The sequence below is a fragment of the Eptesicus fuscus genome, chromosome 17 (assembly GCF_027574615.1).
Source record: "Eptesicus fuscus isolate TK198812 chromosome 17, DD_ASM_mEF_20220401, whole genome shotgun sequence".
NCBI classification, from domain to species: domain Eukaryota; kingdom Metazoa; phylum Chordata; class Mammalia; order Chiroptera; family Vespertilionidae; genus Eptesicus; species Eptesicus fuscus.
Window position 1 is genome coordinate 42815691 of NC_072489.1, and position 142085 is coordinate 42957775.

The 142085-nt window shown below is 51.2% G+C and overlaps 1 protein-coding gene and 1 pseudogene across 5 annotated transcripts; both read left to right on the forward strand.

Annotated features, from left to right (window-relative positions):
• Positions 1-31218: 31218 nt before the first annotated feature.
• On the forward strand, positions 31219-113634 carry PAX2 (paired box 2). Of its 5 annotated transcripts, XM_054728858.1 has the most exons (12): positions 31219-31231; positions 37033-37143; positions 40683-40851; positions 41583-41780; positions 67720-67805; positions 69393-69512; positions 75015-75083; positions 92894-93069; positions 95353-95479; positions 110667-110768; positions 112954-113040; positions 113513-113634. In XM_054728858.1, the coding sequence occupies exons 2-12, from the start codon at positions 37101-37103 to the stop codon at positions 113632-113634; spliced, it is 1299 nt and encodes a 432-aa protein (XP_054584833.1). In that variant the 5' UTR covers positions 31219-31231; positions 37033-37100. The 5 variants fall into 5 exon arrangements, with proteins under 5 accessions (XP_054584833.1, XP_054584834.1, XP_054584830.1 ...); XM_054728855.1 differs by lacking the exon at positions 31219-31231 and having other exon boundaries at positions 37101-37143; positions 113494-113570; XM_054728859.1 differs by lacking the exons at positions 31219-31231; positions 75015-75083 and having other exon boundaries at positions 37038-37143; positions 113494-113570.
• Positions 113635-129338: 15704 nt separating this feature from the next.
• Positions 129339-129542, forward strand: LOC103288482 (60S ribosomal protein L38-like; annotated as a pseudogene).
• The last annotated feature ends 12543 nt before the right edge of the window (positions 129543-142085 follow it).

The following is a 142085-nucleotide window of genomic DNA, read 5'->3' on the forward strand; positions in this document are numbered from 1 at the left end:
ACCCCCCACCGGGGATGTGCCCGCAACCAGTGTACATGCCCTTGACAGGAATTGAACCTGGGACCCTTGAGTCCGCAGACCGACACTCTATCCACTGAGCCAAACCGGTTTCGGCTGAAGGGACTTAATTTTCACTGTATACCCATGTATAATGTTTAAATTTTTGACATACCCATACATTTATTAAGTTTTTTAAAAAGCAAAAAAAAAAAAAAAAAAAAGATAAAAAATTCCAAGTTTTCTCTGATCATCCCACTGAGCTCATCTTTACTTCATGTATGTGAAAGTCTTGGTACATGGGTGAGCCCTGCTCCCTCTTTCTACTAGTATAGCCTCCCAAGTGAGGCTCACATAGCAACCATTTTCAGAGACCGAAGACTTCGTCTTCTCCACAAGACAAGTAGGATCCTGCAGTCACTTGAAGTTCAAGGAAAAGGCTTTTGTTCTAGCCCCAGCTCTGCCATCTGCCAGTTGTGTAGCCTTGGAAAAGTCACGTCCCCTCTCTGACGGTAAATTCTGTCTCCTCCATCAGGTAGGTGAAGAGTTCTCCATCAGCCTCCTAACTTCAAATAGTTTGTCCCCTCTGCCTAGAAATGGGAATCATCCCCCCTTTCCTGTCTCGGTAGCTCCTATCCATCCTTCAAGACTCAGCTTCACGCCACTCCTGAAGGAGGACCTCCCTAATCTCCTAGGTGAGGTCCTGTCCCCGTGCTGTGGCTTCTCCATCACAAGCTCATATCACGTGGTGGGCATGACTCGTTCAGTGTTTGCCTCCCCAGTTAGACTACAAGCGCCATGAGGACAGGAGCCGTACTGTGTTTATCATGCCTAGCACAGGGCCTGGCACATGGTTCGGGCTCAGTAAATATTTGCTCTGAGAATAAGTGAGCCACATCACCCTCGTCCAGACCCTCTCTTCAGTTCCTACTTTCTTATTTTATTGACTTTTAGAGAGGGGGAGAAACATCGATTTGCTGCTCCACCTACCTATGCATTCATTCGTTGACTCCTTCATGCGCTCCTACCGGACCTAACCGCAACCAGGACTACGCTCCAACCAACGGCTCCAATCAGCGGAGCCACGGGGCCAGGGCAGATCCTACATATGAATAGACTTTAGCAGGCTCCCCGGCCACTCATGAAAGAAGGGTGTCACTGGGGATGGTGCCTCTCCAGTCCTGTTCTTCCCCTAAAGTCTCTCAGCCGGCCTGGGGCAACAGAGCCTGTGATCTTCCTCACCATCACACCCACAGCCTCCAAAGCAAACTCCTGCAGGTTCCAGTCCCATCCAGGTCTCTCACTCAGGGCAGGGCCCCACCCAGGCCAAGGCCAGGCCCCAGACCCATTCCCTGCCCCCAGCCCAGCCTGAGAACATGGTGGCCCAGCCCAGCCTGGCAGGCCGGGCCCATCAATCGTGCTCCCAGGGGTACGAACCAATTTCTCTTGCTTTCCTGAGCCTGTCTCCCTGGCGGAGCCTGGAGGAGCCTTCAATCGCATTAATCCCAGGCTGGCGGCGGTGACGAAGACGGATTTCTCCACCAAACGATCCATTTGTATCTCTCGTGCACTCACTTGGTTTTTTTCTGTGCGGATGTTCAAAATATCATGAAAAAGGCGTTAGTCGGGTAGCTGTGGCGCAGCGAAATAATAGAGTGATCCGGCAATGCGCTCCTGACCTTGCAGGACAGCTAATCCATCCGCACATCTATCTTAATTATTCCCGGTTACAAAAGAGAAACTCCACCATTCATTCATTCCAGACTGGCAATTCCATTTTCCACCCCCACTCACGCCCCATCCTTTCTCCACCATTCCCCTAGCCAGATAGGCCCATTCACCAGCACGGCAACAGTCTCCCCTCGGCACCCCAGTCTCGCCACTTCTGAGCCCACCTGAAGGCAATCCAGGGCCTAGTCCACTGATTCTTGAGCTCAGAAGAGAGGCACTCTAGCTCCCTTCCCCACAAATCTGACCAGCCCACCGGAGGAAGACTAGCTACCAGCTCAATGAAGACTCAGCAGGACACACACACACACACACACACACACACACACACACACACACTGGCAGCCATAGACTCATCGGGACTCTGACATTCAGACCTCCTCTCGTACAGACATTAGTAGACAGACCCAACCCAAAGCAGACCATTTTAACTCTCCTGCTGCCCTGGCACAGATGTTGGGACAGATGCCAGGATGGGCATTTTGACTAAGGGTGGGTGCCATGGGGGATGTCTTGGTCTGCCTGTCTCCCATCCCCAAAGCCAAAGACCCCACCCACTGTATCTTCTCAGGCTTCCTCATGAGTACAACCTAGGCAAGTAAGAGCGGGAGGAGCAAGGTGGAGTGTGGGAGAGGAAGAGAGTAAAAGAGCGGGAGAAGTGAGGAGAAGGGAGAGAAAAAGAAGGAAAGGGAGGATGGGGGTGGTGTGGTGAGAAGGTCATTGACATGATATGTGAAAGTGTCTGTTTGTGTAACACAATTTGAGCTAATTGTATCAGATTCACTTTGGGGATGCCTGTGCCAGTCTCCAAAGCCCTTTCTAATTCTACCCTTAATGTACAATTTTTCAGATCCCTCATTCTAATGATTTTAATGCAATCAGCAAAACTAGGCATGTAATTGTCTTGGCTCTGTGCTTGGCCATGGTGGCTCCTGGGAACCCTGGCTCCCAGTTCCCGTGCTTCCCCCACCAATCCTTCCCTCTCTCCGTTTTTACCTCTCCATTCAGCCTCGGTCACCTAGTACAGAGTGAGACTTTTCCAGCTCCAGGGGCTGTGGGAGAAAAAGGAGGAGTTTCAGTCCCAAATCTGAGTGAGGAAAGGACACAGTGTGTCTGTCTAGGCCAGAACCCAGCAGTAGGGACTGTCTGCGGGCCCAGCCCTGGGTTTAGAGAAGGGGGGCTTCCTGGAAGAGCTCAGGGGCTCTCCTCCCCTTCCCAGAGCCGCCTGGGCTGGGCCTATGGGGCAGCGTGCAGGGGAAGGGCCATTTGTCCTGAGACAATGGGAGAAAAGGGGTCTCGGAGCGGCTGTTGAGAGTCAATTTGTAGTAGTGACGGCTGAGGTTGCTCCAAAGGCTGGGAACAGCTGGAGCTCAGGGTGACTGATGGGTGGGCCCAGGAGAGGGGCCATCGGTCTGGCAGACACAAAGGCCCCGATGGTGTGCGGGTGGGGCCTGTCAAAATCATTAATTGCCCAAGATGGGAGCCCCTGACTTCAGATGGGACCAGGGGGTAGGGGGAAGAGGTCAGGAGCCTACCCCTCCCTCCCGGCAGCCCCTCTTAGGCAACTCAACTACCCACACCCCCCTTATTTACATAGACACCCACCCCCAGCCTTCCAGGTCCCTGGCCTCACTCCACTGAGACTCCAGGTTCCCGTCCTGTTTGAGCGGCTCTGGCTCTGGGGCCAATCCTGGGCCTGGCAAGGCCTCTCCAGGCCTCTTTGAGAGACTCGCCCACCCCGCAGCTTTGCATTCTCCACACAGCGCTTCTCGGGGAACCGAACAGCCTCAATTCAGGACCAGGAAAGAGCGCCCCTCCCTTTCAAAGGGGGAGACACTGAGGCCCGCGGTGATTTCTCCCGCTTCTAGCTCTAGACCTTCCCCAAGGGGGGCGGAAGGGCAGTGTTACCAGGAGAAGCCCGCCCCCTCCCCACCTCCAGCCCCTCCCCCGCCCCGCAGCCCTCCGGGCGGGAGAGGGAAGCAGTGACCCAGCCAGGTGGTGATGATGCGGCCGGCCGCCTTGGTCACTCTTGGCCGCTCCCCGAGCGCAGCCCGACCCGCCTCGCACGGGTCACGGCGCCGGCAAAACTCCCTGACACAGAAACGCCGCAGGGCGTGCGCGTGCCGGGGACAATCCTCCGCCTGATGGGAAGCGACAGCTCTGCTCCGCCCCGCTCCGCTCCGGTCCCTCCCGCTGCTCCTCCCCGGCTCCGGCTCACAGGCCCGCTGCAGGCCCAGCCCCGGTGTGTGCCCTGGCCCCCTCCATCCAGCCCAACAAGTCGCCGCCTAGCCCTCCGGTGTGTCCCAGGACAGGAGAGGGGAGGAGGAGGAGCTGAGTTGAGGGGGAGTGGGGACAAGAGGGACACCCGGCCAGGCACACGGCAGCTGTCAGTGATGGCAGGGGGAAGCGGACAGCAGCCAAAGGGGTTGTTTGCAGGACCCGGCTTCCGTGGTCACCGTGTTCCCATAGAAAAAAGACTGGAAAGAAACATACCAACTTGTACTGGGAGCTCTCCTGGGTGTGAATTCATAGGTGGTTTTCCCTTCTTCATTTTGCGTATCTGTGTCTCCTGGGCTTTTGTTTGTTTGTTTAGGGGATTTTTTTTTTTGTCTTTGCATGTTTGTTTGTTTTCAATAAACATATCTTGTGTGATTTCCCCCCAAAGTTTTAAAAAGCCAATCCAGGACAGGGGCTGCGATTGGAAACTCCCACCCAGACTCCAGGCCCTGTCACTAACTCGGCCACAGGGCGGGAGGCTAGTGCACTGTGGATGAGCTGGGGTGTCAGATCAGGCTGAGGAATGACCCCTCACCTCCAGGGGCCCTGTTCCTCCTCCCACTTCACCTACAGAGGGAAAGCATGTGTGTGGGGGCGGGGGGGGGGGGGAGGGGGCTGGCCTTAGGAGAAAGGCCCAGATGTACTAAAGTAGTGTCTCAGCATTTCCTCACACACGGACCCTCAAACACTCTGGGGCATGCTGCCAGGCTGCCACACATCCACACACATTCACACATGCATTTACACACCTGTAAGCCTATCCTTATAGACATGACCTCACAACCAACAACATACTCATTCACAAACACAGGCTCCTACAGGCACTGGTGGCCGTCCTGTACCCACAAACTCAGCATGTCCTTCTCAGCCCCAGACAAATGCTAGTCATGGCCTCCTGCTCGCAACCTTCTACCAGCCCACACCCATCAGGGAGCGAATGCCTCATTCACCTCCAATGCCCTGATTCATCCTTCTGCAGCTGTTTTTCCGCTCACCTCCATGTAACCTCCTCCTGGCTATCAGCCTCTCCTATCCCTCTCCCCAAGGCTCCTACTCCACTTCTTAGCTGTGAGAAATGAGGGAAAATTTGCATGCTGTACCACCTGACTTCGGTCCCAGGTTTGGTATGGAAAAAGGGCCTGAAAGAGAAAATGAGGGATCCCCTACGAAGCCCCCCAGTAAGAGGCCTATGGGGGATCCCTGTGGGCCCCCAGGCTGTGTCTGGGCCCTTCCTGCCTTCCACCAGCGGACTGCTGACCATGCCCACAGAGTCTTTCCCTTCCTCGGCTCCTACCTCACTCCTGCCCATCCTTTGTGGCCTAGTCTGGGGTCCAGATTCCCCAGGAAACTTCCCCTCCTGGAGCCGCCAGCCTAAGGCCAGGCCATCCACTGGCCATCCTATCCCCTGATTGTACCCCTCACTGAAGTGATATTCCTTCACTTTTGCTGCTCACCCTAGTTGTGAACCTGTGAGGACCTACAAAACAGGAGCAGATCTTCAATGCATCATGCATTCCCCCCCCTATCTGCCTGGCATTCCCTCTGCTGGCTCCTTGAGGATGAGCTGGAGAAGGTGAGTATGGCTCTCGTGTCTCCACTGTTGAGTGGGACCTGTGTGAGTGAAGAGGAGGTGGGAGTAGAGGCAGCCACGGGGCGTAAGTGCCCGCTGCCTGTTTCCTCTGTGAAAGTACTAACAACCAATACATTCCTCCCAGCTACCCTGAGTGGGAGGTGCCCACTTTATACAGAAACAGAGGCTCACGGAGGTGACATTATTTCTCTAAGGTCACAAGGCTGGGAGTGACAGAGCTTGCCAGACTGTCAGTCTCTAGGGCTGGGGGTACTAACTGCTTCTGCCTCCCTGGTCACGGCCCAGGATGGTGTGGTGGGGAGGAGCTGCTTTCTGATAACCATGCTGCCCCACCCCCACCTCTCCAGGGTGAGGGAGTTTCTGGTCCCCCTCTTCGTGATGGGCCCTAAGTCTGTTGCCTTCTTCTCAGCTCCTTACTTTGGCCTAATTCCCCTTTAAGCCTTCTCTGCTATATCATCTCTGCCCAAGAGCACCACCACCCAGTGTTCCTTTGGTCTTAGAAACATTTCCGTGAACAAGAAAGCAGGGGCTGCCGAAGCCGGTTTGGCTCAGTGGATAGAGCGTCAGCCTGTGGACTCAAGGGTCCCGGGTTCGATTCCGGTCGGGGGCATGTGCCTTGGTTGCGGGCACGTCCCCAGTGGGGGGTGTGCAGGAGGCAGCTGATCGGTGTTTCTCTCTCATCGATGTTTCTAACTCTCTATCCCTCTCTCTTCCTCTCTGTAAAAAATCAATAAAATATATTTTTTTAAAAAAAGAAAGAAAGAAAGAAAGCAGGGGCTACTGCCTAGCTGGTGGCCTTGAGCAAATCACTAATCACAAATCTTCTCTGGCCACGGTTTCCCCAAGCGTGTGCTGTCTGAGGTTCCCTCTGGTGCCAGCAATCTGGGCTCCACCCCTTGGTGAGAGGAGGGCAATAGCCAGCACCTTCCCCAGCCCCGCCCACCCCCAGACCTCCCAAGAGGGGTTTGGGCTCCAAGAGGGCTGGGAAATGCTGTGAATTAATTACCATCAGACCTCCGGCCGCTGTTCATCTCAGTAAACAAACATTTTAATACGCAGTAATTAATTACATCTGCCACACCGACCCTCCTCTCGTTCATCCTTCTTCAGCTTTTCTTCTGTTCACCCTGAACCAACCTCCTCCTCCCAGTTGGAGCCTGAGAACCCAGGCAGGGCCCCCTCCCGCCACTTCCCCAGCCTTCCCCCGCCCCCCCCCCCCCCCCGCCCCAGGTGCAGGTGCTCACATCTGCCACACTACTCTGCAGCCTTTTGTTCCTTTTTCTGGTTCCCTAACACCTGTCTGTCTTTCTGACAGTCTTTTGTCTTTAGTTCTCTCTGCTTGGACCTCCCCCCTCCCCCCCCCCCAACAAAGTCTGATGCCAAGGACACATTCTGGGAGGCCAGGAAGATGAGGAAGCCAGTGGATCTGCCCCCAGTTCGCCAAATACATGCGCATGCCTTTCGACTCCTCAGTGGCCCAGCACCAGGCTACTTTACAGGGATTGTCTAAAAGCCAGAACAGACCCATTTCCAGGAGTATCCCTCCTGGCCCTACGAGCTCCCAAGAGTCCTGAACCCAGTCCCTTCTCCTGCCCCACTCCCCGCCTCCACAGCAGCTCAGTGTGAAAAGCACGGAGTGGACACATCCGCCCAGGTAAGCCCACCTGGCCACACCACAATACCTTTGCACCACCTCCAAGAACCAAGAGTACCAAGATTGCATCCACTCCGCTGCCTCAGTACTCGCCAGGGGGTAGGCAGCCTAGCATGGTGGGCATGTGGTACCCAGCCCGAGGAATGGAGGGTACCCCTTTTCTAGAGAGGTTCGTGGTGTCCTGTCTGGAGTCTGGTGGGAGCGGGAGAGTGACCAGCAATGGGTCAGAAGCGAGAACCCCCAGGTGAAAACGAGACGAGGGGGACCAGGTGCCTAGGGTTCGGAGCGGCAGGAGGGTGAGAAAAGAGCCGGTGGCGGGAGAGTTACGGCCCAGCCTGGCCACGCTGGGGGAGCCGGGAGCGGGGTGGGCGGGGTAGGAGGGGCGCCACCAGGCGTGGCGCAGGGAGCGGAGCAGAATGAAATGCAGATGCAAAACGTGCTCGTAAGAGTTTCCTCTCTCTCCCCATCTGCCAAAGCCGAGATTTTAATCTTTAATCCATGAGCAATCAGCGAGCAGCGGCGAATGGCACATTACAGATGTTTTACTGTCGCGGGCGCTCGCAGCCTCCGCGCTCCGCACAGGCGCGCCGGGCGCCCGGGCCCCGCCTGTCCCCACCCCTCCCCCTCTGGTCCCTCATCCTCTCCCTTTCCCTGGTAGTCATTTAACAATTTCCCCCTCACTTGCTCGCTCCTGACCCGCAGTGGAGGTGGGAGTGGGGCGCAGGACCATTAACCCTTCCTAGCGGACCCGGTGGGGGTGCACGCGGGGGCACTGGCCCGGCACGGCGGGGCAGCACTCAGCATTGCTTTGAGGCAGAGTCTCAGCCGCATCCAGTCTGGGAGGCACAAAGACAGAAGCATCGAGTGCCCCGATAGATGAGCAGTCCTACCCCTTCATCCCCTTCCCCGCCCTACCCCAACTGGGGGTGGGGGTGGGGGTGGGGAGGAGAGGCCGCTGGTGGCTCCTTCGATTAGCGCTCCAGATGTTCAGCTGCACTAGGGCTCGGATTGATTTCCAGATGTTGGGTACCTCTGTTCTCGCGTGTAGGACCGCTATCCCCTCTGTATGATGAGAGAGGAGAGTACCTTAGTAGTCAGATCTGGAAGACTCTAGGGAAATCTGACCGGATGGAGTCGTAAACAACCAGCTGATAAAAAAAACTCACCTGACCACTTGGGGAGTTGTTCCCTCTGCAAAACTGGGGCAGAAGTCCCTCCTACTTCTTGGAGCATGAGGAGGAAGGTGGAGACTCTATCAGGTCCTGCGTCCAATTTGCTCCCTCAGCCCCCATAGGATGCCCGAAAGCCACAGGGATATACTCTTCCCCCAGTTCAGAAATCCTTAGCAGTGACCCCAGGGTGCAAAGACTGGTTATTTGGTTAGCATCTGTCCATACGTTCCATGAGACCAGACCGTGTTTCACTCCTGACAATTCAGTGTGTATTTCATCCTGGGTCTAGCGCTGGGCCTGGCACATAGTGGATGTTCAATAAATATTTGTTGACGGAATGGAAGAGCTCATGTTGTCTGCCGTGGCCTCAGATCACACTTCCTTGTGCCATTATCAGTGGAGATAGGCCCTTCACCCCACGCACCTGAGCGTGCACACACAAGCCCCCTCCACCAAGATTCTTCCCAAACTGCAGGCCTCATCTTTCTAGGTAACAGCCCATTTCCCCCATCTCCCTGGGAGGTCTTTCCTTTTAGAGAGAAGGGGACCCCAGGGCAAGCGTGTGTCTGGCACTGAGCCAGGGCTCCTTTGGCCAACTGCCTTCTCGCCCAGGGTCTAGGCTCCTCTGACGTAGCCTTCACCCCCAATTTTTGGACATCCTTCCCCTTCCCCTCTGCGGACCCCTTCTGTCTGTATGGCCACAGACACCATAACCCTGAAACTCCCCTTCCCTAGTGGCTCCAAATGTACCCCCAATCCCAACCCAGCCCCAACCTAGTCCAAAGCGTCATCTCACTAAGCAGGGTCCACCCCTCACGGGGGCTCTCCACTCCGGCCCAAACGGCTTCTGGTCTTCTGAGAAGAAAAAAGAAGGGCAGGATGTAGAGACTGGAAACGCGGGAGATAAAAAAGGTGGGAAAGAGAACAGTCGCTTGAGAGGAAACCTAGGCGGAGGACGAGATCCAGAAGAGAGGCAGGAACTGAGAGGAGCCTGAGAAAGAGGACAGAGGCCCAAAGAGGGAGAACAGTGATCGCAGGGGCAGCCGGAGAGGCCCAACCAGCCAGCCAGGCAAGGCAGTAAGAGAGATGGAAGCCTGGGAGGGTGACGGGGGTTGGAGGGAGCCGCAGTGTCGGGGAGGGTCGGAGACGGGGGCAGCGGCCCGCAGCCCGCTCTGCACCGTCTGTCTGCAGCCCCGGGCCTCGGCCGCAGGGCCCACAGGCGGGCCAGAGAGGAGGTGGCGGCGGTAAGGGAAGCCGAAGTGAGAGACCGCAGAGCCGCGTGTGTGTTTTTATTATTATTATTTCTGATTAAAGAGGAATTCATCTCGTATCTGCCTCCTGCCAGGGGCCGAGGCGCCGCCATTGGGGTTAACGGTGCGGAAGAATACAAAAAAATTTCATTGAGGAGGATTATAAAAGTTACTAGCTGGAACATTAACAGAAGAGTAACTTGTAAAAAATGCAATATTACAATATTCACAAGGACGGCAGAGCGTGGTAAAGCTATAAAATTCAACATTAAAATCTTCCACAGCCTAGATAACCTAGTTAACAAACATGGTATTGGAACTACTTTCTGTTGGAGCTGAGGGATACGAGCCGGGGGCTGATCACACCGAGGCAGTGGGTGAGGGGGGGAGGGTGCCGGCGGGCGGTGGGCGGGGCTAGCCAGGGGTAGCCCCGCCCCGCCCTAGCCTCAGCCTCCCCCGCAGGAAAATGGGGAGAACCTCCAGTGAGTGTTGGAGGGAATTGCCTAAGGAAGCACCTCAAAATTTCGGCTAGGGGTGTACAGTTGTGTGGTTATTTTGTGTGTGAAGGGCTAATTAAAGCTGACAATTCAGTGTGTATTTCATCCTGCTGAATAGGATATACATCTCTGTAACTGCAGGTTATGCATATAAAATGTATTTTTAAAAGATTGTGTGTGTGTGTGTGTGTGTGAAAGTATGCATTCAGAGTGCGATATGTGTGAGTGTGCAGTATGTGTGTACCTAGGGTCTCTGTATGTATGTTCTTGAGAACATCTGCATGGAATGTAAATGTGTATGCAGGGCACAGAGCTTTGGGATGCAAAGTGTGTATTTATACCATGTATGGATGCCAAGTGAGTCTCTGTGTAGGGTGTATGTGTATATACATAGAATCTATATGTGGGTAAGATATGTGCCTAGATAGCATAGGTATTTGTGAGTATATGTGTGTGCATGGTATATTCATGTACAGAATATGTACGACATTACAAGCATATTACATATCTTTTTGCAAGATTTGTTTATTTAGAGGATATGTGTTTACATGGTTCTGTGTGCATACATAAACAAGGTGCATATATCACAGGGCATTAGGTGATTGTGAACACAGGTTGTGAGCACAGAAAGTATAATATATCTGCTATGTGTGCAGAATATGTATTTATGCATAGGCTCTGGGAGAGTGTACATGTATGTGTGTGCTCAGAGCATTGTATGTGTACATGTGTGTAATGTGAGTGTATGTGAGCAGAGTGGATGTTTGTGAATGTGTGTGTCCAGGTATTTTGTGTGTGTGTGTGAACTGAATATATACATATACACATATATGTGAAATATATTTATGTGTTGTGTTATATGTGTATGAAAATACGCAGAAATTATGTGAGATGTCTGAGCATGTAGAGTGTTTGTGTCTGAAGATGCAGACACAGAACATCTGTTTCTGTCAGGCCCCACATACTTGTAGTGTGGTGGTTAAGAGCACAGACTCTGGAGACAGGCTGCTGGAGATTGAATGATAGTTTTGTCATGGCTAAATGTATGATCTTGGACAAACTTAACCTCTGGCTGCTTTAGCTTCCACATCAGAAAAAATGGGATTAGTAATAGCACCTACTTCATAGCGTTGTTATTAGGATTAGATGAGTTAATAATACTTGTTGTGGCAGAATAATGATGCCTCCCCCCAAAAAAAATTCCACATCTTAATCTCCAAAACCTATGAATATGTTACCTTACATGGCAAAAGGGACTTTGAAGATGTGATTTTGTGAAAGATCTTGAGATGGGAAGATGATCCTGGGTTATCCAAGCAGACAGCCATAACAAAGGTCCTTATAAGAAGGACCAGGCGTATCAGAGTCAAAGAAGGACATGTGAGGACAGAAGCAGAGGTTGGAGTGACACAGCCATGAGCCAAAGTGTGAGGGTGTCTTCTAGGAATTGGAAAAGGCAAGGAAACCGATTCTCCCCTAGAGCCTCTAGAAAGAGCACAGCCCTGCCAACCCAGAGTGCCAGACTTCTGAATTCAAGAAATGTAAGATAATAAATGTGATGTTTTAAACCACTAAGTGTGAGATAATTTGTTAAAGCAGCAGTAGGAAATTAACACACTTGTAAAGTGCTAGCAACAATGCCAAGTATAGAACAAGTACCTTATAAATGTGCGTTAAATAAATTCCTCAAGGTGATGCTTGAGGCCCTAGAGGAGGCCTAGTTGGTCAGACTGTCGCCCGATTTGCCATCCCCAACTAAGGCTATCTCCGGCTACCCTGCGACCTCCATGATTCTGGATTTTGCCAGAGCCTGTGATTTGCCAATATTAGTATGGACACATTAGGGGGGCTGAGGATACTCCCTCAATATCTGCCTGCTTCTTCCTTAATCACACGCTGGAACTCATACTAGGGATCTCGGCCTGTGGCTGAGGGAATTGGGGGCAGATTGACAATCTTTGAATCTTCAGGTTCACTTGCTTTTTGGCCCAGACTTGGCAGGAAGACAAGGTTGTTGTGGGGTAGGGAAACTTGTGTGGAAAGTTGATGCCTTGAGAGCCTGTGGAGTGTACAGGTCCTTATGAAATGAGAGCTACATCAGACCCTTGATCACATTCAGCCATAATATTAGCCACCGATAGGGGGAGTTCTTGTTCAAATGCCATGGTTCTCCCCTTACCTCTCAGCTTCTTTTGCTGTGGTATCTCCAGCTTGGGGCCCCTGCATAAGGCTCCCCCGTCATGGTTCCTAGATGGGGCCAGGGACTTTGGTGACATTGCTATGAGACAATGGAATAAGTGTGTTCATTTGCACCACAATATATTTTTAATTCTTACAAGTATATGCATGTGCGCGCACATATGTGTGTGATGTGTGAATCTCAGTTTCTTCATCCACAAAAAGGGAACACTAATCCTTTCCTGCTTTCCTCACTCTAAAGAGAACATACAGTCATTTGGTTTTGCTAATGCCTGAGGCCCTGGGGCCTTTCCTCACATTTACTTGGAGAAAAGAAGCAACTCGGTTGTTCTCAGTCATGGGCAGTGCAGGGCTTTAAGTAGAAAGGGCAGGTCACAAGGAATCTGAAGGCCCATTGCTAACAAGGAGATATCCATGTCTTCTCACCTTGGAAGAGGACACAGGAAGTCTGTCCCCCGAGGGCATCTGCTCTGGGGCTGTGTAGATGTGTTTGGATAAATAAACATGTACATAGGTCCACACGATACAGGTCAGTGGACACTCATGGCAGGCCCCAGAGAGGTGTGATAGAGCATTCTTGGGATTGTGGAGTTCTCTCTTACACATTGTTCCATGCTTATTTTTTTCACTTAGTTCACCTTGGAGATCTTTCCATATCTATAAATGAAGATTCATTTCATTCTTGATTAAGGCTGCCTAGTATTCTATTGACTAGATGTGTCGTAAGTCATTTAACCAGGCTCCTACTAGTGGACATTCAGATCACTTCTAATCTGCAAACAAAGCTGCAGTGACTATCCTTGCACATCATCATTTGTTCATCTGAACAGTTAGGATTAAAACAAAATTTTTAAAAAATAATTTCCAATGAATTTCCAACAAAAGCCAAGATTCCTGATTGCTTTTAAAAAATCAGACAATTTTCCCTGGCTCAGTTGGTTGAAGCATAGTCCTGAACAGCAAAAGGTTTCAGATTTGATTCCCAGTCAGGGCACATGCCTAGGTTGCAGGTTCGATCCCTGGTCAGGGCATGTACAGGAGACAACCAATTGCTGTTTCTCTCTCTCTCCTCTCTCTCTCTCTCTCTCTCTCTCTCTCTCTCTCTCTCCTCTCTCTCTCTCTCTCTCTCTCTCTCTCTCTCTCTCCCTCCCTTCCTCTCTCTAAAATCAATAAACATAGCCTCAGATGTGGATTTAAAAAAGTCAGACAACTTGAGATCACCGGTCCCCACTTATGCATGACAGTCACAGGCCTTGCCCTCTCGAGTTGCCCCAGAACCCACTTCCTGTTGTCTTCCCAACTCTTCGCGTGTGCCCTCTGTATTCATAAACCCCTGGTAAGACTTATGATATAGCATATGCAAATAGTGTCTGGTAGCCAAGCAAATACTCAAGAAATGCTGTTGTTACTCTTTCACGGGGAATTACTCATCTACAGTTTTTAGAAGGAGCCTGTTTGGTTCACACACATGTGGGTGGGTTGCATTCTTATATCATGTAGGGAACTAATGGTCCAAACAGGAAGAGAAGCCATGCTCACAGCTCCCCGCCCGCCCCCCTCCACACACACACACACACACTCACAGACAAGTGGGTCTGAAACCCCACAGCTCTGGAAGAAGGCAGGGAATTCCTTCACATATACCCTGCCCCAATGAACAAAATTAAGACTAATCTGCTTGCAAGAACTCTGCTTGCCAACATAGTAGCCATTAGCTACAATGAAATAATCAAGCCAAATGAACTTAGGTTTAAATGAATAAATAAAATGAAAATTCAGTTCCTCAGTCACATTTGCTACATTTTGAGTGCTCAATTGCCACATGTGGCTAGTGGCTGCTGTATTGAACAGTGCAGAGAGAGAACATTCACCATCACAGAGCGTTCTACAGGACCGCAGTGCTCTAGACTGCAACCCATGGAGACAGAGACTGGGCATCTCTTGCCCACCACTGTACTTCCCATGTCAAGCAGGGATCGGACACAGAGAAGGCATTGTTGAATTAGTGACCGAGGGATGAATGAATCAGCCAACCAACAGCCCACAGGAGACATAGCCACAGGCTCCTTCACAGCAACTCATTGAGGCAGGCTTTTGGTAAGAAACTGAGGGTAAGCTAGGGGACTTTAATATAACCCTGGAGCTTGGCCTCCCTAAGGGAGGTCAGCAGGGTCACCCCAGGACTGAGGCCTAGAAAGGAAGCAGTCACCCACCCATTGCTTTTTGAGTCAGAAACCTGTGTTCTGAATATTCCTGCTGTCACTTTTTGTGGTCTCCCTCCTTAGAACCTGAATAACCTCCCTTCTAAAACATCTGTGTCTATGGGCCTGAAGTGGGGAGACCTCACTAACCCCTGGGGGTTAGTGCAGAGCAAGCTGAGATCTTGTTGGCTACAGGCACATCCCCCCACTTAAGCCAGAAGTTATTCCAGAGGTTGTGGTGCCTGACCTGTTCCAGCCTGAAGTGTATGTATGTGCTGAGAGAGAGGGGAGAGAGAGGAGGGGAGCTGAGAGTCTAGGTAAGAGGACATGAGAGAACAGTGTGTATCTGCACACCTGCAGGTTTGCAGCATGTGACTTCCTGTACCTGTGTACCTATGTGCATTTGCATGGATTTGGGGGCACTGTGTGTGGTAGGAAGCTATGTATGCATTAGGGGGCTGTGTGGTATAAGGGGGGCTATTTATAGAGAGATGGCTACATTAGTATGATTAGGAGGCTGTGTGTATGGGGTATATTTTGAGGACTGTGTGTGTTGGGAGCTGTGTGTGGTAGGTAGCTGTGAGTGTATTGGTGGCTGTGTGTGTGTGTTATGAGTTGGGTGTGTGGCTATGTGTGTGTTATGAGTGGGGTGTGTGTGTGTGTGTGTGTGTGTGTGTGTTTGTACTGTGTGGTGGGCATGAACATGTGCTAGTATGGCCCTGCTTCATTTCCTCAGACTCTTGGATGTGGGCCTGAGCTGACCCCTGGAATCAACATGGAGCCCCACTGTGGAACACTTCCTAAGTCCAAGAGGGTAGGAGCAAGCCCTCCTGTCACAAACAGCTCTTCTTGCTTCTTGATTATGGCCGGGAAATGGGGATGCTGGGTGGGAAGAAAGCAAAGACCCAGAAAGACAGGTATGGAGATGGAGAGAAAGACAGAGAGGGAAGACCTGACCAGGCCCTAAAAACCAGAATGGGATGGGAGAGAGAGAGAGAGAGAGAGAGAGAGAGAGAGAGAGAGAGAGAGAGAGAGAGAGAGGTGGGGGAAAGCAGAGACAGTGGTTCAAAGGCCAGAGGCTGGCTGGGGCGATGGGGGTGTGGTGGAGGGAGAAGGGGCGAGGGGAGGGGGCTCGGCGGGGGAATTGCCTCGCCGGGCGGGCGCTGGGGCGCTCCGAGCTGCGCGGCTCCCCGGGGAGATGGCAGACACTTTGCGGAGATGTTACTCCGGAGTTGGAGACGATGATAAATATGATAATTTGTATAAAATCTGAATGGGTCTTGTTTTCAGGGAGAATGCCTCGGATGATGAATGGGCTCGGCTCTCAGATAGATGGCTGATAAAAAGTGTATTGGATTGTTGAGAGCGATTTTAATTCTCATTCTGTACCTGCAGATGCCGCGGCCCGCGCCGGCCTCCTCCTCCCTCCTGCCCACGGCGCGAGCGGCCGGGCGGCCCGGCCGGCCTCGGCGGCTCAGGAGGCTTCTGAAATGACTCTAATTACAGAGTTATTAATTTTAAGAGGAGGGTGAGCGGGGGGTTTATGATTATTAATCGAGTGCCTGCGCTCGGTGGGCGGGGCGGGCCGCGGGCAAGCTTGCTCTGAGCGCGGAATACTCCCAGGCCGGGCCGGCAGTTCCAAGCCCAGAGGGCTCCGTGGCGGCGGCGGCCAGGCTCGCTATGGACTCAAGATGTGGGGGCCCAAGCCTTCTCATGCACTTTCTTCACCCCTCACCCCCACCCCCACCCCCAATCCGACCCTCAGAGTATCCCGATACAAAGGGCGGCTCCCAGGGTAGAGGGCTCTGAGCTTCCAGCAGGGCTGGGGAGGGCGAGTGGCCCTGCAGCCTTACAGAGTTGGCTGGCCGGTCGCAGGATCCAGCTGTTTCCAGATTCAGAGACCCTGGCCTGGCCCTTGCGCTGGCTCTGTGCCAGAGAGACAAGTGGGTCTGAAACCCCACAACCCAGAGGGTGTTGTGCCGGGGGAAGTACCCCTCCCAGCTCCCACAGGTGTTGAGGAGGGCCTTGAACCCCTGACTGATGAAGGAGGAAGTGCGAGCTCCTTTAAAGGCATAGGATATTAACAGTTACATTTGGGGGGATCTCTTTTGTGTGCCAGGCACGGTGCTGGGCGCTCGAATGCTCTAATCTCCCCATACGGAAGGGAAGGGATGAGCCTCCCACTGCTCAGATGGGGAAATTTTTAGAGTAACTTGTCCTTGGGAGGGGGATACATTTGCTTCAGGGATGCTGCAGGCAACAGTACCACCACCGCCACCACCTCTCCCAACCACTTCTTTCCTTGAGGTGTGTTGGGGGGAGGAGGAGGGGGAAGGAAAAAAAGGGGGTAGCAAGAGAGAACACTAATTTATATCCATCCAGTCACCTTCATCCTAGTGTCTTGTCTCAATGGCCTGGCCGACTGCCTAACACCCTGTCCATTTTGAAGGAAGGTTTTCAAAAGACTAGGCTGCAAACCAGGAAGGCAGGCAGTCACCTCAAAGAAGTGAAATGGTTGTGCTCCATGGTGCTGGCACTTTAGGAATATCTGCCTGGCTACAGCGACTATTTTAAAGAACGCACAGGTCACGTAGAAGAGGCCATTCTGTGTGGAACTGGTTAAAGTCCAAAGTGAAATCCCTCCAAATATAGGCCTAGACCCCCTCCCCCTCCCCCCTCCACACATATTCATTCTTGCCCTGTCTACCTGGATGGGTTAAAGGAGAGCACAGAGCCTCCACAGACCTACATCATTCCTAGGTCTTCTTCAACTTCTGTCTTATGGCAAAGATAATTCCTGCTCAAGGCGGGGAAAGAAAGACCTCTGTGGGCTAGAGAAGGGGGGCGGGGGCTGTAGGGTGGTTCCAGCATGTAGCGGGTGGGCAGCTGTCCGGGCACAGTGAGGTCAGTTCTGAGAACTGCCTGTCCTGTGGACCCAGTGGAGCTGGAAGAGATGGTGGCTTATCAGTAGGGTCCTCTGTGCTCCTCTGCAGTTCTCAGGGTCCCTTGGCCCAGCTCACGGGGATCGGTATGGGACAACTGAGGCTAAACCTGCATGGTGGCATCAGCACCAGTCCAGGGAACTCTCGTCTGTGGCTGGTGCTGAATGAAGATCAGGATCCACCAAGGCCTCATCAGAGACGGAGCCTAGCTGTTGTGAGGCATGAAGGGAATCCCCTCGTATTGAGGCTGCAGGAGGAGGGAAAAGCCAGATGCCCACAGAGAGGGACAAGGCCTGGCTGGGAAAACTCAGAGTATCCCGACACAAAGGACGGCTCCCAGGGTAGGGTTCTGAGCTTCTTGCAGGGCTGGGGAGGGCTAGTGGCCCTGCAGCCTTACAGAGTTGGCAGGATCCAGCTCTGTTTCCAGATTCAGAGACCCTGGGCCGACGAGAAGAGGGGAGAGCATGGAGGTGGTGAAAGGAGACTGGTGTGAGAATCTGGAAGACAGAGGGGAGGAGGGCTCCTGAGTTTTACCAAATTGATGATACTGAAGGACCGAGTCCCTTCAGACCTACCCGACCTCCAAGCCACAGCCGGTGTCTCTTCTCCCTGTGACTTCCTTTTGGGCACTAGGAGTATCTAGTATAGCGTGTCCTTAAGAGTGTGGGTTATGAAGGTACTATCTGGGTACAGATCCTACCTTTGCCACCCACTGGCTGTGTGTGGACAAGATATTAGAACTCTGCGCCTCACTTTTCTCATCTTTAAGATGGGGTTAATAATAGGTGAGGATTATAGAATTAACATATGTGCTGACAGACAGTAAGCCCTCAGACTTGTTAGCTGTTTTGTTGTTGTTCTTTTTTTTGTTGTTGTTGTTCTTAACATTGCTCAGCTGGGCACCTGGCTTTCCCTCTGGATTGACTTCTCCAGAGTATCTCTATTTTATTGCTATTTGTACCCCTGACACCCGCTGCCTGCTCAGGAGACAATGCTCAATCAGTGTATGCAGAGGTCTGGGCCTGGAGTGGGAATGGGGAATTAACTAATGTGGCCAAACATCTATATGTCATGTGTTAATATACCCCTTATTTTTTAAAAATGAGTTTTTATTGATTTTAGAGGGAGAGGGAGAGGGTGAAAGAGGAACTTTGATTGGCTGCTTCCCATACATACGCTGCCCCCCTGCCCCTCAGGGGCTGACCTGAAACTTGAGCATGTACCCTCACCAGGAATCAAACCACTGACCTTTCGGTGAATGGGACAACGCTCAACCAACTGAGCCACACTGGCCAGGGCAATATACCCCTTTCTCAGGGTACCTCCTCATGGGGATCTGTATGGTCCAACTTACAGTTGTATAAGTTATATATGAGTTATATAAACCATAGGGCAGATATTCTTGTCCCCCTTTTACAGATGACACTTAGGCACAGTGCCTAAGGTCGCATAACTGGTCCATGTTAGAGCTGAGAAAGGTGCCATCTGCCTCAGGACAACCTGGCTCCATTTTCACTCTTGGGGTGCTGCTTTCTCTCTCTTGGGGTTAGTGAGAAGTTATCCCCTTCTGTGGTGTACATTGCCCTATGAGGCTGCCTTTACAAGGGGAGAAAGTGTTGCCTCCGGACATATGTGGGTTTCCACTTTTGTAACCTCTATAGTGGGGGAGGGCTTTCCAAGGAAGGGCAGTGGAGGGTGAAGGGAGGGTCAGGGCTGAGACTAAAGTTCCCCAGAAGCCTAGACGGACCTTAATTTATCATCTCATCCGACAACACACACAATTGGTGACCCACTCCTGACCATCCTGCCTTCACCTCTCGCTTTCACCCTCTCTTCTCCATCTCCCTCAGACTTCTCCTTTCAAGGCCTCCTATCTTCCCTTGCTGAGGCTTTCCCCAGTCTCTGCTGCTCTGTCTGCCTCCAGTGCACTGCCCATACCTCCAGAGTGGTCTTTCCCGCCCAAATCAGATCTTCTCTTTTCCCTGCTTAAAATTCTTCAGTGGCATCTCATGGCCTAAAGGAGCAAATCAAAACTCCTCAGTAAAAGTGCTCCTAGATCAAGGCCTTGCCGCCTCCTCGCCTTACTTCCTGTGTCTTACCCCAAACCCCCACACTGGCTCCACAGAACCCTTTGCGGTTCCCCAACCAGGGGAGTTGTGGCCCTCTTCAAGCTCATGCCTTTGCTCCTTATCTCCTTCTGCCTGGGAATACTTCACCCAGCTATCCCCTGCATTTCGTGTACATCAATCATCTTGCAAGACCCCATTCCCTTTCTGAAGCATCCTCTGACTCCCCCAATGTGTGTTTCCCTGGGTCCCAGTCACCCTTCCCGCAGGTATCTTGCAGAGTTCTTCGGTTTGTAGCTCTCTCTGCCATCATTGAAAGCAGGGCGAGTGTCTGCTTTGCTGCTATGACCACAGTGTCCATCACCGTTGACTCAGGTTTATTGACTGACACTGGTGTCCTCGAAGCTGGCCCAGCCTGGTCACTGTCTTCCCAATTTCCTCAACCCAAAGAATTCTGATCTGGGTAGCAGTTTCATCCTGAGTGTGTGTGTGTGTGGGGGGGGGGGGAGTAGGAATTGATGCGCCTCCTACCTGGAGGTCTTTCCCCTTCCCCCCTCCTCTTTTCCAGCCCTGTAGCTGACCTGGCCCATGGACAAGGCAGGAAGGGGAAGGAAGGAGGAGGAGAAAAGGAGTGGGCTGTTCATCGCCCCACCTGTCCCCAAGATTGGAAAATTTGGGGGCATTGGTCATTCCAGGGGCTGTATGGCGGGTAAGGAAGACTTCTTCTCCTCAGCGTGGGTCCCACGCGCACAGAAGCTTCCAAAGGCTTTGTTGGGGTCTCAGAGTCCAGCCCGGCGTCCTAGGGGCGCCTTTGACTTCGTCAAATCCGAGGGGAGACATTGGTTACCACCCTGGCTCCTTCCTTTCCCTCAGGTCCGCGTTTCCATATTTCCTTCCCCTCTGCCTCTCTTCTGCACCGCCCGCTCCCCTCCCCCACTTCCTTCCCTTCTTCTTTCCTTTCCCTCTTTCCTCCTCCCCAGTCACCGGCCTGGGCAGCCGAGGAGGGGCCCGACCCCGAGACCCAGCGGGATCTGCGCCCGGCCTCTGTCGGCGCTGAGAGGCAGTTCAGGAAATGCGCCCTCCGCTGGGCAGTTCTCGCTGCGTTACTTTTTTTCTCGCAGCTTCGGCCCCGCGCGCCAGCCAGCACTAAGGGGATTTTCGGGGGGGGGGGGGAGTCCCCCAAGGCCCTGTAACGGAGGAAGGTGACGGGTGGGGAGTCCTAGCTGCCGGGTGGTCTGTACCAGGGAGGCCAAAGCGTCCTCCCTAGGTCCCCACCTCCCTTCGGTCCAGAGCAGGAAGTCCCAGGTCCCCGGTGCATGCCCAAGGGAGAGCCGTGCGTTTTCTATCTACCCATCCCCTTCCCAGACCGGGATCCAGGATGACACTCCCCACACACAAACACCATTCCTTTCAGGGCAGATACCCCTATGCGCCCCGCACCCTGGAACTTCCAACTCGGAATCCGGTTCTGCGCCGGACCCGGCTGCGCTCCCGCCCCGGGCCTCCCGGGTCTGCGGCCCTTGCGCGCGAGCCCTGGCCGCCGCGGGGCGCGCTTTCCCTGCCGAGCCCGGCGGGGGAGTTTTTGTGGATAAACAAAAGCATTTGCTCTTTTGGTTTTCTTTTATTTTCTTTATTCTTTTGTCCCTTTCTTAATCTCCCTTAACCCTCTTCTTTTTTTTTTCTGGGACTTCTCTTTCCCCTCCTCATTTCCCCTTTCTTTTCGTTCGCTCTTCTTTCTCATTCTCTCTCTGCCTCTCTTCTGTCCCTCCTTTCCTCTATCTCCCTCTCTTCTGTTTTGGCCCCTTCTCCGCCTCTGGGCTTCTCTCGGCCTCTGGGTCTTTCTTCCAGGGCCCTTCGCTGTCCCTGGGCTAGGGTTACACCGTTTCCCTGAATCATTCCTCCGGGCCCCGCCGCCTCATTCTCACTTGTTCGTCCTCCGGGCGGCCCCAGTCTGGCGGGCTCGGTCCGGCTCCCCCGCCGCCGCGGTGATTTATTCGCCTCGCCCGGCGGAATCAGGTGCTGAACCCGAGCCCCGGAACGAGGGAACAGATTTCTCCCAGGAAGGGTTTTGTGGACTAAACGATGCTAATGACGGGGTGGGGGGCGCGCCGCTGGAGGAGGGGCGGCGCGCGGGGCCGGGCCGGGCCGAGCGCGCGGGGCCAGGGGAGAGGCCGCGGCCGGGGCCGCCTCCCGAGCCTCTCGCCCTGGCTTTCGCCTTCCTTTCCCTGGGAACTTTCCTGTCGAAGTTAACTATTAACCGCTGGCGAGAGGCAATTTTCTTCGGAATTCCAGCGATTTCCTTTTTGCGGTGGAGGCAGATTAACATGCAAATAGTGAGTCGCTGGGCTGGCGTCTGCGCGCGGGAGAGACGCCTCTGTCCCTCTCCACAGTGTCCGCGAACGCGGAAAACTACAGCCCCGACCCCCCCAGCCCCCCCCCCCCGGGCCGGCGCAGGAAGCCGTGACCGAGCCGGTGCCCGGCGGGTGCCCGGCCTGAAGGTGGAAAAAGCCGAGCGCTCGTGCTGGGGGGCGGGGTTGAGGGAGACGCGAACCCGGGCAAGCCCGGGGGACCTCCGACCCGCGGCCCCGCTCGGCCACCCAGGAGCCCGCCATCAACACAGCCTGGTCCCCACTCGGAGCCCAGCACCCGGGGACGCCGTGGGGGCGGTGGCAAACTCGCCGGCAGAATTCCCACACTGCCCCCCACGTCCTCCCTCTTCGCCAACACCGAGCCCCCCCCCCCCCCCAACACACATGCCCACACACACCCTGCTCTGTCTTGTGACCGCTGCAAACTTTAAGCTTGAGCCGCTGGTCACACATCTCTCGCCTTTTCTCCTGTCCTCTCTCGTCCAGCCGGCAGGACGGGAAGGGCTTCGCAGCCTCCGGACCTGGGAGAGGACAACTCCACAGGGACGGGCCTCGCCTCGCGGGGACCTTAGCCCCTGGGGGTCCGCCTGGCTGCTGGCCACCCCACGCGTCCCGCCGCGGAAGGCGCTAATGGTGGCACCGAGGCTGGGCTGGGCCCTGACCCCGCAGCTGCCCCGGCCGGGCCTTCCCGGGGCGCCCGGCCCGGCCCTTCACTTGTGTCGGGCTCGCAGCCCCGGTTCAGGGCTGCCAACCCCAGCCGAGCCACCCTCTCTGCGCCCCGACTTTCTCGTGTGTTCTCCCCCAGCCCTCACCCGCCGTGCGCTCTCCCCGCCTGCCTTGCGGGGCTCCGTCTCAGGCGGGGCTGCCTCTGTCTCTGACTCTCCCTGTCTCTCTGTCTCTGTCTCTCTTGTTTGTTTCAACGCGGGGACACTGATTGCGCCTTATGAAGTTCTAACTGGTTTTGTGTCAGGAAGATCTTTCTCGCTGCTACCCAGCCTGGCGTGACGGATTAAACATCAACTAGTTAAATAAAAATTAATATCAACTGCCTCCTAACTTCTAATGTCATGTTGTTTATAACTAATGAACTGATTAGGGGATAAACACATCACGGAGACATTCGGCTTTCCTGCCTGGGCGCCGCCGCCGCCCGATGCCCACTCCCCAGCACTGCCTGCCAGCTGCCAGGCCAGGAGGAGGGAGGGGCAGGAGGCTGCCAGCTCCCCGGGGCTTGCTCTTCTGCCTGCCTTGGTCTCTTTCCCTCTCTTTCTCTCTGTCTTCCTCTTTCCCCTTCCTCTGTACAGTTTCTTTTCTCAGTCTGTCCTCTTTTTCCTTCCTCCCTCCCTCCCTCCCTCCTTCCCTCCTTTCTTCCTTCCCTCCCTTCCTCTTCCTTCCTTCCTTCCTTCCTTCCTTCCTTCCTTCCTTCCTTCCTTCTTTCCTTCCTTCCTTCCTTCCTTTTCATTCTTCTCTGTCCTCTGCTTCTCACACTGTCCCTGGTTTGTTCTCTCTCTCTCTCTCCTCTCTCTCTCTCTCTCTCTCTCTCTCTCTCTCTCCTTCCTCTCCCTTTCTCCTGCCAGTGGGTCTCTACCTCTCTGTTCCCCACTTCTTCCCCCTCATTTGGGTTCATTCTTCCCCCAGTGCAAGGTGTAGTAATTAAAAGCGCCCCGTGACTGGCTTCCGCCGGCTATAAAGCAGGAGGCTGCCACGGCTCCCTCAGCACCATGTAAAAGCTGGCATGTCCTCCCAGCTATTTAGGAGAAAGGGGAGGGAACTACAGTAAGTGGGGTTGTGTTGTGTGTTCCTCCTCTAGTCAATCTGGAAAAGGCAAAGAAAAAATGATTCCTAAAACTTTTACCTTTTCTCTTGTCCCAGGAGCAATGAATACAGGTTCCAGTGTTAAGTGTGATTCTCAAGGGAAGGAGAGCTGCTCTGGTGCCCTTCCTCCAGGGACTTGAGGCCTCTCCACGCACACTCACCTCGCCAGCCAGCCCCAGCCTGACCTGGGCAGCCTCCTACTGAGCCCTTTTCCTAAAGATACTTAAACCAAATCACAACTGTCATCATGACAACAATAAGGCAGGAAAGCCAGTAATGACAGATCTGGCCCTGGTGATTTTTCCCCCCCTAAGAAGCCACAACATTTAAACTTGGTTTGCCCTGGACCTCAGGGTCTGACAAGACAATAACAACAGAAAAAGCTTTTAAAACCAATTTAGCGCACGTGAAAATGTAATTCTAATGAAGAATCAATAGGCTGGCGGATCATTTTTCCTGGGACTCCTTGGAGAAGCTGAGAGAGACTCTCAATCAATGGGGCGGGCAATGAGCAAAAGGGCCCAAGAGACTGTGTGGGACCGGGTGAGAGCTGAGGACAAAGAGAAGCAGAGCCTGAGGGAGGGGGCTGAGGTATGGAGCCGAGCCCTTTGACTGGCAGCACTTTGCAGGCTTCCGTAGTCTCCAGCACTCCGAGAGTATCAGAGCCAGGAGCAAAGTGACCTCCTTCCTCCTCTTGGTCCTTCTGGTATGCGACAGGCTGCTTAGCACAATGGCCTCAGCTTCTTTTCCCTGGGCCTAGGCCCCAGCCCTGGCGCCGCCCCAACCCTGGGCCCTGTGTTCAGGTAACTGTGACGAGCTGGCTCAGGAGCAGGTAGGGACACTGAACTCCTGGCTCCCCAGTGTGTGTGTGTGTGTGTGTGTGTGTGAGTGAGTGTGTGAGAGAGAGAGAGAGAGAGAGAGAGAGAGAGAGAGAGAGAGAGAGGAACTTTGGGTCTCAGTTCCTGTCTCTGATAATATAGGAGCAAGAGCAATGAAAGTGTCTGTGGTCACACTTTACATTTTATAAATCACTTCCACACAAAGTTATCTTGTGAGAAACCTGTAAAAAGGACAAGGATTATTACCACTGTTTTAGAGAAGGGGTTAACAAAGGCACAAAAGCTAAATGGTAAAGGTATGAGTCAGCAGGTCATGGCCCTCGTGTGTGACCGGGTGCGATTCTGAATAAGTGACAGGGAGATTATGTGTGTGAACATCTCACATGTGGTGTCATGGAGTAACCACACGAGAGTGTGATTTGTGTGTGTGTGTGACTAGGGTATCATTTATGCTTATTGCTCTCTCATCCTTGTCCTTGGGAGTCGTTCTATGTATAAAAAAAGGCAAAAAAATTATTTTGCAAAAATCACTGTTTGATTGAAAAAGAAAAGAAATGAAACACTGGCAAAGTCTGATGTTTTAAATCGCAAATAATGGTAAGGTGGTAATTTGGCCATGATTTGCCTGAAAGAATAGAAATTCATGTATCTGTAGGAAGATTTTTAAAATTTAAGTTGGGAAACCATGACATAGGTTTTGCCTCTGGGGTCCAGCTTCCTGTTCCTAGCTGTATAATTTTTCTAGAAGAACTTCAGCTGAAGTGGATGGGACTCCCAGTAAAAAACTTCCAGTTCCTACCTTACCTTGGGGCTTACCCAGCACGTTTTTTGGACAGCCTTTCCATGTTACTCAGCATGTGTGAGCAAGGCCGTGTGAGAGCAGGAGGCCAGGGTAAGGGGGAAGGGGTATAAAGTGGGGCAAATGAGAAAGGGGTACATGGCAGGTAAGAGTGGGAGCAATGGTGCTTGAAAGGTGTCTGAGTGTTTAAGTCGCAGGAGTACAAGAGAGTGCACATGAGAACGTGGTGTATGAGAGGTTTCAAGGAGAATTTGTGACAAAGGTGTGAAAGGGGTAAATTCCAGATAGAAAGGGCAGGATGTGGGCAAAGGCTGAAGGGAAACTTAGCTGAAGTGATCCTTTGTTCAGGCATGAAAGAGCCTGAGTGCGTTTGGACAGGCTGTGCACCTGAGGGTCCACGAAACAGGCTGAGAGAACCAGAACACTGTGGAATGGTGTGGCTCAAGTGCGTGGTCACGTGATTGTGGCCCGAGTTTGGGAGGGCTCTGGTCATTTTCCCTCTCCCCGGGGCCGCATCCTCTCCTTAGGGCAAGGACAACAGGATTTTTCCTTTTATTCTGAGTTGTTGTTTTGATGCAGAGAAGGAGAGCTTCTGAGGGACGGAGGGAGCAGTTCCACAACGTATTGGTGACAGGACCTCCAGGAGGTCCTGTGTGGAGGAGAAAGTTGGGGTGTGTGGGTAGGGATCTTGGAAACTGAGGCTGAGACCCCGGTGTGTGTGGCAGGCTGTGGAGCCTGATGAAGGAGGAAATCAGATGGGGCCAATGCTGTGAGTCACCCGGAAGGGGACCTCACAAAAGTGGGGAGCGCCTAAGAGTATTATAGCCGCCCCTGCGTTTGAGGCTGGAGATCTACGGGGAGCGCTTGTCACAGTGAAGAAGGGGTGGGGTGAGAGTGCCGGCGTGTAGGCTGGGGAATTGGTCTTTGGGTGCCTCCGGCAGCGCGGGAGTCGCTTGCCTAAGGCTGGCTTGGGGCCTGGGGGCGTGCGCGCGCGTGTGCGGGGGCGGAGAGCCGGGGGGCTCCCCCGCGCGTGGCTGTGCCTCTGCGCGGCCGGGTGTGTGAGCGCGGGCAGGAGCGGAGCGCACTGCCGAAGCGGCAGGCAGCCGGGCTATCTGAGCCGCTCCGTCTTGGGTGGCTGCGCCCAGCTCTCGGGCGGCGGCGGCGGCGAAGGAGAGACGCGCTGTCGGGGCGAGGAGGTTCGGAGAAGCGAGACCCGGGCCCAGACGGCGGCGGCGGGGAGCAGAGCATGGAACAGCGCCCTGGCCGGGCAGGTGAGAGCCAGGAGAGACCCGTCAGCGCCGCAGGCCAGGCGGGTGACTGAGAGGGATGGGGGCGGCCACGCCAGGGGCGGATTCCACTTCCCCCTCTCTCTGTGCTTGCCTGGTGGGCCTCTGGAAGGGCTGGGGACTGGGCTCTGTGGCGTCTTCCCACCGCTGGGGCCTCCTGGGCTTTCCCGCCCACTGTTCTCTGAATCCACTTAAAACTTTCCGTCCAGAAAAAGTGAGTTACAACTTCTCCTGGTCTCTTTACAGAGCCTGGCATTTCCTTTCCGTTGCGCATTTAGGACTTGATCTTTCCACTTTCTCTCGGTGGAAATATTTTTGCACAACTTTCTCCAAGTTGGGAGCACTGGGAAGGCCTTAGTTTCTAGTGGGAACTGCTTATGGGTACGTGTGCCTGCGTGCTAGCGGATGGGGACTTGCTGTGTGCATGTCAGTGTGCACGTGTGTGAAGGTTTTGAGTATCTGAGTAGGAGCCAAAGTGTAAGCACTGGTGTGTGTGCCTAACACGTGTGGAGAGAAGGCTCTGCCCTCCCCCCAAATAAAAAATTCAAGGGAGGCCTGGGACTAGGGGAAAGATGGCGGGCCCCAGGGGACCCAGGTAGGGAGAATGTGAAGCTGCTTACCCAAAAAGTGAAGGTTGTGGAGGGCTTCTCTCTCTCTCTTTTTCCCTTCCTCTCCCTCTCCTGACAACTCAGCTCTGTCTGCCCACTCGGGGCACTGGTGTAGTTCAGGGTGAGACGCTAGGGACCCAAGTTTAGTTTTAGATTGGAGGCGGGCAGAGGAGGAGGTTGGATCAGGTTTCCAAGAGTTTTCCAAACAATTCCCCGGAGGTCAAAGACTAACTCTAGCCTCACCCCTCCCTTTCCTCAAATCTTCTTCTTCCCCTCACACCCCCGCCCCAACTCAGGTTCTGTTCTTTCGGCTGATAATGCAGTTCCCACCCTCAGCATCCCCCTTCCTCTAGATTCTTGGCCCACAGTCCCTGAGTTGTTTCCAGTCCCCCTTGGGAATGGAACCTGGGCCCCCAGGAGTGTCAACTGTGGCCTCCTGGGCTTTTAGGGCCCTGGGCCACCCCTCTGCACCAGAGGTTTAAGTAGGGAGATCAATAGCAAACAGTTGTAATGATCTAATTAATTATGGCAAAATTAAAAGCGAGTACAAAATCAATCTCTGATGGTGTTGAAGATGGAATTCAATTGAGATCCCATCTGTGCACCCCCTCGACCGTATAAATATGCAGCCCAAGGACAGATCTAATGGCTGGGCCTTTCTGGGAACCTCTCTCCCCCTCTCTTCCTCTACTGCACAGGGCTTCTCTCGCCCTCACTCTATCTGGATCTGTCTTGTCCCCTGCCCCTATTCCTCCTTCTCGCCCTGTCCGGTCTGCTCAGTCGTCTGACACTCCCACTTTTCCATTTTCCCCTTTGAAAGGCAGCTCTCCCCACCTTGCAGGCCTGGGGTGCCTGGACCTGCTTCCCACTCCCCGAAGACGGAGCTTCTCTACAGCGCCTCCAGAAGCCAGAGCGGTGGGAAAGCGGGGGGGGGGCATCCTTGACCGCTGGTCAGGGCCCTCATCTCAAGTTTCCTGGCGCTCGGGACACTCCAGAGGGGACCAGGGCGCTTACCCAGTAGCGGCTCTCCCGCCTTGCCGGACAGAGCGGCCAGGAAGACTAGCTGCGCATTGCACTCCCTTCCCCTTCGCTCTTTCCCCCGCTTTTAAGGGTGGGAGGATCGCCTTCCCGCCAGTCGCGGTTTGGGGACGGTGGGGAGGAGCTGTGGAGCTGGGCCTGAGCAGAGAAGGAAGCCGCTGTCCCCACTGATGAGGCCCCGCCGAACTCTGGAGTCGTCCGCCCTGCGAGCCGCCTTCTCTCTTTCTCTGTTCACTGCCCCCTCCCTCTCCTCTGCCCTCACCTCTTTCACACACAAGTCTGGCTGGGGCACAGCTGCCCGGGGGAGGAGGGGGGCCTCGCGTCACCCTGACGGCCCCCGCGTCCCTTTCGGCTCCATCCAGCTCTTTCAAAATGACAATGACACACGCGTGCGAGCGCTTGCTGCCGCAGACGCCCTGGCGCAACCGCCGTAGCCGGGTTTGCGAAGGATGCGGGTTTTATTTAGTGTCGCGGAGCCTGTTCCAGAGCAGCGAAAACCATCAGAAAAGGGGGGAGGGCAAGGAGTCGGGGAGAGAAACAGCATCTAGATCAACTATGGTCAGACCACCCAAACCCCCAGAACCATAAACACAAGACCTTTACTTCTTGTCCTTCCTTTTGCTCCTTTGGCCTGTCCCAGCTGGCGCTCAGGCTCCCTGTCACGGCCCCCTGCCTCTCTCTCCCGGAGCCCTGCGCCCACTTCCTGGCCCGCAGTGAGTTCCCAGGGTTCGCGCTGCCCTCCGAGACCCCTCCCACTCCCTGGTCCCGCCGCCGGGCTCTCAGAGCCTGGGGGAGACGCAGCCTGACGCCTCCCCGCCCTCTTTCGCCAGGCCTCCTCACCCCGTTATTAATTGCTGTGTTGACCTGCAGGATTGATTGGCGGCCCCTCTGGATGAGGCTGCGAGGCCTTGGCCTCGGAGCAGCCGCGCAGCCCGGGGCAGAGGGAGGAGGGGGAGGTGCTGGATATGGGTCCTGAGCTCCTAACTCAGCCCCGCCTGGGACACAGCTGTCTGCCTAGACACCCCTCTCCACCCCCCTGACACACACTTTTTACACACCCTTACAACACCCAAACACACACTCTCACGATCCCCTCACCAAGGAGACACAAGGAATTCTTAACTGATTTGGAAATTGAAAGAGGCTTCCTCCCGACATTAGTCAGGTTCTTCCATACATTCGTTAGCCGCGGGTCTACACCTCCTCGCCCGGCCAGACGGCCAACCGTGGCGGATTGAACTGCTAGGACCCGGGCATTATTCTGTCTGAGATTTACTTTGCATCTTTTTTCCCCCCAGGAACAGTGACCGAAAAGTTATATATTCCTGGATGCGGATAACCCTTACCGTCTCAAACCAAAGCACTTTTCCCAGAAAGGGCCAGTGCCCTGACTCCTGAGAGATTCGGTTCAGCCCTTTTGTTTCAAGTTGGGGGGGGGGGAGGGGGACGGCTCTGCCCCGCAAAGGGTGGAGGGCCGAGGCTGCAGCCGCTGGGGCAGGGGTCTGAGCCTACAGCGAAGGACTTTCCCCAGCCTCCCGCCTGCCTAACGCGGCGCGCGCTTTTGCGTTCTCTCTCTCTCTCTCTCTCTCTCTCTCTCTCTCTCTCTCTCTCTCTCTCTCACACTCACACACACACACACACACCAACCCCAGCAACACTTCCTGCCCCGACCCCAGGCCACAGACCCACCGGCCCGAACCCAAGCAGGAGTGAGCCCCCCGGACCTGGGCTCCAGCTCGAGTGGGCGGAGGCTGCAGGAGCAGACTAACCTCGGCCGGTCCCCCGGGGAGAGCCCTCTTTTCCTCGGTTCCCTCCCTGTCTCACCAGCCCCTCTCTCCCCCGGTTCTCCCTCACCCCTCCGCTCCGGTCCTTTGTCTGCAGCCCCTTCGCGACGCCCAGCAGCCCCTACCCGCCCGGGCGGCCCTGCCCTTCGCTTCCCGGGGCCGTAGGCGGGTCTCCCCTTCCTTACCCGCTCCCGGCTCTGGCGCGTTCTCCGCCTGCTCCTCACGCCCGCACCGCTGCTGGCAGAGGAGGAAGGGAGGGCGGGCGCCGCGGATGGATCCGAGAGTAGATTTGGTGCTTGCTCTCAACTCCGGGACAACTCAGCCCGCCCGGCTTCTCCCGCCCCTCTCCAACTGCTCCTCGGCCCGCCTGTGGCCCCTTCCTTTCCTCGCACTCGGGCCGTGGCTGTTCCGCTTCCTCTGATCAGCTCGGCCTCTGGAGTTGCGCTCCCCCTGCTTAGCACTGAGTTTCCTTTCGGCTGCCCCTTGCTACCGCCGGCCCCCTTACTTCTCAACGTGGACTTGTGGGGTCCCGCCGGCACTGTCTGTCTCCCCACAGCACAGCCGGGTTAGGCTGAGGGCTCAGGGCCTGGCTGAGAAGAGGGTTAATCATTACTTGGGCACCGACACTCGGCCTCACTTGGACGCTCTCACCCCGGCTTGGGGAGGAACCTTGGGAAGGGGTACTTGGCCGGGCGGGAACCTCGACTTTTCCCACATTAGCTTCTGCAGGCCTTCCAGAGACAGGTGCCTTCTCCATGCCCCCAGCACCTCGTTCGCGTCCTTTTCTTCCGCGCCCCTCTCCCCCTTCCACGCCTCCCCTTGGCCAGGCCTCCCCGCACCCTCTCAACCATCTCATCTTCGCCCTGGCTTTGGCAGGTTGACTGCAGGTCCTGGGAGGACCAACTTTCTTTGTTTGGAACCGGACTGGACGGGATTTCCTTCCCCAAATTTCCGCCAATGGGCCAGCTCCTCCCGACGGTTTTGGCAGATTGGCCCAAAGGGGACCGCGCCAGAGGCCACAATTAACCCGGCTGTTGGGGCGGAGGTGGGGGTGGGGGTGTTGAACTGATCCTCCAGCAGCTGCGCTAGTGCAGTGGGGCAGGCGTGCAGGAAGAAGTGGTCATGGAGGAATGGCAGGAGAGAGAGAGAGAGAGAGAGAGAGAGAGAGAGAGAGAGAGAGAGAGAGAGAGAGAGCAGGGTGGGAAACATGTACGGGGTGTGGTGTGGTTATTGGACAGGAAAACATCCTGAAAGGGAGGAACCCAGGAAGGGAGACAGTGAGGGATCTTCTGGTTACCTTTACAGGATAGAAGTTGTCTGGAAAATGCCATCCCCTGCCTTGCCAAAATGCCCAGGTCCCTCCCTTCCCTCTTCGTGCAAGGCTAAGGGTTCGGAGAGCCAGGCACTTCTTCCTTCATCTACTATGGAAATGTTTGGCTTTTTAAATGCGTTCCTGTCAGCTAGATCCATAGAGTAGGCAAGACAGGTGTCCTTATCCCTATTTCACAGGCAAAAAGACTGAGGCCCAGAGGGGCAAAAGGACTGTGCAGGCGGTGGCTGCTGCTCCTTCCCATGGGCTCTGGGGTGAGTGGTCCCTTTAGCAGTTCAGAGGTCCAGGGGTGTCTGGGTGTGGGTGTGTGTGAAGGGACAGACTGTGTCCAGGTTTGACCAGGGCCTCACTGTGCAAATCCCCCGCCCCCCCAGCTTGTTCTCTGTTGGGCAGAAGCCTCCACTCCTAGTTTAGACCTGTCTTGACTATTTTTTTCTGCTCCCCAGTCCGGTGGCCCACCAGCGGCAGCCACCTGGCAGGCCCGTGCCACTAACAGGCGGCTTTGGTGGCCAAGTGGCTTGCATTGTCGTTTCCCTTCAAAGGGGCTGAGAAGGGCCGGGCAGGTCGCTAGGACCTCTAGGAAGAAGGAGCCGGTTAAAGGGGGAGGGTCGGGGAGGATAAAGGCGCAGCACGTGCGCCAGCCGCCACAGGACCAACAGACCGAGAGGGCGGGGCGGCCGGTCCTCTGGCCCCCCCGGGCTTCACGCAGGGAGCCCAAATATCGGGAACAAAAGCAGGAAAAGAAAAGTGAGAGCAGGAGGGAGGGAGGGAGCAAGGGAGGGAGCGAGGAAGCAGAAATTAGGGGGTCTTAGATGAAAAAAAAAAAGTAGCTTTAGGGGGAATGTGCCGTGGAGTGTGAAATTGCAGCCCAGGGTGCTCCATATTGTACCAGAAGCTCTTCCAAAAAAAAAAAAAAAAATCCTCCAACGTGACCAGAGGGCTAGGAAGGGGGAGGGGTGGGGAGAGAATGGGGAGGAGGAGGGGAAAGGGCCGGGCAGGGGCTGGTCAGGCCGAGCAGGAGAGGGGGCCGGATGCGTGCGCCCACTGCCTGGAATCTGATCTCCCAAGTGTGCGCCCCGGGGTGCGCCGGGACCCGTGGGGCGAGTGGGCCGCGGGCCGCCGGGGACTTGGGTTGTTAGACGAACTTTTTTTCTTTTCTTTTTTGTGGAGGTGATGACTTCCAAAACTGGGAATCATTCAGGAAAGGAGCTCAGCTGCGGAGCCGCTGCTCTGCACTACCCTTTTATCTTCCCTCCCCCTCTCTGCTTCTCTTCCCTTCGGACTAGTTTTCCCCCCATCGGTTCCAAACAGCTTCGTTCCCCCCTGAACTTTAATGCATTTAATTTGGTCCTCGCTGTGGGAAGCATTTCCTAGGGAGATACATTTAATTTCGGAATTTCTAATCCCCTCCCTGAGAGGCCGGGCCCTGGCTCCCCTCGCTACTCCCCAGGAGGCCTCAGGAGTGGAAGGAGGAAGGCAGGCCCAGGCCAGCAGGCTGGGGCACCTCTGGGGGGCTCCCGCACCCCCAGTCCCCCCCCCCCCCCCCCGGACCAAGCCGCCTTCCCAAACTTCTGGAGGTGGGGTGCCTGGGCCACACGGTTCAGGGCCCATCCTGCGGAGGGGAGGCAGCCACACCTCTGCTTTTCCTCACCCGGCTGGAAAGCCCTGGGCCAGGGACTGGGAAACTGGAAAGTGAGCAGAAGGATCTCCAAAGAATCGGTGCAACTGGGGCAACAGACAGGGTTTCCATGAGCCCGTCCCTTCATGCACAATCTGCCCAGAAACCCAGTTGGGAGTTGGGGTGCTAGTTGGGCGGCGGGTTTGGCTTGGGGGTCTGTGTGTTTGTACATAGTAGGGCGGAGAAAGGAGCTCGAGGGGACTACTGTCTCCTGTCACCTACACCCTAGCAGAGCAGGCACCAGACAACCCGAGACTCGGGCAGCTTTGCTGGAGGAAGGCAGCAAGGGTGGGGGCTCTGGGCGCCAGGCAAGCCTGGCAGGGAAGGGAGTGGAGAAGGCAGAGGAATGGAGATCCACAAGGAAGATTTATTGGGCAGATCAGATGCACAGAGGCGGCTAATGAAGCAAATCCCGAGATGGGTATCAGAGCAACTCCCCAAAAGTTTATTTGCCTTTAAATTTCCGCAGGGAGGCGGGCGCCTTGTTTGAAGTGTAAATGCCCCTAGGTTGGGGGGTGGATGGGCCGCTTTGAAAACACCAGAGAGAAAAGGTTCATTTAGAGGCAGACGGGAAAAGCAACCAACCCTGACAGGTCGGAGCCCCGGTTGTGTTTGGGGTTGGGTTGTTTTCTTTCTTTCCCTTTCCTTTTCTCTTTCCTCTTCTTTCTTCTTCCCTTTCTTGTTTTTTTTTTTTCTCTACTAGGCTCTGTAGAAGAAGAAAGGGAAGGACAGGAAAGGGAGCATCAGCGGGAGAGGCCAGCCCTTCAGCCCGGAGAGCGAGGAGAAGGCAGAGCCTTGGCTAAACTCACTAGGGAGCAGGGCTCTGACTTTCTAGACCCTGGAAGGGCTGGAGCTAAGGAGGAAGCTGCCAGGGCTTGGCCTGCGGGAGGCTGACCAACTAGTGTAGTGCTGGACGGAGAAATGGTCCCAGAAGGGGCTGAGGTGAGGTGGGTGGGACTCTGGAATCTCAGGGGCTGCCTGGGAATTGGACTATCATGGAAAGGTCTTCACTTCTTAGGGGGCACATGTGTGTGAGAACAACTTCCAGCATACTTGGTGCGCTAAGTCCCCTTCTTAACAAAAGGTGAAAGTGCCTCTTGCAAATGCCAGTTGTCTGCACCCACACTTCAACATACGTGTAACGTAGGGATGTATCCAGTTGGTTCTAGAAAAACCTGAATCTATGTGTGGTTCTGCCCGCAGTCTTGTTCCTCCAGTAGTTCAGCCTCTCAAAGACAACTTCCTGGACCAACACAGGGAGATGGGAGAGAAGGGTTCCCTGAGTTCTGAGCTCCTTTCAATAAGGACCTTTCCTCGATGCCCCCCAAACCCCAATTCTGGGTTAATTACCTCCCTGAGAAAGCCCAGCCTGTACCAACTAACACCACCTAAGAGCCTGTACTTCCAGGCCTTTCCCTTTAGACTGCAAGAACTCTGGTTTTCCTTTTTCACCACCCACACGAAGTTAGTGCGTGTTCGTGGGGTTTTGAGACCAAAGCAAACCCGAGAGCGCCATCTGCAGGTCTCCAGAGGAAGAGACTGACCTTCAGGGCTGGACCCTGCGTCTTCAACCTCCCGCCCTAGGTAATCCGCTCGGCGGCCACCGGAGGGAAGTGGGGTTGGGGGCTGCGAGGGAGGAGGCAGGTGGAGAGGGGTTTTTCCTCTCAGAAGTTACTTCACAGGTGGATTTAGGGGATCGGGTTCAGGAGGATCTAGGAAGTAGGGTAAATACTAGGATCCCAGCAGACCCGGTCCCCTAATGAGTGGAGGCTCAGAAACATGTCAGGCTGCGCCTGGCCCTAACCCCGTGAGAGAGAATTAAGGGCGCCCCCCAAAACGTGGGTGCAAGAGGCCCAGTAGGCGTTTCCTCGTGGCTGAGACGGGTGAGTGTAGCCCCTCTGGTAGCGGCCGCCTGGGCTCCGCCTGCCAGCGGGACAGCCCGTTCTGCAGGCAGGGGCCAGAGGAGCCCTGGGTCCGGGAGGCTGGAGCGCAGCGCGGGCTTCCCCGAGCCGCCCTTTCACAGACCCAGGGAAGCGGGGGGAGGGAGTGAAGGAGGGAGAGAGAGTTAAAACATCAGCTGAAGTGCCAAGATGATTTATGAGACGAGGGAAAATATTTCATAAAGATCTCCTGGATATTCTGTACTTAACCAGTTAGGAGACAAAGGGCTTCTCCTGCCTGGTGCGTGCCAGCGAGCGGACCCGAGCGAGCGAGGGAGCGAGTGCGGACGAGGGCTGCGGCGGCCGGGCCGGCGGCTCCGGCGGGAGCGGCCGGGCCGCGCGCGATGCGCCCCCAGCGCTAGCTCCGGATCCGCGGACCTGGCAGCGGGCGGCGCTCAACCGTGTTCGCAGCCTCTTCTCCGCAGCCGGGGAGAGCCAGCTTCGGTCTCCTGCGTTCTCTGCCGCCAGCGACCAGTAGCCCCGCACTGCCTCCCGCCCCAAGCCCTCCTTCTGGGTCACCCCAGGTTCCAGGAGCCGAGTCCCCGGCTCTCCCACGGTCCGTTGGGTCCCGCTGAAGCAGGCGGGTCCTTGTCTTAGGTGTCCACCTCGATTCTAAACCGAGCGCTCTGGGTGCCCAGACCCCATGGGCAAGGTGACGAGGGAAGCCCTACGCGCAGCCGCGCGTGGGATGCGAGAGGACTAAGTGCCGGGCACTTTGCCCCGGAATGAGAATTGGGGGGTGCGTGGGTGGGGAGGTCCCTCAGGAGGGAAAGGCGAAAGGGAAGGACCAGAGGGAGGAAGGAAGAACCAGGAAGGAACGGAAGGGAACTCGGAGCGGAGAGTAGGGGGGGGTGAAGATTAGGGATGCGGACCCGGCTCGGGGCGGCGCGGCCCACGCGGGCACTGGCCGGCGGATGGCAGGGCTGGGTGAGTTGGGACTTCCAGCCAGGTTTCCGAGCGCTCCGTGGCTCTGCCGGTGCCTGAATATGCATTACACTGGCCGCTCTTTATCCTTATCTAACGTTCATCTTATCGGCGAGTTTCGTTTCTCGGCGTAGTTTTAATCCCGGGCTCCCCTTCCCCCTCCCCCTGGCCCGCTCCCCTCCCTCCGTCTTCCTTCGCCCGCTGCTCCCTCCTTCCTCCCGTTTCCCCCTCTCCTGCCCTCCCCTTGCCGGCACCGGAGTGACAGGCGCGGGGCCCTCCTCGCCGAAGCTCGAGGCTCCGGCGCTAGCGAATCACAGAGTGGTGGAATCTATTGCCTTTGTCTGACAAGTCATCCATCTCCCAGCGCGGGGAGGGGGAGGGGGTCTGGAGGGGACTTTGCAGCTTTTAGAGAGAGACACACCGGGAGCCCAGGCTCCAGTCTCTGGCCGAGTCTTCTCGCAGCCGCAACCCACCTGGGGCCAGCCCAGAGCTGCCGGCGCCACCCGGCTCCTTCCCTCCCGCCCGGCCCTCCGGCCGCCTCGGCGTGCGCCGGCCTTTTCCGGGGGCGGGGGCCCAGCTCGCGCTCTCCCCTCCCGAAGGCGCCCGCTCGGACATCCCGAGGATTGCTACTTCTCTGCCAACTTCTCCAACTCACCGGCACTTGGAGCGGCCCGACTCCCCGCCCGGCGCCCTCAGGCCGCCCCAACTCCTCGCCCTCTCCGACTGCTGCCTCTCGGATGACCGGGTTCCAGGGGAGCTGAGCGAGCCGCCTCCCCCTCCCAGCTTCAGCCCTGGCCGCAGCGGCCGCGCGCGCCATGCGCCCCCAAATCCCCTCGGCCCGGCCCGCCGCCTCGGGGCCGTTCTGCTGACCCACCAGCCCCGAGCCCCGACGGTGGGAAGTTGCGGCCACTGCGGTTGCCAGTTCCAGCCGGCCAGGGAGGAGTCCCCGCGGGGAGACCGGCGCGGCGTCCCCCGCCCCCGTGCGCCCCGCCGCAGCTGGGCGCCCGCTCACCCCCACCCCCAACCATCCCTCCCTTTTCTCCTCAAGTCCTGAAGTGGAGTTTGAGAGGCGAAACGGCGGCGGCAGCCGCGCTCCTCCCGCTCCTCTGCCTCCCCATGGATATGCACTGCAAAGCAGACCCCTTCTCGGCGATGCACCGTGAGTACCGGCGCCCGGCTTCTGTCCCAGCGCAGCTCGGGGCTCCCCGTCCCAACCTGGTTCCGTCCTGGCGCGGCCCTGGCCCCTGGTGCTCCTGTCCCATCCTGGAGGCCACGCGGGCTTCTCCCAGTCTCCCCTTTCGTTCTTCCCCTCTCATTTCCCAGTGTTTCTAAAGCCTTCCGTTTCTCTCCTTCTGCCTCCTGTCACCCATACTTCTCCCTCTGCCTGCCTTCCTACTTTCCCCAGTGCCCACCACCTTCCTTCCTTCCTTCCTTCCTTCCTTCCTTCCTTCCTTTCCTCCCTTCCTTCCTTCCTTCCTTTCTTCCTCCCTCCCTTCCTCCCTTCCTTCCACCTGCTCCTCGTTAAGTCGTGGGTCTACACCCCATCCACACCAGAAACCCCAATTCCCTAGCCGCCCTCTTACCCTGGGCTGGGGCACTAATGGGCTGGCTGTTTTCAGGGTTTGTGTGGTTTTCTCTCATCTTCTGTCTCTTCCTCCCTTTGCCTCCCTCTGCTCCCTCTCCTCATCTCTACCTTTCTCCAACTCACAATGTGGTTGTCCAGGATGAGACTTGGAGCATCAGCAGCCTCCGTGTCAGGACAATCGGGCAGAAGAGTATGGGGGTGGGGTGCCCCCTTCTGACCCTCAGCTCCCAGTATCTCCAAGCCGCCAGCCCAGCCAAGGCTCCTTACCGGCTGGTTTGAAATCCTTCCTTCCTTTTCTTTCCTGCCTCCCTCCTCTCTCTTTCCCCCTTCTCTTCTCCTTGAGTGGGGGGTCTGAGCCTGGCAGGGTGTGGGGTCATCTTTCTCCGCCCCACCCGGGGAGATGCTCCAAAAACAAAGACGGGGTTCCAAAGAGAAATTGAAGTCCGCCCGAGCCGGAGTGGAGGAGCCTTCCCGAGGCACCCGGCAGGGCAAGGTTGTGCTTCTGGTTCTGGAGGCTCCTCGCCCACCTCCCACTCCCTGGAGAGGACGGTTCAGCCAGTGACCTGGCCAGGGTGTAGGCAAAGAGGGAGAAAATATGGGGGAAAGAACAAAAGGAAGGCAAATGCCAACGCGGAGGAGAAAGGAGAGCGAAATCAAAACATGGGCAAGCGGATAAAAGAGAAGACAGAAAGGGTGTGACCCAAAAGAGAGGCAAGAAGCAAAGAAACAACAACAACAAAAAAAAAAAATAAGAAAAGGGAATGATTTTAATTAAATTTGAATTTAATTCATGTCATGTGTCTTTAGCTCGGAAAACAATTCAGAGATTTTTTTCAGGCTTTTAAAAAAGATAAATGGATCCTGAATAAAAACATCTCCTTGTAGGTTAATAATTAAGGATGATTTGTAACTTTTTCACAGGGAAACTTTTTTAGAACTAGCTTGATAGATGTTTTGAATAAGAGAGCCCAGAGGAAGAGCTGAGTTTTTCCTCTAAGCACACATTTAGCATTACAGGGGGCGGGGGGTGGGGGAGCTTTAAAAAATACCCCTTGGATAAAGTACATTTTCCTAAATAATATCCAAGCACAGGAAACCCGAGCCAGGAGCCCTGAGCTGCGGCGGGTCTCCGCGAGCCAAGCCAGACACCCAGGCTCCTTTCCTGAGGGAGTGAAGCCGGGCTTCGCCCAGCCCGCCCGCCTCCGCCGCTGCCTCTGCTCCCGCTCTCCTCTCTGGTCGTTCCGAGGGGACCCGCCGAATCCCGGCCGCCCGCGGGGGGGCACTTTGAAACCTGAAGGGGAGCCAGGCGATCTGAAGGTGATCGAAGGAAGGGAGAGACGGCGGCGGCGCGGGCGGCGGACTGGCCCGCAAGCAGCCGCAGCCGGAGCCGGCGCCGGCGCCGGTGGCGCATTCCAGGCCCGACTCAGCGCCGGCTCCGACCCCCGGACCTGGACTCCCGCCGGGTCCCCTTCCATCCCCACCCCGTAGATTGGGGATGAGGGGCCGGGCCCAGAGCCCAGGAAGGCTGAATTATTCATCTTTAATCTGCCCGCAGCTGCCGCCTTTTCAGACCGGTAACGCGAGTTCTCCCGGGGCCTAAATTATTGATGGTTGAGGTTTGGAGGGCGGGGAGGGGTGAGGAGTGGGGCTAGAGGTGGGGAGACCAGCGGAGACGAGAGGGTAAAATAAGAGGTCCCGGCCTCCCCCAGCCTCCCGACCGGAGACCTCTCCCCAGGGGCTTTGCGCCGGAGCTCTGGATGCCCCCCCAGAAGGGGCCGGGAAAGAACGGAGCGGGGCGCAGACGTCCCCGCTTTCTCCGAAAGAAAGTCGCCCGAGGCTGGTCCGGCAGGGGCGGCAGGTGGACCGCAGGGTCCGGCCCAGCCGGGCGGTAGAAGTCTCTGGGCTTGGATTGATCAGCCGTGCGGCTGCGGCTGGATCGCTCAGGGCGCAGGGTTTCTAGACTGCGTTAGGCCAGGGAGACGGGGGAGCCGGCGGTCAGCGCCCTCGGGCCTGGCATCCGGAACCACCTGGGCTCCGAGGTGGGCAGCCCGAGCAGGAGTTTGGTCGGAGAGTCAGCGCCCTGATCCTCACCAGGCGAGCGGCCGCCCTGCCGCGCGGTGTCCGGTGGGCTGCCAGGGCTGAGGGGTCAGAAGGAGGCGAGCTGGCCCAGGCTGGCTGCGCAGGGTGCTCCGTGAGCCCTCCGCTCGCCGGGGCGACCTGTACCGGGCCACCAGGGCGAGGCGGCGGGCCCCGAGCCTGGCGCAGCGGCCGCGGCCGAGCCTAGCAGCCTGCGCTCTCCCGGGCCACTTCCCGGACACGCCGCTCACCGCTGCCGCCCTGTCTGAGCGCGGCCAGCTCGGCCCCTGCTGCTTCAGCCTTCCCTCCTCCACGGGCTTTCTTTGAACTTTAGACAGCAGGGAGACGAGAGGATAGAAAATATAAAGGAAAGGAAAACTCGATTAAAAAAACACACACCAGAAAACAAAAACACAGAGACAGAGGTAGGAAAACTCCAATCCGATTAAAAATAAATACTAGGGACAAGATAAAGAGCAAAAGGGGGGTGCCAGGGACTTAGGGGTGTCCCTGTGTTCAGAGCCCTCATGTAGAGAGTCACCGGGACTTGGACCTCCCAAAGCACCTGCCTCCAAGCACAGCGCCCCGCACACACCGACCGCTCCATCTTGCCTGCGGCTCAGGCGGGGATCCCGCAGGTTCCGTCCTCTGTCCGGCCCTTCCTTTCTTCCTCATTCTTTCCCGCCGGCATGACCTCCCCCTCCGCTGTGTTTCCCCTTCTCCCCTCCTGTCTCTTGCCCGGCATCTCCATCCCTTCGCTCGCTTTCTCCCTAGTGTCTCACTGGTCTCTGAGCCCGTCCTTTCCCAGACCTCCATCCAGCAAACATCTGCACCTCCGCATCTCTCCCAGCCCGCGGGTCCCAATCCCCAGCCCCCCGCGTCGTGGTCTTGCGGGGGGGCCCCCATTCTCCCGAGACTCCCGGAACATGCCCCTCTGCCCTGCCCACTCCTTTCGCAAGTCCTGGGCCGAGGACCCTGACTAATGGCCGGTCCCTGCTTGTATGTGGGGTGTTGTGTTTTTTCTTGTCTCTCCCCAGCAGGGCACGGGGGTGTGAACCAGCTTGGGGGGGTGTTTGTGAACGGCCGGCCCCTGCCCGACGTGGTGAGGCAGCGCATCGTGGAGCTAGCCCACCAAGGTGTGCGGCCCTGCGACATCTCCCGGCAGCTGCGGGTCAGCCACGGCTGTGTCAGCAAAATCCTGGGCAGGTGAGGGCCTCGGAGCTGCCCCAGGGAGACACCCTGCCTCCTTCCCCCATCGGCCCTGGGTCTCCAGCCCGGGGACTTGGCTAAAAGTTGAGGATGCCAGCGGGAGAGGGAAATGCCCCAACTGGGGGTATCTGGAGAGCTGCCCCTTTTGGAGAAGGCGCTCAGGTGGTGGCTGCAGCCCCAGGAGCGAGGGTGGAGCAGGGTCATCCAGCTCCTGCCCGGCTCCAGGGGCCTGGAGGGGAGGCAACCTGATTCCCATCTTCAAGAAGAGGGACCGGGATGCCTCTTCTAGCAGAGTTATATGGACTGGGGGACTGGAGGAATAGGGGGAGGAGGGAAAACGGACCCCCCAGGAGGAGAGAAATAAGCCTTGGGGAAGTGGAAGGAGGGTCTTGGTTCCCACAGGGGCTCGCTCTAGGTGGGAAAGGGCTGGAGATGGTGCCTTAGCCCTGGTCTGCCCTGGGGGCCGGAAGCTCTTCCCAAATGAAAGGTTGGACTTTCACTCCCAGGGGCGCCTATTCGGGCTCCCTCCCTGGAGGGAGTGTCCCCTTGTCCACCCTCTCATCCTCCGTGAGTCCCCCGCCCTAGCCAAGCCCCTCTCAGCCATGCTGGGCCTTTTCCCCTGTGCCGGCTGCTCTGGGCAGGAGAGTGGCTCAGCGTCTCTGGAACCTACAGCCCCCCTGCCCCTGCCACTACTGATTCTCGCTGACCCGCCGGCCTTCCCGGCGCAGGTACTACGAGACTGGCAGCATCAAGCCTGGAGTGATAGGCGGTTCCAAGCCCAAAGTGGCAACGCCCAAAGTGGTGGATAAGATTGCTGAATACAAGCGACAGAACCCAACTATGTTCGCCTGGGAAATCCGCGACCGGCTGCTGGCCGAGGGCATCTGCGACAATGACACAGTGCCCAGCGTCTCTTCCATCAACAGGTGAGCAAGCCACCCTGGGCGGCAGAGCAGGACTCCAGCTCCCACCTCCTGCCCACCAGTGCACCCCAGCACTCCATCTTGGCATCTTGGTTCTTTCTTCAGCCTCTGCCCTTCCTCCCTACTCCCAGCCCCCAAGTATTTTGGGCTGAGAGAGGGGACCTAAGGAGGCAGAGAGATAGACAGACAGACTGAGCTGTCCCCAGCTTAGGGCTGAGTATTCCCTGCCAGGCTTCTCCCGCTGGCGTCCTGGAAATGAATCCAAGTGTTTGTGGTAATTAAGACTCCAAGATTACTCGCCTCGGTATCTAGAGACAATCACAGCCCACAGCCAAAGCCTTTAAAATGACCAGTGTCTATTCATCGCCTCCAAACAGACTTCCCTTTCTAAAGGCATACCCCCTTCCCCAGGGACAGCAGCCTGTCCTGGCTCCCCCATCCTCCCTGCCAACTCCCACAAAGCTTGCCTCCCCGGAGCCCAGGCCTTGCTAGCCAGCTTCGCACAAATTTCCGGCCTACAAGCAGGAGTGTCCAGGCCTTCGGAGCAGATGCCAACCACTCGCCAGCAGTTGGCAGGGACTAGAGAAGGTGGACAAGGAGTGGGAGATCAGTCAGGGAGGGAGAACTCTGGATTCTGAGGCTGAACCTGAGGAGACGCCTCTAACCACCTGGGGTGCCTGTGTCCAGGCCTAAGAGTGCACTGTTGACAGGCTCAGGTACATGGGGAAGACACAGGCTCGAATCAGCTTGACATATAATAGCAGAAGTTAGTTAGTCTCCCAATCTCCAAGCCACTCTAGCATGTGCATACTCAATCCATGTATGTGCACCCAGCTAGTGTGCAAGTGTGTCTATCTGTGGTGGGTACAGCATATATAAGGAGTAGTTGGACATAGGATGGCTTCAACATCACAGAACTGTACAACCTGGAATTTACAGGGACCCTGTACATGTTCCAGATGACCTTGGCCAGCCTTTCAACCCATGCCCCCCATTTTAAGGCAAACCCCCAGATGAGATGAGGGTTTAAGGGTTTCATACCCTTGTTATTCTTTGCACTTTTCATAGGCTTATTTTCAGGGTAATAAAGGCACTATCTAATAATTTAGAAACTGGCATCACATATCAAGGTGGTTTTTTAAAAATAATTTGTAAATGATATGGAATTATCCCAAATCATCCTGAAAACAGCAGGTAAAATTAGCTGGTAGAATGTACCTTGGCTAAAGAAGATTCCCTCTGCCACACTCATGCTGTAACGTACTGCAAGGCGACCCCAGAAATTATCCCAGTGTGTGCCATCTGTATTAAAATGGTTATTCAGTTATGAACAGGGTAACATAATACTGATCAGCTAATTATACACCCTCCGAAAACCCTCCAGCTCCCTGGGCCTGGCTCAGCTAGGTATTGAAAGCATAGCAGTTTGACATTCAGACACCTTCCGAAGAAGCTGGGGAAAGATGCTGGGTGGTTCCAGAGAGGAATGAGTCTTTTGCATTTAAAAGCCAGAGGAGAAGTCTGGGCTGAGGCCGGAGTAGTGGCTAGGGAAGGAAAGGAGACAAAGCATTGTTTTCCAAGCCATCTGGACATTTAGTCTGTTGGCTGGTTGCTGGTCCTTGGAGTGAGTTGGAACTGGGGTCTTGAGAGGAGAGTAGCCCTGCTGAGGAGCAGTGGGTGCTGGGTCTGGGTGCTGGTGTTCTGGAGAACATTAGAGAGAAATGCCGCCGTCAGTGATAGGATTTGCTTTTGAGAAATCCAAAATGTAAGGTTAAGGTGGTTTGCTTCCCTTTGTGGGCGGAGGATTGGAGCAATCAAGGCGTGGGGGGCAGCACCCCTTATCTAGTATCGCTTGCCCCCTCACCCCAAAATACACTCCTCACTGACTAAGATGTTTTTGGAAGCTGGCTTAGGTAAAAATTTGGGGATGCTCTCATCCTGAAGAGCCATGGAAAACAAGGGACAGGTGACCCTAGGATCAAGCTCCGAAGGCCTTAAGGTGCATCTGTCAGAATTGGGAGAAAGTAGAGAAGTGAGTCTTGGTTGAAATGAAGAGTGTGAGAAAGAACAGCCTCAGCTTGACAGCTCTGACAGCTGCAGAATCTGCTCAGTATGGAGCCCTATCATCTGAGGGGCATGGAGGCTGCCTTTGGGTGTGGAGAAATAGCCATCTGTGGGCAGGTGTTGCTGTAGATGGAGACAGAGTGGGAGGAGAGGAACGGGGAAGCTCTGGGTCTGCAGTTAGGCTTCCCGCTTGCTTCGCCAACAAGGAGCTGTGAGGGATATTCTCGGTTTTGTTTTGGGACAGAATCCTATCCTGATTAATATTTTGGAAAGAATTCTGGGAGCTTCCCAGTGTGCTGCTGAGTAGGGGCTGGAGGGATGCATCTGGGCCCCATGCCTTTAGCTTCAGCCCTGTAGGTGCTTTGTTCTGAAGGGGAAAAAGTTATCTGAGATGTGTTGTTTCACCCTAAAGCCCGAGAAAGGCAGGTGTTTCTGCTGGCCTGGTGATGTCAGGGCCTTTGTTAATTCTCCGTCTCTATGGAAAGAGCCTGGAGATTCCCCCCTGTGCGGAAAGTGCAGTGTCTTGGGGAACAGGTATTGCTTGAGTTGAGAGCTTTACTGTTGGTGAGATGCCAACGTGTGTTGGGTACTTTATAACCATTATGAGTAAGGGTGTGCATGTGCCCGTGGTTGGCAAGAAAGGAAGTCCACACATGCTCACCCACCTGAGCCAAATCGTAAGGTTTTTCATATTCTTCTCCTCAAAACAGATGCTGTCGCCGCACTTGAAATATGCTGCTATGGTTATAAACTGAATTGCTTCTCATGCTTTCAAAAATGGTTCTGACTTTCTCTGATGCTGTCGTGATAAAAGTTTGGACAGCCAACCCACGTTCTTCATTGGCAAGTCCTCACAGAAATACTTCTCGTAGCCAATGGAGAAGGTCAAGGAGGCCTCCCACCCTGGCCCTCTACCTCCACCCCCAGAAACCACTGTCAGAATTCTGGAGAGTTGATGAATTGTTTAGTATGTGAATCATTTCTTAGCATCTGAATCGTTCTCAATATTGGGTGACTGATCACTGAGCATGGAGTTGCCAGTTCTTCAGCTTGTATACTGCCACTGTAGAGGGTGGGTGTTTATCAGCAGGTGACTTGAGATTAAAACCTGGGGTGGGAAGTGGCCTGGAGAGGGGAAGAGATGGAGGGAGATCCATGCCACTGAAAGGGGAAAAAGTCCCCTAGTTACATCACAATGGACTAGGCAGGAAGGATTTTCCTGATTGTGCACCAAAGCCTTCTGGTTTGGCTGTTGCTCTAGGCAGAGAATAAGTACAGCTCCTTGGAAAGAACAGGCACAAACTCCAAGTGGAGTCTAGGGTTACTGAAGATCCCCTGAGGGCAGTCTCTTAGAAGGAGTTGACAAGGAGGCCATCACTCTCCTAACTTTTTCAGCCCTACTCTCTTTGGGACCAGGGCACTCCTGCCCCTAGGTCTTTGGAATGGACTCTTCCAGGGTCCACTTTTTTCACTGATCACCTGCTACCCACACTCCCTCTTAGCCTGTTTGGCCCTAAGTGAGTCCATTCATTCTCTTAGCAGGGGCAACACTGGCTTCAAGAAGGCTATAGACCCGGTGCTGTATCATTCACAGGTCTTCATCGGAGCTCTGGCAGTGGGGTGACAGTGGTCTACCAGTTGTCCATTCAGAGACCTTTCTAAATAAGCTGGGGCCACTCATCCTAGCCAAGGGAATGCTGAGGACATGTTCAGGGCTAGGGTTTGTGTCTCTCTCTCTCTGAAACTCAGGTTTCTAGAACATCGCACGTTTGACTCTTGGACCTGGTTTGGCACGAAGCCAGGCAAGAGGTGCAGCTTTTGCTGCCACATCTTCATACCCTTGCAGCTGTTTGGTGGTCAGGGTTGTTGGTCTCATGGCAAAGAGCCAAGGCAAGTTGATGGGCTAAGGAGAAGACTTTCCCACAAAGGAATGAGAAAAATAAGGACGGAGAACTTGCCTTCTTGGCCCCTGGCCTACCAGAATGGGTCACAAATAGCAAGCACACATGTCATTTTCTGTCTGAGAAGCCTGGCTCGCCTGACCCTCCCCAGAGAGGGTCTCCTGTTGCTGAGATCACCCATCATTAGAGTATCACATGTTACAGTCATGACTATTGGTCCTCTTATTCCTTAAAATGAACTGGCATTGTCCTTCTAAAAAGCCATTTTTGTTCTCTTAGTTATTTCAGACTTCTTGGCCAGCAGTCATATTGGTCTGTTTCCCTGGTGGCTGGCTCAGAGTGGGCGTTCAGGCCACAAAGTGACTTTCAGGTGAGAGCAATGGCTGGTTGCCCTGAGTTCTTACCTCAGCTGGCAACACTTAGGAAGAGGCAGACAGGAAGAGTTGTGAAAGCTCCAAGTGGATTTTGGAGGGTGATGCAAAGAAGAAAAGAAAGGGAAACCCCTAAATAAATAAATAAATAGTGTCCCAACTATTCTGAGAACTCAATAAAACAATCACATCAAAATGAAGAGGCATAAATCTTGTGTCTGCACAGGTAACCCATTCAATTGCTTTTATTATCGCTCAGGCTCCTTTCATTTATTACCGTCCACAGCCTGGGCCATGGAGGTTGCATAGAGGGTGGTCTTCAGTGCAATCCTACACTCTGAGAGGCAACAATCAGCCCATACATGCAGGGATTTCGATGGGAGCTCGGGAAGGGCCCATCTGTCTGCATGAAAACCAATCAATAACTCTGTAACCAGAGCCCTGTCACAGGGAAATGGACAACACAACAGTTCAATACAGGGGCCACAGGGGGAATTAGCCAAGTGGAGATGGGGCCAGGCAGGAGCAGCCTCCGTAGAAAGGAAACAGGGTGCAGGAGTATTGGGGAGAGAGTGGGGTGTGGCAGGGGAGAGCATTGGCTTTGTGAGTATATTGGCACAAGGGGAAGATTGTTGTGGAAAGTAGATCAGGAAATGAAAGGCACTGTTGGAAGTTGGGGTGGAAGGGAACAGTTGGGAAAGGGGCTTGTTCTTATACACATGGGATCACGTGGTTGTTTATGTGATGATACGTGCTTGTGGACTAGGTACAGCTTCCAGAGAAAGAGTAGTGATAGTAGTAACTGGTACAGAAGATAAATCAACCCATCCACCCACCAGCACCAAGAGCTTGTACTCTGAAGAGTCCGTTTCTTATGAGCTCACATGGAATGTAAGTTCTGCTTCTCAGTCTTCTCAGCAGGACTGATTAAGCCAGGGGCACTATTGTCTACTCCCAGCTTCCTAGATTTTAAATTCTAGCTATGCTGCAACTTTGCCTCTTACTGCTCAGGCCTGTCCTTAGCCCCTCTTTGTTGCTACCTAGAGTTGGAAGTTTGAGTTCTTATAGTAAAAGGAAACTGAGAATACTGGAAAGAATTATTTTCACTTCCTGCTCTTTATTTTTTTTAAACATATTTTTATTGACTTCAGAGGGAAGAGAGAGAGAGAGAGAAATATCAGTGATGAGAGAGAATCATTGATTGGCTGCCTCCTGCATGCCCTACACTGGGGATTGAGCCCACAACCGGGCATGTGCCCTGACAAGGAATTGAACCCATGATCTCCCGGTTCATAGGTCAATGCTCAACCACTGAGCCATGCCAGCTAGGCTCTTCCTGCTCTTTAAAAGAATGCAGTAAAGGGTGCTAATCTGGCCTGTACCTCCTTCCTTCCCATTTACACCAGATGTCCAGAGTTGAGATCCTTGCAGGGGAAGCAGTTACAGCTATGGACAGTACAGCTCATCCAGTTATGTGGGTGAGTCTAGCGGAGAGAGAAGGGACCCTGACAGATCTGAGGAGTGAGAAACAGTGTCTCACAACCAATGCACAAACAGCTAGTTAAAGATTAAACAGGTGGGAACTTAAATCACCTTGGCTTTATCTGTCTACCAGTCAACTACAGGGTTGAGATGTTTCCTCCTGTTGACAGGTTATTTGTTTTGGTGCTGGAAAGGTGCCTTTTGAATGTATTCATAATGGTTTCTAGGCATAGAGGTTGATCTCTTGAAGGGGGGTGGGGTGCGTACACCAACCGGTATCTGCTCTTTGGTGAAAGCGTTCTGAGGCAAAGAGGAGGAAAAGGAAGAAGGCCCATTGGATGTGACCCTCAGTCATAAAGGCTGGACACCTTGTCCTTGGGTCCGTGGGCCTATCAGGTCAACTAGGGAGGCAGTCATAGGGCCACCGGGTGATTAGGGCTGGGCCAAAGAGTCTTCATTATAGAACTGGGGAAAATTTGGGCCAATTTTTCCTTAGTTTTGCACTGTAACACTCCATAGTCCAGCTAGCCTCCACGAAGAGGGGATTTGCTACCGTGATGCCACCCTTGTGATGGAGAGCTGTGTGATCAGCTGTCCATCTTCACTTAGACGCTTGAGTCCCAGTCCAGTTGGCAGGACTAGTTAGGGACCAACTGGGTAAGCAGCCAAAAGATGTTCTTCCCGGTGGGTCCCTTTCCTGCAGAGGGGCGGTGCAGTGACCCACCAAGGTTGCAGGGGCTCCAGCAGCAGGATGGCAGCAGCACTGGGACACAGTCATTGGCAGAGCTCTCCCAAGGGCCAGGTCCCAGTTCCAGCCTCTAAACCCTTCCCCAATAATCCACGTGCCAGGGAAATAAGGAGAAACTATGTGTGAGAAATGCATAGCTGTGACTGGAGAAGGCTTGGAGAGCAGGTGGGGCGTAATGGCTGAGGCAGATCCCTGGGGCCTCCTGGGGAGGGCTGTGCATAGGGGAGGCATAGGGGAGAATGACCGGCACTGGAGGAGAAGGAGCAAGGCCCCATGTAGACTGGAAACTCTCAAGGAGGGAGGGAGGGAGACAGGAGAGCCAGGTTCTTCTTGTAGCTCATCCTCAAAAAACCACTGGACTCTTTCTTTTGGGTTTTAAGAGCTAATATGATAAGGAGATATTTTGTATTTCTCGTGTGTGTGTGTGTTTGTGTGTGTGTGTGTGTGAGAGAGAGAGAGAGAGAGAGAGAGAGAGAGAGAGAAACGAAGAGTCCTTGGCATTCTAGAGAGGTCAGGTCTATTCTTAGGATATGGGGGGAGAAAAATAGTGCCCCAAAATGCAGATTGGCAAGAAATGTGTTAGTGGAGGGCAGTGATGGAGATGCCGTGTGGCTGTAGGGGTCAGGAGCGCAAATGCCTCCAGGGCCCATGGCAGGAAAGGTCAGTGGGAAGGGCCACAGAAGATGAGACAGCGGTGGTGAGAGTGGGACAAACGGAAGCTGGAGTGCTCAGGCCCAGTCTAGAGGCAGAAGATTTGTTTTTTTTAAACTTTGTGCTGGCCAAATAAAACACATCGCCAGGCCGGTTCAGTTCATGGGCCAGCGGTCTGCAGCCCCTGGTCTGCGGAACTGGACATAACTTATCTCGCTGCTTCAGACCAGAGCAGTAACCTCAGTACAGGTGCAGGGAAATGTGCCATTTCCTGAGGTCCTGGTCCAGAGCCCCCGAGGAAGGGAGGCGAGGAAGGGTGTGTACTCTGTCTAGCAGGGGGAGAAGAAGGCAAGGTGTAGATGGGAAGGGATGGACAAAAGTAAGACTGCGGACTGGAAGAGGAGATGAAGCTGGGAGGGAAATGGGAGAGGTCTCAGACCTGGCCCAGCCTGGACAGGTGTGTTTGGGAATGGAGGGTATGGTGAGAGTGCAGAGCAGGGAGCGACAGAAGCTTAAAAAGGAGAGCTAGATCTGTGCATCTGAGCCAAGGGCCTCTGGTAGCCCTGCAAGGTCTTGGAGGTGGTGGGCGGGAGCCAGAGCTCTGGGTGGCTGCTTGGCCAGGTTGAAGGGAACTGAGGAGGCTCAGAGGTGGTAAAGGAGGAAAGAGGAGGCCAGTCCTGGAGGAGAAAGCAGGCAGAGCAAAGGAAGTGGCATGGGAGGGCAAAGTCACAAGACCTGGAGCTCATGGCTGCCTGCATCGGGCAGCACACTGCGGGGCAGGCCAGTAGGGGCTGTGGGGCTGCTGCAGTGCGATGCTCCAGCCTGGTCCCTGGAAGGAGGGTGGGTGGGAGAGAGGCCAAGAGGAAGGGAGATCCTGGCCTCATGGGTGTTCCACATTAGAGCCCCTTCCACCCAGGCACTTTGCTCTGAACTTCCTCCTCTGCCTGCCGTCAGCTCTGCCTGAGCGTCTGTCTGCAGTGAGCTCCCTCTGCAGCCATCCAGGAACAGAGGAAGCCAGAGGACATGACCGGCAGCTCCTGGCAGCTCCTGGCAGCTCTTGGCAGCTCCTGGAAGGAGAAAGTCTGTGAGACTGGGCAACAGGCTGAAAAGGAAACTGTACCCACCTTGTAGGCTCCATAAGGTCAAGAAAGAGGAAGGGTTCAGAGGGGAGGAGAGCAGGAAGGGAGATCAACAGAGGCCCTAGAGTGAGCAAATGTGAGCACTGGAGCAGCTTTCCCTGGTCCCACTGCTTCCTCCGGGCCCCAGGGTCTTTGCTGGGCTGATGAAGGAAGCCGAAGGAAGTCTGGAGCCTCATGTGACAGTATCCAGCTTAACAGGTCACAGAGATGGTCAGGGAGGAGAGCCCCTTATCCTGTGACCTCTCGAATTAATTCAAGAGGACAAGATGGTGTCTGCCTTGTGTATCATACCAGGAGAAGTTGGTGACTATGTGTTGGAGGCCTCTGCGTAGCTCTCTTTTGGAAAGAGTGTGTGGGCTCCTGGCATCTAGCTGAGCATGGCATTCGTGCCCGGGAAAGCCATCTAAATGGCCCTGGCATTACAGGGAGCTTTTAAAAGGGGTCAGTCCTGTTGAACAGTCCGCCCTGAATAGTGAGCTAATGGCTCACCATTGAGAGGGTTTCCAGTCGAAGGGGTTGTTTGGTCCCAGGACGAAAGTCTTGGTCATCACTTGGACGGCCTGCTGTTTGGGGGGTCAGTAAATGTGATTGGGAGAGTGTGGGGTTGAATGGATGGTAGTTGTCTTGCTGGGTTGATGAGTGGGGGTTCTGTCAGGTACACAGAGGATCCTGACATGTTTATTCTGAGTATGCACACGTGCATTTATTGTGCTAGAGGCGAGGGTGTCGAGTTGTGTGTGATGCCAGGGTGGTGTGTGTGAGTAACACGCTACTAGGAAAACAGGTAGCGACTACTTGTTTGTGTTTGCTGAGGTCCTCAAAGGGAGTGTGCGTGTAGGTGGGGACAAAGACCAAGCTATTTGTCGCTTTTTATCATCTGCAGTGAGGATACCTCCTTTCCCTCCCCCCATCCTGTATGTTTTCCTTCCTCTCTGTCCTCCTCATCATCACTCTGATTAGCTGGTTTGGGTTAGGAGGCCAATCTCAGTAGACTCTAATTGAAGACTGAAGAGAATTTGATAAGATAGGGAAGGCCATCATTCCTCTGGGGACCAATAGAGGTTTCATGTTCCCCCACTCCGCTCTGCCTCCCTAAGGAGCTGACACCAGGGCAGGCGGCCTGCCCATTGACTGTAGCTGTCTGGCCTCTGGGAGAGCCAGAGAAAAGGATGTATTCCCTGGGGTGGAGACTTCGGTTCCTTCCCCAGTCACCATGGGACTGGAAGGAACAGTATAATGGACGAGACAGGGAAAAAGGGTAGAAGAGAGATGGCCGAAGACAGGAGAAGAGAAGTGAGAGCCAGATATAATTGACGCTGACCAACCTTAGCAGAAACCTGATTTTTGTTCACAGAAATACACTGGGTGTGTGTGTATATTAGGAAGAGGATTATTATTATTATTATTATTGAGTTATTGTTATTATTGGAGAGATTCTGAAGCCTTTAAGCCAGTCTGCTGGGCAGAGCACGCAACTATTTGCAGAGGGTACTGCCTTGGTTCAGGTCCAGCTCCTCCTAGAAATAGTGTTCACCTCACTCTTATGCCCCCTGTCCTCCCACCCTGAGCTTATGCATGCACCTCTTTCCTTGTTCTCACTTCCCCTGAACTTGGTTCTGAGGACCAGCTAATTCCTGGCTCCAGGAGACAGCCTGGAGGGCAGCACAGACTACTTAGGAGATGACCTCCCAGGGTGGGTGCAAAAAAAGTTGAGAGAAATTCATTTCATGGACAGTGGCTGCTTATAAAAGGCGATTCCAGCATACGAACGTGATAAATGTTAACTGAGCATTAATCGCATTAAAGAGGGTCCTATAAACTTTTCATTTCTAATTAAATTCATCCAGTGATGCTGCCCAAGCGAGTACTCTGGGCCTTTGTTTATGTGGAAAATTAAAATGCAAATACAATGGGATTTATTTCCAGGAGTTGAGTGATGGGCTAGCCCCTCTGGCTACTAGTCTCCAGCCTTGTCAGGCCAGGTGACTGCTTCTTTGGAGGTGCTGTACCCCTTAGGACACATTCCAGTGTGAAGGGAGAGGCCAGAGTTCAAGGTCAAACAGAGTGGAAAGAATTGAGGAGAAAGAAAAAAAAGGCAGTAGATGACCCAGAAATATAGGGAGGCATTGTCTTGGTTTGCTATACTCCAAGTCACACTTCTGGGAGAAGAAACCCCCAAAATCTTGCTTGTGAGCAATGTCATCACAGTTTCCTCTGCAGCTCTGGGATGAAGGGTGAGCATGGGAGGAAGAGATATTGGAGGAAGCAGCCAAGCCAGATATAATGGGCCTGGTCCTCAAAGAACTGAGTGGTCATCAGCAGGGAGGGCCCGGGGCCTGGACTTACCTCCAGCAGTTTGAGGGTCAGCTTCTGTCCATATTATCGTTTCACCGGGCTCTTCCTGCCAGCGCCAAGTGGCATTGACACAGGGCAATGGAGCATAGTGGCACAAGCTGAGAACGCTGTGCATGCACGCCCACACGCACACAGCCTTCCTGCACATAGGGAGAGCCGGTCTCTCACAAGAATAAACAAATGTCCCTTGCAAAGATCCTTTAGTGCCACGGTCCCTTTGATAAAAGTGATAACCCTGACTACTATTGAATGGAGCGATCTAAAGGTCCTATTTACTAAAACATAAATTAAGTCGAGTGGAGAGAAAACCTGGGTAAGGAAAATCATTTGGGTATATCAGTAGAGACACTGAAGGATCGCTGTGCTGCTCTATGGCTAAGGAAGCTGTAAATAGCATTAAAAAGTAGAGAGGGAAAGAAAATGGAAGCAGGAGAGATGATAAAAGGCACAGCACTAAATCACAAACAGAGGTACCTGTACAAAGTCACAAACCAGATTTACGCCCAGCTTTGCAAAATCTGCAGCTTGGACTGTTGATACGTAGAGACACTAAGTGCACAGGCATGGAGGCATCAGAGTGCCTACATGTTTATGTGAATTGAAGACGGTAGGAATGAAGCCGTGTCAGTCGTGGGCTGCCTATACCAGATGCTGGGACTGATCCATCAGCTCCGTCGTGCTGGGATCTGATTGGGTCCAATTCCGTAAACAGTCAAGGATACAGCCTTATAAGGTTTTTAAAGGTCTTTAAGCACACGAGTCTCTTGTGAGCTGGATCCGTGTCCTAATGGATCTCCAAGGCAGCAACCCATTCCCAGAATGGAGTCTGCTTGACTAGTTTTGTCGAATAGCTGCTACCCTGTCCTCTTTAGTCTATTTTATTCTGGTGTTGTTGGTTTTTTTTTCCACTTATGTCTCTTGGAAAACCATGAGCACTTGCTGATGAACAGGTTAACTCCCAAACATATGGATAAAAACCAAAACCTTTAATCAGTCATCTAATAAATGTTGTCGATATAATGTCAAGTATCTGGTGATTTGGAGATGTATAAGTAATTGATTGAAATTCTTAGTTTTTATCCAGGCACAGAATGAACACCTATTTGCATTTCATTGGTGTTTTGTTTCATTGGGAAGCACCTGTTTGCGGAGGAAAACACTCTAGGAAACAAAGTGTTGTGGTTAGAAAGCATCTTTGATGCATTTGAGTCTCATTTCTGATTTGAAGGGGGACTGGGCTTGGCCTGAAAGTCAGTGGAGAGCTGGAGCTTAGAGCATTTAGTATTTGAACAAGCACAGCTGATGGACACTGTCACCTGAAAGTTGGTTGGGAAGGCAAATCACTTTGTCCAAATACACCTAAGCTGTCGATTAGGCCTGGCTTCCATAAGGGAACCCACTTTGCCATATTGAAAGAGACTATCTGGGATCTTAGTAGATACTGTCTTTTATTCATTTATTCTTTCATTCATCCATTCAGAAAACCTTTGCTAAGCACCTTCTATGTGTGAGGCAATTCACATAAACCTATGTGGTATAGAAAATGTAGGAAAGCAGGCTCTGGAGAGAGATTGCCAGAGTTTGAATCTAGCTTCCTTACTCACTAGCTGCATGCTTAGAGGTAAATCCCATATCCTCTCTGGACCTCAGTTTCCTCACTCATCTGACATGGGGATAATTATATAGCTCTTTTATAGGTTCTCATGAGGATTATATGGGTTAGTCCACATAAACCTGCTTGGCATTGCACCTGGAGACGGCAAGTGCTCAGTAAATGCTAGTTATTATTATGGCAACAGCAGTCATCAAGTATATATTCTTGTTATGTGTCTATGCCAACGTGTATGAGTTCTGGCTTTAGTGTGCACAAACACTGACATTTTTTAAAATAAAAAAGCTTGAGGAGCCAAAAGGATACTGTGTGGACAGAATTGTGTATATGAATGCCAGTGAGAATTGTGGGCCGCTATGAGCCCCGCTGGATTTAGGAAGGGGGCCTGCTCTGTGTACATCCAGGAAAAATAAACAAACAACTCTATAACTCAGTTATCTAACCATTGAACAGAATTAGTTACATAATTTCCCCCTTAGTCCATTTTGAGAGCCCTGCCTGCGTGTGTGTGTGTGCGCGCGCGTGTGTGTGTGTGTGTAAACATCGCATGTTTGTATGACTGCACATTCCTTCTCTGTGATGAGTCTACTATTGCTTGAGGAGTTGAAGGTTGGCATTTTCTGGGCTTCATGGCATTTTCATGTGTTGTGGAGCTTTGCATTTTGCAGGAATTTTTGATAAAATGAAACGGTAATGGAAAAAAAATTCCTTACTTGATAGGTTTGAAGGATTCCTCTGATTCTTAAATATCATAGAGGGAAGAGAAAGGGAGGAAATCGGGAAGAGGAGGGCAAGAGAGGAGAGAAAATAGAGATAAGATAAAGGATGAGGTAAGAGAAGAGGAAGAAGTGAGATTTTGTTTGACAAATTCAAACCAAATCTGTCTACCAAATTGTCTCACATATCTATATATTCCAGCATGGGGGTAGGAGGTTGATAATCATTGCAACTATTTCCATTGCTGAGGGAGAAAAGATTAAAAAAAAATTAAGAGTTAGCTCAAAGTAACTGCACATCTGAAAATTCTCCATTTTACTCTGTACTCAATGAGAGCAAAGATGAAAACCAGAGTTTCCCAAACTCATGATGATGTGTTCTGGCCTCCCCAGCTTTATGAGAAACCCATGAGATAAGTCTGAGGCCCTAAATTCTCCCTGCCCCTTTGGCCTAGTTGAGTAGCCAAGTTCAGCTCAATGGCCTTCTTTAAGATACACATCCAAATGTCTTAACATTCACTTATCTGAGTCCTTCCTTAGTTCCCAAATTTAGCACCTAGATTCCACTATTCCTCACTTATACCTGTTAACTGGTAGAGGTCCTGATTTTTTCAATTAAAAAATAAATATTTTAAGTGAGCTAAATTTGAAATCTGAGAACTTGCATTTTAAAAAATAAGTGTAAAATGTATACGGGCCATTTTCCTTTCTGCCTATTCATCCTCATGGGGCTGGATGCAGCCCTCTGTATGAAGATAGGCAGTGGCGAACTCTATCAACCCCCAGTCCCTGCCACTGTCCAAATGGACCAGACGGCCAAGAAGAGAACTACCTTCTGTCCCCACCTGACTGTCCCTAACTGACTATTAGTTTTTGTAGTTTTGCTTAGATCACACAAACATCTTGATTTATCATAGGATTTTGTGTATATTAGCCTACATGTGTACATGTTTACACATGCATAGGACAAGCTTATGGATGCTTTACTTGGTGAGTTCTTATATTCATAAGAATAATAATAGCTAACAACTTCTCACTGCAATAGGAATTGTTATAAGCACATTGCATGTATTAATTGATTGTTTATAGATGAAGAATAAAGAGAAGTTAAATAACTTGTTCAGGCCACAGGCTAAGTAATAGAACTAGGACTTGAATCCATGTAATACTGGCTCTGAGACGCATGTGCTTTTGCACTAATTCATACTTCATATCAACTTTTGATCAAAGGAAATGCAGGCATGTGTAATCTTTTGGGGAGCTCTGTATATTTTGCATCTCATGCCCAGCAATGTATTCATTCATGCATTTACTTACAAGTTCCGAACAGAGACCCTGAGCCTTAGTGGAAAGACATGCCTAGCACTTTTTCCTGTTCTCTTCCATGGTGTGTGTGTGGTTTTGTCAGTGCTGAGCTATATCATCTGGGGATATTGGGGAGGAAGAAGTTGCTGGTGGCCAGAGCTACAGAGTGGAGCAAATGGGATTCTTGGAACCAGAGTTTATGTTGTTATTCCCATTGGAATTGGGGAGTTTTCTCCCATCTAGCCTCCTCTAGCCCCATCAGGGATCTTGACTATTGACAGGCATAGGGTTTGGCCTAGGGCTTCAACTCTCCAAATTAGGCAGATGTAGGGAGAGTGGCATCAGGACCTGTGCCAGTGGGTAAGGTCAGAACTGTTCCATCGAGCAGGGGGAGTTTGCTTCCAAGAAGAATAGAACTGTGCATTTGGTCAAGAAGAGATTTGTTCTGCATTTCTAGAATCTTCCTTCTGACAAAGCCAGAAGCTTTAAAAAGCTAAAGGATGGGCTCTCTCACCCACAACCACACGGAGAAAGCAATTACCAAATTATACACCACCACCCAGATCCAACATCATTACTCAACTCACATCACCAAGGAGACACCCATTAACCTAATCTCTGAGACATACATTATGGAAGAAAAAAAAAAAGGATGCTGATATGATCAACGAACACAATAATTCAAAGCAGAAACATGGACATTGCCACCAAACAATACTTAAATTCCTCTAACTCAGTGTTACATAAAGTGCAGTCACCTCAATACAATACCACAAAACACCAAGTAACAAACCTTAAGCCAGCTGCCAATGGCACAATGCAATACACCATAACACAACACAATTCCAACTTTCCATCCCACAGGCATACCTATACACAAAGGCTGAAATCATATGGCCATCTGAGTGATAGCACTGGTCAAACACACAAAGAGATGGAGGCAGCAATGCGACACCCAACCCTTCTGTGTACCCGGCACAAAATGGTCACAGCCCCAGCCTCCCCAAAGCCAGTGCTCTCCTGATCCCCAAGCACAGCACAGCCTGCCAGAAAGCAGTGCCCTCCTGTTTCTCCAGCAGGTGGATGTGTCCAGACCATCACCTCCAACATGCCTTCAGGCTCTCGTTGCTCATAAGAGAGTAAACTGTCCCCGGAGCCTGCTTTGCAAGAGAGGACAAATCAGCTTTGTCCTGGTTGGGGTTTAATCAGACTTGGCTGTTACTGAAAATGACAGAGCTCCAGGGATGGAGGGGAGGGTGGGGGTGGGCTAGGAGGGGGCTCGCCCAGCTGGGTGCCGGAATTCCCCTTCTTCCACCAAGCCCTGCCTTCTGTGGTCATTCCAGAACCGAAGCCCTCTTGCTGGGTGTTCACTGAGTATCGATTCAGTCTGCAAGCAATTTTAATATTTCTTCAGGGACTTTCCAGCAACAGCACAAGTCATTAATTCACCCTCCCAAATTGCTTATTCAATAGCAGGAACATGGCTCCTGAATAAAGTCCCAGAATTTATGTGACTCGCACGAGTCAGGAGGTCAAACAACTGTTATGGAGCGAAGTTAAAAATCCAAATAAAATATTGACACTTTTTTGGGGAGGGGGTGGGAGAAGTAAAGGTATTTAAAATAGGTTTTTGTTGCAATGCCCCCAGGATAAAGAATGGAAGGAGACTGAAGACAAGTTGGAGTTTATAAAATCAATGAAATTTATTGCATATCTACTTGGCATTTAATAAGTCTCTCATTTCCACATCACTCTACCCCCACCCCATCCTGGCCATAGATAGAAAGACACACAGGTATACAAATGCACATTTATGCCCATCAATACTGTGCACGGACCAATATAACAACACGACTGTGATGTGAGCGTCTCAGACACCCTGGGAAGGAAACAGTGATGAGTATGGAGTCATGTGTGATTGTGGCTTACATATTTGACAGAAATAAGCATAACTGGGCAGAAATTCATGAAGTTGGTTTCGATAAATACATCCAGTTATCATAAATCTTGGATCAATGCATTAGAGCAGACATGAATATAAAGGCACACTAATCATAGGAATAGTTTCTAGAAACATAGAACTGAGAAACACATCTTATGCATTATCTCCACATAATTATGTACATGATTTGAAAGCTAGATAGATACAGAGAATTTGGAAAATCTACACACCAAATCTACCAGGGCATATAAAATACATGGCCACCAGACCACTTAACCTAAAATTATGGTTCTTTTGTAACGCAGGTATGATGCTTATCAAATACAACTATGGCATGTGTGGAGGAGAGGGTCAGCATCTTTAGAATCATGGCTACATACAAATTCTGTTAATTATCTACATATACATTTGCTCAGTTGTCCAGATCACAGATGTGAAAAGACTGAAGGGAAAACTTGTTCATTCCCAAATAGCTAATAAACACAAAGAACTACTATTTCCAGAAGATGCAATATGGTTCAGCCTACAGATATTGGAGTCACAGGCCCGGACCCAAAGTCTGGCTCCAGTGCTATTAAGCACATGAACTTGGGCAAGTTGCTTAACCTCTCTGTTGTCTCCTTGGTATAATAGAGAACATGCCTATTTGATAGAGTTATAGTTAGGATTTGAATGAGAAAGAGCATTTGGTACAATGCCTGTCATATAGTGAATATGAAATAAATGATGGTTATTATTTTTCTTATTATTATATGCAGCTCTTCTATTCAGCCCCAGCCTCTCATGGATTCTCCATCTGTTCTTGATATGATTGACTTATTCTACCCAGCGGTTAGCAGCATGGAGTCTGGAGTCAGACTCCCAGGTTTAAATCCTAGGTTCGCTACTTAACAGCTGTGTAACCTTGGGCAAGTTGCATAACCTCTCTGAACCTCAACTCCCACATTAATAGAAAAGAGAAATAAATTAAATAATCCATGTAAGTGCTTAGCTCACTGCCTGGTACATAATAAACATGTATTAGCTCACTATATCCCTTAATATTATATTATTGTTATTATTAATAGTAACATTTATTTGTTACTAAACAAATAACCTTTAAATATTCACATTATTCCAGGCACTGCTGCTACGTGATAGAAGTACAGTGGTGAGAAATCTAAGCATGACAACTGCCCTTATAGAGCTCACAATCTAGGGGAGGATACAATGTGAATGGAGTAAGCAAGAAAACAAGGTTTCAGCTCTATACTAGACCCTGAGTGGAAGAGGGGAACAGAGAAATAGATTAGAAAGCCAGATTAGGGGAGATTTTGAAGGCAAGGCTGAGGAATTTTGAGTTTATCCTGTAGCTAATAGGAAGCAATTATAGGGGTTAGCCACATCACATTCTTTTAGGTGGACAGAGAGAGAAACCATGCATTGTTTTTGAATGCTGGAGTTAACTAGGTGAGAGGAGGTGGGGCTGGAGGCTGGGAGGCCAGGCCGTCTCTAGGCGGCCCCACCCCTGCTTCTGCTAAAAGGCACTTCCTCCAGGCTTCCTTCTGCTTGGAGGGGGGAGGCATTCGGGTGGAGGGACAAGGAGGAATTAGTCCCAGCAATGAGTCTACAGGAGCACCCTTCATCCTATCAGGCAGTCTTCTAGCCTCTGGAGCCTCCCAGGGCTAGCAGGAATGTGTGTGATAGGCAGCAGGCGAACCCTACCCCTAGCCTGGAGGCCCTCACAGATGAGGGCACGGCCAGTGACTAGAGGAGCTAGTCTGGTCACGGCTCTGGGCTTGGCATGCACTGCAGACTGGTTTCCAAATGGTTAGTTAAACACATTGCCCCTTAATTTTTAAACCTATGCCTATCTTGAAGTTAAATCAATCCATATGCTTACCATTCATCATCTAAACCATCCCTATGGCCCCCTTGGGCCAGCCCCATGGCCCATCTAGCCCAGTAAATCGTATCTGGCCTGGGCTCCCGGGGACACGTGGTGGAAGGATTATCGCCCTCCGTGCCAGTCTTAGAAGGCGACGTTGATTCAGAAAATATGCCCAGTATCTAAAGAATTCACTGGGAATCTCTCATCCTGGAATGTACCAAAAACTATTTTGAAATTATTTTTATTTCTAACCTATAGTTTCGTTTCCACAGAGGAACTGAGAGCTCCTTGAATTTTGGCTACTGTGTCATTTGGAGTCGGGATTAGCAGAAGGGGAGAAATGTCGATTGCTGGAGTATGAGTAAAGACCCCAAGTATTCTTAACTCACTAAGACTTTCTCCCTGCTCTCTCAAGGCTTTCCTGCTAACCACAAGGATGGTTTTCTCACCCTCCGGTGGAAGGTCGTCTTCTCAAATATTAGAGAGCTTAAGAATAATTTGGAGAATTTGCTTAAATACAGGTTCCTGGGCCTGACCACCATCAGAAATTCTAATCAGGAGGTCTGACGTTACCCAGGATTTGCATTTAGCACACACCCCAGGGAAAGCTAATGCAGGCAGTGCAAGGACAATAGTTTGAGGAATCCCTTCTGCAAGCTTTATAGTTGGACTCTCATCTCTTGGAGCTCAGTTTTGACTTCTGAGAAGCAACATGAGGCAGAAGCTCTTGGTACATTTGGGGGGAACCCTGCTAACCTTGGAACCTGTGTATTCCAGTTACATCCTCCTACAGGCAGAATAGAAGGTTCTGCCCATGGCTTCCCCCGCATCAGTAACCATTCTCACGCATAGAACCCTGCCTGACATATGGTCAGTTGTCCAAGCTGAAACCCACAGGGCATGTGAGTGGGTGCGGGCAGACAACTCTAAACTCTGCACAAATTGCAAAGCAGAAGCCTCAGAAAAGAGTTTATGTGCAGCACTTCGGGGCTGCCGGTGGGGTGGGCAGGATGGATGCTATTTCCTTTGTGGGGTGGAGGTAGTGAATTTCACCTTTTCAGTTCCTGGGATGTACAGAGGGGAGATTCCAGTTCCCTGGAGTTCTCAGGAGTAGGGAGAGGTAGAAACCATTTTTGGGAGAGGTGAAAATTTCCTAGATGATCTATGATACCTCACCTGAGGTTCTGCCTTGAAAACTCTCCAGCTACCTGCGTTGCTCTGACTTGCCTTGGGGCTGAGCCAGGGACAAATGCCTGATGTTGGCAGCTCTCAAAAGGCCTGAGTTGAAACAATTACCTGCATTCATTGGGCAAAATATCCTTTGCTGAAGCAAATATTGTTTTGTCCTCCAGAATGGTCCCAGCCTATAATAATACCTATGACGTCACTGGTAGAGGTCCCTCCTACCACTCTTGTGGCCCAGTGTGCAGTGGGGCCAGCTAGTCTGAAACATTCTCTACACTGGAGTTCCTTTCATTTACCAAACCAGGAAAGATTTTCCTCATGCCAGGGAAACATTTTCTGCAGAAACTCTAAAGTGAGTGAGATATTTACCCCAGGACAATTTAAAGTGATTTACACTTGTTTATGACACATAAATGAAGATACTTGACATCTTGCTCCAAAGACCCTTGGAGCAATCCAGTGATATGACTAAGTCTGGGGCTAGCCTGCCGTTTCACTTGGAAGTGATTCCAAAGTGGAGAAGGCAGTCTGTCCCAGGCAGCTGGACAGGATTATATGGGGAGGCGCTCGAAGGACATTGTCAGCAGCTGGTGAGCAGGTGTTAAGACTCCCATTCTATAGAGGGGAATGCTGAAGCTCAGGGAGCTTCTTACCTTTGTTTCAAAGAACACAACAAAACAAGAGGACTAGAATTTAGGAGTTTGGATTTGGGACTTTTGGGTATCTGTCTCCTGGAGGCAGTATGCTTGGCAGATAAGAGTATGGGCCCTGGGTTAGTCTACCTGAATTCAAACCTTGGATTTGCCATTTATTAAACGGTTGACCTTGGCCAAGTTACAATATGTCTGATCTGTAAAATGGCTTGTTGTGAGGATTAAGTGAACCATTTGTTTGAAGCACTTAGACCATTGCCTGGCACATGGAGAATATTTAGTGCAATTTTTTTTATTACTGGAACCTCCACTATGGAAGCACACTGCTCTTGGAAATCCCAGCCAGCCTAGTCCTGGAAACACTGCCACCTAACTCCCTCCAAGGTGAGCTGAGGTCACTTCAATGCTAATAGGACCTCTTCTTGTCTCTACCTCGGGGAGTTTTTGCACACCATTTATTATCATATAATATAATGCAATATAATATCATACATAACATAACATAATATGATGGGTAGGTTAACTTGGAAACCCTGAGGCGGACCGTGGATGGATGGATAGATGAATAGATACATTTGTACTAAGTATACATACATTATATCATTCTATTGATTTGTAAAAAGTTCCCGGTCTGCCTGGCTGTAATGAGATTTTTGAACTTTGCGTGGCGATCAATGAGAGGAATATTATTGGCCTGGAGAATTGATATACCTGCTCTCAGTGGCTTGTTCTGCTCCCAGGCTGCCCCGGCCCCCCAGGTGTACGATTCCAGCAGACACTTAACCTTTTTTACAGTGTCATCGGGCTAAAAGGAATCTAATAGTGACACAGGACTTGTGCTCAGCACTCTGCCACTATTGCTTTCCTGTCACAAATAATTTATAGCCTTCTATTTCCATCCCTGAGTCTGCACCCCAGCCCTGCCTCCCACTTTCCCCCAGCTCCCAGAAATCAATAAACTCACACAGCCACACTGGGACTTCAGGGTGCAAGGAGACAGACAGACAGACAGACAAGAAGAGAGACAGAGAGAAGGGCAGAGAAAGAGTGAAACACAGAAGAAAGGATGAGAGAAGGAGGACGAAGAGGGTGTAGGGCCAGAGAAGGATTAAGAATGTCCCCACTGCTTTCTTAGAATGTTGAGGGCTTCTGGGTTTCTTCATGAGTTTAACAAACTATTACTAGGCGACGGGTTACATGCCTTCATTCTAACTCACAGAGCCCCTACACTGGTTCCCTCTCCTCCTGGTGGGAGCTGAAGGCTTCCTGGGAATTTACCCAAGACGGGGTGATTCCACCTGCCTTGTCATCCTTTACTGTAAAGCTCAACCTGGTATCTCTTGGGTCCAGAAGAAGCTGCTGCTCGTATTGTCTACAGATCCACCCCCAGGCAGGGGTCCCCAGTCTGTTTTCTCTGATGCAACCTGTTTTGGGGTCAGGCTATGGCACCTGCTGCTGTTTCCTATCTTCTCAGTGTCTCTGTAGCAGCTGCATTGACCAGACTGGGGCATGTTGGGCTGGGAGGCCTCCTGCCTGGCTCAGCCCCTAAATAGGAAACAGCCAGGCCTAGGGGTTACCCATGAGAATACTACTACTGTTTGTTGTTGTTATTATAGCTAGCACTTGTTGAACCAAGCATCATACTAATTGTTTTACATGAGTTATCACCTTTAATCCTCACTATAGTCCTAGGAAGTAAATAGTACTATTATTTTATTACACAGGTGAGGGAATAAGAAACTACAAGGGTTTCAAAGGCAGTAAGTAACAAGAGCTGGGACTCAGACTGAGCCCTTTCTCCCTTTGCTCTAGTCATACTCCCGTCAGTGTGGGAGACGCTAACTGCCTGAAGTCCCCACGCTGGGCCCCGACAGAGCCCTGGAGGTTCCAGGAAAGTTAGTGGAGAAAGAACACCCCTGTGGGAAAAAGTATGCTGGAAAAAGAAGCAGGGAGCAGGCACCCTGACAGGGCAGTCTTTCCGGAAACATGAAATAGCATCTCCCAGCCCCCCAACCATAGAGATGTGCTCTCCAGGGCTCCCGACTGCACCCTCCAAAGACCCATATGCTGGACTTGCTTGACTTTCCAGGCCAAACCTGCCTGGGGCCCTGGAGGCCATAGAGGTGTCTGGCTGTCTGTAGGGTCAAGAATGAAAAAGAATTGGAGGAAGAGGAGGAGGAACTGGGGGAAATAGTATCAAGCAGTCACCCAAGGTAACTGCTTTGCTCCATCCTTTTAACCCCTCGTGATATTCCTGTGAGTTGTTGGGTTGTATATCAGATGCAGGAGGGCAACGGCTGACCATCAGGTTGCCACAATCCCAGTTCTTAAATTCCCTGAGATCAGCTCTGGATCTTGCAAATGCCCACAGCCCAGAGGGTATGGGTGGACACCAAGAGTATTAGTGAGTAACTCACAGCAGGCAACCTGCCCAGCTCCTCTCCCAGGCACCACCGAGCTACTGTCATGGAGTAGTGCTTTCCATCACTTGCTGCCTCAGCTAAGTCTGCACCTGTGCCCCAGGGGTCAGAGGCACTGGATAACAAAGACAGAAACTCCACAAGGCCAGCCGTCATCTGTCTCATCCAGCCCCAGCTCTGCGGCTTCCTTAGTCCAGAGCCCATCGGCCCTCAAGCCAGAGCCACCCACAGGTCAATGAGATCCCAGAAGCTGTTGCAATGAATTAGAAGCAGCTGCTCTGAACTGTTCCACCTCTTTCTAGGCCTTTCCTGTAGACCAGTCTACACTGCCCTTAGCTACTCCAGTCTTTCCCATTGTGATTATGCTCCAAACACGTCCCCCACCTCCCAACTCTTGGGAGATGACCTTGCCTTCTTGCTCTGCTAAGAGAAAAAGCTCCTTTTCAAAGCATTTGACTCCCTCGAAACATGCCATCTCTCCCTAATTCCTCCCCTATGTTCTCCATTCCATTCTCCTCTTGTTTTGCCTTGCTCTCGCCAGCATTCACAACCTCTTAGCCAACTTCAATCGCTCCCTCTTCACAGGTTTTTCCTCCTCAGCCTAAAGACTTATCCAGGTCTCCACTACCTTAAAAAGCCTTCCCTCCGCTCAGGTCACCGCCCCTGGGTTCCACACTTTTCTCTCCTTTCCTCCTATGCACTTCTTAACCTCTTTCTGTCTGGCTCCTTCCCTTTGTTTATTTTGTTCTCCCCAAGGTCACTAGTAGTCAGTAAAATCCCCAAATCTATGCCCCTTCTTTATTCCCAATTCCCTCCAATCCTCATGTCGCTGTTGACACTGTGGGTTATGTTCTTTATGGAAACATTCTTCTCTGTTGAGTTCGGTGAAACTACGGATCCTGGTTCTGCCCTTTCCTGTGTGGCCAGCTCTGACCCCTTGGCAAGGTCAGGTTCCTTTTCCCAGTCTCTGAAAGTGGTGTCCACTCCTCAGGCCTCTTGAACCTCTCAACACTCCTCTCCTTGACAACCTTCTAAATCCATATCTGCTATGCCAGCTGGGTATGGGCGTGTCCACCTAGAAACTCCTCCCCCACTTGATGCTGCATGTCTAGGACCAACATCCCCACATGCATCCCTCTTCCTGACAGTGGCACAAACCACCAGCTTTTCAGTTACCAGACTTGGGTCTCTAGAGCTATGATAGACTCCAGTTAATTGCCAAATCCTGGCCATTTTGCTTTCACCATATCTTGCAAATTCTTCCCTTTCTTTCCTGAGATCAGCCCCTCATCGCCTCCTGCCTCTATACTGCTTTACCAGAACCAGTTTGTATGTGCCCCCTCTAGTTTAGAAATCGCTCGTGGGCCTGAGACCCTCTAAACCTGGTTCCCATTTATTGGAGAAAGTGTGACAAAAGCATATACTTTTGAGACTGAATTCTAACTCTGCCCTAACTGGCAGTGTAATCTCCAGCAAGCTTCTTAACTTCTGCCAGCTTTGGTTTTCAATCTGCAAATTGAGGATAATAGTATACACCTTGGAGGTTGTGAGATTTAACACTGGTGTATATAAGTGGTATGAATTGCATATAATATTGGCACATAAGAGATGCTCATTAAGTGGGAAATCACAATTCTCATCACTTCCAAGTTTGCAGCCTTATTTCCTCTCCTCCCTTACATACCTCCCCTATTCTGGCTGACTGGTCTGGGCATGAGCCCCTAAAACAGTGGTCGGCAAACTCAGTAGTCAACAGAGCCAAATATCAACAGTACAACGATTGAAATTTCTTTTGAGAGCTGAATTTTTTAAACTTAAACTTCTTCTAACGCCACTTCTTCAAAATAGACTTGCCCAGGCCGTGGTATTTTGTGGAAGAGCCACACTCAAGGGGCCAAAGAGCCACATGTGGCTTGCGAGCCGCAGTTTGCCGACCACGGCCCTAAAACATCAGGTTCATGGGCTCCCATGCTTTGATTCTACCCCCCTCCAACACCTGATTATAATGTTTTCCCCTCTGCTTCTTTGTTCATCTTAGAATCATGTTTTTTAATGGAGAAAGAGACCTTAGAGATCCTGTAGTCCAAGCATGTCAAACTCGCAGCTGGCAGGTTGCATGCCTCAATATATACGAGGCATGCAGCCTGCTGGCCACAAGTTTGACATGCTTCCTGTAGTCTAAGCTTTTTAGGCTAAAAACAAACAAACCAACAAACCCTGAAGCCCAGAGAAGTAAAATGATGAGCCCAAAGCTATGTCAGAAGCTGGGCTTGGGGCCCCTGCCATGTAGCCCAGTGCCCTGTGCACCATCCTCCATGCCTCTGGTTCCTCTGTGTATCTGTATGTTTGGCCCTACTCTGCTTTGAAGCGCTACAAAAGTTTCACCTCCTCAGTGACTTCTCTCCCGATTACCCTGCCCGCAAGGGGGATGATTCCTTTTGGCACTTACAGCTTGGCCCCCTGGGAGTTACTCAGCTTTCTTTGAGTGTGTGTCTTCCTTCCCTAACTTTATATCCAGCACTTTCAGGCAAGGGCCTTATTTCTGTTGCCTGGCAGCGCTCAGTAAAAGCTGGTTAGAGAGGATGCACTCATGCTTACCTGCTGGTTGAAGTGAACTTGGATCACACACATTTCTGCAGGGAGGAGCAACATTGTTGGAAAAAGTGCTTCCCAGGGCACTCAATTTGGCCAGTGAATGGAAGGGAGCATTCCTCAGTTCTGGCCCCAAGGTTGGCCTTCTGTATCACATAGTCCTTGGTCCTTCGATCACTGACAGACAAGCCAGCTCATCCCCTGTCCTGGGTTGTTTGACTCACCCCAGAGTGCACAGTGGGGGGCACCAGGCTTTTCAACTAGCCTGGTAAAGAAGCTCTGATCCAAGTAGGACCTCAGAAAAGGAGGCCATCAGGCCAGCGAGCTGGACAGGGACAGAGTAGTACGTGAGAAGTTCAGGGCCTGACATCTGGCAAAGGGACCATGCGCTGTGTTGGAATCCTGGGGACAAAAGGGTCACGTAATGTAGCCCTTCCCTGGTTACTTCTCCTTGGCTCAGTAAATGGGGAAATTTCGCCCCCTCCCTCAACTCTGGAGTTGTGTGGTACAGCCCCAATAGGAAAGCCAGCTCCAAAATGATCTTCAGCTCTAGGGAGTCCTGCTCCCAGGAAGAGATTTGTATGTGATTAGGAAAGGGGAAGGGGGGAGTCCCCACCCCCACAAAGGGGAAGGGTGCTGTGCTCCACTCACTCTGCTGCCCAAATACCTGCTACCAAAAATCAAGCTGCAATTCTGATGATGCACACATGGCAGGACAGAGGCAGACGGCCTCCACCCAGAGCTGCGCGCGGCTGATCGGCTGATCCACAGAGCAAACAGGAAGGAAAGCATGCCTTGTAGCAGTCAGTGAGGGCAGGGGTGCAGGGAGCAGATGAGCAAGGAAGGAGCTGAGGAGCTGGTCTCTGCAGGTCTGGGCTAGAGTTGCTGGGGAAGGAGGGGCATGTGATGTGTGATGCTGTTGTGATGCTGTTGCAGGATCATCCGGACCAAAGTTCAGCAGCCTTTTCACCCAACACCGGATGGGGCTGGGACGGGAGTGACTGCGCCTGGCCACACCATTGGTAAGAGGGCCAGGGAAGCTCGGGGCGGGCGGGGGGGAGGGGGGGGAGGGCGGGATCAGGGCCCCACCTGAGAAAGCTGGATATGCAGCTGTGCCCCAGAACTATTTTTTTTTCCAATTTGCACTCTCTCTGAGCTCCTAGAGGCTCAGGGGTCTCCTTGAGAGACACTAGCTCATGGGATCCCTACCCCTCTCTCCATATATATCTCTTTCCTCCCCTTCCTCCCTATTAATATTTCCCCTTTAGCATAGCTTCTCCTCCCCTTCCTCCTTCTCCATCTTTTGTTTTTATCTGATCCTGTCTTCCTACTTGTCGCTCTTTTTTTCATATCTACTATCTTACTCCATTTTTGTTTTGTTTTTAATTTCTAAAATTATCATTCTCTTCTCTTCCCTTCTCTCCCTTCTTCTTTCCTCTCCACACCCCCTCTCTCTTTCTCTTTCTCTTTCTCTTTCTCTTTCTCTTTCTCTCTTCTCTTTCTCTTTCTCTTTCTCTTTCTCTTTCTCTTTCCTCATCTCTGTATGTGAGGCTTTGGGTTTGTTCCTCTGTCTCTTTCCCTCCCTCTTCATAGCCTGTCTCTTTTGATCTCCTTCTCTCTGTCATCCACTTGGTAACTCTTTGCCTCTCTCCAACCTCCTTATTTATGGATCCTTGCTCATGGGCTTCCAGAGACATGACCCAGGCCATACCAAAACACCTGCTAACATTCCTACCACCCCCCAATCATACAGTCTTCCCTTTGGCCCAAGGGTGCTTGGTACCAGGTATTAAGGAGCTGGGATGTGATCAAACTTTTCCTGTTGCCCCTCTTGGCAGCTGTCCCCTGCTCTCTTGACCAGCAGGAAGTAGAATGGCAGGTCCCAGCCCTCCTGGAGTTGGCAGGGTCTGTTGTTTACTAGGCCTGTATTACAGCGTGTGCTAGGAAGGAGGGTTGGGCTGGGCTGTACCTGAGTAGATCATTACAGTGAATGTGTTCACTAGTCTGTGCCTGGAGCAGGGAATGAGGAACTTCTCAAGTGATTTCAAGACCAGAAGCAACTGGGAGAGAAGAGTTATGCACTCCTGGAGAGTATCAGGACCATTCTTGTGTCTCCTAGGGATTCAGAGACAGATCTTAGAAAGCCATAGACTCTAAATCAGGATTGGTAAAGACTCAGCCCAGGAGACTAAGAGGCAGTGAAATGCAGTTTGTTTAGGGTTTTCCTGGCCCCAGGGATTGAATGAGCTGTGCAAGGAGGCCTCCTAGGAGCTGTGCTCACTACAAGACTGCTGAGTCACTTTTTAGGTTGAGTCAGCTTTGGGTTTCCATTCATCTTCAGGGGAGTGAGTTCAGGGCACCAGTGACCTCTATAGGTCTGCAGAGAAGGCTTGGGTTGACTGGTCACCACTCAGTCCAGGGCTGGACAGAAGTGAATAGCCTGCTCTGTGTGTAGCAATGCCTTCTCTCTTAAACCTCAGAGGAAGAAGGGGAATGTGAGCTCCCCATCCCTCCTTATTTCCTCTGCTTCTCTCTGCCCCCAGCCTTGGGGCTTTGGCCTGCTATCACAACTGCTTTCCTGATGGCATTTCCTCCTTATTCTCATCCAGTTCCCAGTACGGCCTCCCCTCCTGTTTCCAGCGCCTCCAATGATCCAGTGGGATCCTACTCCATCAATGGGATCCTGGGGATCCCTCGCTCCAATGGCGAGAAGAGGAAACGTGATGAAGGTAGGGAGGAGGGAAGAGGCTTGGCTTCCCTATGCATGCTTTGTCCTTGGACTCAGAGCTCCGGTTTCGGCCCAGCCTCGCAGCTGCTCTGCTATGAGATCAGTTTTAGTGGCAAAGCCCAGGTCCCCCCACTGCCCTGCTGGCTCCTGGAGAGAGGGAGGCAGGCTGCTGGTGGGGCCATCAGCTTCACCATCTGCTCAGCAGCCTTGACTGCTCACCTTCCTCGGGGACTCACCCCCAATATCTCTGTGGGATTCCAGGAAGAGAAGCATGAACCATGTACCTTGGGAAGATTTTTGGAGGCTGGGGGACATCTGGTTTCTGACCTGAGGATAAAAGGCCAATTTGCCTTGTCCTCACCTGATCCCAACCCATCAGGAGAGAGGGGAGTGGTGTCACATACAGCTGATCCTAGTGTCCTTTCTCTGTGACACATGGGCACTGGCCCCATTAAAATCAGTCAGGGAGCTGGACATGGGTTCCTCTCTGTGCACCCCCATGGGAGGAGACACCACTCTGGCTTCTCTCTGGCCTTCCCTCATTCCCTGTAATACCTCATGGTGCAGCCAGCTGTTAAGCATGGAGGTAGAGAGGGAAATAAAGAGCAAGAGGAGAGGGGAAAAGGAGTAAGAGGAGAGAGTGGTGGCCATGAGCGTGAGAGAAGGTGTTTTTCATATGGATGACATTAGAGGTCCCTTGGTGACCATCTGGTTCTCTTATGATGCATGGCCAGGGTGCAGGGCTGGCAGGCCCTGGAAAACAGAAACACCAGTGCCTGGAACCTGCTTCTAGCCCCAAAATCATGGTCCCTGCTGGGGAGGCAGTAGCCTTCTGGTTTAGGGAGGGTGTGTGATTTTAAGGGTATTTTAAGGGTGTGATTTTAAAGGATACCGTGAAATAGGCAGAATCCACTAGAGATGAGCATAAAGGGGGTGGCCATATATCCCATTAGTCCAGATGGTCCCAATTTATACATTTTGTCTCTGCATCTTGGCCAGTCAGCATCTCCTTTTTCTTTCAAAAATGTCCTGTTTAGACAATAAGTCATATAGTCATCCTAAGCCTAGATGAGCCCTTGAATTGGGGCAGCTTTAGAGGGTAAGGAACAGAGAAAAGGGACAATGCTGAGATTCCCTGGGCCCCAGGAAAAGAGTATGAGAGCCCTGGCCTCCAGTAGAAGGGGCAGAGTGTAGGAGAGGCCTGGGTCTGGCAAGACAGTGATGACCTGGTGCTGGCCTCCTTCCAGAAGCCCTAATGGCCTCGTTTCACAGGGAAACAGCTTGTCTGGCTCTATTTCTCCTTCTTCCCAAATATCCAAACCCATTTGGCTGCCACGGCCTTTGCTACTCACTAAATTTCATTGTGGTTGTTTTGGCCACGGCCCCTGATGGGCAGGGGGAGGCTCTGTGAAAGGTCCTTAATTCCAATTCTCCCTGAGGGTTTCCCACATTCAGGCCTTAGCTAAGCTTCCTGATACCCTGAGTGTTTGGAAGATTCTGCCCCAAACCCTAAGGGGTTTCTCCTTTAATCACTGCCCTGCATTTTTTAGAGTGAGAGATGTTCAGGAAGCCAGGGTAGGCCACAGACCCCCTCCCCTCTCTCTCCCATTGCCCTGTGGTGGGACACAAGCATGCTTTTTGCTTCCTGGGCTCCTATGGGCCATGGAAAGAGGCCAGGGGTAGGGAGGCACTGGCATGAGGCTGTGGCCACCCCAGCTTGGGTCCGGTTGGTCCAGAACAGAGTGCTCTGCTTTCTGAGCAATTGGTCACGTTCATTGTTTCAAGTCAATTCAATTCAGTGAACCCTTCCTGTGCGTCAATCGCAAGAAAGGCTTGGTGCTATAGGGTCCCAAAGCAGAACAAGATATGATTCTTGTCCTTAAGGAGCTTACCGTCTAGTGGGGCATGTAAAACACGTGAGCCCAGAGAGCAGAAAGGCCCATCAGATATCCGTGTTGTGGTGGAGGCCTGGGCTGCGGGCCATGGGAGCTCAGAGTGGGGAGAGAACAAACCCCAGGGAGGGCTGGTCTGTGAGGAGGGCCCTGAGGAATGGGTGAGGGGCATGTTCCAAGGCAATGGTGGTGTGAAATTCTCTGCTGGACCCAGCCTTGTGACCAGAAGGTTCTATGATGAGAAAGTGCAGGGCCACTTTGGCTGGAATGAAAGGGCGGGAGGGGAAGTCATGGGAAATCAGGCTCAGTAAATGAGTTAAGGTCGCAGATCAGGTCAAGACCAGATCATATGAGGCGTTTGGACATTTTCTGCAGGCATGAGTAGCCACCGAAAGTGTCTGAGCAGGAAGGGAAAAGGACAGGGCTGGGTTTGGGAAGATCATCCTCCAGCGGGGTGACAGTGGCGGCAGTGGGGAGACATCTCAGGAAGCAGTTGAACTCCTCTAGGTGAGGGACAGGGGCGTCTCCAAGTGTCCTGCTTAAACACTCACTCCCTGGGCCTAGCTGGGTGGCAGGAAGGATCAGAGGCCCTACTGCTTTTTGGGGGGTGTGGGGGGTGTGGAAGGGTTCTGTTGCCCTGACTCTCCCTCCTATTGACGAACCACAGATCAGATAGAGCTGTCCTTTCCCTGGTAGAGCCTATCAGGGAGGCCAGTTCTCTCTGACCCCTCGTCCCCACACCACATACACATGACCTATCGGACCCAGAAGGGAAGAGAGGAAAAGAGAGAGCAAAGACAGACCTTCCACAGCCTGTACTCCCCCTCCCCCACTCTTGGTGCCTCTAAGCAGCCAGGCCCAGTTTGCATTAGTGAGCAGCTCAGATGATTAAGAATAGGGGAGATAATTATGTGTCAAGATGATGTAGCCCAACTCCGCAGTCAGGCCAAGGTAGCACAGCAGCTGGCAGGCCGGTAGCAGGAGGCAGCCTCCGGCCTGGGCTGCACAGACACCCAGGTGTGTCCTTTAGCTACGGGGCCAGCACTGCAGGCAAAAGAGAAAACTGGCTTGAGGAGCTGAGGGGCCCTGGGATGGGAACAGGTATGCGTGTCAAGGGACTGAGGGAGTGGACAGACACATCTCCCTCCAGGAGAACCCTGATGCCCTGCCAGGATGGCCTTTTTATTTTTGGCCCCTCTTATTGTGGCATCTCCCTAGGAGTGTCATACTCTGAGGGCAAGCGGTGAGCCTCTCTGTCCTCAAGGAAGCCACTCCCGCTCCTGCCTCTGGGTACAGTTCAGCCTATTCTTCAGCTCTAACAATGTCATGGTGTTGGGCATTAGCGAGGACAATCACTGCAGCGTGTGCTGGCGTTACTGGAGACAATCTCAGCAGTAGTTATTGGTGTTCACAGTGATAATACCCACAGCATTATTGGCACTGGCACTTGGAATATGGACAGCGTTATTAGTATCTGCAGCAATCATATCTGTGGGGATATTAGTAAAGGGTCGATCAGCTGTGACTCTGGGGAAAAAGAAACTGACAGTGACTGTGAGTCCGCTTGAGATGCCTTCTCAGGCCGGGGCCTCTGGAAGGGTGGAAGAATCCCCAGACTTTCCTTTGAGAAATATGCTAGTCAGGAAGCTTTGACCCCCCCTAAACCCCAAGAATCCAGGAGATCCCAGAATCAGACAGGTAGACAGGCTAGTGACAGATGAGTAAGTTATGTCACAAAGCCCCCAGAAGACTGTCGGGGAAGGTAAAACCCTGTGTTGTGTACCTGTGGAAGGTTTACCTCTTTTTGGCTACAATTATGGCCGAGTATATTAGGGTCCTTTGAAGGATACTGCTTCCCTGAATGTGGCTTGTCTTGGCTCATGTGGCTGGAGGATAAAGAGACTCTTATATTTCTTCAGGCTGAAGAACCAAAGGCCTTTGCCTTCACCCAGTTGCTTTCAGCCATGGCCCAGAGTGTTGCTGTCCATTGGTGTTGTTGAAACACAGAGCAATTGCATAACCTGTCCAAAAATCCAAATGCAGTCATATGGTCTGAGTCTGTTAATCTGTGGGCGGGGAGGTGTGTTGGTCTCATCCTTTGACGTGTGGGATTGCAGGGGGCTGTGATTTTGCATTCCATTAATTAGGTGCACAATGAGTTGTGCAGTTGAGTGGTGCCAAACCGGTGCAGTTGACGCATTTGCAGGCAGGGCAGGTTGCACGGCTGCAAACAGCCGAGTCCTGTCACTGCCTTTATAGCTCCCTTCTGCTTTGGATGGAACCGTAACTGGAAGAAGCAGTTTATTTCCTTAGTTGGCTTCCCTCCTAGAGGTCCCCAAGTGTGTGGCTCAGGTTAGACTTGGAGCAAAGGAGGAAATGAAGCTGTGGAAACGAGCAGCACCTACCCTGTGTAGGAGCCCTGGATTCAGGCAGGGGAAGGCTGCAGACCGCCCCCCACCCCCAGGAAGGAGGACTTGGGATGGGGGCCAGCAGGCAGTCCCTGAAGGGCAGCATGAATGGGCAGTGACCAAGTTGGAAAGGTGTGAGCTCTGGACTCAGGCACGGCTGGGTTGGAACCCTAGTGCCTTGGTCAAGTCACTTAACCTTCATCAGCTTAGTCTTCTCCTCTATAAAGGGGAGACGGTAACAGCATTCACTTCACGGGGACTGTGGAAAGGACTACACGAGGTCATGGATATAGAATGCTGAGCCGATCCATCTTGGAAGATGGGTCACTGTGTTTCTGAGGGGGGAAGACCTAATTAATTGGCAGGTTTACATTTTGAGAGAAAATGAAGTCATGTCAGGAAGGAACTTACTTGGGCAGAGCTTCCCTAGTCTAGGTGTGGCCCTATTAAGGAGGGGAGCTAGGGCAGGGGGGGAAAGATGTCAGCTCCCCAGGTGTGATGGGGGAACGTTTGTCTACCTCTGCTTACTCATTGGCTCTGCAGTTACCTAGTTGGGTCACATGTCCTCTCTTAGCATCCAAAGACATTTCAGTTGTATGTAAATGAATATAGGACCCCCTTCTTTCCTACCAGGGAGGCACCCCTCCCTCTATTCACTGCTGTGCATTTCCACTCCCATGTGTAAGTTTACTTTGTTTATGAACATACATGTAAGTTTTTACATAATTTATGGAAGTGTATGTGTGTGTTCTCCAGCTTTCTGAGACCTTTGGGTGAAAGGGGATGTAGAATGCCAGGCATTGGGCAGGCACGCAGCCTTCTGGATAGTGGATATATTTGAAGAGAGGATTCGATGTGAGCAGCTGCCTGTCTACAAGTGCTAGTGAACAGGGAGAACTCAAGCCAGGCCTGAGTGTGTTAGTGCCCATGGCCTTGAGGCACAGGGCCCCATTGCCATTACCCTGCATTCTGTTGGCAGATGGATGGGCTGTATTGAACCCGCCTCCAGGGGTGGCCTAGGACTCAAGGCAAGGGAGACAGGCGGGGAGCCCTTATACCCTCAAACTATATGGGAGTTGTCACTCAGCACCCTCATCCCCTTTGAAGAAGAGCCTGGTCTCCCAATCTCGGGGTCTTGCCCCCTCTTCTATCTGCCTGTCTTTCGGGATCTCTCAGTGTCTGTCTGTCTCTCATTTGCTCTAGTCGAGGTATACACTGATCCTGCCCACATTAGAGGAGGTGGAGGTTTGCATCTGGTCTGGACTTTAAGAGGTATGGGGGCCAGAGGGAACATGGTGTGGGGGTCAGGGGAAATAGCTGGGGTGGCGGTTAGAGACCAATAATAGAGTGGGCTCCTAAGGGCCAGTGAGCGGAAAAGGAGGAAGTGGCTCAAGCGTCCGCTGGGAAACCAAGAGGCTAACAGAATCTCAGGGATCACTTTTTCCACGGGCCACTGCTGGGCGTGGGGGCTGAGACCCCAGTGGCCTGGAGGATCAGGCCGTCAGTGGATGGGGGGCACTTTTTCCAGCCCTTGGAAAAACAAAGAGCAGATCGGGTAGTAAAACAAAAGCAAAGGAGACCTGGAAGCACCTGACAGCCCTAATTCATCACGGCCCAAGTTTTTTCCTGTGTTCCCATTATATTTGTTTGTAAAAGTGGAAATCAATTTTGAAGGTAATTTTCTGGAAAGAATGGAAGGGAGGTGGGAGGGCCGGATAAGGCAGAGATGGTAAAAGGAAAAATTTAGGCCAGGCACAGCCCAGGGGCAGCTCTTGGCAAGGTGAAAGAAAATTGCATATTCAATCTCCATCCATGAATCTCCCTCACTGCTGCCCGCCTCCTGCTTGAAAACAATGAAGGCTTTTTCCCAACGCTGGGCAGGGCCTCGGTATCAGCCTCACTTTAACTTCAGGGTCATTAATTCCCTGATTATTGAAGGAGAAGAGAGGGTTGTAGCATCGTCAATTCCAAAGGCACCCCCCATGTGATCAGGCCCGGGCTGGGGTGCGGTGGGGGACAGCCAGGGTGGGGTGAGGTGATGTTTCAGAAGAGCAAAAGGAGGGAGGAAGTGGGGAGCCAACTGGACTGGGGGGAAGGAAGCCAGGAGGAGGGTAAAGAAGGCAGTCATTACTGCATACCTCTGTTGTGTTGTTATTGCAAATTAAAAGTAGCATGTTCCACTCCACAGCTATCTTTGGGGAGGGAGGGGCACCGAGGGAGGTGGGGGATCTTATCATTGCTTCTTCAGCAGACCAGCCGTGGTGTCACCGTGTGAGGTGACATTTGAATTTACAATTCCGCTGAGAAAAGCCATTAATTCACAAATTAACATTTCTCCCTCTCCCTCTCTCTTTAACACTCTCTCCCTCTCTCACATGGATGTGCAAGCAATTGAAAAGACAAAGGAAATAGCCTTAAGGAAGAGACTTTACTGCTAGTCTGTCTGTGCTGAGATTGCTCCCCCTGCTTCCAGATAGATAAACCAATTACCTGAGCAGCTCTGCTCCTGGCCGCCCGCGATCGCGATCGCCTCCTTTTGTAGGCTGCCTCCCCGGCTGGATTACACTCGGTGTATCTCATTAATGTAAACCAGGCGTGCCCTGGTCACCAGTCTCTCTTCCCCGCTCTCCTTCTGGAGGGGCAGCGGGAAGAGTGCTGGTGTCAGAAAAGGCAGGCAAGGAGGATGCCCTGGAAGAGGAGAGGCCACCACTGCCCCGCTGGCACGCCCTGGGCCTGTGGGTGCAGCCTTCAGTCCTGGAGGAGGCTGATGGGGGAAGTCTGCAGGTGGGCACACCCTGGTAGGCTGGCATGGGCAGGCATTTAGAGGCAGAAGCAGGAGCCAGAGCTGACTCTCAGGCCCACAGTGTCTGTCTTCTGTGGCCTTTTGGTCCAGCTGCAGGGGGCTGGTGGAAACAGAGAAGGATCTGAGCATTCCTGCAAGGGAAGAGCTTGGGGAAGTTTCGCTGAGCACATACCATTTTGGTGGGCCGGGTTCAGCCTGAGGAGCTGGGAGGGTGCCGAGGAGGGCCCAGAAGACACAATGAAGTTGTACTGTGATGGGTAAACAAAACGAGGTCTCACTGGTTCCTTAACCTAAACTCAGCACTTGGGCACAGTTATGTGTGTTCACCACCTAACACACACACACACACACACGCACGCACGCACGCACGCACGCACACACACACACACACACACACCCCATTTGATTGGTTTTAAAGAATCCCCACCCAGGAGTGTGGACCTGGGGTGGCGTGCCCTCAGAGCTCTGGAGTGAGCTCACATGGTGGGCAAAGAACCACGGAGCCTCGTTTTGTTTCCACTGTCCTCTGGGCCCTGGCCAGGCCCTGTAAGAAAGCATGATATTGGCAGAGGGAAGCCAAGCAGAGTTTGAGTTTCTCCAAGGACAGGTGCTCTGTGGGTTATTGCCAGAATGATATGATTTCACATGCACTGGACTACCCAGCACGGGCCACAGACTGCCCCTTGTGAGGCAAGTCCTAGGGAAGCCCAGAAACCAAGTCCACAGGCAGGTAACCAGCCATCTAGACAAGTGCCTGAGTTTAACTGCGTTAACAAAGCTCACCCTGTATTCATTTCCCAACAAATATCCAAACCCTGGCTAATGTCCACTCCAGGCTAAGAAAGAGCTAAGGTTCAAAGGTCCGCATGCACTAAGACACCATAAAAACAACAACCCACTTATGAGCACATGTTTGTTGCTATGATTATATCTTCCCAGTAAACTGGGAAATCAGGCCGTTCATGCTGAGGGGGGAATTTTTCTATCTTAGTTGGATCGAAAATTTTAGCCAAACTCTGGACAATGTTGGCCGTGAGCCCGTGGAACACTGACCGTGTCATTATACAGAGGTGGGTGTAGGGCATGTCGATGTGTTATTAAGGCCTGCACCTTGGGGCCTGTGCACACATGGGCTGACTTTCCTCTGTGGGGAAGGACTGGTGTTAGCCAGGGTGGTGTGGAGCTGACACGGGTGCACGAACTTGTACATAAACCCCTGAGTTTAAACCAGAGACTTCAGTCAAATCATTAACCACCTCAGGCTCCTGACCAGTTCGTGCTGTTGTAGATAAAGAATTATATTTCCTTGTTTGAGGAAGTACGTTGCGATTTAGCACAAAAGAGCTTTATTTTCTTTCATAAAATGCCAAAACGTTAAAATAGGTGGACCCCAGCCCCCAGGAAAGGATGTACAGATTAGCAGTAGAGGGGCCTGCGTGCGTCCCTCCTCCACTGGAAGTTAGGGGAGTGGGGAGGTGTAGCACAGTGTTACAATTTTCTCAGCAAAGGCATCTGTGTGTGCCTGGGCATGTGTTTGCACACCCACCTTGTCAGACTGTCTTCAAACCCTAGTCTTCCACTTGGCAACTACCTGCCGCCCTGCAGGTAGGCCTCGTTCTCCTTCCCCCACCCGGCAAGGGCACCAAGCAAGAAATGAGAAATCCGCTGCCTCAGCGCTGCCCTGCTCCCCCAGGCATGGGCTGTGTGGGCAGGAGGGAGGGGCCCGGCCCTGAGGCTGTCCCCCAGGCCCTGCGGCTAGTAGGCTGGCCTCCCTGAGCACCTCCTCCTTTGCAGGCCAGCAGGCAGCTGAGAAGGGCAGGGGCATGGGGACCCCTTGGAAAAAGGATTTGGAGCGAAGGTAGGCTGGATTTGGAGACCCAGGATTGCTGCCCCGCAGAGGAATGGGTCTTGGCTACCTTCCCGACCGCTGTGGGCTGCACAAGGAGCCCCGCAGCCCAGAGGAGGACTCCCCTCCTGCCTGCCTCCCTCAGGGCCATGGTGGCTGGAAGGCTCCCCAGGACCTTCCCCATCCTGCCCCGTGGGGGTGGAGAAGCAAGGAGGGTTGGGGGAGGGCTGGGAGATGATCACGAGCCTCAGAGCCGAGTTGCAGTGGAGCCAGTAATTCAAACCATCCTGACCCTTCGGTGAACCCGAACCTGCTGACCTTGACAGCACCAGACAAGGGAGGCCTCACAAACCTCAACCTGCGTGGCGGCCTCGCTTTCTCTTTCTCCCTCCTCGGAGCCCCCGTGGCCCAGCCTCCAGGAGGCTCCTAATTTGGTCATCCCCTCAAAATGTCAGCATACCTCCCTCCCCAGGCGCCTGCCCGCCTGCCTCAAAGTACCCTTTGTGCTCATCTCCACCGGAGACAACTGTGTGGGCATCTCACAAGGGCCTCTCCAGGGCCAGGCCGAGGCTTTCTCCTTCAAACACAGCTTGTACACCTTGTCCATGCTCCCGCCCCAGGCTTCAGCTTTTTCAGGAGTACCAGCTATAAAGTGTGTGTGCGTGAGTGTGTGTGCGCGAGCGTGTGTGTGTGTGGACTGGGTGCACACAGGGGCTGGGATAAAATGTGATCAAGACAGAGGAGGGAAGAAAAGCCTGAGGAAAGCTGCCCCAGGAACCTGCATTAAAGTAAATGTAGTTTATGAAGTTTATGCTTTCCTCCCGGGGAGAGCTGGATTCGGTCCAACAGCCTCCCAGAGCCTGGCAAACAGCTCCAGAAGCAGAAAGTGCAGGCAGGAGCGCGGGCAAGCCAGCAAGAGAGGGAGAGATGCATGGACACACGTGCACACACGTGCGCACGCACATTCCCCCCTCCCTCCCTCTGACCCTCCCTCCCTTCCTTTTCCCCTCCCCCTCCCTCTCTCTCTCTCTCACACTGCCCCATACAGATCTCCCTAGACCCCAGAAGGCTTCACAGAGTGGATGGAAAGATGCACACAGTGTGTTTGGTAGAAGGGACTTCAGGAGCGTCCCTTCCCTTCCCTCTTCCCTCCCCACCCCCGCCCCCCCTCCATCTCCTTTGGCAGTGTGGCCAACCCAGACACGTGGGCAGAGTGGGTACTTGGGTGGGCCACTGGGGCAGCCAGCTAGTGGAAGCTGCTCTGGGTGAGGGGCAGTGTGGGTGATCTTTGGGTGGTATGAGGTCAGTTGTCAAAGAGATCAGAATGTGGTCTGCCAGGAATCCGCCCTTTTTCTGATGCTGGCAGTTTGGTTTAGACCAAGTAGGTACCTTTACAGCTACTGACGACAGCTACTGGAGTCTCCTAAGGAGAAACAACGAGAGACAGTATTTTGTTCTGCAAATTCGAGGGAAATAAATGCTTGGGAAAGCCAGCTGGAATATCTGCTTTCTAGACTCTTCTTCATGTGCACAGCATGGGGGATCATGTGTGTGTGTGCTAACCGTATGTAAGTAGGCCAGGGTCCTTGATTTTAGAAGTTGTGTGGAGGAGGAAAATGGCTGGGAAAGACAGTCTATGTAACCAAGGCCTTCACTCCAGCCTGCAGGGTTGGCAACATCTGAGCTCTTGCCTCCGTGCTTCCGGGACATGCCTCTGCGGGGCACAAGCAGTGGGGGGACTCCATCTCCCACCTCTCCCTGGGGACTTCCTGTCCTTACTCAGGTTCTGCCAGGATCTGGGGCAGAGGAGGACCACAGAGGTAGCGTCATCGGAAGGCACAGAGGAGAGGGAAGAGGGGAGTAGAAGGGAATGTGAAGGATGGGCAGGAATTGCCGAGTGTGGAGGCTAGTCTGGGAAGCCAGGAGACGCTAGGCATGGAGGGCAGCAGAAATGGGCCAAGAATGGCTTTTGCCCTTTTTCTCCCCTCTCTCCTTTCCCCTCCCTTCCTCCCCCTCCTATCTCTCCCCTCTTCCCTCCACATATCTTTATTGGTTCCGGTAATAGCGTTGATTTGCATGTCAGGCAAAGCCTTGCTACACACACAAAAAGAAAGCCCCAGCCTTGGCGGTGTGGCAGTGTCAGCTCTCGCTGTTGTTCGACAGTGTAAAATTAAATTAATAAAGCCCCCAACGCAGGAAAACATAACAGGAAATTAATGGCCTTTACTGTCGCTCTGATGCAGTCATTTGCAACCCTGCTTTCCGCACCAAAGACTTCATAAATGCAAGCAGTTTCTCTAAACAAGCATACTTAGAGCGGCCTGGTATGTAATTTTTCGCCTTGCTCGTGTCCTCTGAGCTAACAAAGCCCCTTCCCTTCTGGCTCCAGAGAGGCTTCTAACTGGTTCTGGCCCCAGCTGGAGTCCAGCACCCGGGCGGGAAGGCCACAGCCCCTTCCAGAAAGCCCAGAGAGGGCTGATGGAAGACTCAGGTCCCACAAAGAGGGACCCTCAGCCAGCCCTCCTTCCCCACAAGCAGCCAGTGCGCCCGAGCCCAGCAGGCCAGCAGGAAGGCACAGTGCATGCTCTCAGGCAGGAAAGTTGATCACTCTGGGGAATTCACCCGAACCCACCCGGTGCTCACTGCCCGCTACCTGTTTGCTCCCTCCCGTGTTGCCTCTGGCCTCCCCTCCCCGCCTTCCCCCATTTGTACTTGCTCACCTCACCCTCCGCACAGACACTCAGGCTGGTCGTGTTGTCAGTGGGTGCCCATGTCCTTCTTTCCTACAGGTAAACTAGGCGTTTTGGATGGAGGGGTCCCACATTCAAAACAGGGAAGTTAACTGTACAGGTATAATTTTCTGGGGTTCTAGGGCTCTCTCATATCTCCCTCATAGCTCCCTTGGTTGGTTAGGAAACACGAGGTCCCTGAATGATCGTTCAGGCTCTCTCTCTGTCCTTGGGCAAATTTCTTATAAACCATTTCAGGTTACGGAGAATCTGTGATCTTGCTTTGTCATATAAATACCTGGAAATGTATGCTTATCTCTCTGGGGAGTTTTGTATCAATGTGGGCCCCAGTGTTGGGAGGTGTGAGAGGAGCAAAGAACCAGGATATGTGGATCTCAGGGAACTTACAATCTATTGGGGGAGGCAGCGCTATCACGCATGAGACTGTAAGATGAGCCAGGTAGCAAGCATTCAGTAGGAATCCAGGGAAGTAGCTAGAAAAGCAAGAAGGAAATGGGTCTTGAGCCGGGGAGTGGTTACGACTCAGGGAGACAGGCTCCAGGGACACCTTCCATGTGGAGGGAGGCCAGAGGCTGGACTGGGAGTGGTGTCAGGCAGAGTCTCAGATTCTTATAGGTCATCAGGTCTCCCCTCCAGCAGTTCTGCCTGACAGGGTACATCCCCTGCCTGGACATAGGACGTGAATGGACAGTTGTCACTGTTAGAATTCAGATTTCTGGATATGGGATGTATTTCCACTCCTTACTTGCTCTGGGACCTTTGGCTAATTACATACTCTCTCCGAATCCCAGTTTCCTCATCTTTAAAGTGAACCACCTAGAGTAGCTCTCCCTCCCTCCTTCCCTCCCATTCCTTCTATTTGATTTACTGAGCACCTGCAAAAACAATGAGCTGAGCCCTGAGTGGGTTTCAGTTTCTCACATGATATGGTCCCTGTCCTTGTGGGAGGTCCCTACCATCCTAATTACCCATTTCTGAATTCATTATTGACAGTGAAAGTCTCTCTTAAATAAATACTAAACTCGAGAGATAGTCTAGCCAATGCCAAGTACAGTAGGACCATTGCCATTCTGCACCTGGAGATTCTACACCCATAATGTAGCCTCAGATTGCATTCGATTTTTTAGCAGCATGTCAGACTCAAGCTCATATTGAGTTCGTGGTCAACTAAAACCTCGAGATCTTTTTCACATCAATTGCTATCAAGCCAGGTCTACCCCATTCTGTACTTGTGTAATTGATTTTTTTTAACCTAAACATAGGGCATTCCATTTATCCATGTTGAATTTCATCTTGTTGGTTTGGACTCTTAATTCCACCCGATTAAGATCATAAGGAAGTTTTGTATATCATCACTCTCGTCGTTTTTTAAAGAGTTATTTTCCTTTCAAATAAAGGAGAGCCACATAGCCCACCAGTGGAGATCTCCCTCCTAGTTGTGACAAATGAATGTTTTAGGTACTATTGGATCCAGTAGCCATCAACCATTTCACTTTTCTTCATCTTGTCCATAAAGTTAGGAAGGAGATTCTTTGTGAAATGTTAATGTTCACTACATTCAGAGCATTTCTTTAAATCAATCAATAAAACAAATCCAACTTAAGTCAGGGCACAAATTGAATGCCTGCTATGTATGAAGCATGTCAGGACTGATTTACAGAGGCAAATAGGACTCAGTCCTTGACCTCAAGAAGCTTTTCATCTAATAGGGAGATAGATGTGCATCTATCTATATAAAACTCTAATATGCAAATTGACCGAACAGTGGAACAACTGGTCACTATGATGCGCACTGACCACCAGGGGGCAGATGCTCAACGCAGGAGCTGCCCCCAGCCTGCAGGCTCCAACCAGTGGCAGCAGGGGGTAGAGCCGGTGAGCAGGCAGTGCCAGGCCAGCCAATCACCCCGTCAGTCACCCCACAGATTGGCCCTGATAGCCAGCCAGGCCTAGGGACCCTACCCGTGCACAAATTTTGTGCACAGGGCCTCTAGTATTATTATGAGAGCAGAATGCAATAGGTGCTTTAATCGAGGTAGGAAGTGCTGTGATGAATATTTTTAAAAAGGGGACAGTTGCTTCCAACCAGGGGAATTGAGAAAGTCTTAGTGGAGGTAGCATAAGTAATGTGCTCCAACTTATTCTTGGCGAGTGCATGCAAGCTCCAGGGTATCACCGTTTTCTTTTCTAATGCCCACGAATTAATTTTATAGTAATTTCTCTAAAAGATTTCTAGACCCCCATATTACATTTATTGAAGTGCTCTTTGTGTAAGCTTACCTTGCTCCCCTTTTATTTCTTGCAAGGCAGGATGGCATTAGGCTTTATCACTGCTTCACTGTGACTCCTCAAGAATTATCAACAAAAATTTTAGAATTCTATCTGCCCTTCCCCCTTCCCAGACTCCTGCTACATGAATTATCTGGGCCTGAGAAAGTTAACTCAGTGGGCATGGTTAGGAGTACCTGCCTGGCCCCCTCCTGACCTGGGCAACGCCTGCTGGTCCCATTTGGAAGATTCTTTTCTTTGGCGGAGAAGGTCTGCCTTCTCTCTCTTTCCTCTCGGTATTACCTCCTCTTCGCCAGCACTGAGCCTAAACCTGCCTTCCTTTTGGTTCTTTCTCCAAACAGAGCTAACAAGACCCTTTTTTGTTGTCTCAGCTTGTTCGGAGCTTTTGTCTTCCTGACAGGCTCATGCTACTCTCATATCCACCCTTGGTTATGGTCCCCTCCTTCCATCTGTTGTACGTCCTTTACAGGAGGAAAAAAAATAACTTTTCTCTGATAATAAGTGCAATACATGCTCATTGTAAAATATTTGTAAGATATGGTAGATTTTTTAAAAAAAATTACCCATAATCTCATCATCAAGAGATAACCACTGTTGGAATTTGGTATTCTTTTTTTTCTGTGCATGTATAATTTTATATATATAATTTCGATAAAAATTGGGATGATATTGTATATACAGCTTGTCTTGCTATTTTCACTTAACATTATATAGAACCATTTTCACATATCATTAAATATTCTTTGAAAACATGATTTTTTAATGGCCGCATAATCTTCCACTATTCAGTGTACATGTCCTTTTAAAATCTAGGCTCATCATATTTTAAAGCTTATTCGTGTGCAACAGCAATGATGTTCCTAAAATGTCCTTCTCTTTCCACCCCTCCCCCACTCTCCCTCTTTCTTGTCAGGTTGATTCTTTGAGCTTGCAGAGGCAGAATTTCATTGTTAGAGCATCCGATCCTTATGGAATTATGTTCCCTTCTAGAACCTCTTGCTATGGGATCACACGACCATTCTTTCCCTCAACACCTAGCAGTTTGCTCTCCTCTCGTCAGATTTTGTCTAATGCCTCCTTCTTTTGCTGCTGTTAATTCTAGACATGGTTGCTTTCTCCCCAGAACCCCATCACTTCCCTTTTATCAGTTTTTCTTTGTTGATCAGAATTAACCTGGAATAGGAGAAAGGGCTCTGGGCTGAGAGCCTCAGTTCCCAGCCTAACGATGACCAGCTGTGTGACATGGGAAATGTACTTAACCTTCCTGAGCCTCTTTTTTTTTTTTTTTAATCTCTAAGAGATAATGGAATTAAATGATCTCAATACTTTCCAGCTGTGAAATATGATAATACTGAATCCAGAGTAGCAATTTCCTTTGTTGCTTAGTTTTCCTTCTAAAAGGTGAAATGTTGAACAAGGCAAGTTAATAATCTATCAAGCTTTGCTTTTGGAATTCTGTTTGACAAATCAGTCAACATTTTTATCACCTACTATGTGTCAAGCCCAATGCTAAGTTTATGAAGATGAAAAAGACATGTCTGTGCCTTCAAAACGGGAATAGTAATAGAAGCTCCCTGCTTAAGTTTTGGTGAAAATTAAATGAGTTAATATATGTAAAATTCTGAGATGGGTGCCTAATATATAGTAGGCACTTAATGTTAGCTGCTGTTATTGTTAGGATTAAATCAGTAGATGTACGTTAAGCAGAATGTCTGGCACCATAAAGGGAACTGGATCGATTTTAGTTATTATTATTTCTACAATAGAGGTTTGGATAGATGGGCTATTGGAACACAGAGAACGGAGAAATTGATATTGCTGAGGGAGAGCTAGCAACCCTCTGGTGTATATCTGAGGAAACTCAATCCAGAAAAGCTCAAGGGACTTGGCTAAGGTCTTATAGCACATGCGCGACGAAACTAGGAATTCAACTCAGGAGATGTTACTACCAGTCCAGTGTTAAGTTAGGGTCACTAAGGCAGTTAGTGTCCCCAGACGCACAGGAAGCCAGGCCAGGCAGGCCAGGCACTCCACACACACACACCTTTCACACTACCATGAACTCACTGAGTGCTTGGAAGCTGGACTTGGTCAAGGAGAACCCTTTGGCCAAAGGTTTCCAGGGCTGGAAGGCTTACCAGAACCTTGTCTCCAGCCAGATCTCCAAGGGCTTCTTTGTGCCCTCCTCTTCAGCTGGGTTCAGGGTTCCTGGGCAAGACCGTCTCACAGACTGTGCAGTTTAAGTATGGGAGGCAATGGGGCGCGTCACCTCAGCTCCTTGGACAGGCAGTGTCTCCACCAGCACAGCCTCCATCCAGCCCCTCCCAGCACATTGCAGCACCGCTTTCCTCCTCGCCTCCATTTCCTATCAATTTCTCCTTCCCACCATGCTTCCCCTCCTCCTCTCTCCCTCCCTTCCTTTCTCGCCCCCCTCTTTTCCTGTCTTCTGCCCTTCTCTTCTCCTTCCCTCGCACTCCTTCCCTTTCTTTTCTCCCTCCCCATCTCCTGTGCCCTCTTCCCACTCCATTTATCCCTGCTCTTCTCCCAGTCTGGAAAGCAGCTCCATTCCTGGTCCCAAACCCCACACTCCCTGTTCTCGATCAGATGGGAGGGTCAGGGTGGCAGCCCAGACCTTCTTTTCCTGCGCAGTGGGGGTGGGGCTGGGGCTGCACAGGAGGGCTGCCCTGAATGACAAGCGGAGATATTGATCGCATTCTGAACTCAGCCCAGCCGATAGAAGGTAATTAATGACTCCATTTGCCTCAGTACTGAGGAGAACAATTGAGTTTGAAACTGCAACAACTGGCAGCTGGGGAAGCCTGGGGGTGAACCCCTCAGAGGGGGAAGGGGTGTTGGAGAAGCTAGGTGCAGAGAGAGGGGGGCAGAGGCCATAGGTCAGAATGGTATGGAGCAAATGTCTGTTCAGAGCCCCACCCTCAACCACAGCTAGCCTTGACCCCTTCTGCTCCCCACAACCCCCTGAGGCCTGAAGCTCATCACCCATGTTCTCACTTCCTCCACATTTTCCCCTTTTCTTCCTGTATCACTTTTCCAGGTCCTTTTCTGTCTGCAGATGAAGTAAGACTTGCTTTCCCCAAGATTGCTTCCTGTCAGCAGTGTGGTCTTGTGCATGCTTTTAACGCTCCCTGCGCTTGTTTTCTTTTCTGTAAAATTGAACTAAGGATATCTCTTTTGCAAGTGATCTGTGAGGATTAGGGAACATGTGTGTAAAGCGCCTCGACTGCCTAGTACATAGTTAGTGCTCACTAAATGATGATAATGACAATCTTCGACAGAGAAGGCAAATTTGACAGTGTCACACAAATAATTTCGCCTCTCATCTGAAAATGAGAATAATAATAATTACCTTGTAAAGTTAAATGGACTTCATGAGCATAGGTGAAAACCCCAATATTGTCAATTTCCCCATTGACAGGGAGATATTTGTGTTTGGTCTTAGAAAATTGAACTTAGTATAGTTCTTTACTATACTTAAAAACAGTCCCTTCAAGTGCCTCATTTTTACTTCCTGGGATTTGATGGGAAACCCCTGTTCATACCATCTTAATTTTGTAGACTTTGATAACCTTGGCACCTTGTGACCAAGGAAATGACATCATCTATTCTGTCTATGACCATCACTCCCACCTACCTTTTGGTCAGAGCATGAGAATTTCTCTTGTCCCTTGTGGTGACTACTTTGGGAATTTGGGTGGAATGTCCACACACGAGGAAGACAGAGCACTTCTGGTTTATCCCTTGTCCCTAGCCTTCATCCCTGAGACATGACCTTTGGGGACTGCCCCCCTCTCCAAGCTGCTGAGACCTCACCGGACAACCTTATTTATTTTTAGCCAGAGAGAGGGTTCTGGTCGGGGGTCAGAGAGGTGGGAGGTAGAGAGCTCTGCTCCGGGAAGCCCAGGTATAGATGGGGAGTGACAAGGCTAAGTGAACGAGGAAATCAGATCTTACTGAGGAGTAAAAGATTATTATTAGTGATTCTGGAAGTGGCGAGTGCTTGTTGTACAAAGCTTGGATGATATGGAAAAACTTAAATGAGAAGAGTGTGGTAGGTGGCTCTCCTTTCAGTCAAGACGATCTTTTGGTTTTGCTGTTTCACTTCGTTTGCGTGGAGATTGGGAGCTGACGATGCTCACTGGTTCAGTCCACAACTGATTACGTCCCTGTGTCAGGCTCCCCGGCAGATATGCCCTTGAGCTAGCCCCTCACTCTCATTTAATCTGCAGCTCCCGTACTCTGAGCCTCAGCTTCCTACCCAGTAAGACAGGGATTATAATCCTCACCACTTTGGAGAGTGGTCGGGGAAACCCAGCTAACCTAGAGGTCTTTGAAACCTTTTTGTTAACTGCTAAGCAAATATGAAGTGGTTAGAGGAGAAGACAATATGAGCCTTTGTTCTCCTTGAAAGAATAATATACGTCAAAGTTTTAACTCAGCAGTTTGTTTAATTAATTTATTTTTATCTGCCTTGTTCCAAAAGGGACTCGTGGTGGCTCACTCTCCTTGGAAGTGCTCACGGTGTAGTGGATCAAGGTCCTGGAATGGGCTCTGGTCCTGCAAGTCTACTTCCTGGTTGTGTGACCTCGGACTTGTCACCTTCCCTCCCTCACCTCCCCACCCACCCCATTAGCTTTCATTACTGTAAAATGAGGACTTTGGACCAGGTGTCCCCTAATCACTCTGGGCACAGTCTGTGCTTAGGCTACGGGCTGCAGCCTCAGTGTAGAGAGGATGCAAGGCAGAGAAGTGAGGATGCTGGGAGGGAAATCGTGTCCCAGATGGGGCCAAGTGGCCCTCAGCTGGGCTCTTGGGTTTGGTACCCAAGCAGCAGAGTGAAATGATGTAGAGGGCAGGCTCTGGAATCAGACAGACCTGAATTCAAATCCTGACTGTCATTTACCAGCTGCATGGCCTTGGATAAGCTACTTAAACTGTCTTTGCCTCAGTTTCCTTAGCTTTAAAAGAGGTGCCACAGTATTTACCCCCCAGGGTTGTTAGGGGGGTGGTGGATTAAACGAGCTGTGTAGAGTTCAGTAATGGCATGTAATAAGCTCTCGGTATTGTGAACTGCTAATGGATGGTGGCTGGGCAGGGGACAGCAGGACAACATATGGAGACCAACTAGGACACGGCTCCTTCCTTGGTCTATGGGGTCTTACTAAACCTACAGCAACCATATTTTCCAACCTCAGTCTGAAAACATGGCCTGAGAGTGGGAAAGGATACTGGAAATCAGAACTGTTCCAGAAAGCTCAGGCCATATGGCCACCATACTCCAGCCCTCTTCTTGGAGTCCTGGCAAGGGGTGGTCTTCTTATCCCATCAAGGTGAAGGCTGAGGGCCTCCTCCCATCGTTTAGGAAAGACTTTCCCTGGAACCAGCTCCCACCACGGGCAAATAGACCCATTTGGTGCTGACCCTGCTCTCTGAGACCAGGGCTTTGGTGTGGGGAGTCCAATACAGAGGCCCTCTGGGCCCTATCCTCAAGGAACCTCTCTTACCTGCTTTGGATGGCAATTCGGTGGCTCCAAGGTTAGGTTCTGTTTTTAATTGGGGATACAGTGCTGTTCTCTGTCCTTTGGGTAGAGGAGCTGTAGGTGGGCAGGATCGTGTTGATGAGAGCAGGAAGGGCTTCCTGTGGGCCAGAGTCGCTGCTGCCAGAAGCCAACAAGCAGTGGGGGTGAGTGAAGAGGGGCATAGGTCTACCCAGGGGCCGCTGAGAGCTAGGGATGCGAGGGGCTTGCCTTGCAAGGGTGCCAAGCCAGTCCAGAGACCTTCTGCCAGGGGTCTGGCTTGAATGCTCCCAGGAGAGCCTTATTCATTTATTCAGTCAGTCATTGAGTACCAACAGTATGCCCAGCTCCGTGCCTGGCACTGGAGCTCCAGAGATGCATCGGTCATGGTCCCTGCCCACAGGTGCTCACAAGGGGAAGGATGCTATCTAATTACTCACACCCTCTCCCTTCCTGCTCACTCTGAAGCCTCCTCCTCTCTTTTAGCCCAGCTCTGCCAAGAGGTGCTTCTGTACTTGAATTTGCTGCAGCAGCGTCATAGCCCAGCTCCACCCTCTCTGCTGTCGCCTCTGAGACAACCCGTGGGCAATCCCACTCTGAGCTCCCTCCCTCCGTTCTCCTGAGGAGGTCCCTTCAAGTGGTGGGCACAGACAACCGCTTCTTTTTCTCTTCCTTTCCTAGTCTTTTCTTCTGTGTTCTCTTGTCCTTTCTGCTCCTCCTCTACGCTCTTCTCCTCTTCTTCCTCCACCCGCTACCCTCTTCTAGGCCCTGGGCTGCCCTCCTTAGTGGATACCCAGGCTGATGGGGAGACAGAGCCAGAAGGTTTGTTCAGCTTGCAAATGCCCTCCTCCCAGCCAGCGCTGCCCTAGGCTCCCTTTCTCCTCCTCTCTTTGTGCCCTTTCTCAGACGTCTCCCAACCTCCTATCCTAACTCCCTCCCCACCCTCTCTGCTTACCTTCATTCCTCTCTTCCTTCCCTAGCTGAAGGAAGGGGGCCACCCCATTCTCTGGAGAGAGCCTGGGAGAGCCCATGGGCCCTTTGGATGATTTGGGAGGGCTGCCCCCTGTCCCCCACCAGTCATGCCGCTGCCCTCTCCCTGCCCCTGTGGCTCTCCTCCCTGATTGCCCAGAACTTTCCATGTGCTCCTTCATGATTCGCCTTTACTGCTGCCTTTTCCCCTTTCCTCACCTTCCTTCTGTCTTTGGGGAGTTTCCTTGAGCCTCCAGCAGCCTCACTTAGGGGGTCTCCGAATGCTTTCTTCACACCAGCTTGCTGTGCTGCACCTCCTTTCTTTTCCTCTCCCACACCCCTTCCTTCTCCTTCCCTCTCCCCGCCTCCCACTGCCACCTCTGCCCGGAACAGGCTTCCCTTTGCCTTCCTTTTCCCTCCCCATTTCTCTCCATTGCTGCCTCTGTAACCTGTCTTATCACCAGGGCCTGAGTGTACAAAAAAATAAATAAATAAAAAGGTCAGTGAGTGGAGGGAGCAGCAATAACCCCTAAAACAGTACTATCAGTGGAACATGATTGATCAATTGAATTCCATAGCGGCTGAAAAATGTGGGATTAAGTAGTGTATTATACGCACAATGAGTTGAGGCATGATGTTCATTTCAAGTTCATTTCGCCGGCCTCTGCCACCAGATCAGGCAATCAATAGGGGCAGCAGATATCATATATCACCTCTCTGCGGGCTGGGGAGAGAGCACCATAATCTCTCGCAAATTTAGAGTGACAGATTTGTCAAGATCTGAAGGGCCCCTGAATAAATGAAGGAAAAGAGACTCCTCCAGCCAGTGACCTGAGGACAAAGCTTCAGTTCAGCCCCTACACACACACACACACACACACACACACACACACACACACACACACGCTTGGTCAAGCCACACACAGGCATATTCACAAATCTACACAGAGGCATGGTATGAGTCTCACCACACACATGCACACAACCATGCACATGATGTGTGAGCAGCCTCTCGCAGACAAATGCACACTCTACTTCCCAGGCCCACTGGTGACATGGCAACACAAAGACACTCTGACTGCCTCCCTCAGTGCTGACAGCCAGGCTTCCCACAAAGATAGGAGGATCTAGCAAGGAAGAATAGGCCCAACAAAACATGCAAATAGCTACAAGGGATGGAATTAGGGTGATGGCACAGGGACAGGAGAACATGGGGGACGTGGGCTTCTGCTCCCCATGCAATCACACATGCACACACACACCTTTTCAGAAAAGTTCTCACTCTGTCACTTACACATACCCAGACACTTATTTATGTGGATGTTTATATGTGTAGAGATGCATCTACACAGAGAATACTCACACAAAAGGGAAAAATAAATATGCCATACCCTCACAGAAAATCATTGTGGAGGCTTATTCAGAAAAAACACAACCACCGAGTTTTGTATCCATAGTAACAGGGCCCATAGAAATACCATTGAGGCTGTCTCTGTGTCTGTTTGTCCTCCACCGACTTGATTCTGGTTTTCCTCTTTCTCTCTCTCTTTCTCCCTCTCCCTCCCTCCCCCTTACCCTTTCCCTTTCTCTCTTTCTTTGCCCCTCAACACACCCACTTTCTTTGCTTGCCCATCCCCCCCAGAATAAAATGGAGGGATGACAGGAGGTTGCATTAAGAAAACAGACCCCCATGCTCCGTCTGAGAGGCCAGCAAGAAAGGGTAGGACGGCTGCAGGTTGAGGTTAATCAATATGTAATATTTTCTATGTTCTCCCGAATGATACTGTACGGTGTTACTGTATATAATGCAATATTGATTATATCATATCATATAATCACCTATAAACTGATATATATAACAGTCCCAGAGGATCACCCTGGGGCCTACAACATGGGCTGGCCCCAGGCCCAAGGCTCCCCAGCTGCTTTTGGCCAAGCTATGGCTGGGGAGAACCCAGCTTTGGTCCAGGGGAGTTTCAGGGTAGGGGTTCAGGGAGAGGTGGCAGAGTAGGCACTCGGCACACTGTATATTCTGACAATTCCTGTGGACCTGATATGGGAGGGCGGGGCGGGGCAGCCGGGGAGCAGAAAGGAAAGTTTAGGTAGGGCAGGATGTGGACAGAATTGGCCAGCAGCCCCAGGGAGCAGGCACTAACGTGGCACCACTGACCCACAGGAGGAACCAGGTAGCCAAGGAACTGACCTCTGATAGAGGCCTAGCCAGAGTCCAGGTCAGGGACAGAGGCTGAGCAGGGTGCCTGGGCACAGCAGCATCCACACAGACTCTGTCTTCAGTGTCTGTCCAAGTTAGCATTTTACTGCCCACCTGCCACCTGCTGTCCTCCTGCTCTGGTCTCAGTCCTGGCCCAGTGCAAGCAAAATGCCTCAGCTTGGCTTCAAGTCCCTCCTCCCTCTGTAGTGAAGTTAATTACTTCACCCAGTCTCCATGTTACACTCAGCCTCGGAGATTTGATGATTTTCCACCCTTGGAGTCAGTGGAACTGAAATTCATCTCAGAGCCAAGTTCAATTCTCCACAGGCTGGGTAATGCCGCTCCCAGACACCCAGCTTCTCCCCAGGTTGACCCAGACCAGGGGCTAGGAGTTCAGGGTCCACCTCTGGCTCCACCTCTGTCTAGTCCTCTGGCGCCCTATCCTGAGGCAACTTTCCTGTCTCTCCCCAGCTCCTTCAGAGGCTCTGGCTTCCTGAGCCAGGTCTCTGAGGCATAGCCAGCCTTGGGTCAGCCCCTCCTGCCCCAAAGCTGGGAGTAAGGGGTCCCAGCGGGAGTGCAAAGCCCTGGGGACCAAGCCAGGGGCCCTGCTTTACCCACTGCACTCCTCTGTGCCTCAGCTGGCCTGCACTGATGCTTCGAGTGTCCATGTGTCCCCCAGATGTGTCCGAGGGCTCAGTCCCCAATGGAGACTCCCAGAGTGGCGTGGACAGTTTGCGGAAGCACTTGCGAGCTGACACCTTCACCCAGCAGCAGCTGGAAGCTTTGGATCGGGTCTTTGAGCGTCCTTCCTACCCTGACGTCTTCCAGGCATCAGAGCACATCAAATCAGAACAGGTGAGGAAGGCGCTTCCTGGGTGCAGAAGTGGAAAGGAGAACATGCACAGGGATCAGCCATGTGCACACCAGCATTGCATGTGCTGCTTATGGATGCACCGTGTGTGGGCCGTGTGAACAGGCTCACACAGCACATTACAGTAGAGTTGGGGCAAATCATTATGGCATACGGTAGTTAGAAATGGTGAGTTCTGGTGCGAGTGTGGCCTTGGGTCAGTCCTACTCCTTTCAGAGACTCAGTTTCCCCATCTATAGAATGAAGGACTTTGGAAGTGTGATCTGACAGATTCTTTCTGGCCCTGCTATTACCTGCTTCTGGTGTCGAGTACTCAGGAACTTCCTTTTGCCATGTCCCTTGCCTAAATCCTCCCCCCCACAACCTGTCCTCCCCGCAAAGGTTCCTACAGAAAGTCTGTGCAAGCCCAAGGCACTCTTCTTGCCTGACTGTCCCTGCCTCCTGCTCCCCAATCCAGCTGTCCAGTGTGACCCAGGCAGGCTGACAGCCGACCTCTCAGACCCAATACTCCCTGCAGATGCAGAACAGCCCAGAACACACAGCATAGGACGCAGCCCACAGCACACCCGCATAATACACAATGTGCAAACACATCTGCTAACTTCTCACATTTACCCTGGGCACATGTTCCCACACCACCACACCCACTGGCTCCCTCTCCCCCACAGCCCACAGTGCTCCCAGTATTCCCCCCACCAGCTCAGCCCCCTCAGCCCCCTTCCACCCACACCTCAGTGTAGCCCACAGTGCCCACGCTCAAACACAGGAACACACCCCCATTCCTCCCACACCTCCAGCCCAGCCCAGGCCCACAACTACAGCATCACACACTCAGCTGCGCTTGCACACACACACGGTGCATGCACATGCGCACAGCACATGCACGCACGCACAGCACATGCACACACACACAGCACAGGCACGCACACACATGCACACCAGCACATAAGCACACGTGTACCAGTGCAGCCCCACGGGCTCCGCACAGCACAGTTCCGCTCTAGGACTCCAACAGCTCACAGCCACTCGCCTTTCTCCCCGCCCGTCCTTTTATCCTATAAGCTGTTTGTCTTCATAAAACAAAAATCAAAAGTCTTTTTAAGGTGCCCTGAGCCATAAACCAACAAAGGAGGAGCCGGCCGAGGCAGGAGGCTCGGTGCACCCTCCCCGAGTCCCCGGCTGTATTACAATGAATAACCTTTATTTACTTTCATTAGACTATTAAACACCAGCACAGTCATTTTTCCCCCTGAAACTCGGAGCAGGGCCCATAAAGCAAATCCGAAGCCTAATTGAGTTCATTTTAATTTCTCTCCGATCACAGCGAATTACTCTGGTGATAAATCAGGGGGCAGCTTCACCCCCAGTAGAAGGCCTAATTTGCAGCTAATTACAAAACTGATTTCTACAGGAAGATCAATACGAGAAGGAATTGGAAATGACGAGGCAATCCCGTCCAGCCAGGGAGGGGAGGGGGTCCTCTGGGGGGGGGGGGCCAGGAAGCGGAAGGGAAAAAAAGGACCCGAAAGAGCAGAAAATCAGTTTTAATTTAACGTAATATTAATCAGAGCAACTTTTCCTGCTTTGTGCAGGCTCCTGGCCTGCCCAGCTCTGGGGTCTGGCTTGGCGGTGGCTGCAATAAAAAGGCAATTACCCGAGTGTTTCGGGCAGGACACCCTTTCAGAGTCAATGACTGGCCCCCTCCCACCCTTCTGTTAGCCATGTGGACTCTCCCCCTCCCCAATTTCATACCCCAGTGCACAGGCAGAGAGCGAGGGGCCCATGGGGCTGTCTTTGTTTGTTTTTTTAAAAAGGGGCGCCAGCACCCCATCAGCCAGCCCAGCAGTGCCAGGCTGGAGGCCCCACTAGGCCCTTCTGCCATCACGTCATGGTCCACCCCTCCTCCCCAAGGCTCCCCACCCCAGGGGGACCTTAAAACACCCCTTGCCTCTCAGCAGGGGATCCTCAGTGCTATGCTCCACCCTTGGGGCCTCTTAGGAAGAGCTGCTACAGCAATGCAGAGGGTGCTGGGATAACGACCGATAATGTATAGGCTGCACCTCAGCTTCGCAGTCAGGTCTGCATCCACCCATACAAATGCGCCCTCATTCTCCAGCCCGCCCCTCCCACCCGCCCTCCCTCTGCCTGGCCATCTCCTTCCACCCCATCTGGGAGGGCTCCCTGGTCCTCCTCCCCATCTGCACACTGAGCTCTTTCTCCGAGTGTGTGCATCAATAGAGAGCTGTCGCTTTTCTCTCTCCTCCCAGGGGAACGAGTACTCCCTCCCAGCCCTGACCCCTGGGCTTGATGAAGTCAAGTCGAGTCTATCTGCATCCACCAACCCCGAGCTGGGCAGCAACGTGTCAGGCACGCAGACCTACCCCGTTGTGACCGGTAAGAGGGCCTCCAGGAGGGTGGGAGCATGGCTTCCAGTGGGAGCTCCGCAGCTCATGCGTCCGGGGCCCCGGGGGACAAGTGGGGCTCCTGCCATATCTGCAGAGAGAGTGCGGCTCCCAAACCCAGGGTGCTTCCCGAGCGGATGTGCGCAGATGTGCGGATAAGAAATGGTGGTCAGGGCCTCGGTGTGCTTTAGCTGGAAAGGGGGTCACTGCTGGCTCTTTCTGCCAGTCCTCTTGCCTCTTTCTTTGCCTTTTTTCTTGCCTCCACCAAGGTGCCCAGCATTGTAAGCCTCTTCCTGGGACTCGTGCAGGAGGAGGCAGAGAGTAACTAGGCCAGGCTGGCCAGAAGGGAGCATGAGTGCCCAGGGTCCAGCCTCCATGCTCTTAGGTCCCCAGGGTTGTTGGGAACCTGCGTTCCTCTCCCACTGGGCAGCCTGGTGGCTGTGGCTTAGGGCTTCGGGACATGGCATCCAACTCTCGGGTTATAGAAAAGCACAATGATCTCAGCCCTTTCCCGGCTTCCCAGAGAAATCACAGAGACCAAGGCTTGATCCAAGGCCACAGTCAATGCAGGGTCACCTAATCCGGGTGCTCCCATGGGCTAGGATCAGCAGAGGCAGCTGGAGCGAAAGAAGGCCGGGATGTGGCGCAGTGGAGGGCCAGCCCATGAACGCTAGGCCTCAGAGCTGTCGGCTGTGGAAGGCGCCTGGCACTGCAGAAGGGTTTCCAGGCCAGAAAGTGCCCAAGTGGGAGAGACACACATTGAGGTGTTATTAAAATTCACCTAATTATTCTGGAGCCACTAAAGGCAATGTGCCGTTGGTTCCTTGGGAGACAGAATGATTGAGAAGGGTCTCGGTGGGGATTGGGAGACACTGAGGCGTTACCTGCCGAGCGAGGCAAGCGGAGGCGGCCTGGGGACCTGGCAGCAGGGTGGCAAGCGTCCAGCCTCACAGCCCGTGGCAAGACCAGGAGCAGGCCTAGCCCCGCTCGCTGTAAGACAGGGCCCTGGCTCTGACTTGGAGCTGATCTGGGTATGGCTCAGGCCTGAGATGGGCAGCAGGTGTCCACCCAGCCACCACCTGGGAGGCTGGGAGAGCCCTGTTGTTAGCTTTCCCTCAAGCGGTGTCCTGGTACGATGTTTCCGGTCTGGACAGTGTTGAGCTCTGTGGCTAGACAATCAGAGGTTGGGTTCCGGAAGTGTCAGAGAACTGTTGGATCGGGCTTTTGAGAGTGACCATCTTTGCTGTGTCAGGGCACAGCCTATTATCAACTGATACTTGGCCTGAGCTCTCCTTAGCTCAACTTGGAAGCTCTCTGAGCTCCTGGGTATTGTGACCCTAGGCAGGAATGTGGCCCAGGCCAGGCCACCTTTCTCCTGATCTGCTGAGAGTTTCGGTGTCACTTCCCATTGGGGCCACCCTAGGTAACTGGTGAAAGAGAGCCCAGGAGACGTTTCTCTAATCCCAGCTGTGCTCCCCTGAGCCCGGGGCCACAGTCCTGAAGGCAGGTGCTTCCTGGGCTGGAGAGATGGAACTTGGGGGCAGGGCTCCTGCTGCAGGAAAACTTGGGGCTGATGCAGAAAAGTCCCTCCACCTTGAGCCTCCCCCGCCCGCATCCCCCTCCCCAACCCCCCCCCCCCCCCATGGCCCTGGAACAGTCCCAGCCCAGCCTGGGAACATCTCCGGCTGATCCATCTGGATCCAAGTGTGAGAAAAGTTCATTTCAGACCCAGCTTGACATTCCCAGGTGGCAAGTTAGCACTAACATCTCAATCTGTATGCGACATTTCAATCAAGCGAGGAGTAACAAAAGCAGAACCATTAACATTCGGAGCTGTTCACCAGTGGTAATGACGGGGAAACTCGCTCAGAAACTGGAAATTACCAAAAAGAGAGAAGTGTGGGGAGATGTGGGGGAGGGGACGTAGAAGGGGATGGGGGCAGGGAATGATTTTTCTACACTTAGGCCAAGATCCAGTGTTTGGATGAATGGTGCCATTACCCGAGAAAGGGCTCCTCATTCTTAAAATGTTTTTGCTGGCAATTAAACGGCTGCAGTTATTGATCTTCGTTGATTTTATGTCCTCCTAATTTGCATAATCTATTAAAGATGAATGATTCATGATGTGTTTATTATGGGGACAAACAGAATTTGCTGAAGGTACTGTCAAGGTGAGAAACAGGGCAGTGCCCAGAGATTTCATGGGCCATCTCAGGAGTGGGTCCAGCAGATTGGCCTTCAGGCCAGGACTTTGTGGGGAGCAGTGAGCAGTGATGCCAAGAGAGCAGACACAGAGTTCTCTAGAAAGATGTGGGCATCTGGGAGAACCAGGCTCCAAGCATGACTGGGATCTGGGAGAGGCTGTGGTGTATTTGTAGAAATTCCCTCCCAAGATTCTTGAAAAGCTGACTTTGTGGTGAATATGAAGGGCTTTGGTGGAGGAAGAAAAGGGAGGCCCTTTCAGGTAGGTGTCTGGCCAGGTGTGTGTTCAATGTGAGCGGGCAGGGGGGCATCCTGTGCCTACAGCCTGGCTTAGTGCACCAGTTCAAGGAGCCCTCTTCATTCCCCACGTCTCAGGCACCCAGCTCATCTTCCCTGGGGACAGGCAGCTGAAGCTGCAACCTCCGGGGATAAGTCCTGAGGAAACCAGCCCAGAATGCCCTAGCCTGACGTGAGGAGCCGACCTTATTGATATTCCTGCCACCTCCTGGCACTGGAAGCTGATTTCAAACTTCACCAGCCACTTGATACAGCTGTTCCACAAGGTCAGGACTGAGAGGAGAGAGGAGCTTGGACTATTGTGTGGAGGGGAGAGTGGGGCCCAGTGGGCCAGGACACAGCTAATCACATTGCAAGCAAGGGTGGCTGCCAGAGGCTGGGGCTCGGCCCGATAGCCTCCCCTCCCCACCTTCCATCATGGAACCAAGGAGAGAGACCGATTTTTCTGGGTAGTGTTTGCAAGTTCTGCCGAGATTTTAATTTCACTGCATCACAACTCAGCAAGCTGCCAAGTCAAGCTGGTTATTTAAATTTATCACCCACTTTCCCTTCCGCCGCTGGGCTGCTCTAGCTCAGCGGCATCTCTTCTCTCCAGCCCACTGCTCTAGGCTGCTGATCTGGAACGGAGCCGAGTCGCTCCTAAGTGATAAGAAAAAAGGGACCAGCTAGATGAGAGAGTAGGTTGGGGGCACTCTGGCCCCAGGCTTCCTCAGGTTGGCTGGCTGTGGCTGGTCCCTTTTTCTAACTTCTTATTCTTCCAAAGGACCCCCCAGGGAGCCACTATCAACCCCTCAGTAGTCCCAGGGACCTCTGGATCAGGGCCTCTTCAGGGAGGACTCTGGCTCCAGCTGTGAATTAGTGCCTTCATTCCTTCAAGTCTCTCGTCACTGGTAGAAAGAGCCCCTCTTCCCATGCCCTCCTCACCTTGAACCCTCCCTTCCTGTGCCGGGTCAGGTCTGCAGCCACAGAGGAAACATGAGGGGACACGCATTAATGTTGATCTGGGAGAAGATGAGTACTAGTTTCAGGATTCCCAAAGTCCCTTGGAGATGCTTCTGAGCATTTAGAGAGTCCTTCGCCTGGAGGTGGAGCCTGAATGGAATGAGACGGTGCTAGGGAGAGTTAGGGCTATGCGGAGGCTCTCCGCCCTCATTCTAGAAGCTGAGGAATACACCGGTCTCCGGAGCTATTGCACTGAGCGGGCGTCACTGGCCTGTAGTGTGCATCACTGTCACGCACTGGGAAAGCTTCATGTGAATGTAGTTCTCACCCCTTCATTTTAGTCCCGGAGAGGTAATGGAGGAGTGAGACTGAGTTCCAGAAGCAAGGAAGGTGAAAGTCACCAAAACACCGCTGGGTAAAATATAACAAGAATTGTTAATACATGACCGAACCTCACTCTCTGGTACCAGAAATAGAGGGAAACGCAAAGCCAGAGCAGTATGTGAGAGACTGTTGGTATCACACTGGAGGCTGGGGTTGAACAAGGGCAAACTTTTTCTGCAGAGACATTCCCCAATCCAGGGCACCTGGGACTCCCACAGGGGAAAAAATCCACCACTAAAGATGAGCTCACTATAAAAAATTACACACCTCATATCAACACAAACTCTCATGAGGAAAGTTCACAGAAGCAATAAGTAGGACAATTAATACCCCCAAGCACTGGAGAGCATAGATCAATGCAAAGCAACTATAAAATAAGCATATTTAATATTCTAAAAAAACATAAGAGAAATATAGTTTTGTGATTATCACAGATTTGGATCCTACTTCCCCTTCCCCACCGCTGCTCAGCAAATTGTGAGCTATGGAGGTAGTAAAGGATAAAAGAAATGGAGACCACACCTATAGTTTATTGTTTTGGAATTCGGGAGCCACGCAGAGGGGTGAACCTCAAGTAGCCTTTCAAGTAAAGTCTGTCCCCTGCTTAGCAACCAAGCTTCCAGACAGCTAAGTCTCAGCAGAGAATCTTCTGTTTTCTTTGGGAAAATGTCTGAACATTGGAAATAATGACAAGGGCAGTGCATTCCTCCCCAGTGGCCTGGGAGCCTTGTTAGCTTCCCCACGCTGGTGGGAAGAAGGTAGTTTTATTCAAGAGTTTGGAAGAGACTTCTCTGGATGCCCAGAGAGAGATTGCAGCTCTGAAGGAATCCATCGCTAAGAACCAGGAGGAGATGTGGTTGCTGCCCAAAACAGGGAGAGGGACCCTGATGCTGGTTTGAGCAGAGGTGGGGAGCCCAGTAAGGCAAAGTTCAAAGAAAAGCAAGGGCTGGCCCCCAGAGCCTGGCAGCCCAGGAGAGCAGTGTGAGCTCAGCTTCTGAGAAAGGGTTGCGAACCCTTAAGAAGCTCAGACTCCTTGCCCACATCTGGGGTGGTCAGCAAAGTGGCCTTTTAGCAGACAGAAGTGTGGGCCCTGGGAAACCTTCCTCCTCCTACTCAGGGAGTCCAGGAACGTCCTCTTTCCTGTAGTTAACAACCCCCTTCCAGTGTGACTGCATTTCCCTCCATAAAACAAACAGCTCAGCCCTTGGCCAGCCCCTCGGGGGAGGAGAGGGCAATAAAGGCTGAGAAATGTTTTTGGAGGAGGCTGGGAGTCTCCTGGTCTTGTCTATCAGCTCAAAGCCCGATTAGCTAGAGGAATTTAGGGCACAGACATCAGAGTTCCTCTCCAACCTTGAAAGGAGAGGACTAGGGCAACATCACCATGTGGCAAGTCAGAGAGCCCTTTACTGTGGAGGCCGAACCAAGCCAGAGGGTTTCTCCTCGGCACCCGTAGGCCCTAGACCCTTCATTTAAACTGAAAAGGCCCAATGGAAAGAAGCTAGCTTCCTCCAAACATCTTTGAGGCCTCCAGCCACATCCCCAAGGACCTCCAGCCACCAGACCTCATCTCTGATTTAATTATGGGGGCATTTCCATAGCAATGAGACATTGACAGATAATGCAGGTGCCCTGGGCCTGCAGCCTAGGGAGTCATTGGATCAGGGCTCTTTTTCTTCCTCCTTTATCTCATGCACCTCTAGAGGGAAAGAATATTGAAAATAAGAGGCATTAATCTACTCTAGGATGGGAGAGTCAGGTCAAATTTGAGCAGTATGAAAACTGCACCACCCCCGTCTCCAGCTCCAATCCCATGCCCAATGCCTGTGCCCACTGGCCTTCCCATTCAGCTGCCCTTCCCAGGAGGGTGCCTTGGGCAGAAGCACGAGGGGCTGCTAATGGAGCTGCAGGGGGGAGGAGAGTCATAGGGAGGTATGAAGGGCTCCCAGGCATCTCAGCAAAGATTTAATTCTATGGTGTTCTAAGCTGAGTTCAAATTTGGCCCATTACTTTAGGCCTCTCTTCTTGACTCTTCGGTTCATCTTTCCCCTCCATCCATGAGACCCAAGGGCTGAACATGCCAAATGGACTGTGCTTGGTCCTCCATAGCATAGTTTCACCAACTCATTTAGAGATCAGGGAGAGAGGCCTGTTTAAATTTGAGTCAAACTATTTTCAAGAAACCATTGATCTTTATTTCAAGTGCATATAGTAGCCAACTCAGGCCAACAAAGGATTACCTGGTAGAAAACGCGGCACTGCTTTCATGATTCGATGGATTATAGGGAATGTTTAGGCTGCTGCAGATGTTTAGAGATGCTGGGGGTGTCCCAAAGGAGAGTTCTCCTAAGGGGGGGATCTCCCAGCACTAAGCTTGTTTGCTCCATTATTTGGCACTTCCTTCGAAGAAAAGGTTGGCTACGTAAAAGTAAAGTCAATCAACCCAACCTTTTCTAAATGACCAGAAAGCCTAAATAGCGGTTTCCCAATGAATGTTACCAGTATGCATGGGGACCAAAGGCTTAGAAATGTCCTGGTGGCCTCAAAGCCACCTAGGCAAGACCTGAAAGCTTGTTTCCCTCAAAGAGCCAGCTGTCCCCCAAGGTGACAGGAAGACCCCCCCCCCCCACCACCACCACCACTGTCTCCCCAGGGTGATCAGAATCCTTCCTTCCCCCACATTAGCTGTAGCCTCAGGACAAACACGCCAGCACATTTCAACCTGAGCTTTGGGAGGCAAGCCCTGCCACTATTGTTGCTTCTGAGAGGGCTTTGCCGGCCTTCAGACTGGAATCCTCCCCTCTCCTCCCAGGTGGTGGCCGGGCTGGCAGGCGGGAGGGAGGAAATCCTGGGCAGGCTCAGAGAGCAGCCTAATGCTCCGGCAGCTTAAGTGGCCGTTTTCCTTGGGATTAGGGTTTCACTTACACAGAGCGCCTGAAAAACGCTGCGCCTTCGGAAGGATTAGAGCTGACAATTCAGTGCTCTCAGGGAACAAAATAAAGCCGGAGAGGAACTGGCAGAGCTGGAGTATCGGGAGACTGTGCAAACAGGCTTAACCTCTGCCCACCCAGCACGAGAGTGCCTCTTGCTCTGAGCCCATCAGTGAGCCTGGGCCCCAGCCTTCTAGAAAGCAAGCACCTGCCCAACTCCAATCTTCGTTTGCTAATGGAGCCAGAGAAGGCAGTGTGGGGAAGTGAAATGAGGAAAGGGCTAGGATGCCTTCCCATCTCTGAGCCTTAGTTTCTTCAGCTGTAAAATGAGGGAGTTAGACTAGGAGGTAACCAAGTTCCCTATCGGCCCTCGGAAAATGTGATTCTCCCACTCCCTAGCCTTATACTAGGATGCTGAGGCTGCAGATCCATCCATAGTCCAGCTGAGTTAGAAGGAAGCCTCCTCTTGTGGGGTCCTGGGCCAGCAGACTACCATGGCCCAGAGGAAGGCCATGTGCTGTGAGGAGAAGGGGTGTGAACAGCATGCCTGTTTGTGTCCAGCCAATCGGCTGTGAAGGTGAAGACCTCACTGAGCCCACACAGATCTGGGCAGCATCCCTACCTAGGATACACCAGGGACTAAATTAAGGTCGAAATGTCTGTGGGAAGTAAGATCAGCTAGGAGAGCAGCCACTCTGAGCTGCAGGCACAGCCCCCTCTGCTGGAACCCAGAGAAGACAAGCCTCAGGATGAGGAGCTGTGGGGCCAAGACTAGCTAGGGCTGGGGGAGCTCACACCTGTGGAAGGACTTGAAAACCTGGGAAATAAGAAACAAAATGAAATATTTTTTTAAAAACTCTTTCCCTCCCCTTTTATTTTTTAAATATATTTTTATTGACTTCAGAGAGGAAGGGAGAGGGAGAGAGATAGCAACATCAAGGATGAGAGAGAATCATTGATTGGCTGCCTCCTGCACACCCCTACTAGGGATTGAGCCCCCAACCAGGGCATATTCCCTAACCAGGAATCAAACCATGACCTCTTGGTTCATAAGTTGACACTCAACCACTGAGCCACAGCGGCCTGGCATTCCCTTTCCTTTTAAAGCATCTTTTACAGACTTAAAGTTTGTTCCTTTAGTGCATTATGTAATTTGGATTGGTCATGTGATCATAATTGGTATAGTAAATGTAAGTGTATGGTATATTTAGGCAGCAATTACAAATCTAATAACTGTGTATTCTTGGAAGTAGTATAAATGCTTGTGTCAAATGCACCCACAGACTACCAACCTTGAAGCAATCTAATGCCTTCATTTTCATTACCTTATGAGAAGCAGGCAAACTTGAGGATGGGTTAGTAAAACAAGAGTTATGCTTTCTGGCCTTAGGGTCCTCCATAGTGTCAAGTGGGTAGCAAAAGTGCTCATTTTCAGAGAAAGATGCTGAGGAAAAGCATCTCTAAACGCATCGAATATAACTTTTGCTGTATAAATCTATGTCTGATAAGTCTTGCTGTCTGAGCCATCACTGAGCCAAAGCATCCCCCTGCTTTGGCAGCTTCCTTTTTGTCATTTCCTCGTTCTTCTGAATGCTGACATTTTTTTTTTTTTACTTGAGATAAGCCTCTTTGCTTCTTCACATGTTATTTTGCTGTTCTTTGTATGATCTTGTTTAGCAGTACCTTTCAAGTGGCTTCAAACAAATCAGTGCCTTCCCTACACCAAAGAACAGAAGTTCTTTTGTCTTTTATAAATACTGCTTATTAATCTTTGGGTCATGAATACTTTTGAGACGATGATAAAAGCCATCTAGGTATTATTTACATATAAACATTTAATGTATGACTTTATACGGACTCCCTGAAGCACATCAGTGGAGTCCCTCAGGATCAGTGAACCCTTGCTGTGGAAAATGGAAGAACTTAAAATATGCAAGAAACAATAAGTGATAAGATGTTCTGTTATAGGGAGAATTTGCTCAGCATAATCCCACGTTACTTACCTGGACCAAATAGCTATATATTTCCTGGGTCTACAATATTTGAGACTGTCATTCTAGAATCACCCACGTATACTGCTTGTTCTGTAGTCCAGGCTCTGCCATGTACTAGCTGTGAAATCTTTTTTAAAAATATATTTTATTGATTTTTTACAGAGAGGAAGAGAGAGGGATAGAGAGTTAGAAACATCGATCAGCTGCCTCTTGCACACCCCCTACTGGGGATGTGCCCGAAACCAAGGTACATGCCCTTGACCGGAATTGAACCTGGGACCCTTGAGTCCGCAGGCTGACGCTCTATCCACTGAGCCAAACCGATTTCGGCAGTAGCTATGAAATCTTGAACATAATACTAAGCGCCTCTGAGTTTCAGTTTCTCGTCTATAAAATGGTGATTAAAAACAGATCAACATCATAGGTGGATATGAGCATTAAATGAGATAATACACATAAAATATTTAGGACAGTGCCTAGTGTATAGTAGGTGCTCAATGAATGCTAGCTAGCCTAGGTACAAGTAGAAACATAAGTCTGCCCTTGAATCTTAGACGAAACAGCGTAAGTTATCTGGTGACTGAAATTTTCCAATTTCTTAATGGTCTTCCATTTTGCTTTTCTCTGTACTTGTAAGAGCAACTTCACTTAGATTCTCTCCAAAACAGTTGATTCGATCTGGCCCATTTGGTAGGGAATGTCTGACAAAAGTGCACTGTCTGATTCAGATGTAGTGATTGCTGTAGAAATTGGCTTTAGAATCTTCAGGGACTTCTGCCGTTGAACTGAGAAGACATCCTCATCAAGTACAGTGCTTCTAACACTTCTGGGTACTTTAAGATTCTCAACTACTACTGTTTCTTGAAGATCCTCTTTTGTTTTTTAGAAAACTCTTAAAGGAGATTAATACTCCTCCACCCCATGGAGCTTTGCTACAGACTTTCAGTGTCAGTATTTTATGCTTTGTGTCCTCTTTTTTCTTGCCTCATCTTCATGATGGCCGTGGCAATAGGAGATTTTGCTTGTTGGGTGACTTCTTTTCCTCCGGCTCTTTTGGGAGTACCTGACTTCATGGTATCGTCATAAGGTGGTGTGGTACAGACGTAGCCTCAAACTTTGGCTCTGTCCTTTACCAGCTCTGGGGCTAGAGGAAAGTCATTCTGGCTCTGCGTGCCTCCATTTTCTCAACTTTAAAACAAGCAAGTTAGACTGATCATCTCAGAGGCTCTTCCATCTTTAAAACTATAATCTTAGGAAGCAAGTCTCCAACGTGAAATGTCCATCCTCTTGTAATATGTGGCATTTTATCCATTTGTGATTCTTGGGACTGTTTTTATGTTACTGGCATTGTCAGTGAGCAAAGCAAATGCTTTACTGCTTCCTATCTCCTGTTGGAGGGCACATATTTTATAACTGATGTATTTTGCTGTGTAGCTGGGTGTTTTTTTTTTCCCTCTCTCTCTTTCTAAGCTTTTGCTTGTTTAAGGAGGTGGCTGTGCTGTCTTAGAGTTTGTCTCCACTCCCATTTGTCCATCTGTCTGTAGTAACACAAGACCCAGTGCTCTGTCGATTCTTCCGTGCACTGATTCCATTACCCATTCATATTCTCTCACTAAAAGAGGCTTGCTCAAAGAATGCTGCTGGGCAAATGGTATGACAGTCTTAGTAATTTGAAAACTTCCTGCAGTGTGCGTTTTCCATTATTGACAATGGTGTTCCCGGAGAATATATGGCTCTGGCAAGAGTGTGGTCAATGTTTTCCTGCTCTTCAGGTGTCACCTGTGTACTAATGAAGCCATTCAGAGTGCTTTGTATGCAGTAGCTTGCACCTTTGTTGGCTTAGGCGTCCTGAACAGGCACCTCTTTGTGGTGATACTGATGTTCCAGAATCTGGAGCAGCCGCAGCACAGCTGTATGATGAGCATCAGGAAGCTTGCAGTTTCTCCTCATCATGGGTTTCTTCTCTCGCATTCTGAAATGTCTGATAACCACCAAGCTATCTGTATCTATGAGTTGTTTTTTGTTTTGTTTGTTCACTTGTTTCTTCTTTTGTTTTATATTCTACATATGAGTGAAGTCATACAATTTTTGCCCTTTTTTGCCTGACTTATTTTACTTATCATAATACCGTCGAGGTCCAGCCATGTTGTCACAAATGGCAATATTTCATCTTTTTGTATGGCTGAGTAGTATTCCATTGTATATATACCACATCTTCTTTATCCCTTCATCAGTCAATGAACACTTGGGTTGTTTCCGTATCTTATAAATAATGCTATAATGAACATGGAAGTGCATATATCTTTTTAAATAGGTGTTTCTGTGTTCTTCAGATAAATAAAGATATTGAATGATAATATTGTACACCTGAAACTTAGATAATGTTATAAACCAATGTTACTTAAATTTTTTAAAGTTCATTTTGAGAGAAAAATAGAGTGACAACTTGACTATTAAAAAAGTCTGGCTCTAGCTGATTTAGCTCAGTGGATAGAGCATCGGCCTTCGGACCAAAGGGTCCTGGGTTTGATTTCGGTCAAGGGCTCCTCCCCGGCCTGGTCCCTGGTTGGTGCTCGTGCAGGAGACAACCAATCAATGTGTTTCTCTCACATTGATGTTTCTCTCTCTCTTTCCCTCTCTTTCTTCCACTCTCCCTAAAAATCAATGGAAAAATATCCTCAGGTGAGGATTAACAATAACAAAAAAAAAGTCTGAATAGCACTTTACAGATTCCGTGTTTAAAGTGGAATTCAGAAACGTGTCTTTCAGTCAACAATTCTGTGGGTGACCTTCAGCAGGCCAAAGTTTCCATATGTTGAAAGTTGGCAAAAGAAAAAGCCAGTAGAAATAAAAGTTGGCAAGAAAAAAACCCAGTGGAAATAAACAAAAAACCCTGGAGGTGTACCTCCAGGTTAGCTGGAAACACCTTTCCAGTCATCCAGCCTGTGAAGCTAAGGACGGGATTGTGTGACAAAAACATATTACAAGGAATTCATGTGTGACAGGTTGTGGAAACCGTGCAGCTGAAAATCAGAATTTAGATGCATTTAAATTCCTGTTTATTAAGAAAGAAGCATACTTCTTTTCTGAGCTGCTTTGTATCCATTAAGATCACAAGACCAAGAGCAATTGGGTTTCTAAATCTTTTACATTCTCTTTAACTCTCCTCTGTCTTGGTCCTTTTTTTTCTCTTTCTTTTTTAATATGTTTTTATTGATTTCAGAGAGGAAAGGAGAGGAGAGATAGAAATATCAATGATGAGAGAGAATCATTGATCAGCTGCTTCCTGCACACCCCCTACTGGGGATCGAGCCCACCACCCAGGCATATGTCCTTGACCAGAATCGAACCTGGTACCTTTCAGTCCATAGGCCGACGCTCTACCCACTGAGCCAAACTGGCTAGGGCTGTCTTGGTCTTTTTTTGACCAATAAATATCATATTGTTAATCTCTCTAGGAATTGATAGATATGGCTGTCATTGTCCACTTCAGGTCCACTTCTCTGAGAAGTGGTCAGAAGGAGTAAACCATTTATTGATAATAGAAGTCAATGAAAGAAAACCCACAACAAAGAAAACAGATTCTTTCTGCTATCTCTCTGGGAGTCTAAAGCAATCTCTTGTTTAATAGTTCCACGCTGTTGTTTATTCTTGAGTTTTACAATGTACGATATTGGCTATAATAGATAGGTTAGAGAAAAATTATTCTATTGCCTGAGAAAGCTGAGTCACAATATATGAGTCCCTTACTGTTAATCTTTCGTCAACCTGTAAACATTCATAATCCACTGTTCAAACTATTTTTAGAGAAAAGGCAGATTCAAATATTTACATTTGTCCAAGCCTTTACCTCTTCAAAGGAGACCAACAAATATGAAACAATTAAAAAACAATATAGCCCCCTCTATTGTTTTTGTTGGCTATAAATGCATAGAATGATGGCAAATTAATCAACAAGTATTTATTGAGCATCTACCATTTCTCAACTGTGTGAGAAAGCGCAGAAGACAGGGCCCTCAGTTTGATTATGATCTGCTTGAAGAAGCAAGCCATGATACGAAACAACAGGGCTGGTGTAGCATGAAATATAATGACATACTCATCCATGGAGCACAGACGCTACAGAAGTTGAGGAGAGAGAAATTCTGATGGGTAGAATAGTAGGGGTTTGAGCTGGAAGGAGAAGGAAACTATGAGTAAGAAGGTGAAAACGATATGGCAAAAGCACAGAGGTTTCACAGCAACATCCCAGTGAAAACAGTCAAACTAAACCAGGAGGGGTGCAAATCCGAGCTGAGAAAGCTGGCTGGGGAGGAGTACCTGGGAGGCTGTGAGAGCCTGGCAGAATTTAGATTCAAACTGTAGTCTACACTGAATCAATGATGGTTTTTACAAGGGAAGTGATGAGAGCAGTGTTTTATGAGGACAAGCCAAGCATCCACACTTGGGAGAGACCTGAGAGGGAATGTACAGGCGGGGAATATAAGCAAGAAAAATGTTGTGGCAAACCAAGGGCAGGTCTTAGGAGCTGAGCTATGGAGGTGGTGGAGGAAATGGAGAAGGGACAGATGTGACAGACATTGCTAGGAGGAGCTGAGCACACTTGGTGACTGACTTCATACAGAGGGGGAGGAAAAAGGCCATGTCAAGAGAGACTCCAGTATTTTTGGTCTCATGGTCTTCAAGTAGGTTGTTGGTAGGACTGATAGTGGAGACGGTGAATCAGCTTTTACTCCTGACAAGTGTGAGGTGACAGTGGGACAGCTAATAAAAGTGTTCAGCAGGAAGCTAGAAATACAGACATCTGAACTGTATCTCTGTAGTCTGAGGGTAGGAAAGGTGAATCACTCAGATATGTTAAGGTGGGGATGAGGAAACTCACAGGTCTCAGAAAAGTAGGGGGTGAGGTCAGTTTCAAGGTGAGAGTGGCAAGGAGAGAGAGAGAGAGAGAGAGAGAGAGAGAGAGAGAGACAGACAGACAGACAGACAGACAGACTTTGGAATAGCCATTAGGAGGCTGAGGATCAGTGAAAGTGAACTGGGCCAGATATGCATAGTTCCACAACTACCTCCAGCCACACCTTGCCTTCCCAGGGTTGGACAGAGGCACTAGAGTGGGAGAGGGCACTGGATGAAGAGGAGGATAAAGGGAATTTGGAGAGGATGAGTGGGACCCAGGAGAGCATCAAGTGGTGTCTAGGGCATGAAAGTGTGGGAGAAGAAAGAGGGCCATTTTTGTTGTTGTTAATCCTCACTTGAGGATATTTTTTCCATTGGTTTTTAGAGAGTTGGAAGGGTGAGAGACAGAGAGAGAAAAACATCAAAGCAAAAGAGACACATCAATTGGTTGCTTCCTGCACGCGCCCTGACAGGGGCCAGAGATTGAGCCTGAAACCAAGGTACTAACCCTGGACCAGAATCAGACCCTTCAGTGACCCTTCAGTTGTGGGCTGACACTCTCACCACTGAGCCACACCGGCCTGGGCATGAGGGCAAATTATTATGACTAGCAATTGGAGCATACTAAAATGCAAAGGGAGGTGGTGACCTCTTCATGGTGGTAAAGGGGACAGGCAGGGAGGGAGGCCACTCACTCAGGTGCAGGTATATTGAAGAGGAGATGTCTGTGGACCATGGGTATTTTTCTAATGTTGACTTGATTTGCCTTCCCATTAAGGAAAGCCCTGCCTCCCAATCTCCAGGCCCTAGCTAATAGGGGACTCTCAGGACAGATGTCCAGCAGTTATTGGGGGGGGGGGGCGGGGGGGAATTGTGGTGCAGATTTTGGAACTTGATCTGATCCACTTGCACTGTTGGCTCAAAAGCTCTGATTCCCTTCAGAGATGCTTTTCTGTCATTTAAATGCCATAAACACTAACAGCAAAATAGCTCACTGGCTGGCCCCCTGCTCTCCACACCTGCCAGGCCTAGCACCTGCAGCATCTCTTGGAGATGAAAAGAAAAAGACCCATTATCCCATGTGGGTGGTGGTGGGTATCTTCCAAACCTGAAGGTAAGATAGGGTGTTAGGGAAGAGAAAGATGAGCAAGATCATAGAGGTCCATTTGGTTACTGGAGAGACCACAGCTGAAGACCGTGCTGGGAAGCAAGAGTAAAGCCAGGTCATCCTCCCTCCCTTCTCCATCTGGGTTTGGGCTACAAAGAGACACAAGCAAAGGCAAACACATACACACACAGAGAAAGAGCTACACAGAGTGGAGGTGCATACACAGCTGATCATAGGACAGACATTTAGGTAACGAGCTTATACACTTGTAAAGGCACACCCGGATCTGCTCATCACATGCATCTCTGTGTGTCTACACACAGTTCTTTCTTCTCCAAGGGCTCTCTTCCCATGGAGTACCCTGGTGTGAGTAGAGGCAGGCCCCTCTCTGCCAGGCCTCACGCCTTCCCCTTTGTGTTTTTCCAGGTCGTGACATGGCGAGCACCACTCTGCCTGGTTACCCCCCTCACGTGCCCCCCACTGGCCAGGGAAGCTACCCCACCTCCACCCTGGCAGGAATGGTGCCTGGTAGGTGACAATGCTGCAGCTGCCTAATTTATGTGGGGGTAACTAAATTGTGGGTGAGCTGCTGAGTGGTCTTTAGTCTGAGGCTGGGGGTGGGAAGAGATCCAACATCCCCTCCCCGCAAACCGCTGCTATTCTGCCCCTCCCTCTCCCTAGAGCTGCAGTTGGTCCCTCGTCCTTCTTCATAAGCAACCTAGGGAAGGGGCCTGCAGAAGGGCCCCTGTGTGCACCCCACTGTATGTCATGGCCCCTTCACAGGGCCCACCCACCCAAGCCTGTGCCCAGGGAGCACTCAGCCTCAGCTCCACCCTCAGTGCCCCAGCCCACCCCCAGCCAGCTGACACTGCTTGGAAGAGCCTGCCCTGGTTTCCATGGAAACTTGGATCCAAGAACCATTTCCAGAGACATGTCAGTCACTCAGACAAAGCCACCCTGGTCCACACCAACCCACAGGGAAGACCAGTGTTAAGAACCTACCCCACCCGAGAGAGAAGAGGGAACCTACCCCACCCCGATTGAAAGAGGAGCAGGGGGCAGGCTATGGCAGGAACCAGAGAGGCTAGCTCCAGAGAAATAAGCTAAAGCACCCCACATGTCCTCAGAGGAACCCGGCTCTTTGCTCCTCGGAGTGCAGACACGCCCTGGCTGAGCGCAGCTGGGTTACCGTGTGAATCGGAGAGGCAGAGGTCGCTTTTAGGCTCTGGGTATGGTGCTCTTCCCAGCCCCTCACCTCGGGTTGGGAGCCAGACTTGAAGCCAAAGAGAGTTGAAGCGCCTATTTGCATAAACACCGGAAAACTCTTGTTTAATAAGAGGGAGACTCCCTGGGCCTGCACCCGCTCCCATGGTTGCCTTCTTGGGCGCCCCTTCCCTGAAGCTCAACTCTCACGGGAGGGGGGTGGGCAGAAAAGGGTGACTGGCCCCCTTCCTGGGCTGCCAATCCAGGGACAGCCTGGATAAGCAGAGTTGGGGGAAGGGCATGGCTAAGAGGGCATTGCTGCCGAGTGTGGTAGAGTGGGGGGCTGAAGAGACTTAGAGGAGCTGGGCAGTACGAGCTGAGGGGTGTGGGTGAGGAGAGCCGTACCCAGATATGGTGTAGGGGGAGTAGAAGTGTTGAGAGCAAGGAGACGCTTCCAGGAAGGTCCCGGCAGTGAGCTGGTGGAGGCTGGAGGAGGTCTTGGAGAGGTGGGGTGAGGGAGGGGGGAGTCTGTAAGGAGGTGGGGATGAGGGGAGCGCGGAGAGCTCGCGGTGGCAAGGGGGGAGTCGTTAAACAGAATCTAGTGCTGATGAGGAAATTACACTTGTTTCATTAGCGATGGGGAAGGAGATAGCTCAGTTCCTCTTGGTCACAGTTGAGCTCAGAAGCTCATTATCCTGCTGCACGCATGCTTTCCCTCCTCGTCAATAAACAGGCTTTCCAGTGGCTGCATCCCCCACCCCCACCCCAGCTCCCTCTCCGAGAGGGGCCCCTTCTCCTCTACTTAACCCGCGGTTAGGGATCACTGTAAACAGTCTGGGGTCATCACACAGGAGAAAGGGCGAGGGGGAAACCCGGCGATCTGGCCTTTCTCCCGTGGCGGGAGCGAAGCAGCTTTCGACGGGCTGGGAGCCCGCGGGGGCCTCCGCTCACCGCTCACGCTCACGCCTGGGCAGGCAGTCCACCTGCTGCCCGCCACCTCCGTCCCCCGCTGCGCGCCCCACAAGTCCAGTCTCTCGGAGGGAAAGGTGGGAGGGGGCTCCCAGCAGAGCCCAAGCCCTTCGCTTTGGCACAGCGCTGAGATGCCATTTTTAGGACTTTCTGGGACAACGTGTCCCCAGGGCCTTACTTCGCCACCCTCCCCCGCTTCCACCCCGTGGGGCGATGGCTCCCAGAACCAGAGTCTGCGCTGCAAAGACCCTGTCCTCCAACGCAGCGGGGTAGGCGTGCCTGGCCCCGGAATAAACCCTTCTACGGTGGCCAGAGACGCCCCCGCGAGGTGTCGTGGGAGAGCACCGCCCGCAGGTCTCTCCATCCCGTGTGCGAGGGTCGTGGGTGCTTCTGCATCCCCCCCCCACCGTGCACACGCACCGAGGGCTCCCCCCACGCGGACTCAGTGGATTGCTCCGCCTTCGCCTGCCCCACAGCCTGCACCACCGGGTCCGCCGCGGGGTTGCGCGTGTCTGATCCCCACTCCCCCACCCTCCCGCAGGGAGCGAGTTCTCCGGCAACCCGTACAGCCACCCCCAGTACACGGCCTACAACGAGGCTTGGAGATTCAGCAACCCCGCCTTACTAAGTGAGTACGCCACCCGGCAGGCCGGCGGCCCCGCGTCCGCCCGCCGCCCGCTCGGCCGCGGCTCCTCGACGCGTCCGACTCCCAGCACCGGACCTGCGGGTGCCGGCGGGGCAGCCCCGTAGTGCAGCGCGGAGGCCCGGCGTCCTTGCGGACCCCCGCCCTCCCTTCCCCTCCTCTCCCTCCCTAGTCGCTGAAAGGGCCCGGCTGCCCCACCGTTAGCTTCCCCGGAAGGTCCGCAGTCGGGCGGCGTGGTCGCCGATGGGGTCCCGCCCCCTCCCTCCTCCCCCCAGGGAATGCAGCTCTCCCAGCCCCTCAGCCCAGCCAAGGTCTCCCTGCCCACACCCCCCCCCCCCACCAGACCCGAGCCCCGGGAGGTCTTTGCTTTGCTTTCCTCTTTTTGTTCTCCTGTTTGTCCTCTCACCCAGCCCATTCTTCTCCTGTGTTAACTTCCAGGTTCCCCTTATTATTATAGTGCCGCCCCCCGGGGTTCCGCCCCTGCCGCTGCTGCCGCTGCCTATGACCGCCACTAGTTACCGCGGGGACCACATCAAGCTCCAGGCCGACAGCTTCGGCCTCCACATCGTCCCTGTCTGACCGCCCACCCCGGAGGGAGGGAGGACCTCCTCGCCTCGCAGCCTCCTGGCCGCCGCCCCAGCCCCTCCCCCACCCAGGACACCTGCCGCCCTTCGCGCCGCCGGGTCCGAGGCCGGACAGGACTAGGGGAGCCTCGGGCGAGACCCTCGGGCCCGGCTGGGCCCAGCGACCCCGCCCCTCTCCGCCTGCCTGGACTTCGAAGTGCATCGAGGAGGGCTCGCCCAGCTCGCCCCGGCCTCCTCGCCCGAGCCGACCAGCGGCCACCACGCGGGACCCGGGCCGGGCCGCCGCCGACGCGCGCGGGGACACGTTCTGTGACACACAATCAGCGCGGACTGCCGCGCCGCCCAGCCCCGGAGCAGCCCGACGCGCCAGGAGGCCTCGCCGGAGGGACCGGGCGAAGGAAGCTAAGAACAAACCGGTTTTCTGCAAGAGGAGGGAGAGCCTCCCGCCTGACCCTCGCGGGGGGGGGGGGGGGGAGCCCTTACACCCGCGCCAGCCCGACGGCCCCCACCTTCCGAGTGTGCCCCGCCCCGAAAGGTGGAGTGGAGTGGGGGCTGGGCTCTAGCGAAAAAGGTGGGGGTCGTCAGGTCTCTGCAAGGTTGGGACCCAAGGCACGCAGGCCCCAGCAGCCCGCACCCACGGAGCCCGGCTCTGGGCTCCCCCCTGCTCCGCTAGAGCCCGCTCCCCGGGGCCCAGGCACCTCCTGCTAGTGAGGAGACTCGCAGCCCCACCTTGCCCCTACCTCAGCGTCTGTGCCCTCCCTGCCGTCCCTCCTGCCCGGCCTTTCCCATCCCTCGGCGCTCGGCACCGCTGCTCCCTGTCTCCCCCGTCTCCCCAGCCCATCGGAGGCTCTCCGGCGCCGTAGGACCAGTTTCCACAGGCCTTGGGCACTGTCCCTCCCCCGACACAGACTCCGGATCTGCCGAGGGCAGGAGCAGGGTCTGAGCTGACGTCTGCGCTGCGGCGGGGTGGGAGTGGGGGGCTGTCCACTCCACCCCCAGCTCCTCCTCCGGCAGGAACTGAACAGACCCGCAAAAAAGTCTACATTTATTTAATACGATGATCTTTGCAAAAAGGAACAAAAACAAAAACCCAACAGGCTGCTGCTCTGTAGAAAGATGATGTGTGTCGTGTGAAGGCGAACCCCACTGTATATAACCCCGCCCCGTCGCCCCGCCCCGCCCCGCCCGGTAGAGTCCCCGACGCCCGCCCGCCCGCCCGCCCTGCCTGTAGATACGCCCCGCTCTCTGTGCTGTGAGAGTCGCCGCTCGCTGGGGGGGTTGGGGGGGGAGGGGGGACACAGCTACACGCCCACTAAAGCACAGCACGTCCTGGGGGAGGGGGGGTGCATTTTTTATGTTACAAAAAAAAAATTACGAAAGAAATCTCTATGCAAAACGACGAACATGGTCCTGTGGACTCCTCTCGCCTCCGTTTTGTTGGCTGTTTCTCTGTAATTCCACGTTTTCATTCGCTCATCTTTCTCCTGCGCATCTCTCCCCTTTCGCCATCCCTTTCTCCTCTGTCCGTTTCTCTCCGTCGTTGTCTCTGTCTCGGTCCCGCCCTGGGCCTCTCTCCTCGGCCCAGCCCCGGCCGCCTTGCCCTTGCAGGCTGGCTCCGGGGCGGCGGCTCCACTCCCGGGCTCGTCCCCTCGAGGCTGTGCCCCGCGCGCCCCGGGCCGCCCCGCCCCGTAGTTGCTCTCTCGGTAGCGGCGATGCGCCCTGCATGTCTCCTCACCCGTGGATCGCGACGACTCGAAATAACAGAAACAAAGTCAATAAAAGTGAAAATAAATAAATAAAAATTCTTAAACAAATACGAAAGGCTTGGAGTCCTCGCCCAGATCTCTCTCCCCTTCGAGCCTTTTTATTTAAAAAAGGAACATGAGAAAAGAGAATGGTTTAAGGGAACAACCGGCGCCTAGCCAGGCTCCAGTGGCCTGAGCGGGGCGGCAAGGGCACCGAGGTTCGAACTCCGAGGCTCGACCCATTCCAGTCCTGGGGGGTGGGGGGGTCTGGCCGGGGCGGGGGGGGGGGGGGGCGGCCACCAGCGCCAAGACCCAGCCGAACCCTGGAGAGAGAGCCCCCCCCAATAGCTCTGGTCTCCCTGGCCACTTTAAGCGCGTCGGTTCGTTTTGATTCTTTCCTTTTTCTTTCTTTTTTTATTGTGCACATGAGAAATAAATAATAAATAATAATAATAAATAAATAAATAAATAAATAAATAATAATAAAATTTTGTATGTCACTCCCCATGGCTCCAGGTTTGTCTCTCCCTGTCTCTGGGACAGGCCTCCCCTCACCCTGGTGGACCCCCAATAACCCCCTCAGTGATCCTCCCAAAGACACCCCCACTGCCACCCCTTTACCAAGACCCTCGTGGAGGCAGCTGAAAGCAGGCGAAGGCCCAGACCAGGGGGCCCTTCCGTAGCCACCCGCCCTTGGGACAAGGAGCTTTCCAAAACTTAAGAATAACTTCGGGTTACACATCTGTACCCGGCCGATGGTCGCCCTGCCTCTCCACCCGCACCCAGATTTGGGGTTCAGAGGCCCTCTCCCAGGGGGCGGAGGGTGGGGATTGTTTGCTGTCCTGCCTCCTTTCTCCAATCCTCCGCGCGCAGCCGCAATTTTATCCCGAAAGTCTGCACCGAGACCGCTTGTCACAAGTTTCCTTGCCGTCACTGAGCTCCGCGGAGACGCGGGTGGCACCTGCCAGCTCACCGGCCTCGCGCGCCCCCTGTGCCTTTCGGCGGCCCCGGGCCCTCGCCAGCAGCAATTAGGGTTGGTGTGGTCTGGTTGCGTCCCCAGAGGAGCCTGTGGGTCCGTGGGCTTCCATTTCTGTTGGACCCCGTGGGTCTAGATGTTCCTAGGTGGGCCTGGTGCGGGGAAGCGGGAGAACTGCTTGCTTTTTCCGGACATTCTTACTGCTCTTGTGCGGAGGGGTGGGGGGTGGGGGGGGGCGGGGGCGGGGCAGGGCGGGCGTGGGGAAGCAGTGAAGGATCTGTGCCTGCCCTGTGTCTCTGTTCCCATGTGGGGGAAGGATGGGGTGATTGTCCAGGATTGCCCGGGCAGCATCTGAGATACTTGGAAGGGTCTTGATCCCTTCAACAACCCCTCAACTCCCGCCCTCCCAGAAAGGCTGCAACCTTCACCTGATCTCGCCCTTGGAGACTTTTCGTCCTCTGCCCCTGGGATACCTTCCCTACTCAGCTCTTAGCTGGGCCTCCTCCCTCGTGGAAGGCGCTTGATACTCTGAGCTGCCAGGCATCCTCTTGGCTGAGAGCAGTGTGTCCCAGACACCTCCTTCCCTCCAGGATCCCTGAGGCCTTTCTTCCCCCAGCCTATTTGCCTAGCTTCACCCCCTGTGACACATCAGGAGGATCCCCAACAAATCAGCAAGCCCCTAATTAAGTCTATCCCCTTCTTCCTCCCTCTCTCCCTGTGGCCCCTCCCAATTCCCCACCTCAGCAAATGACAATCCCACCTTCTGACCTTGCTTGGTTCTGCCCCTCTTGACTGTCATTTTCCTGGAAGGGTGATCTTCAAAGTTATTTTAAATCATACATCCTATCAGTAAAAAGAATTCTTAACGTGTACCTCCAATCCTATATAATAAAAGGCTAATATGCAAATAGACCGAGGGCGGAATCACTGGTCACTATGATGCACACTGACCACCAGGGGGCAGACGCTCAATGCAGAAGCTGCCCCCTGGTTGTCAGTGTGCTCCCCCAGGGGGAGTGCCGCTCAGCCAGAAGCCGGGCTCACGGCTGGCGATTGGTGGCAGGAGCCTATCCTGCCTCCGAGGCAGTTGGACATTCCCCAAGGGGTCCCAGACTGCGAGAGGGCACAGGCCGGGCTGAGGGTACCCCCCCTCCCCGCCCAGTTCCCTAATGTCACGCACTGGGCCTCTAGTATAATATATTTATTTAAATATTTACTTATTTATAAATTCCACAAATGTACAACTGGACTAACATATTATGAATTTTATAAGACATACAATAGTAAAAGGGTGAGATTGGAATACATAGACATAGGAGCTCTAATGCAGTGGTCGCCAACCTTTCGGACCTCACGGACCACCAGTGGTCCACGGACCACCGGTTGGTGACTGTTGCTCTAGCGTTCTCTATGATAAATGGATTATCTTGTACCCCCTGGGAGATGTTCACCCCACTTTTGAGATCCTGCTCAGAACCCATCAAAACCCAGCATGGCAGAACTCCTGACTACTGCCTGATGTCTAGCAGGTAAGTTCCTGGAAGCTGTCAAGGCACTGGTTTGGCCCAGTCAACGCTGCCCTCATCATATATGGCAGGCTACCTGGCCCCCAGCCCCTGGCTTTGCTTCCAGGTGCTTCCAGACTGGGGGCATTGCTTTGCCTAACACATCAAATTGGGAGTCAGGGCCTCTTGCCTGGTTCCCACCAGAATTCCTTACCTTCTGTTCTATGTCATACCAAATTGGACTGTGAGAGTGGACCCTGTTTCTCCTGGAGTGTTGGTTTCTGCTTGGAATCAGCCTGAGGATCCCCGAAACATGTTCTATAGTCCTTGAGCAGTTGCCTGTTCTAACGTCAGCCCCATATATATGTCCCAAACACAAATAGGGCCTGTTCTCCATAACTGACCCAATTCTGCTAGACCTATCCCCAGCCCACCCCCAGAGTTGAGCTACACCAAATATGACAGTTCTAAACAGATTAAGAAAGGTGTCCTGGGTTGAGGCAACAGCAGGAACAAAGACATGGAAGCACGGAAATATACCAGATAGAATGTGGCTGGAGCATCAGGTGGCAGGAGATGAAGCTTTAAAATTGAGAGCCAGGACACCATGCTAGAAAGAAAGCTGTCTCATTCAACCTCCTCCTGCCGTATCTGTGCCAATGACGGACTCCAAGCTGATTCAATGATTCCCTCTCTCTCAGGACACAGCACTAGGAAGTACAGAGAGAATAAGGCCATTAACCATTAGCAGCAAAGTCCTATGGAAACCCTAAGGGGATTCCCCAGTCTTCCTCATCTCAGTCAAGGACCGCTTCATTGACTGCTTCTGTCTTTCCCATCCCATATCTGATCCACCAGCAAAACCAGACAGCTGTGCCTTTAAGATAGGTTCAGAATTTAACCACTTCTAACAATCTGCACTATACCATGCCAGTCCAAGCCACTATGATCCTTCACCTGGATTTGCAAAAGAAGTCCCAATTGGTCTTCCTATTTCCAATTTACCCCACCATTCCAGTCTGTTCTCCCCCAGCAGCAGAGTGATTCTGCCAACATGTAAAGCAGATCATGACTCTCCTCTGCTCAGAGGCCTCCAGTGGCTCCTCTTCTCCCTCAAAGTCGGAATCCTAAATCTGATCTACAAGGCCCTACATGTTTTGGCTGTCTGCCCTCCCACTCCCACCCTCCCTGACCCCCACCACCACTCCCAACTCACCTCCCATTACCTCCTCAACTCACGGTGCTCTGAGCCCACTGGCCTCTGTGCTTTAATTACACCAGGCACAAGCCTTCCCAAGGCATTTGCACTTTATGTGATCCAGATAGACTGGCCCCCCACTTCCTTAAGGTCTCTGCTCCAGTGTTACCTTTCCAACAAGTCCTTCCCTCATTAACTTCCGTAAAATAGTGTACACCCACCATTGCTCTCTGTTCCCTTCCCTTGCTTCTTCACATTCTTTACTACCTCCTGACCGGTTATGTTTTATTGCTTTAGGTCTTGTCCTCTCCCATGAGGATGTTAACTCCATGATGACAGATTTTTTGTTCTGTTTGCTGAAGAACAGTGGACACATTGTGCAAGAAAGAAGGAAAATAAGAATGTTATTACATTTGCTTATATATACATAAACATTGAAAACACAAACAACAATCTAATACAAATGGCTACCTCTGAGGAGGGAGGAGTGTGGATTGGGACTGGGTAAGAATGAGATTTCCGTGAGTATAGTTTTTGATGTAATTTTGAGTTTGTTGAAAAATAAAATTTAAAAAAGAGACAAGAGACAGCCAGGTCCATGACACATAAAGCATAATTATTTAAAGAATAACCCAAATTTTGCTTTTTGTTGTAGGACTGAAGGAATGGTCATTGGATTTGGTGAGTAGAGGATACCTGGTTACCTGAGAGCTAGTTCTTTCTGAGGGTAGAGGAACGGCTGCTGGGAGTTGAAAGGATGGGGTGACTAAGACCTGAGAATATAGAAGGATGAAGTGTGTAAATAATTCTTTTGAAAGGTTTGGGAGAGAGGGGAACATGAGAAGGACCAAAATATGTTGTTAGTGAGCTCAAGGGGGGAATATGAGGAGGGCCAGAATATGTTGTTAGTGAGCTCAAGGGGGGAATATGAGGAGGGCCAGAATATGTTGTTAATGAGCTCAAGGGAAGATTCTTTTGGGCTAAGGTCTATGGACAAGCCTGCTGACTGAGGCAGAGGATGGGAGGCAGCCAGGGTGAAGAGAGGCTATTCAGAGATGGACATGAGGGACTCATGAAAGGGGGCCTGAAATAATATGGTGGAGGCATAGGGGTGATGGGTGGGGAGGAACCAGAGAATTATTCTGGGGAGAAGAAGGTCATGAGAAAAAGGGGACTGCTAGGGTTGTTCAGAGAAATTACAGGAGACACAATTGCTGTCTGCTGAGTGTGTGGGAAACAGGGCTGGGTCTTAGCCTTAAGAAGGAGAGAGAGTTTTGGAAGCATTTTTCTTGGAAATTGAAAAAGAAGTCTTTGAGAGAAGTAGGAGCTCATTGCCAGGCAGCAGGAGGGAGAGCGCACCTAAGTCACATGAGTAGAAGATCCTTAGCTCCCCTTGCCCTGGCTGGCTCCATCTCTTAGGATGCAGCATTCTGGCCCTCCAAGACTGCACTGCTCTCCCTTCCCTCACCTCATCTACGTCCCTCTCCATGTGGCCCCCCTACTTGATGAACCCCAGCAGCATCTTGGGCCCATTCTCATGATATGACCTTTGTGACTGTGCATCCCCAAGTGTCCAGGCATGGCCTCAAATACTTTGTAGGAGAGGCCTGTAGAAGACCCAGCCTCCCAAGGAACTCCCAGAACCCATATGCAACCTAGAGGTGGAACAGAAAGCATGTATGTGTGGAGGCATCTCCAAACCAATAGCAGAAGAACCCAGAAGTTGGCTCACAAGGTCACTGTGTAAGTTTCAACAAGCCCCCTTCTCTCTCTGTGCCCAGTTTCCTCGTGTGCACAACCAGATGGCCTCTAGGGCTCCTTCCCATTTGACATTCTATTCTTCTGTAGGTTCTCAAGTCATCTCTGTGATCAGGAGAAGTTCAAGAAAGTTTCATAGAGGTGGGGTGGGTATACTCAGATGGGAAAAAGGATGGGGAGCTTTTTAAGCTAGAGAAGGAGTAGGCATAGATTTATTTATTTGTTGTCAAATCTCCCATCTTGGGAGTGAGGGAGTTAGTACTGTCTTTTCTATCTCTCTTCCCAGTGTCTGCCCAGATGTTTCTAGAGGTAGGGGCTTTGAGCATTGAGAAGAATAGTGGGGACAATTGAGGGTGCATTTAGGGGATCAGGGGAAGAAGACAAAGGAAGCAGCTATTTGGGGCCAACTATATTTCCTGCCTCCCCCGACACCCCCAACTGCCCAACCATCCCAATATCCTAATTAGCTAGTCCCTTAGGCCCCTGTTAGCAAGGCCGGCTGAGCGCCCAACTCCCTAGGGACCAGCCCCCTTACCCCCCAGACTAATCAGTCCTTCGCTCCTTGAGTGCATGAGTGTACACACACACACACACACACACACACACACACACACACACACACACACACTGAGGCTTATTCTTTCCCAGAGCTTCAGGCCCCATTCCAGCCTTCAGAGAGTTAATGTAGGGTGATGTTGAATTTCCCAGTGAAGACACTCTCATTTGAGATGATTGAAGAGTTGGGGAGAGGCCAAAGTTTGGTGGGTCCTCTCCAATTTGGGGTTTTCTCTCAAACTTAAGGAATCAATGATCTATAGCAAAGAATGAAGCCATGATTGGGGATACTCTATGGCCCCCTAAGTCCTAGGGCTGATGTCTCTCAGGCCCCCATCTATGGTCAATATTCACCCCAACCCAGACCCCTCCCCCCTTCATCTCAGGGCCCCCATTCATCTCCCCACCCCCCCTACCCCCCGACACCCGCACTGTCAGCCCAAACACATGATAAATTGCCCTGTCAACAGAATTCATTCAGGGACCAATTAATTCCACAGAAATGAACCAGGAGCCATCAGTTGCTGAAAAACTCAGAGTGCAGGGAGCGGAAGGAGGGGGTGCAGACGGGGGCTGGGCGGCAGAGGGGGGGACAGAGAGGCTGGGGAAGTTAGTCTGACAGAAATTGGTCATTTAATGCTTAAGTGCACGCTAGACAGCCCTGTCATCGCCCGAGGCCCCCGTGCGGGATTAATTATCAGAGGAGGAGAGGGCAGCCCAGCCCAACCAAGCCGTCTGTCACCAACCAAGGCTAGAGTCACCCAGGACGTGGGCCACCCTGAATCCACTTCCAAGTCTCAGGCCTCCTGCTCCCTCAGCTTCCGGGCCCCGCCAGATCCCAATCTTAGGCCCAACTTCTTATCTTGTACCATACACCACATTTAGTCATAGCATCGCCATTAGCTACCCCAACCAGGAAGCCTTCTTTGACCCTTTGACGGGTTTAGAAGCTATAACTCCCTGTACTTCACTATCATTAACCTCAACCATCTTGTGTGACTCTTTGTGTGGAGTCCAAAACATGATGGCGCCACCCATTGATTCTAACCTGAGATAACGGCACCATCTTCCACTCAAATGCTCAAGCCAGAATCCCACCAGTTGTCCTTGACTTCTCTCCCTCTCCTTCATCCCTCTCAACCAATCAGAATCCAAATCCTGTCGGCTCAACCTCCTGTAAACATATCTGGGCCACTTGCTTCCAGCTTCCCCCTATCACCCAAGGTTGGGCCGCCAGTGGCTCTGCCTGCTCTCCTAATTTAGGTCCTTACTTGCAGATGAAGTTATCTCTAAAAACACAAATAATACCCTGCTGTATCCCCTCCCCCCACCACAAAATTCAGTTTAACACTCTTTGGTGGACCACCATGGACCTGAGGGAACAGAGTCCAAACTTTTAACTTAATTGAGAAGGCACAAAGCCCCAGCCTCTGCCAGCAGCCCAGCCTCACTTCCAGTATGCTTCCCCTTCTCCCAGCTCCAGCCCCATTCACCTTCTCTTTTGGTTCTACACACACTGTTTATCTCTCAGCCTGAAAAGCTCTTTCTACCTTCCAACTCCTACCATTCACTTGACTAACTCCTACCCATCCTTGAAATCTTAACTGTCACTCCCTCCAGGAAGCCTACCTCAACCCCTTAATGAGCTTTCACAGCTACCAAGCTTTTTCATTCAACATTTCACCCCAGCTGTGCATTGTCTGTACTTCCACCAAAATGGTAAGTTCCACACGAATGGAGTCCATGTATTTATTCTTAGAGCCTGGCGGGGTGGCTGGAGGGATAAGAAATTGTCAGAAAACAGTAAACTTGTGACCCCATCAGATGGACCCAAAACAGCTGAACTAAGTGAGTTCAGATAAGGGAGAGGCTACTGAGAGCTGGGGGTTAGAATGCTAGGGAGGATTTCTGGGAGAGCTTCCTAGAAGAGCATAGCCAAGGGTCTGGAAGAAGCATGCTCTGGGCAGATACGAGGGTTGTCTAAAGCATAGGCTGATCAGGGCAGGAGGGGAATAAACACCTAGAAAGGGCACTGTCCAAAATGGATTTTGATATATGTACCAGAAGTTGAACTGGCAGGACTTGGATACTGATTGGATGAAAGGCATGAGGGAGAGGGAGACCAATTTTACAAGGCAATGAATGCCAGGCTAAGTTTGCCATTTTTCCTTCCCTTGATGGCAGGGATGGTCATTGACTGCTTCTAACGATGGCCAGATGCAAAGTTTTATTTGCCGAGTTAATTCTGGCTGCCAGACAGGGTGTCTGAAGGGAAGGTTGAGGCAGGGAGACCATTAGAAAACTGGTGCAGTTATGAGAAAGGAAGGAAGGGAGGGACGGGAGGGAGGGAGGGAGGAAGAGGAAGAGAGGAGAGAGAGAGAGAGAGAGAGAGAGAGAGAGAGAAAGAGACCTGCAGAAAGATTTGGGAAGTCTCCCATGAGGGACAGAGGAGAATGAGGTATGCTGAGTGGGCTCCATCTCAAAGATGCCTAAAAAGACTATTGACAACTTCACTGAGGTGTATACCTGGACTTGGCTGCCAATTGGATCTGAAGGTGAGGTAGAGAGATAGGGCGAATATGGCTGCCTCCAAGGTTTGTGTTCCAAGAGGCTGGGTGGCTGGTGGGGCTATCAGAGGTAAGGAGAGAGGCTGACTTGAGACTAGAGACAATGAGCATGACTTTATATACTGAGTACACATGCCTGAGTTTGCCATGCCTGGGCATGATGGCCAATAGAGAGAATTACAGAGCAGTAGCTTGGGAGTAATAGTAAATTGGTCTTAGGATGTAGAATTGGAAGATACCTTCCTGCCCCCACCCTCCTATCCTCCAAATTTGCATTTAGTTAGAATGGGCCAATGTAATTGTGTGATAGAGTGATAGTATAATACTGAAACAAATGATCCTAAATAATATAATGCAGTAAAGTGTGTCATGAGGTACAAGTGATAGTGTAGGGCTTGTAATGATAGTGTAATGATGTAATTCAGAAACAGGATAACCATATGACAATTTACTAATATGAACCAGGAAATGATGGGTCAATGCACTAATTAATAATGTGGGGCTGTATTGTGGTAATGAAATAACCATGTAAATCAGTGACACTGTAACAAGGCACACAATCCAGCAACCAAAGGACAACCTGACAGTGTAATCGTGTTAACTTGGTAATGATGACATAAGAATGTCATCACATAATGGCAGAGTGTGGCGATGATGTCACACAATAATAAGAGGCAAACCAGAGAGCAGGTTGAGCCACAACATAAACCAGTAACATTTCTAAACATAAATATTATTAAAAGACCAATGTTAAGGTGAATAAAAATTTGTATAATAAGCAACCATTTATTTAAAAAGGGAAAGGGAAATATAAATACATATACTTATTTGCTTACATGCTACAAAATGGAAAGATAACTAAAATGTTTTTTTTTAATGTTCATCTATTGAAGAAGGGAGAAACAAAATGGAGAGGACAAAATAAAAGCTACCTCACTGACTATATCTTATTTTGTACATTTGACGTTAGAACTATCTACATATTTTATATACTAAGCCAACAAAATTAAGTAATAAGTTAGTAATCCCCCCAAAAGGCAGACACAAAATGAAATAAGTGAACCTAAATAGTCATTGTGTTGGAATCATAACCACATAGAGAGAAACTATTTCAAGTAGTATAAAACCTAATAATTTACTATATGTACATTCCCTAGTGGGTTATACACTGATAAAGCAAATAAGTAATGACATAGATGTTCTTAGAGTTTTGGGTGTGGGAGAAGCAAACAAACAAACAAAACCAAATGGAAGATCAATGAAAATGAGTAAAATCCCTGTAGTCCTAGGTTTCAATTGGTTGCCTTAGTAATAAGCCAATGCATTTTATCTTTTGAAAACTATTTTCTAGCTTTACCCACTGAAAAAGACAAGAAGCTAATCAACTCAGTAACAATAAGCACCCCTGGTCCCCGGATTGTGGTCTTTAAATACCACATTGCACTAAAAGGAACCAGGACTCTTTGGGAAAATGGAAGATGTGTCTGGAAATCTTGTCATAAGAGAAAGCAAGGAAGCTATTAAACACTCCTACTAAAGTCAGGTCAAAAGGACTTAGGTGCCAATTAGAGGCTGTCATTGCTCAAAAATGAGATAATTGAGCATCAGTGAGAATAATAACTACAATTGATTGAAACTCATCAAATATATTTAAATCCATGAAAACATAATTATACTTAAGAGAAATATTTTATTATTTTATTTGTAGGATGCTAAGAAACCAACTCATTATTTGAGAAATTGGTAAATGAAGAGAAAAAAAATCAAACATTTCTACTGCTTTTCTTATAAGAACTGCATCGCAGGAAAACCAAACAGTGAGTGAAGGGAAGTTTCTCTTTATAAATGTCGTACAGCTAATAAATGAAGAAGAAATAGATAGAATTAAAATATCACCATTTTGCTACCCCTAATGGAATAATAGATCTAGGCAATGATCATCAATGGCTGTTAATTTCACAAAAAAGAGAGACAACAGACCATTATGTGCCTCTTGATGAAAATACAAAACACACACATACAAAACAAAACAAAAAACAAAAACCCTATTAGCTAATATTCCCAGAATATCCAACCTGAATCTGATCAAGCCACTAAATGTAATAACATTTTACAGACAATACTATGAACAGAGGAACCACAAAGATGAAATCTGATTTAGGCTCTTGATTGTGTAGTTTCCCCAGAATAAGAGGGCAAATAATCTGGCTTCTTCAATTAAAAAAATAGCAAGCTGGGCCCTAGCTGGTTTGGCTCAGTAGATAGTGTTGGCCCTCGGACTAAAGGGTCCTGGGTTTGATTCTAGTCAAGGGCGTGTACCTTGGTTGCAGGTTCCCTGGCCCTGCTCAGGGTGCATGAAGGAGGCAACCAATCAATGTGTCTCACATCAATGTTTCTCTCTGTCTCTCCCTCTCCCTTCCACTCTCTCTAAAACTCAATGGAAAAAAATATCCTCAGGTGAGGATTAACCAAAAAAAGAAATAGCAAGTTGGAAAATGGATAGACTAAAGGAAACTTAAGAGATATACCAACTGCCCTAACCGGTTTGGCTCAGTGGATAGAGCGTCGGCCTTCAGACTGAAGGGTCCCAGGTTCGATTCCAGTCAAGGGCATGTACCTTGGTTGCGGGCACATCCCCAGTAGGGGGTGTGCAGGAGGCAGCTGATCGATGTGTTTCTAACTCTCTATCCCTCTCCCTTCCTCTCTGTAAAAAATCAATAAAATATATTTTTAAAAAAAGAGATATACCAACTAATTGCAATATATTTGAATCTTGCAAGTAGTTAAAAAAAAGGAGGAGGAGCAGGAAGAGAAAGAGGAGGAAGAGCAGGAGGAGGAGTTATGAAGTAATCAGTGACATGTAAACACTGCACTAATTGCACATTATAAAATTTTTAGATGGGCTAATTATATTATGACCATTTAAAGTCCTTTTATCTTATAAATATTTAATTTAAATATTTACAAATTAAATAATATAATGCCTGGAATTTTCTATAAAACTAGAGGTCTGATGCACGAAGATTCGTGCAAGAATGGGCCTCCCTTCCCTGGCTGCCGGCACTGCCTTCGCTCTGGCTGGAGCTGCCTTTCCGCCTTCCCATGCTGCCCACAGGCCCGGAGCTGCTGGGGTGGCGATGATGCTGCAAATTAACCCACCAGCTTTGTTGGGTTAATTTGCATACTCACTCCTGATTGGCTGGTGGGCATCGTGAAGGTACAGTCAATTAGCATGTTACTCTTTTATTAGGTAGATAATATGGGGGCAGAGTTATTGAAACAAGACTGGCTTTAAATTGATAATTCTTGGAGCTGGGTTTATCATACTATCCTCTCTATTTTTATCCTCTCTATGTTTGAATTTTTCAATAATAACAAGTTTTAAACCATTGTTTTATTAAATCAAACCAGTTAAATTTGGGGATAGCCATATCCCCCATTTTGACTTGCAGAAAGCTGACAACTGTCTTTAATTGGTCAGCTATCTAAGCTGGAGATACTGAAGAAACTGACTAACCTAAAAAATATATACCTCCAGATTCTGGCAACCAGGGTCTCCCACAAAACATCTTGGTCTCCATCTTATTCCTCTTCAGTGATGTCTACCAATCAACAGGGCCCAAACATGCACACCAAGTTTCCAAGCAGTCTTTTACTGCCTTTTTGTGTGTTGATGGACAGGAAAGGATGTTAATGGTTTAAAATAAGACTCTAACATGGGAGATAGAGACCAGAATTAACTACCACAAGAAAAAGGACTTGAAAAAAAATCAAAGACAATTCAGGGAAGAGAAGAAAAGCAAAACAAAATTAAAACTGCCTATAATTTAATAGCCTCAAAGAGGTAAAAGAAACATACTCATGAAATAAAAACAGGGTGTACTTTAGGGTACATTTAGAGAATAATAATAATTTTAAACCCCTGGAAATTAATATATATTTATATGTGCATATATGTATATGTGCATATATATAATATCATAATTAAAAATATTCAATAGTAGGCTTTCAAGGTCAAGTTGAGAAAATACCTAAAAAGTACAATGAATGACTACAGAGATGAAACTAGGAAAGAAAAAAATAGTATCTAAATTCTAAAGGATAAATACAGAAAGTATAAATATCTAACTAATAGGAGTCTCAGAAAAAGAAAACAAAGAAAATTGAGGTGAGAAAATTATTTTTAAAAGTATTCCATAAATGTACCCAAAATGAAGGACATGAATTTCTATATTGAAAGGGCCTGCCAAATATCCAGCACAATGGATTTACAAATTCTTACACCATAGCATATGATCATAAAATTATAGAACATCAAGGGATAAAGAGAAGCTTTCAGAATGAGAGAAAGGGGGGAAATAAGGGTTAAGTACAACAGTTTAGAAATAAGACGGGCAGCAAAGTTCTCAATAGCAACAATGGAAACTAGTAAATAATAGACTAATGCCTTCAAAATTCTTAGGAAAAATCACTTCAAGTCTAGAATTCTATAGCCAGCTAAAATATCAAGTCTGAGACTAAAATAGTCTTTTTCATGCTTCCAAACCCCCCCAAATTCTCATGCATCCTTTCTTTAAAAATTATTGAAGAATGTTCCATATACAAAATGAATGAATAAAAAAATAAATGAATAAACCAAGAAAGAGGTGTACTTGGGACCTAGTAAGCAAAAGATCGAATACAGGAGAGGGGTGAGAGGAATTTCCAACATGATAGAGAAGAAAAATTCCATAATGACAATCATGCAACAGATCCACAGTGTAACCAGTACGGTAGGAACAGGCACAGGTACATTATATACAATAGTGTAGGTTGTTTTCTGACCAAAGGTGTCGAGCTTGGTGGCCATATATTAGAGCCGAAATCTATCTTGCCCTCTGCTTGCCATGACACAATCCTGATGAATGGCTGCATTAAACCTACAGAAAGAAAACACTTACTATGGTCTTCCCACAGAGAGCACTATTCTGTAATTTGTCAGTCTAGGAAGTTCCTTTTCATAATCCATCTAACCAGAGGGTATGCCTTTTTTAAAAACTTTATTCAAAGGGTCATTTGTATTAGTGATGGTCTAAATGAAAAACATTGCAGGTCTTCAAAGGATGCCACCAGTAACAATAGATGACAAAATATGCTTGACAAAAAGTTTCATATTTCTGTTGGTAATTTGGACATGACTTAGTAATAATGAACTAAAAAACTTAGCAAGTAAAATAAAACTGAGGCACTTATTAACCCCAGGAAAAACAACAAAGTTATACAAGAAATAAAATGTGATGAAAGGCACAACATGACTCAGCTGTAAAAAAAAAATTACACTTTTGTTCTTTTTTTTGTTTTCCTTGCTTCTTGCTGCTTGCCGTGCCAGCCACGTGCTTCCCACTCCTAGCTAGCCATGCCTTGAAAACTTGAGGAAATCAAGGACTTCCTGTTTACTGCCAGGAGAAAGGTTGTCAAATATGTCCAGATCAAGAAAAATAAGGATAATGTTAAGCTTAAAGTCTGATGCAGCAGACAACTTTAGACTTTGGTCATCAAAAATGAAGAGAAGGCAGAGAAACTGAAGGAGTCCCTGCCTCCAGTGAAGGAGCTGAAATGAACACACTGATCTGAACTATATTAAAATGTTAGCATTTTTTAAAATTACACTTTTGTTTACATAAACACAAAACATTTATTTTATTCCAATTTGTGATATAAGTATACTGAGAGAATTAAGAAAAAGAAAGTAAATATAGGTGTTGGTAAAAGGAAAAAAAAAAGAGCCCCATCTTCATTTTCCATAATAGTCAATAGATAATTTTAAAATATGAAAAGCCAAATATAGTAATATAAATGTAATATTTCAATAGAAATAGGAAGGTAAGTATCAGAAGATATAGCTAAACAATTTTGTTTTATTTATTTATTTTATTTAACCCTCACCCGAGGATATTTTCCCATTGATTTTTTTTATTGATTAGGGTATTACATATGTGTCCTTACCCCCCTATAGCCACCTACCCATTGATTTTTAAAGAGAGAGGAAAAGACAGAGGGAAATATCGATGTGAGAGAAACACATCTATTGGTTGCCTCCTGCACGAGCGGCCAGGGAGGAGTCTGCAACCAAGGTACGTGCCCTTGACCAGAATGGAACGCTTTGGTCCACAGGCCGACGCTCTATCCACTCAGCCAAATCAGCTAGGGCCTAAATAATTTTAAAATATAGCCTATAGGGAGTTAATAGCTGATAGCTATAAACTTTTATTAGTTTGCTGTTTGAGCTATGTAAATAACTATTTTTAATGAAAATTCAAAGATACCTGAAAATAGAGAAAATAGTACACTGAACTTCCATAGTCTAATCACGTAGAGTTGGCCATTATCAAGATTTTGCTACACTGGCTTCATATAAACATATTACTTTAATTTTTTAATTAAAATATTTAGAGCCCTAGCAGTTTGGCTTAGTGGATCCTGGGTTTGATTCTGATCAAGAGCACATGCCTATAGAAACCAAGATGGCGGCATAGGTTAAACACCTAACCTGCAGTCGGGCACAACAATTTCAAAAATACAACTAGAGGTCAGAACGGACATTGTCCAGAACCACAGGAGAGCTGGCGGACTGAAATGCCCACAGCTGGGGGGAAGGAGAAGGCCACGGGGACAGTCGGGGGAGCCGTAAAAGCCTGAGGTATGGAGAAACGGGCGGAGACACGAGCACACGCGCCTGCGGGGAGGATGGAACCGGAGAGGAGGGGGCGGCTGATGACCTGGCCGGAGTTCACTGGCAGGAAGGAGATAAAGGCTCCGGAGTGCGCTGAGCACCGGCTCCGATTGCACTGAACCCCATTCCGGGCGAAACCCTGGGAAACTCACTCACTTTCGCAACTCCGCCGCCCCCGCAGGCTGCCCGGCCCGGGACGCTGGGGACGCCGCCGCAGCGGCGGCGCCCGGAGCCCGGCGGCCTCCCAGCACCCGTCCCCGCCGCGCAGCCCCCGCGCGCCTGGTGCCGCGGGCCGCGTGCCCCGCACACCGGACGGAGGCCCGGGCGCCCTCTCCGTGCACCTCCCGGCGGCGCTAGACTTCAGTAGAGTTGACTGAATTCAAGGGATTAAGAAGTATAAATTGGGGTGACGCCACAGCGGCGACGTCCGGAACACGGCGATGGCGGTGCCTGGAGCTCGGCGGCCGCCCAGCGCCCGTCCCAGCCGCGCGGCCCTCGCGCTCCTGGTTCCGCGGGACGCGCGCACCGCGCACCGGACGGAGGCCCGGGCGCCCTCTCCGTGCACCTCCCGGCGGCGCTAGACTTCAGTAGAGTTGACTGAATTCAAGGGATTAAGAAGTATAAATTGGGGGGACGCCGCGGCGGCGACGTCCGGAACACGGCAATGGCGGTGCCTGGAGCTCGGCGGCCGCCCAGCGCCCGTCCCAGCCGCGCGGCCCTCGCGCGTCTGGTTCCGCGGGACGCGCGCACCGCGCACCGGACGGAGGCCCGGGCGCCCTTTCCGTGCACCTCCCGGCGGCGCTAGACTTCAGTAGAGTTGACTGAAATGAAGGGATTAAGAAGCACAAATTGAGAAGTTTGAAAAAGATGGCGGCGGAGGTTAAAGGCTGTTCTGTTGCCTCGCACCCAGCGAAATCGGAGGGGATGAGGTGTGGAGGTGCGTGGGTCTGGCTGGTGGCGGGGGAAAGGGGCTTTTGTTCCAAACCTAAGGGAGATTAGCTCTCCATCACCCTGAAACCCATCTTCTGGCGAACCCCGGGAGACCCAGATGCCTGCGGGGAGAGGCGGGACTCTTGCAGAGGTGCGCCCAGCAATCAGTGTTTGCTGCGCTGGAGTGCGGAACGAGGGGACTTAGATACATGGAAGGCAGAAGGACCAGACTCACAGCCATCGAGGCTCGCCGCACCATGGCCTGTTGGCGCCCTGAGACCCCGCCCCGCCCTGGGACCCGCCCCGCACGTTTTGAAGACCTGCCCCGCAAGTCTTGCAGGCACACCTGCGCCCCAAGCAACGGCTTATGCATGTGGGTGGCCTGCCCTCTGGCAGCGGACCAGATGATCTGCTGTTCTAGTCGGACTGCTCCAGGGCCACTCAGACAGGAGGAAGAAACTACAGTTTTTGCTGTAATCCTTGCTGAGTGCCTAAGGCAGTAGCTGATCTACACCCCATTGGAGACCCAGAAACGAGGGCATCTAGTGGTCTGTGGGAGATGACACCAGATTTCAACCACGTGCATAAGGGACACATTCAACGGGAATATTCAGTGAGCGCCAAAGCTTTGCTGCACCAAGACCCGGCCCATAAACGTGTCTCCTGCACAGCAACTCTTCCTTTATAGACAAAGAGAGCCCCCCCAGTGACACCAACAACAATCAAGACTTAACTATACAAAGGAGGACCAAGATGGAGGCATAGGGCGGAAGCCTGATTGTTGCCTACCACAACAACTTTGAGACTACGACAAGAGAGCAGAGCAGACACCATCCAAGACCACCATAGGGCTGGCTGAGTAGATGCTCTACAACTAGAATAAAAGAGGGGTATGTGGGATGATGCTGATGCCGGTGACCCAAAGACCACACTTTAAGAACTACAGCTCAGGCGACACAAAAGAACTATGGCTCAGGCGATACAACAGCGGCCTGGAACGTACTCGGCGCAGTTCCCCCGGCGGTCTCCGGCTGAGGGGACGGCTCCACTGGCAGCCAAGCACGGACAGACGAGCCCCTGTGAGACATGGGGTGGGAGACTCCGCGCTTGCTGACCTCTGAGTCCGTCAAGAATCTCAACGCCCCGGAAGCGGCCAGGTGCGCATGCTCGGCGACCGGCCACCGATGCAGACCCAAGGGCCGACGCAGCGACGCCAGACTGGCCCACCGCCATGCACCGGGTGCACCGGAGCTTCGCCGAGCCGCCGCCCGACGAGTTCTGCAGCAGCCATACTGGAGCTCCGGAAGGATGGCCAGGGGAATTGCTGAGGGGGAATTGACCGGCAGGAATTGGGATCGGGAAGACGGGGCCCCACTGAGACCCGGGTGCGGGCGGGGTTGCGCGCCTCTGGGCTCGGGTGTGGTCACACGCCTCTGGGTATAAGTGAGGCCTCACGTCCCTGGGTCTAGCTGAGGCCACATGCCCCTGGGTCCAGGTGAGGCCGGACTCCGGGTCCGGGTGAGGCCAAGTGCCCCTGGACCCGGATGACGCTGGATCCCGTGCCCGGGCGAGGCCAAGCGCCCCTGGGTCTGGGAGAGCCCACACACCCCTGGGTCCAGGCGAGACCATGTGTCCCTGGATCCAGGTGAGGCCGCGTGCACCTAGGCCCGGGTGAGCCCAAGTGGCCCTGGGCCTGGGAGAGGCCAAGCGTCCCTGGGTCCGGGTGAGACCATGTGTCCCTGGATCCGGGTGAGGCCTCGGGCACCTAGGCCCGGGTGAGGCCACGTGCCCCTGGGTCTGGGAGAGGCCAAGCGTCCCTGGGTCCGGGCGAGACCATGCGTCCCTGGATCCGGATGAGGCCTCGTGCACCTAGGCCCGGGTGAGCCCAAGTGGCCCTGGGTCTGGGAGAGGCCAAGCGTCCCTGGGTCCGGGTGAGACCATGTGTCCCTGGATCCGGATGAGGCCTCGTGCACCTAGGCCCGGGTGAGCCCAAGTGGCCCTGGGTCTGGGAGAGGCCAAGCGTCCCTGGGTCCGGGTGAGACCATGTGTCCCTGGATCCGGATGAGGCCTCGTGCACCTAGGCCCGGGTGAGGCCAAGTGGCCCTGGGTCTGGGAGAGGCCAAGCGTCCCTGGGTCCGGGTGAGACCATGCGTCCCAGGATCCGGGTGAGGCCTCGTGCACCTAGGCCCGGGTGAGCCCAAGTGGCCCTGGGTCGGGGAGAGGCCAGGCGTCCCTGGGTCCGGGTGAGACCATGTGTCCCTGGATCCGGGTGAGGCCTCGTGCACCTAGGCCCGGGTGAGCCCAAGTGGCCCTGGGTCTGGGAGAGGCCAAGCATCCCTGGGTCCGGGTGAGACCATGTGTCCCAGGATCCGGGTGAGGCCTCGTGCACCTAGGCCCGGGTGAGCCCAAGTGGCCCTGGGTCTGGGAGAGGCCAAGCATCCCTGGGTCCGGGTGAGACCATGTGTCCCTGGATCCGGGTGAGGACTCGTGCACCTAGGCCCGGGTGAGCCCAAGTGGCCCTGGGTCGGGGAGAGGCCAAGCGTCCCTGGGTCCGGGTGAGACCATGTGTCCCTGGATCCGGGTGAGGCCTCGTGCACCTAGGCCCGGGTGAGCCCAAGTGGCCCTGGGTCTGGGAGAGGCCAAGCATCCCTGGGTCCGGGTGAGACCATGTGTCCCAGGATCCGGGTGAGGCCTCGTGCACCTAGGCCCGGGTGAGCCCAAGTGGCCCTGGGTCTGGGAGAGGCCAAGCGTCCCTGGGTCCGGGTGAGACCATGCGTCCCTGGATCCGGGTGAGGCCTCGTGCACCTAGGCCCGGGTGAGCCCAAGTGGCCCTGGGTCTGGGAGTGGCCAAACGTCCCTGGGTCCGGGTGAGACCATGTGTCCCTGGATCCGGGTGAGGCCTCGTGCACCTAGGCCCGGGTGAGCCCAAGTGGCCCTGGGTCGGGGAGAGGCCAAGCGTCCCTGGGTCCGGGTGAGACCATGTGTCCCTGGATCCGGGTGAGGCCTCGTGCACCTAGGCCCGGGTGAGCCCAAGTGGCCCTGGGTCTGGGAGAGGCCAAGCGTCCCTGGGTCCGGGTGAGACCATGTGTCCCTGGATCCGGGTGAGGCCTCGTGCACCTAGGCCCGGGTGAGCCCAAGTGGCCCTGGGTCTGGGAGAGGCCAAGCATCCCTGGGTCCGGGTGAGACCATGTGTCCCAGGATCCGGGTGAGGCCTCGTGCACCTAGGCCCGGGTGAGCCCAAGTGGCCCTGGGTCTGGGAGATGCCAAGAGACCCTGGGTCCGGGTGAGACAATGCGTCCCTGGATCCGGATGAGGCCTCGTGCACCTAGGCCCGGGTGAGCCCAAGTGGCCCTGGGTCTGGGAGAGGCCAAGCGTCCCTGGGTCCGGGTGAGACCATGCGTCCCTGGATCCGGATGAGGCCTCGTGCACCTAGGCCCGGGTGAGCCCAAGTGGCCCTGGGTCTGGGAGTGGCCAAACGTTCCTGGGTCCGGGTGAGACCATGTGTCCCTGGATCCGGGTGAGGCCTCGTGAACCTAGGCCCGGGTGAGGCCACGTGCCCCTGGGTCTGGGAGAGGCCAAGCGTCCCTGGGTCCGGGTGAGACCATGTGTCCCTGGATCCGGGAGAGGCCTCGTGCACCTAGGCCCGGGTGAGCCCAAGTGGCCCTGGGTCTGGGAGAGGCCAAGCGTCCCTGGGTCCGGGTGAGACCATGTGTCCCTGGATCCGGATGAGGCCTCGTGCACCTAGGTCCGGGTGAGCCCAAGTGGCCCTGGGTCTGGGAGAGGCCAAGCGTCCCTGGGTCCGGGTGAGACCATGCGTCCCTGGATCCGGTTGAGGCCTCGTGCACCTAGGCCCGGGTGAGCCCAAGTGGCCCTGGGTCTGGGAGAGGCCAAGCGTCCCTGGGTCCGGGAGAGACCATGTGTCCCTGGATCCAGGTGAGGCCTTGTGCAACTAAGCCCGGGTGAGGCCACGTGCCCCTGGGTCTGGGAGAGGCCAAGCGTCCCTGGGTACGGGTGAAGCCAGATCCTGGGTCCGGGTGAGGCCGTGCGCCCCTGGATCCATCCGGGTGAGGCTGGGTCCCAGGCCCGGGTGAGACCACGCGCACCTTGGGTATGGGTGAGGCCACGTGCCCCTTAGTCCAGGTGACGCCGTGCCCCTGGGTTCGGCCGAGACCAAACCAGAGGGAGTCGGACCTCCATTACCACCATTTGTCCACCATCCAGAGCTGAGGGGTCAGTGCTGACATGTACACATAAGGAACTACTGGACATCGAAATTGGGTCTCAAAAGAACTGTTGGTCCAGGGGGAAGCTCGCTACAGATTGATTCATTTGCCTGTCAGCATAAATATTATTGCTCGTCTCACATTCAGTTCTTATTAGTATATATCTAGTGACATTTGATCTCGTTCATCTAGAGGAAATGATGAACAACATAGACTGAGGAACAAGAACAGAACCAGAAGCAAGGAGGCATCGATCGGACTATCGGGCCTCAGAGGGAGGATAGGGGAGGGTAGGGGGAGGGTGGGGGGGAGGGGGAGAGTTCAACCAAAGGACCTGTATGCATGCATATAAGCCTATCCAACGGTTATGTTCAACAGGGGATTGGGGCTGGCGTGGGGAGAGGGGTGGGATGGGAATGGGGGGATGAGGACAAATATGTGACACCTTAATCAATAAAGAAATTTAAAAAAAAAAAAAAAAAAAAAAAAAAAAAAAAAAAAAAGAGCACATGCCTGAGTTGCTGGCTCCATCCCCAGTAGGGGGCGCACAGGAGGCAGCCAATCAATGATTCTCTCTCATCATTGATGTTTCTATCTCTCTATCCCTCTCCCTTCCTCTCTGAAGTCAATAAAAATATATATTTAAAAATATTTCTTAAAAAATTTAGAAATAAATACAACTAATAATATGACTACCTCTGAGGCACATGATTGATATAGGGATGGGAGGGAGTTAGGAAAGAAAGAACTTCTTTTTCTTTTAAACAGTTTTATTTTTATCTTACAAATTTTAATGTATTATTCTAAACACTTTATACTCATTTAACCCTCAACAATTTGAGGTAGATACTAATAGCTTATCCATTTTACAGAAGAGAGTTGGCTATCATTTGAAATTTTTCAATGAGCAGGTGTTCCTTTTTCTAATGACATCACTCTTAAAAAAGGGTCCTCAGCTCTGAACCTAGCAAAATACGGAGATTAGTGGGACAGAAGACCTTTCTTATTCCAAGCTTTCTGCATCTACTAAAGCAGCTTGGGAGCAGGGGAAGTCATAATACTCCTGACAGTGCCACACAACTGATTCACAATGAATTGGTTGTCAAGTAAACTAGGTCTTTTTTAAATTATTCATTCTTAAACCAGGGCTCTAGCCCCCTGTTTGCACCTCTGGATCTTTTGTAACTTGCCTAAAGGACTCTGCACCCGCCTCCCTCCAAATGTCATTTGTTCATGTATGATCATCGTTCCAGCCTGTCAAGATCATTTCAAATCTTAATTGTCATCTAACCTATTAGTGATCCTGTTCTTTGCATCATTTGGAAGTGTGATGAGGTGGACACCTACATCTTCATCTGCGCCACTTATAAAAACATCACGTGACCAGGGCTGAGTCACAGGCTCAAAGACCTCCCACTGGCAAGACATAAACCCTATCATCATCACACCCCTTTGGGTACAGTGATTCACCAGTTATGAATCCTCCAAGCAGGGCCATCATAAAGCCTATATTCCTTCATTGTATCCACAAGCGTAATCTGACAAACTGCTTAATGCCCCGTTGAAAGCAAAAATAGTATCTTCAGCATTCCCCTCGCCTTATCAACAAAAGAAGCATGATATTTTACCTTTTGGTATGTATTCTTAAAGAGCTTATGATGGCTTCCACCAAAGGCAGACACATTCTCCTTGCTAAGCATTGCCAGACCCCATATGTAATAATCATTTCTAGAATTTTGCCAGAAATCAACATCAATCTTGACAATCTTTAATTTCCAAATCCATTGTCTACTCCTCGCTAAGTATATGCAGTACTTGCCCATTTCCATCTCATAGCACCCCTCCAATCCTCCACAATTCCCCAAACATCACTGAAAGCAGATTTCTCATCATATATGATCTTGACATCTATCTGGACCTGGACCATTTTATCATATTTTCTTCCTGTTTCTGATTTTAAGTCATTCTCCTCAATACTCTGGAAAGAAACGAAAAGAAAGGTAGCAGATCTTATCTCTATCTTTGGTTAATAACACAACATGACCTTATATCTCATAGTTTGTCCTGGATATTAAAAACATTTCATTTATTTACATATTCATTCATTTATGTTTAATCACACAAGCAATACAAACTCATTAAAATGCAGATATTATGGATAAAGCTAAAGCTCTCATTGACCAGTCCTTCTAATTCTAGTCCATGCTTTATTGTGATTAGCTTGGTGTATATTCTTCTGTGCATTTATATACCTATATGTACATAAAAAAAATAATATGCTTTGCCTTTTTGTTTAACTATGTTGGCATATCCTTTAGAACATTTTCCCCATTAACAATTTCCTGGCAGAACATCTCTAGGTGTTTAGTACCCAAACTTGATGGGACACATGTATCTCACAATAATGTTTTTTGGTTGTTGTTTATATAAGGAAAATATATACATATTTGCACCGCCCAAAGTCAATGTGCCATTCTAAACATAATGATGTACAGGAAAAATCCAAATGTATAGTTCAAATAGAATTAGTAGGGTGTTAGACTCATGTGTAGATATTTAGGAACATGTCACCAAAGGGGATGAGTCTGGAGTATGGCTGATGCTCAGAAGCCTTATTGCTAACAAAGCAACCTTTTTTTATGACCATATTCCTTATGTGGTAACCAGGAAGCAATTTTTGAGCATTTTACATCCTAACATAATTTGTGACATATATTGGCATTTTACTGGGATTTAGTTACATTTTAGGAAATTTGTGGAGGGATTTGAGTTGACACAATCTGTTACCATTTGTGAAATTAAAAAATAATGAAAGACAGGCTCCCAGTTAGTGTTTTCACACAGAATGTTTGATTTGAAGGAACAGATTTCTGACATTAAGGATTAAAATGCCTGTCAGATGAAGGGATTAAAAAATGTAGCATATACATATGATGGAATATTATTCAGCTATAATAAGGAATAAAGTTCGGATACATGCTACAACATGGATGAATTTTGAAAACATGATGCTAAGTGAAAGAAGCCAGACACAAAAAATACAAATATTATATGATTCCATGTATGAAATATCTTATAGGCAAATTCATAGAGACACAAAATATATTATTGCTTACTGGGAGCTTATGGTAGCAGGGAATGGAAAGTTATTGCTTAATGGATATAAAATGCCTGTTTTGGATGATGAGAAAATTTTAGAAATAGTGGTGATAGCTGCACAACATTGTGAATATAATTAATGCCACTGAATTGTCCACATTAACATGGCTAAAATGGCAAAATTTATGTTACATACATATTTTTTTTTTACCACAATAAAAATAAAAGGTTTTGCCTGGACGGTGTGGCTCAGTGGTTGTGTCGCCTCATGAACCAGGAGGTCATGGTTCCATTCCAGGTCAGGTCACATGCCCAGGTTGCAGGCTCAATCACCAATAGGGGGCAGGAGGCAGCCGATCAATGATGATCTCTCATCATTGATGTTTCTATCCCTCCCTCCCTCTCCCTCTCCCTTTCTCTCTCTGAAATCAGTTAAAAAAACACACATATCCACAAGTGACAAAGGTTTTCTTCTGTAACTTGCTTTTCTCACTCAACAATATACATTGAGAGCCTCCTGTGTTGGTACCCGGCAGTCCCCCACTCTGTGATTGTTGACGAGTCCTCTAGAGCAGCGATTTTCAACCTTTTTCATCTCATGGCACACATAAACTAATTCTACAATTCTGCACCACACCAAAAAATATACCTTTTGACGATCTGGGGGAAAAAAATTGGTATAATTTTTATTCATTCACACCGGATGGCTATTGTTGTAGCTGTTGTCATTTTTTAATTTGACAGCCTAAGGGAAAAGAGGTCAGTGCCCCTGACTAAATAGTCAGGTATTGCATGTTTTAGACATTCCTGAGGCACACTGGTTGAAAATCGCTGCTCTATGGGATAGAAGTACATGGGGTTGTTGGGCCATTGCCCTGTCAGGCAGTTCACGGCCTTCACACTATTCAAGCTCTAACCTTTCAGATGCTTTTCACAGTGTGTTGCCAATCTGGTGTCCCTCTCCCTGGCCACTCTTCGTCCCTCCGTGGTCTGTGCAAGGCCTTGTCAATCTGGCCTCATTAGAGACTTTCCCAGGTCGCACTGGTGTTCTCTCCTGCCTCTTTGGGATGTAGAGATACATGCTCAGAGATATTCCTTGCATTATTGTTTTTAAAAGCAGAAAGCATTCCAAGTGTCCATCAGTAAGAGATTAGTCAATAAAGTTATCCTTACAGGAGACTACTATGCAACCATTAACAATGTTGGTATAGATTATAGAGCTGTATTTATTGCCATGAAAAATCCCCCACAATTGTTAAGTGAAAAAAGGTTTTCAAAACAACGTGAATTATATAATACAGTTTTTGTAAAAAGAACATTGATTATGCACATAAAAATAAATTCTGGAAGGATATACACCCAAATGTGAGCAGTGGTAATCTGGGTGATAGGGTGACAGGTGATGTTTTATTTTGCACATCTAAATTTTCCTGTTTTTCTTCAATTAACATTCATAGCTTATGTAATGAGAAAAAAAAGGGGTGTTTTTTAAAAAGTCTGGGTTGACATCCCTGACTCTGGTAATTGTGCAGAACTATCTTACAGCGCAAATAGCATTCCTCACATGCTTCTCTCTTTCTCCCTGTGAGTTCTGTCTCCACTATAAGAAAGAGAGGGGGAGGGAGAAGGGGGAGCTACTATTCGTAGGCACAGTGCCAAGCCTTGGCTAGGAGGCTTTGTCACCATCACTGCATTTAATCCTCACGAAAACTGAGTGGGGAAGCTATCAGGCCCATTTTACTGATGAAAAACTGAAGCTCTGAAATGACAAGCAATCACCTTCCGTCAGGCAGCTAATAAATTACTGAATCAAAATTCAGAGCCAAGTTGGCATGACTCCAAAGGTCACACACTCACACCCACATTCTCTCTAGATGTACTAATCACCCCACTCAACACAACTACCATCCTCATTGCTGTCAGAGGAATAATTCATTCTCTCACGGACTCTATGCTGAGCCCTCTACACTTAGACAGAGAGCTGGGCACTGGAAATTCAGTGATGAACAGGATATGTGGTTCTTGCCCTCATGGAATGTATATTCTAGCTAAAAAAAAAAAAAAATAGGTTATTAAAGTGCATGGGTGCTAAATACAGAATATTTTGCAAAGTAGTAACCAATATAGCTCCACCAAGAACCATAGTCAAAATGGAGAAATTAAAGGAAAAAGTAGACGGGTGTAAACCTAAAAGGAAATTGCTAGAGCTTGGTCCCATGACTCCATCCTTGGCCCTTCTAATTCACTCTTTTTGTTAATGACCTCCAAGCTCATCAGATTATCAGAAGATATAACACTTATTAAATGGCAGAGGACTAAATTAGACAGCTTAGAATAATGGGTCAAAATTAACATAATGTAATTTAAGGAATAAACTGGGAAGTCTTGAATTTGTGTTACTATTGCAAATCAATTGTCCCAATGCACTGGAAGATGGTCCATGTTCATCAGTGACTCGTGTGAAAAAAAGCAGGGAGTTTTTGTTGCCCATGAGTTTAATGCAGGTCCACAAAACCAACCAACTGCTAAGAAGCCAGGACATTGGTGTGGGCAACCCTGATGAAGTCCAGCTGAGGCTGTGAAGACAGTCCAACTGTCCTCATGGCTGTTCTGAGAGGGTCCTCCACCCACCCAGCCTCTGGAGTAGACAGCAGGGGTCAATAAGAACACATGCACTGTTGCACCCTCCATCACACATCAGGGCTGACCACCTTCTCCATCCCCCTCACTCACAGAGTAGCCCACTCAGGCCCAGAGAAGAGGTTTCTGCCTAGTAGGACAACTCTTGACTATTGTGAATGAATGATGTACATGGATGAGGCTAAAATACATGGAGGGGCAGCAGATGAGATTAAGAACATCCATTTCATCTTCTTTGAGGCATCAAAGAGGAATCAATCAAAGTGATGTTTTCCCATTGATTTATGCCTGATTCTTTGTGCTGAGTACATGAGTACATATATGGATACCCACGCCACACCGTGTCCCCAAAGGTTCTGCTGCGACCTCCCCTACCCCAGGCTAGTGCTTGTCCAATTCCCCTGGTTTTCCCTTATCCAACTCCCTGAGTTTTCTTTGTTCTTTCCAAGGTCCCTCCACCAGGAAGACCTCCAGAATTGGGGAGGCCGTGGTGCCGGCTTCCCACCCAATCAAAGAGCCCTGCCAGCTGCAGCAGCCC

Bases quoted from the DNA above. Each gene is read 5' to 3' on its own strand.
- PAX2 (XM_054728858.1), top strand. From the start codon at position 37,101: ATGGATATGCACTGCAAAGCAGACCCCTTCTCGGCGATGCACC. The intron at 37,144-40,682 runs GTGAGTACCGGC...GTCTCTCCCCAG, and splicing joins CCCCTTCTCGGCGATGCACC to CAGGGCACGGGGGTGTGAAC. The intron at 93,070-95,352 runs GTGAGGAAGGCG...CTCTCCTCCCAG, and splicing joins AGCACATCAAATCAGAACAG to GGGAACGAGTACTCCCTCCC.